The 144,179-nt window shown below is 38.6% G+C and overlaps 4 protein-coding genes across 10 annotated transcripts; 1 reads left to right on the top strand and 3 right to left on the bottom strand.

Moving 5' to 3' along the window:
- Positions 1-4,676: 4,676 nt before the first annotated feature.
- On the bottom strand, positions 4,677-12,660 carry LOC121521859 (dihydrolipoyllysine-residue succinyltransferase component of 2-oxoglutarate dehydrogenase complex, mitochondrial-like). The gene is made up of 15 exons (XM_041806035.1): positions 12,533-12,660; positions 9,558-9,591; positions 8,956-8,998; positions 8,608-8,672; positions 8,456-8,530; positions 8,305-8,360; positions 8,122-8,230; positions 7,599-7,739; positions 7,383-7,456; positions 7,153-7,250; positions 6,896-7,026; positions 6,723-6,796; positions 6,539-6,622; positions 6,229-6,396; positions 4,677-6,101 (listed from the first exon to the last, which is right to left on the bottom strand). The coding sequence occupies exons 1-15, from the start codon at positions 12,593-12,595 to the stop codon at positions 5,967-5,969; spliced, it is 1,350 nt and encodes a 449-aa protein (XP_041661969.1). The 5' UTR covers positions 12,596-12,660; the 3' UTR covers positions 4,677-5,966.
- A 381-nt stretch (positions 12,661-13,041) lies between these two features.
- Positions 13,042-20,251, top strand: LOC121521147 (prospero homeobox protein 1-like). The gene is made up of 6 exons (XM_041804900.1): positions 13,042-13,046; positions 13,136-13,163; positions 13,539-14,843; positions 15,137-15,238; positions 15,700-15,894; positions 19,961-20,251. Exons 1-6 carry the CDS (start codon positions 13,042-13,044, stop codon positions 20,126-20,128), a joined length of 1,803 nt encoding a protein of 600 aa, XP_041660834.1. The 3' UTR covers positions 20,129-20,251.
- Positions 20,252-22,837: 2,586 nt separating this feature from the next.
- ylpm1 (YLP motif containing 1) lies at positions 22,838-50,579 on the bottom strand. Of its 7 annotated transcripts, none has more exons than XM_041804423.1 (24): positions 49,716-50,579; positions 49,614-49,643; positions 48,387-48,602; positions 46,730-46,768; positions 46,047-46,235; positions 45,218-45,729; positions 42,221-44,986; positions 41,541-41,664; positions 41,118-41,262; positions 40,942-41,031; positions 40,674-40,854; positions 40,549-40,572; positions 40,248-40,438; positions 39,938-40,092; positions 39,777-39,839; positions 39,540-39,659; positions 38,802-38,978; positions 38,632-38,715; positions 38,449-38,532; positions 37,937-38,011; positions 26,801-26,852; positions 24,505-24,626; positions 24,129-24,312; positions 22,838-23,599 (listed from the first exon to the last, which is right to left on the bottom strand). In XM_041804423.1, the coding sequence occupies exons 1-23, from the start codon at positions 50,268-50,270 to the stop codon at positions 24,166-24,168; spliced, it is 6,141 nt and encodes a 2,046-aa protein (XP_041660357.1). In that variant the 5' UTR covers positions 50,271-50,579; the 3' UTR covers positions 22,838-23,599; positions 24,129-24,165. The 7 variants fall into 7 exon arrangements, with proteins under 7 accessions (XP_041660357.1, XP_041660358.1, XP_041660362.1 ...); XM_041804424.1 differs by having other exon boundaries at positions 48,393-48,602; XM_041804428.1 differs by lacking the exon at positions 46,730-46,768.
- A 34,605-nt stretch (positions 50,580-85,184) lies between these two features.
- esrrgb (estrogen-related receptor gamma b) lies at positions 85,185-135,949 on the bottom strand. Its single transcript, XM_041805690.1, has 7 exons — positions 135,828-135,949; positions 120,395-120,807; positions 114,344-114,460; positions 99,958-100,068; positions 98,532-98,693; positions 90,514-90,783; positions 85,185-85,493 (listed from the first exon to the last, which is right to left on the bottom strand). The coding sequence occupies exons 1-7, from the start codon at positions 135,875-135,877 to the stop codon at positions 85,249-85,251; spliced, it is 1,368 nt and encodes a 455-aa protein (XP_041661624.1). The 5' UTR covers positions 135,878-135,949; the 3' UTR covers positions 85,185-85,248.
- Positions 135,950-144,179: the final 8,230 nt, after the last annotated feature.

Genomic DNA, 144,179 nt, shown 5'->3' with positions numbered 1-144,179 from the left:
AACAAGTGTGACAGCCAGCTGCAAGTGCACTTGTTCTGCGATAATTTGCAGCTTTTCCCAACTTCTTGTGATCTTTGGGGTAAACAGTCAAGGCCCTATGAGATATCTCAAATAATCAAGTAATAGCATTCTTGGTTGTTTGGACTGCATGCTGTGTGCAATCCCAGAATGCTTTGCTAGTAGCTTGCAGCACAAACCAAGAAAGCTACTTTTCACAGCTTTTCTTCCTATGTTAAATTCTTTCATTTCAGGTTTGCTGTTAGAAAGTACACCATATAGAGTGAGGTTTTTTTAAAGTCCTTTTGATTGAGAGTCCTCTGGCGACAGACATACAGAACTGTGTGTTTAAATCCACATCTACATACATGAAACATTTAAAAGAAAAAAGCCATCAGACACCTTAAGTTAAATAGCTGTTTTTTTTTTTTTTTTTTACTTTTTTAAACATGAAGGAGGCTCATGAATACATAAGGTACATTAACACAAGTTCCTCTAAGCTAGCTGTAGTCTTTAAAGTGAAATGCAGTAGTTAAGGAAACTCATTGTAAGGTATTAAATTCATTTTAAAAGAGGAAAAAAACTGTGTAAACCCTTTTGATGAGGGCTGTAGTGAAAGATTGACAAATTCTTCTTAATGTCATCGATTTTGCTGCAGGCTCAAAGCATTTCTCATAACACTTTTTACAATCTTAGTCTTACAGAAGTTCGATTTTTGGATTGTAGAGGACAGTGTTTGTTGATGAGCAAGGTTTAGGCTAACTTGGCAGAAAAAAGCTAATAAATTCAAGCAATATAGAACAATCTCAGGACAAACGTCATACTCCCACTTTCTTACTTGCGAGTAGACACCTCTCAAGTGGATAAAAAGGTGTTGGACTTCAGTTCTCCAGAGGTAAAGTTAAGTAAAAGTAAAGAAAGTAAAGTATTTTACAGCCTGTATGTTTTGTTCTCATACAGGCTGTAAAATATGCATTAGAAGTCATCAACAACTTAAATTCGAAAGGCTGCTATCCTTCATTACTTGATTAACCATCTACTTCTAAACAAATACTAGAAATACCTGCAGATGTAAAGCACTTCATTGTATCAATATATGACCCTTGCAATACTTTGGTTGTTCATTACCAAATTTTCAATTTTTTTCAAAACAATAAAATACTAGGATATGCTAAAAAAAAAAAGAGCTAACAAAAGTGCCTGATAATTATAAATTTCTGTGTTGTCACACAATTAATTTCAATCATAAAACTTGTATTTTTCAAAGGCACACTTACTCACTTATACTAGTGTGTAGCCCATTGTCAGTGCTTACTTACTTATGCCAATAAACCCCTGATGAAATACAGGCTGTTGATGAGAGCCCTCCAGCGTGTTCTGTCCTGAGCCTGAACCTAGTTGGTTCCAGCTAAGGCCCATCCTTTTGGTGTCAGCCTGGAGGTCTTGTAGCCAGGTGTCTTTTGGCTGGCTTTGTTTTCTCTGCCCTTGTGAATTCCAGAAAAGCACCTGTCTGGTGGTGCTTGTTGGTGGTTTTCTGAGCGTATGCCAGACCCATCCCCATCCCCATCTTCTTACGATTTCATTTCCTACTGGTAGTTTGGGAGTCTTCTTCCAGAGATAGATGATGTTGGTCAGTGATTTCAGGGGATTCGTCTCAGGCAGCTGTTGATGAATGTCTGAGCCTAAAGGTCTTTGACATCTTCCATGTCTCAGAATGATACAGCTGCAGTGACTTTATATTGGAATTAAAAAGCCTGATCTTTGTATGCTGTGGGATCTCTGGAGCTCCAGATGTTTTTGAGCTGAGCAAATGTTCAGTAGTATTGTCGTCTTATCTTCCATTTGCTGCTGGCTGTGGTAGAGTAACACCAGGCCATCTACAAAGTCCTGGTTGTTTGGCTGAGCCCCTGGACTCCATTTCTTCCCTGCTCTGTGGTCGTCTTAATAATCCAGTGATGGCTAGTAAGAAGAGAAATTAAGAGCTGTTCTTGATTATATTGACCAGCTTGCCGGATACCATGTAGGGCCACAGTTATTTCCAGTGTAGTTCTCAGTGCTCCAGTTCATAGATTACTGTCAGTGTTTGATATGATCCTTTGCACAGTTTGGAACTCTCAGATGACAGTTTTGTCTGCTTTGGGATCTCTTGATATAAAATAAGGAACATTTTAAAATATTTTCAAGGACAGCAAAAATCTTTATAGGACTTTGAGCTTTTTCTGTAATTTTCCATGACAGGAAAGTTAATTGTTTTCCAGGAAGCAGGAACCCTGTATTGTCAAGTTTTAGTGGGTGGATGTCCAAATAACATTCTCCTTATATCACTAGACAAATTTTTACCGCTCTCCAGAGAAAATCTTTTAGTGTACACCCATGATCCTGATGGCTCACCTTTTTATGTTGTAAAATCTTTAGTTCCAGATACAAAGAAAATCAAATCCCCATAAATGTATCATTCAACAAAACATGCAACAAAGTTTCACCATGGAGAGACTATTTGAGAGCAAAACCTGGGTTTTTTCAGTCATTTGAAAGTAAAAGTGTTTGAAAATTAAAATATAAAAGGACAGATCAATTCAGTACCCACATTTTAGGACTAAAATACAGATGTTTCCAAAATGAATGAAATAATTATCTTCTAAATAAAAGAAACAAAAAATAACAGAATAATTTAGGTAAATTATCTCTCTGATGTGGCTTAATGAAAACAAACAGCTAGCTGCCAGTATCTAATGGGCCATCTTTCATCTGAATGAACACAAAGACTTTAAACCCACGTCTTATTTAGCAGTCCCATTGGAAATTCAGAGATTTGGCCAAATTTTGAAGACGAAACAAAACCTGCCAATAAACCCTTCAGATATCTATGCACCCACTGTCACACGCTGCCAATTAACATGATCTCAACAGCGCTAATGGAATCTTGAGAGGTAATAAAAGTAAATAATTAAATTTAAAAAGAACCCTTGTATCATTGTTTGCTGTATTCAAGCCCATTAGGACCTCCAGTATTCTTATGGTAATCTAATATTTGGATTTTCTGTGTTCTCATAATGAATTCTGTGTTTTTCCTCCAAGCAGTGTTGTTCAGACATTTGTGTAGGTGCTGGCAGAGAAACAAAGACGTACATTAGGACCTCATTGTTCCCTGTGATTATTAAAGTAAACAGAAATAGTGAAGGGGTATCATACACAGCTGCACACACTCGAGCCAGTGTTTGTGAAGTGGCAGAAAGGGCCGATCAACCCTCAAGACTTTGTCAGAGATGATCCCATTATTTGGATCTTCTCGAGAGCCGAGCGGTCGGCCGGCTAATGAGGCTTTGAAGATCAGTCTTTGGCACAGAATTCATCGGGAGCAGAGAACTCAGGAGCAAAATAGATTTGGCACAGGATGAAATGCTTAGGTCAAGATGGATGGTGAAGATGTTCCTGTCTCAGCCCAGTGTATTCACTTTGCTAGATGATTTTGCTTTGAGTCGAAACGTACCAGTAACAGTTTGTCTAATTCAGCCTGTGTAAGGTGTTAGAAAACTAATAGGTTCAACCTGAGTTATTATGTGGATAAATTTGGGATGTACAATGTCATTGGCCTGATGTTGGTGTCTGCAGATATTGGCTTAAAATGTTATATTGGTATCAACAGATATGGTAATTTCTGCTGATATTTACAACTGATACAGTCCCCTTCAAAAGTATTAGAACAGTGGGCCCAATTCCTTTATTTTTGCTGTAGACTGAAAACATTTGGGTTTGACATCAAAAGATGAGTATTGGACAATAGATCAACATTTCAGCTTTATTTCCAGGTAATTACGTCTGGATCTGATGAACCACTTTGAAGATAGCACTCTTAGTTTGAACCTACCCATTTTTCATGTGAGCAAAAGTATTGGACCATATGACTGTTAGGTGTGTTTTGTTGCCCAGGTGTGTCCAATGACATTGATTATTCAAATGATAAATAGTGTTGAATGTCTACGCTCAGTTTCAGATTTGGGTTTTGCCTTTGGAGACTGCATTTATAGTTGAGAGGTATAACCAACATGAAAACCAGAGAGCTGTCTATGAGTAAAAAACAAGCAACTGTGAAGCTGAGAGAAGATGGTAAATCCATCAGAGCCATTTCACAAACATTGGCCATAGCCAGTACAACTATCTGGATTTTCCTAGAGAAGAAAGAAACTACTGGTTTATTAACAGATGTTGAATGGGTAGACCAAGGAAAACAGCATCAGTTGACAACAGAAACATTGTGAGAGCTGTAAAGAAAGACACTAAAACAACTGTTAGTGACATCAGCAACAACCTCCAGAGGGCTGGAGTGAAGGTATCACCATCTATTGTTCACAGAAGACTTCATGAACAAAAGTACAGAGGCTACACCAGAAGATGTTAACCACTCATTAGCAAGAAGAATCGGAGGGCCAGGCTGGAATTTGTCAAAAAGTACAGAGACGGGCCACAAAATTCTGGGACAAGTTTTTATGGACTGATGAGACAAAGATGAACCTTTACCAAAGTGATGGGAAGACTAAAGTTTGGAGAAAGAAAGGATCTGCTCATGGTCCTAAACATACAAGTTCATCTGTGAAACACAGTGGAGGTAATGCCATTGCTTGGGCTTGCATGGCTTCTTCTGGGACAGGCTCATTAATCTTCATTGATGATGACACATGATGGCAGCAGAAATGAACTCGGAAGTCTACAGAAACAAAGGATGCACCCAAACTGATTGGGAGATCCTTCATCATGCAGCAAGATAATTTATGATCAGAAAAAACAAATATGCATTAAAAAGCTGGAACCAAACCATATTAAACTCTGTCTTTAGATGCCACAAAAAAGGTTATCTGATTAAGAATTGTTCCAGATTAATGGATTGGTCCAGATGGTTTTAAAATAGTTTTTTTCCCCACTTTTGGAGAGCCATTCATTGGGTAATAGTGATACTGTATGTACAAAGGTGAAAGTGTAAGCCGAGTATAGGAACATAAAACTCTTGAGATGTTAATGTTTCAAAATGATTCTTTAAATAGATACAAGTATTTTATATTTATATATATATATAGGACAGCACAAAGCAAATGTTCTCCAGCCTCGTAGCTAAACATAATGACCTGCAGCAGAATTGTGCGTATTGAACATTAATCCCAACATAAAGTAACAATAAATGGTTTACATCATTAAAAAAAAAGTTTGGTTGTTTTGTACAGGTTCAGTTTAAAGTGAGTTCATGTGTCAGTTTTACTAAATGCTCATAACAGTTTATAAAAAGATAGTCTACTCAAGGAAGGCTTATTATTATTATTATCATTTTTTATAAAAGACTGAACACAAGTGACTGGTGAAGCAAGAATATACCTGAACTAGTCAGACAAGTTGTAGTTTCTTCAGACTGTTGCTCATAACAAGGACTAGCAGCAAACCAAGGAATTCTTTTAATCTTGTGTTGCCATTATAAAAACATCTTGAAATAATTTGTTGCGCTGCTGTGGAAAAGGTGGTTCAGAAGTGCCAACTAATGAGCTGGGGAGTCAGTCATGCAGCCAACTTTGCATGGAAAAGCTTTTTTGTCTCACAACTTTCATAAAAGGATGCGGCAATTACGTATCTAGTGTTTCATAAGCCCTCCTGAAATAGCATACCTATGTATGAATTACTTTAACCATTTGAACCTTTGTATGCCAGTTTTATGTCAGCATCTGTGCAATAAATGTAAATCTCTCTTTGCTGAATTAAAATGCTGCAAATAAACTAAAAATAGAAGACAAAAAGATTATTTGCTGGGGTTTAGCCAAGGCCTATTTTAGTGAATATCTGTTAATGTGATAAGTTTTAGCTCTACATGTAGTCTGAACAAAAGACAATAGAGGTTGTGTAGGCAATTTGTGCGTTTTTTTCATGTCGTGGAGCTCGCTCTCTGCAGCTGAGCTATCTTTAAAAAGAGTGCTGTGTCGACAGAAACATCACATGTCCAAAAGCAGAACTCGTGGATCTTCCACCACTGCTTTGATCTTGCGTAAGAAAGTGACTGCCTCTCTGCCATCGACAAGCCGGTGGTCGTATGTCAATGCCACGTACATCATGGGCCGGATCTCCACCTGCCGAGCACAAAGCAGTTTATTGTTGACTAGTAGCAGTGCTGTTAGAGTCAGGCATTTATAACTGGCTTTAAACATTGAGCTGCTGAAGTGGTTCTATTAGTATTTATGGACACTGAGTTCTTACCTCTCCATTGATAGCCACAGGTCGGTCGAAGATGCCGTGCATGCCCAGGATAGCCGATTGTGGGGGGTTGATGATGGGTGTACCAAACAAGGAGCCGAACACACCACCATTGCTGATGGTGAAGGTGCCTCCATCCATGTCTTCAACGGCTAGCTCATTGTTACGAGCCTAAGACACACGACACATATCAATCTCAAAACATTCCCAGTGACTTAACTTAATACAAGTCTTTATTTCACAGTGTTTTAAATATAATACAATAATGTTAGGATGTACTGTATGTTGTCAGTTTATTCACAAAGGTTTTTACCTTTTCTCCCAATGCATTAATGGCTTTCTCAATGTCAGTAAAGTTCATGGTCTCCACATTACGTATCACAGGCACAACAAGCCCCTAAGACAATTGATGTTACAGCATTGAATTGAAAGTTATCCATTAATGAACAGTAAAATATTTCCATGCAAAAGGGATTTGACCGAACTGAAAGCCTTACCTTTGGAGTTGCCACTGCAACACTGATGTCAACGTAATCTCTGTAGACGATCTCTTTGGTTGTATCATCAATGACTGAAGTAAAAAACATTTTGCAATAACATAAGGTAAAAGAAAAAAAAATCAGAATTGCCACTGTTACAAAAACAGAGCTAAATCAGCCTTTTGCCTCACCAGCATTGACAGCAGGTTGGTCAGTCAGGGCATGAGCTGCAGCCTTGACAAATGCAGACATAAAACCCAGTTTGATGGCATGCTTCTTCAGGAAAGCATCCTTATGGACCGTCCTCATCTGTTGAATGTTGCTAAAGCAAAGTTGCAGACATGTTTTAAAATGTGTTTTTAAAGTATACAGTCCTACCTAGCTTGGATATATGAAGTAAGTATGTCAAAAGCATGTCATTTTCTTCTAAGGAGCTTCTGGGGCCCACCTCATGTCCACCTCGTTGAAGGTGGTCAACATGGCGCAAGTGTTCTGAGCCTCCTTTAGCCTCTGAGCGATCCTCAGTCTCATGCGGTTCATCTTCACCTGAACAGGAGAAAAAAACGCATCTCCGTTTATTTTTTCAAAAATTTTTGGTATCCAGTTACAAAATCTTTAATATTTACACCATCGTAAACCATTCAATATACAGTACACATGTGTGATTTTATGTGTTACCCTGCTTTCTCCTCTGCTTCCTGCTGTTGGAGGAGCTGGTGCAGGACGAGCAGCAGTTGGCTTGACAGGAGAAACTATATTAAAAGGAAAAGACAGAATGTGACATAGTCAAAAACAGTGCAGGTATCACACACATACAGCATTTGTAATATATAATCATCATAAATATATGCTTTCTGCAGTACGTAGATTTTAATACTACAGCTGAGAACACACCGGGTCTGGCCGGGGCAGCCTGTGGTGGCACTGGAGGCATGGCAACAGGGGTTGAAGATGGAGGAGGAGGAGGTGGAGGTGGTGGTGGTGGTGGAGGAGCTACTGCAGCAGTTGGTGCTTCTGCAGCTTTGGCAGCGGCAGCTAAAAACAGAAGTGGTGCCTTAATTTACAAAATGGCTCGACTTGTTTAAGTTGTATCCTAATTTAATACATTTTATATTATTTTATGCATGTTGAGAAGATATTCAGTATCATATATGCCTGAATTACTTTGAATACTTCACAGTAGCTGTGTCTGTTAAACTAAGAAAAACACAAAAGCTGAGTCTTGAACTGAAAACAAAAGGTAGTTGTGTTGTTAAATTAAAGTATGTGCTTCAGTTTAAAGAAATGCATCTCTACTGGAAGATAAATAATAAAAAATCTACACTTGTGACAATTGATCTGATGGTATTTTTTTTTTTTTTTTTTTTAAAGGTTGTTTTCTTAAGTGATTAAATGACAGATGTTAAACTGAGCTAACCTCCTTTTCGAAGTTTGAAGAGCGGTGTCCCTCCTTCTACCTTCCCGCCATCAGGCACAAGCAGCTCCTCAATGATCCCAGCTGCCGGGGCAGGGACTTGCACTGAGGTCTGGAAATACAATTTCAGATTTTAGGGGTATGATTGACTCTACTTAAGACAAACATCTCAGGGTGATTTCATACCTTGTCCGTCTCAATTTCGCATACCACTTCATCTTCAGTCACTGAGTCACCCACAGCTACAGCATACACAATGAAAAGCATACAGTGAAACATCTGGGTCATCTGTGTCAGAAAAACCCAGAGAGAATGTATAAACGAATATTCTACTCACCTTTCTCCCACCTCACATCGCCCTCTGTAACAGACTCTGCGAATGCAGGCGTTTTCACTGTGACTACCTCATCTCCTGTACAAAAACAAAACAGCTTGTTATCACACAGCAGAGTCGCTGTCAATTACAGTGAGTAGTGCCGATATACATACTGTGAACAGCAGAGGTCTTGAAGTATCTGATGTGAAAGACATTCGCTGATGAGAAAAATTCACATCTACAGAGAGAAAACCAAAATAAGGATTTTTTTTAGACAAATGCAACAGTGCAAACCAGATCAAAAGGTCTAAGACACTTAGTGATCAGCTCAAGCTTTGGATAGAGTTGCTTTTTTCCTGTTACTCTACTTCCAATTAAACACCTTTTACCAAAAAAAATGACACAAAGGTTAAGAGCTCAGCTATAATACAGACTGCCGATGTTTACTTCTGATTAGAAGTCTTAAAGCATTATGGCAAGACTTTCAATAAAAACACAACAAAGAGGGAGAAAGCACTTACGACTGAGAATTCCTGTAAAGTAGTCTGCTGTGGCCAGAGATGCCTTCAGATTGAAAAAGAGAAAAGGGAGAGAAGGCAGTTACTGTTTCTCCTTTGACACTAAGAAAGCATGAGTAGATTCATCAGGAAGATGCACTTCAAAACTCATGGGCTCTTTTGACTGTTAATGTCAAGCTTTTTTTATGTAGATAGTTTTAAAATCTCATAAGAGACAACTACTGGAACTCAAATTTCTGAGCCACAGCCACCTAAACTTAGCCTGTCATTTACTGTTAAAAAAAGCTTCTGCCAGTGTAGTCAAAGCAAGAAACAACATTTGTGTTTATGGCAGTTTGAGACTGCAATTTTAAAATCAATACTAAAATGGGGCTCACTAATTATGGTAGATTTAGGGAAATGTATGTATGTATGAAAACTTCAACTACTAATAGTTACTCTTGGGGGTACAGCACTGTCTTACATCCTGCCAGACACATTTACCCTATCTGCTTTGGAAGATCTACTCAAAAACTTTACTGAAGTGACAACCCTGCATTTTCAGACTCTAATGAGTCCTCAAATTGAGGAGAAAGTCAAGTTGACTTAGTGTAAAGCACTCTTACCTGATACACTTTGCCGCACAAGCACATTATTGGCCTGAAAAGACAAAGATGATGTGGACACAGAAAAGAAGAAAATGGATAATCAAAAACTTGCGTTGCAATGTTTGTAATCTAAATAAACAATTTACTTTATTATTTGTGGGAGCTAGAAAATTGCAAATTAATTTGTGGACTTACACCCTTTCAAATTTTCAACATATTCAGCTCCAATATCTTGTTTTGCCTGACCAACTGTCCAAAAACACTTAAATACTAAATTTCATAATCCAAACAGTGATCCAGTAAACAACATTTCACTGCCAGAGTCAAACCTCTGAATTTTCTGTTGAGTACAAACACAAGCTGCTCCATTTGTGCTGCTCTGCTGTGTGTTATGAGTCATGTGTGTGGGGTTTTTTGAGGGTAAGGCCTCCGGTAAAGAAGCCTGTCTAGTTCTGGCGGCTTTTCCACTGATGTTTGTTTGCTGAAGCCAGTTCTGACCTCTGACACAAAGCTACTGATGTGAGATACCAGAGGAGGGTGGAGTAGTCTGAAATGGAAAAAAAAAGGTATGAAGAAGATGACAATCTGTGCATGCAGGGAGCTATGAAGTTACAAGAGCTTTCTTTGAGCTTACAAGAGATTTGTGTTGATCATGTAGTGTAAAAGGCTGTGGTTTAACATGGCATTCACTGATGAGTCACAGGCATTTTAGTATAATTCTAACCCGTCTTGCTGACATTACTTTTGTTTTCTGCCTCCCTCTAGATGGATTTTATAAGTATTTGACAATACACAGTTACCAGCCAGTAAAGGACATTTACAGTAACAGAGTGATGACAGTATAAAAGATTGCTCTGCAATAAAACCTACCCCTCTTTATCTAGAGCTGATATTTAAGCAAACAAACAAAACATTTCCTGATCCCAGCTCTTCAAATCAAATGCATATATTTTGAGTAAATTAAGCACAGTCATGGTAGAGGGTGTGCTGTTCAATCATAGGCACAGACTGCAGACTGAGAAGATCATCAGAGCTGTGTTATTCATAACAACAGCTTGGCCTCCAGAGTGACTCTGCTCTAATAACAGCTTTACTAGAAACACATGTCAGTCTACAAATGATAAGCAACACTAACAATTTCTGCACTCTTGCTACTTTGCGGTATACTTAAAGCTAAAAGTCCCTGAGCAGTAGTACTAAGTCAGTACTTATTAAATACATCCAATTTGGTAACTCAGGACAATTTAGCCCTCGTTATATGGCTGATATGGGTAACTCTGCTCGATCTCATGCAGTTTAATTAGCATCAGGACCCCCCCCCCCAAAAAAAAATTGTTTCAGCTGTTTTTAACAAATCATTCAGAAGGATGTTGTGGTTCTGCTCAACTACTGTGTCATACAACAAGGGATTTCTGTTTTTTTTGCCTTTCCCCCCAAAAATTCAAAGGCATGCACATCCCAAAGGGTTAAGTACTGGGTGTCGAACCACGAAGAGTTACAAGAAAAACAGAAAAATAAGTCCACACACCAGAAGCTGCTCTAAAACGTGTTTAATGAAGATTACCAACACATATGTGACATTTCAGGCCCTAGCCCTTCATAAGACATCATGTTTGATGAAGGACTAGGGCCTGAAATGTCACATAAGTGGTGATGATCTTCATTAAACATGCTTCATAGAAGCTTCTGGTGTGCAGACTTGTTTTTCTGTTTTGCCTGTTTTTTGCCTTTCCCAGTTGGGATTGAAAGAATTACCCCCATATCAACACTAGCTTACCTGCATGTTAAATGGCTACAGGGGGGGTATACTTAACAAAACAAGGAAACACCAATGACCACATAGCAAGAGAGTCTACATTGTTTTCATAAATGAAACATCTACAACACATTTTAGTTTTATTTTCTTTCAATCTCTTGTTCATAGTTTTGTGATAAGTAACATATATACTGTATGTATATTATTTACACAGGTATATTATAGTATACTTTGTATGTTCATCACTGTTGCTCTTTACATTATTAAGACCATGTTAGATATAAAACAAGACAAAAAACATTATATTCTGCAATGAGTATTGGCTACATTAATTCTGCAGCACACTACACACACAAAAAAATCCCTTTTCAAAGAAGGGTAGACTTTCAAATTGAAGTAATTTCTTCTAACTTTGCCAATGTGAACAAATTGGCTGTAATTATGGACGGAAATGTTCATATCTGCCAACACTGATAATTTACTATAAAAGCAATTACCTGCTGGTACCAGTAATATAGCCATAACTTTCAGCATCCCTAAATACAAATAATATATTTAAAAAATACTAGCACAGAGAGTTTAATTTATTATTAAAGCACATAGACGGGCTTTGGTTCATTAACATTATTTGCTCTGTGGTGAGAAACAGTGAGAGGTGCAGTTAAACTCTGAGGGGACGCATACATTTAGCTGTCATGATCATGTTTCAGCTTCATTACCTGTTTAAAGATAGCTGAACTTGTGAGGGCAGTGACATGCTATCCTTCTACAACACACACATGTCCAACAGTAATATGACGTGTGCTATTTTTGTCCAGCACACAACCATGACTGTCAAACACATGGCAACAATAGTGTATCTCCGCTTGTCAGTGCTTCATTTTAGTGTATAGATGAGACAGTTTACATGAGGCATGACTACTTGTTTGATTGATTCAACATATTTCAATGTTTACACGCTAGCTGAGCTAAATTATGTGCTAGGACTCTTTAAAAAAACACGTTTCCTTTACTATATGTATAGTTAAAGTGATATTGTTATCACTTCTTCCAAAACCTGAGCCAAATTCCCTCCCCTGAAGCTTTTAGTCTGACTGTCCTTGGTAGGCGAGGCCCTGCTGTATAAGCTATGTCTGTCCCGGGCTAGCTAACAGCTAGTTAGCTGGGTCTTTTTAATTAGCGGGAGCAGTTCAGAGCTGATGTTCAGCCTTTTTTCTGGGATCTCCCTCCAACCTACCTGGCTCACCGCAGACAGAGAACGACCAAGCGTCCGGTATGCACATCTGGACCGCGATAACATAGCGCTTGCTCGCGGTTGGGTCCCTTGCTGGAGGAGCGGCACGGAAGCTCGCGCTGAACCCTGGCGCGAGGGCGGGTCGAGTGGGAGGAACCATTGCGGCTGCACGGAAGGGGGAGGTCTGGGGTAATGTGTGGTGAAAGTTAGGATTAAAAAAAATTAAAACGTGTGTAGGCAACAAATAGGCGATGAAAGCGAGCATTATCACAGTATACTTGAGTTTAAAAATGAATGCAAACAGCTATTAGTATGTCAAAATAAATGGACTGTACCATGTATTTCAAGTCATATCCGTACTATTTAATCCTACGAATTTCCCTACAGGCCTACTCATACTGTTCTAGAGGGATTTTAAACAAAGTATTGGGAATTTATGACTCAGTCTAATTAGGGTGGATTGTCCGTTAAAAGAAAAAAAAGCAATATAACGTTACCATGTTTAGGTAGGGATGGGGTATGTTGGATATTAGGCCACACCTCCTTTTTTGGAGGGGCTCTCAGCTGGACCAGCACAAATATTTAAGCCCCCTTTGCAACTTCCAGACCACAGCCTCCTTTGATCAGTAGGCAGGTGAGAAATTCAATTTAGTAATGCTTTTTGCTATTTTCTTCCTAAAATTTAAGAAGATTAAAATGGTTATCTTAAATCACAGTTGCATCTAAAGTTATTTAGATTATGTAAACTTAATGTGGTTAACTATTTAACTTCTACTTATTGCTGTAATATTTAAATGACTTTCTGTTTACTTAAAGAATAAGGCTACAGGGCTATAGTTGTTTTTTTTTTCACATTTACAGTGTTTGTGCAAATAGCCAAGTATTATAAAGGCATCTTGATTTAACCTCAAAGAATTACATGATATTGTTATTTTTTTTCTACAATAGCTGCATGCATTGATAATAATAATCAATATTTTTCTATTCACAGTTTTATTAAAGTGCTTAGAGTAAAGGTATGTATTACTCTAGCAACATTTGCCCTGGTGGCCGCACTGCAGAGCATCTCTCCAGTCTTCAACCTGACCTTTCTTTGACAGACAGACAGCAGATCAAAATGTTTCATGAGCAAACTTGTTACAGCAGCAGTGATGCCTGTTCAATGGTGACCTGTTCCAGTCAGCAGGAGCTCAATCTCGCCAGAGACAATGGACACGTATCCACAAAAAGGCACCCATCTGATGCATCCAGCTCTTGTGGTCACCCTGACTGGTACTACAACAGCGGTCATCGAGCAAAGCGGGCCAGAGTGGAGAGCATTATCAAAGGCATGGTCACCTCTCCGGGGATGCAGCACACAGACTTGATGACAAACCAGTATGTGGAGTCTGGCAGCACAGAGGAGAATGAAAGGATTCAAGAACTGCCTCTACATCAGGGAGGAAGTAGATCTGACGGTGTGATCCACAGCCAGAAAACACAAGAACACCCTGAGAGTCAGCTCAAAACAAGGTTTGTCAGCATGGATGCAGTAAACGACACATCAGGCATCAATAGAGAAGAGCAATATCTCACCTGGAAAGATTCTCTTGAAACTACACCGGGAAATGAATCCATGGGCTCATTTAATGAGCTTGAAAGCAGCTCAAGAAAGTTACAGGGATGGAAGAAAGTGAAGCTGATGAGCTACTTCCAATCCAAACCTGAGAGAATGAAATTAATATCAGATGTTTTAAAGTACGAACTTTCCAGAGCTGTCAGCAGGAGCGTGGACTCAATTTTCAAAAGCATGCCGCTTCTTCAGACATCGGCAATTGATGGAGGGAATTTACAGACTGATCTCCATCTTTATCCAACAGGATGCAAAGATAATAACCCGGGCCTTATGTGTAATGGAAATGCAGAGATGCCAATTCAGGATACTCAGACAGAAGCTTTGTCTCTGGTTGTACCAAAGCCTCGACTACAGAGGGACATGTTCCCCCATCTGTCAAAATCAAGAGGCCACTATAATCCCAAAACTCTGGTCCCTTTGAGTAAAGACTCTGTTCTGCATGAGGAAGAGCTGTCTGAGGAGACTACCCACCATCATGCTCTACATAGCTTACAGGATGAAGTTGGTCCAGTAAAGTTTGAGAAGTTTAACACGCATTGGAATTCAGTCAAAGTGAGATCAAAGGTTAACTCTAGATCTGTCAGAAAACCTCATACCCACACTGTGTCAGTTGATCCTCTGTTTTTAGAAAGTTTGTCTCTCCCTCATGTGAAGATTGAGTCAGATAGGCTGGTGAAGAATCAGCTGTACATGCCGAATGTATCCTTTACAATGTAAAATTTTAGAATGTTGTTTTATTTTTAAAGTTATACTTTTTTTTCCCAAAAAACTCTTCATCCACCCCGTATGCTATGGTGTATACTATAAAGTAAATCTGATTACAACCATGGACCTTAACAACCTAGAGTACTCCTTTGGATCTCATTAGCTGAAGCAAATTAAGCTTTATTTGGTATATATTTTTTGTTAGAAAGAATTGTTTCCAACCTTGAAAACTAAGAAGAGTTAATGTGGGTATGAATTTGATTCACCCTTAACACTGCTGCATTTAGGAGGGTCTCACCACGAGCCATCTGAAGAAAGCAAAGCTCATGTTCTTCTACACCCGTTATCCAAGCTCCATGGTGCTGAAGATGTGCTTCCATGATGTGCAGGTGAGAAAAACATTGAAATGTTGAGCATGTGTGCAGTGTTTCCATTTGCATGAGTGCAGACTTTTTTTCTTGAAAAGGAGTAATTTGTATTTAAAGAGTGCAAGTTTTACAGTTCAAATGTTTATCTAGGCATTTCAAGGAAAATTTACTTCCAAAATGTATCTGTCACTGTGATATAAAGACAGATCAAGTTAGGATTATACTGTGTTTTTGCCAATGGCATCATGAATCAAGCAAACAGATTAAGGCTATAACTATGCAACACTAAAAAGAAAAACGAGTCAAAACAACAAAGATTTTATACAAAATAAATTTATTCACATTTTATTTCTTTAAGTATTAAACATTTTCCTTTAAACATTTTTGGAGCTTCTCCTGTAAATATACATTTCTGACAGTGCATCATGTAGCACACACCTGGTTCTTCTTCACACTCACCTGTATTTCTGTCTCCTCTTCAGTTCACGCGCTGCATTACCTCTCAGCTCATCAAGTGGTTCAGTAACTTCAGGGAGTTTTTCTACATCCAGATGGAGAAGTTTGCCCGTCACGCTCTCGTAGAAGGATCGACCGACGTGAGGGGTCTGACTGTGGAGAGAGAATCAGAACTTTTTAGAACTCTGAATACACACTACAACAAAGCCAACGACTTCAACGTAAGTCAGACTACTCAGTTTTTTTGTTAAAGTGCAGAATACTGAGGCAGTTTTACTAAAGGTTAACAATAATTTATGCTGTGTTCCAGAATTGAAGCCTTAGGTGAGGTAATTTTAGTCCCCTTTTTTTGATAATTTGCACTCCCACATATGATTTATTTGCTTTTATGTACTTGTGTGCTACTTTATATGGCTTACAAGCTGAAACCTCATGTTAACTAAGTGGACGAAACACTGAAGAAGGAGGGTTCCCACTTGACAACCCTGGTGGAGTTCAGGTTTCTTACTATCCATCAGTCTGCACGGTTGACTTGTGGAGGCAAACAGTATTGGATTAGGGATTTCTTCACTGAGCGTTGACCTCTTTATAGAGCACAAGTATCTTGTGTTTTATTCAGAATTATCACTGAAGATTTGAAAAAAAAATCCACAAGGGTACATTGCTTTAGGAGACAATCGATAAAAGTGATTCTAGTATTTTTTAGATAACAGTTTAAACGTGATGGTAAAGTGTGAATGTATTTAGTATCATTCAAATTGAAAACTTTAATGTATCAGGTGGGTAATATTTGATGTTATTTTTTCTGCATAAAATATTTTCTAAAAATGTCTAACATGTATATTTAATTGGATAATGTAAAACGTTTATAACAGGTGTTTCTACTGTTTAAAAACTCAAACATATTGTAAAAAAGTCCTCACACTTGTACATACTGTAGTGTATGGGAAGAAATGACACATTGAAAGTCTTTCAGAACACAATGGTTAGTTATAGTAAATAAACATTAAAAGATATGTCTGTTATGCTTAAAAGACCATGAGATACTGCATTATCACTCTCTAAAAGATAAGGGGTATTTATGTGCATTGAGAGGCACTGCTTGAGAATATTCCACCTAATCTTATAAGATAATGCAGAGTTCATACTGACCTCTCTGTGCTGTCATACCACAGATTGTCAGTCACCAGCTTTGATTACTGCTTATCTACATACAATGCAAAGTCTTTAAAATGAAAGCCTAAACACTAAAAACCTGTCAGGTAACAAGAAACTAAAAAGTTTGTACGTTACCAGTTCATGTGGAATAAAGATGAAAAAAATAAAGATGTGCTGCTAAAATAGTGGGAAATGCTGTTATATAGAACACAACTACTCAGTAATAAATGTGGTAATCTATGACTTTGCATACTACAAAGGAGCAAGCAGTGGAGCTGGTGGATTTATTTGTCATGAGTTTAAATATTAATGAATTTTTGTGTCACAGATGATATTCAAATAAAAAGCAACAGAAGGTTATTGGGATAGGTTAAAATGAAGCTTTCAGGTTATGATTTAAAGTATGCAGTCAGAGGAATTTACTTCTTATAGGTCATAACTAAATACTGAAAGCAAAGTAGCAAAGACTTTATGCACTGCTTTATTTCTTATAACTGAATTTAAATGATTAAACTGGTAATGATCCCAGAGAACAGAGTCCAGAGTGGTGAGAGAACGTTACAGTAAAAGTAAGAATTTCCATAAATACCAATTAAATATTGGAACAAGATCACTTTTAGGTATTTAAATGAACGGATTGCAAACAATGACCAACAAAAGAAATTAACTGTGATTTATGAAAAAAGAAAAAGAAGACTGGTAGTGGTTGGTGTAGTTTATCGACTGCACTCAAGTTAACATATTTATTCTTCTGACCACTCACAGCACTTTATCATTTCAAAGTCAAATTCAGTCCATTCACACACTCACAGATGGCAAAAGGTACTGTACCAAGTGCCAAGCTGTCAATCAGGATCTAATTTAATCACATTCATTCAAACTTGATCACAAACGCCAATACTACAGATTAAAGATGAGCCAAGCTCAACTTCGACTTCTAGCACCTAGAGGTGCCAAGTTTTTGTGCTCTGTGAAAAAAGGCATTTTAGATAACAATAAGTGAGGAATAGGAATAGCCTGTGTATGAATTACACAAGCACTACCAATGTATTCTCCCATCATCTGGAGGGCACATACTTTAGAGTGATTCATTAAACATTTTAATACCATGGTTGCAATGAATAGGCCCAATGTTATTTTAGGCTTCAATGTTGTCATGATGAATTTCTCTCGGGTGGGGTAAGAGGAAGAAAGAAAGCAAACATAAAAGGAAGCAGAGGTTTGAGTACATAAACATTGTTGCTGAATAGTTGGATGTGCGCTGTGGTGTGCCCTGAGCTGCTTTGTCTTTCTTGACTCTTAACAGACAAAGCAACTGAGGGCAGACGGTAATGATATGCTTGTTGAATGTAACAAAACTGTGACGGAAAACAATCAGCAGCCCTGCCAGAAAGTTTATGTCTGAATTTGTTATTTTGACTAAAAAGAGGTTTGTACAGGACTCTGCTTTGCTTTACTGGAAGTTTTACTTTGCTGATATACTACAGCTCATGACAGGCTGCATCTGGTAAAACATTTTGGAAGAAATGTTTATGCACAGATCAAGCAAGAGAGAACATTTAAGATGAAACCATCTTTAATTTTCAAACCCCCTCTGAAAACCCATGTTATTCTAACCCGACACGCCAGATGGCATCCATCTGGATTTGCCAATGAGAAACACGGAAATGGGCGTATCCATCTGCTTTGCAAGGTAAATGTTATTCAAGAAAAAACACAAACAGAAACTTGGCAAATATGGAATAAAATTGTTTGCTGTTTTTTGTTTGTTTCTTGATCTTGTCAAAAATGTTTAAATTTTTTAAAACTTTGTCGAACATAAACAAACCCAGCAGTATTGCAGACTTTGTTCATGAAACTGAAATTGAAAGTACATGCTAAATGTGTTTCTCCATTGATAAAATAACTTTGAGTACTTCAATGGGTGGCATTCACAAGTGTCCCGCATAGATCTTTCATTACACCCTGGTATCTTCTAAGTTTTGGCTGTACTTAAGGGTCGGGCAATTAATTGCACATTAGCTTAAATCGCAATATGACCTGCTGCAATTTTCAAATCGCAGAAGTTGTATTATTTCTTCAACTTGAAATGTGTCAAAATACCAGTTTAAAAAAAAAAAATCAATTTTTTTGCAGCGGCAGAGATTGTATGCAAACATTCAAGTGTTCTTTTTTTTTTAAAATAACGGTTTCCTCTTTGTGTTTTATATGTTTTTCTTAAGTGAGTGAGTGAGTGAGTGACATAAAAATGATAATGCCCTTAAAGATAACAAATGACATGACATTTGCAATACAAGCAAAAATAGTCAGCTCAATTTATCTAAAACTGATAAAGTCTAGCATTACTTCATGAAAGTCATGCCCCAGCTGCAATCTGCTGGTAGCCAGCCTCACCTCCCCCAACCCAGCCGCCTCCTTTATAGCTTAAAGCTTGTTGCAACCTCATGTTCAGATTCATGCTACTGTGGATTAATTGCTTCAGAAATAATTTCATTGTTTTCAATACACATGGTCTTATTTATGGAATTATTTATTGCTTGAATTTGTCAAAAAATACATAAGATTAACCTAAAAATAATCGCATATTGAATCGCAATTGCAATATTTGGGAATAAAACTGCAATTAGATTATTTTTGCAAATCGTTCAGCCCTACTTAAGGCAAACATCGAAGACACCCATAGAAGCGTGTGAACTTTTGGGTTTCATTGTAAAAATAAAAAGTAAATTTAAGGGTTGTTTATTAAATGTGCATTGTTTTGAAAAAATGATCATGAACAACTTTGAGATTTTTGTAACTATACATTTTGAGTCTTGTCTGTAGAATAATAGGTATGAAATTGAGACAACCAGTCACACTCTCATGCACTTAAAGTGGCTATTTAGAATTACAGATGATCCTAACCCACGCATGCATGCACACAAAAAACCTGCAAACACCACCCAAGAAGAATCCTGTGAGAAGAGAACATTAAGAACTGCACCCTTACTTACCATAATCTGCATGATCTTACTTTGTATCAAACAGTGATTATCTAAGAATTTTACCCAAACAAAAATAAGAGTATGAACAGTTTGGGTGTTAAAGGCTTTATTATAAATATTAAAATCTTCTCATGTGGATTCACAGGTCCCTGACAGATTCCTGGAAGTTGCAGAAATTACATTACGAGAATTTTTCATCGCCATTTCATTGGGAAAAGATTGCGACCCATCGTGGAAGAAAGCAATCTACAAAGTGATCTGTAAACTGGACAGTGATGTACCAACAGAGTTCAAACACCATCACTCTGGATGAGAACAAGCCAGGAGACTTCATGTGCCACAGTGGTTACTCTCACAAAGTGGACTTACTCATGCTTAGTAGAGAATTTTTGCTTATACTGAAGAGCAGAAAATAAGGTAAAACAGGTGAGTAAAATAGGAGGTGCATGCCTGCACATTTCCAAACACATGCCAGAGACATGGCTGAGTTATTAAATGCATTATTGTTGCATAGGAAGGTAGCTTGAAATACATGTATTTTGCTATACCAGCCATTTCGTATAGCAAAAACACTTGTGATGTTGACTCTTGGTGAAATGTCTTCACGGTGGATTGAACCCGTTTTCTGCTTATTTAGAGGAAATAACTTATTTAAACTGAATACGAAAAAATGAAATACAAGCATGGTAACAAGTTTAATAATAGACAGGCAATGTACTGAAGCAGTTATAGTTACATGCTTGGTTTTAATGGTTACAAACTTTGTTGTCAGCTGGATTTCTCTTCCATACTCACCATTTTGATCCATCCACACACTTCCGAATGTTTCTCTTTGACTGGCTCCCTCATTGATAAATCCACAGTTTTATCCAGCGATGGTTTTCAGTGTTCATTCAGAGTTGATGATCTGCTTTGTCTCCAGTAACAGAGAAAGATTTCTTGTGCAGGAACTTCTTCTCTTTTCAACTGCAAAGTTTTGAAATTCTGTATTCATTTCATAAAGTAGCCAAACATGCTAACATCGCAATAACAACAACAGACTGATTTTATCCCATTGTTTACTTTCAGGTTTTTCACGTTTTTAACTGCAGCCAGTTAGCTGTTTTCACCCTAAAAAAAAAAAACAAACAAAATCTACACTTTAAAGAAAAAAAAATTGTAATTTTTGTCATAAATTAGCCATTAAAAAAAAATGAAACCGCCTCAGCTTATTTACTGTGTAAACAACAGCTCATGGTGAAATATTTCAGCACCATTTAAGGCGTCCCACTCAATAAAGAACAACAACCGACATCATGGAATCTCTACACCATGGAGGTCCACATTCATTTAGTTTAAATGCCAGAGGCCCAAATTTTCAAACTGTGAGACAGTCTTAATTACACAGTAAATATTACCAGTACAATACTTATAATCCAACAAGATCATATATCCCTTATCAGATTTAATCATGCCAACACTGACGCTGCTGAAATAAAGCCAATTTACTGTGCTTTTTCAGTGAAATAAACAGAGCATTTACAAGTTATATAAGTATATTTTACTTTTTTAAAAATGCATGTAGTCATGCTTTATAATACTTTACAGAAACAGCTAAAGACAGTATGTGTACTAATCTACAAGTGAAAAAAAGCAGAGGCCAAAGATAACTGTGCTCAAATTCCTTGTTTTTGAAAATGTACTGGTAATCAAACGATTCTGATTCTGCCCCATTTTTTATATTGTGTTTGGTTTGGGTTATTTGCGTGATGTTGTACTGGCAGTTTAGGCAGAAAGATCATGAAAGATTTTCTACATGTTAACAGTTTATTCATATCTACAATTCGGTTTTGACCTACAGGGCAGAAGTGAGCGGTTCGTAGCCCAAAGGCCTACAGTTGTCCACCCCTGCTCTGTGCTGAACCCTGTCTTTGAACATCACCAAGGATAAAACATGCCAGTTAGCTAGAGTTCGTCCTATTTTTGGTATAATAAACAGTACACTTATAAAATAATCTGGTCCATGTCGCTATTTTCCATGGGTCTTTAGGTGGCCTTTGTAAGTTTCATATGATAAAGCCACCAAGATTAGCTTTATCCAAATGGCTGGGATTTTAATTATTTTTGAAAAAGATGGAAAGCCACAGAGCTGGTTGTCCAAAAGGAATCACAGTGTATGATTACAATGTTATATGTCATTTACAATCACAGTAGAATTCACTGCAAAGGAGAGGGCCCATGACAACATATGGTTGATCCAGCATTTCTATGTAAACTTCTATCGGCCAAAATCAATACATTTTTAGTGACCGTAAAAAGCCATAGTTGAGAGGCTCAGATGGCCAAGTGGTTATGGCACGGGCAGTTCAAGTCTGGCCTGTGGCTCCTTTCCTGCATGTCTCTCCCCCACTCATCACTGAGGGATGTTTCATCGCTGTTTCCAACATTATCCACTGTCCTCATCTATAAATGAAGGCATAAGATGCCCTTTATCTCTGGTGCTTGTGCTGCTCTTTTGCACCATTATTGTCTACAAGCTTAACTACCTAGTAAGTAATCTATAAAAGAAAAAACATTATTTATGTTTATTCTCTATAGGGTAAAGATTTTTTTTAAATATTATAATATGAATAAGTGATTACAGAAAACATACCTGCTTAATCCAAAAAATGCAACATTTGTAGAAATTACCTTTAAATGTAAAATGTGGAATGCAAAGAGAGCATAAAAATAAGCTTAACAATAATGTTCTGATGAAAGGCCCCTATAAGCCTGAATATTGTTTTAAAAATAAAGTTATTACACATAATGAGTACATAAACTATAGAAAATGCCGTGACACTTAAACCTGACAAAAAGATAGTGATCAAAGTACACTTTACTTTGTTGCCGCATGCACAACTTTGAGCCCTTTTGCACTCATCTAAACAAGCAAAAACAAGCGCATAATGTTGGTGCACATTTTTATGGAAACTGATTGCAGCCAAGCAAAGGCATCTACATACAAGCAATACTCTCTAGCAAAGAATTTTGAAAGACAATAAAAGGAAAATATTTATAACAAAAATAACAATTAAAAATAGTTCAATGTCAAGCCTACTGTATTCTTAGTGTAATTTTCCATGTAGTTGTTGCCATATCGACAAGACAAACAAAAGCAAATTGCACTCAGCTTCTAAACGCATCAAGGATGTTTGTCAAGTGAAATCTTGCTGTCAACAAAGATTTAAGTGGATATTTAACCAAAAAAAATTCATCATTTCAAACAACTATCATTACTCTCTTCCTTTAATGAAGTACAGTGACAAACCTGAATTAATGCATTCTTAACGGAGCGTCAGAAGACGTCAGATGCATGTGAGCAGTCATTATATGTAATGATTCATTTATATCACAATTGGTTGACTGTTCTTCAAGCCAGTACAAACAGGATTCATTGAATAAACAAGCCAAAAAGGCAACCCAAAAAAGTCTTTCCAGGTTGAGTAAGTTTTTAGAACTTTATTGTCTTTTGTCATGTATGTACAGACCAAAAAATGGTGCTACAGGTATACAGTACAGAAAGCATGGATTTAATAAAACAGCAAAAAACAGGACTGAAAAGGCCTACAGCACATCTGACAAGAAAGCTACAGAATAGCAAACTACAAATGTATCGAATACAACCAGAGTGCTTAAAAATAAGAAAAACTGCTGCAGTGTCCTTTTCAACGGAATAACTAAGTTGATAATAATCCTTGATGTCTCCTGGATGAGTCTCATCATTAACCATTAGAAATCCTCACTCTGTTCACATTCTCAATACCTGCAAAGAGAAAAACAAGTCATTTATACATCTGACAGACATTTGTTTTTCAAGTTTTCTTTTTTAATAATAATGGGTACATTTTTAAACATTATGATGAAAAGGCAATTACATATTCAAGCATTAATGCACTTTATCATTAATGTAGTTAGAACTACGAAAGTATTCCTCAATTAATAAGACAGACGTTAATTTTAAATTAACTATCTATTTTTACATTTTCTTATCATTTTTAAACAAACCGCTGATATTAGATTTCCTCTGCAAATGTCTTCTCAACCAACAGTTTCTATTTGCTTCATTACAAAAACTACAAATTAAAGCCATTTTAATATGAGGGCATGTTTTAAGAAGAGGTCTTAAATATGCCCTCATACAGTGATGAAAAACTCACTGGAATAAAAAAATGTTTCATTGTGAGAAATTAACAAAAATGTATATTTTAGAATCAGATGCAATTCCTTTCTTTAACTTTGCATCAGTTGCATCAAAAACCTTACAAAAAATTACTAAAGAGTTTTAAACTTACCATTTAATAAAGGGAAAAAGGACATTAGATTATCTTCTTAAAAATACTTGGTTCTGTTCAGAGCTCTTTGTGCCAGCTGGCCGCTCTCATCCGTTATCCTCTCCCAGTCTGTTTGACCAACCACAAAGCCGATAGCTCGCTTTCGGTCAGCGTCTTTCTGCTCTTCTAGATCAGCCCATCGGACCTAAATATAAAGAAAACCCGAGTTTAATGATCTCATAACAGAAAAAGAGGTTTATACTGTTCAAAGTTGAATTGAATGGGACATTTTCAAATTGAAAGCAGACCTGAGGATCCGATTTTCACCTTTAGGTTTTCCTTTCATCTTGAAGGCAAAAACATATAAAGGTAGGCTTTGTAGTGCTGCATTATTTACCCTTTTCTTTCCCGGTTCGGACATGCGAGTGGCATAGTCGTCTGGCAGCTGAAGGAAGTGATCAAGGCCTGCCATGTCTTCACGTTTCCTCTTCCCGCTGCTCCCAAGACCATCCAGTTTGTCTGTATAGAAGAAAATGACCCTGCTGGTTAGCTCTGAGGCCTTAAAAACCCTTAAGCCTGACTACACTATAATTTTTTTCATTATAAAGGCAGCTTAAACTTTTCTCATTTATTGGCCTTGTGTGCAAAATGCATGAATGCATGCTTCTTTTAGGTAATAAACAAGAGATTTTAAAATTAAGTATGTTGAATTTAAAGCATCTTTCAGTCCCAGCATCAATAGCTTAGCTTGTAAAAGTGCTGTCCGTGTGCACAGAATCACAGGCTTAAGACTGACGTCTATCACTTTGTGATTCATTCTTTATAGACGTGGTTTAAAGTGTTACATGAAATAACATCTGTTACAGTTGTGAAGAAAAATGATGCTATATTACATTAAAATAAAAGAACTAGTGACAGTAATCATTACCATGCTATTCAAACCTCACAGATGAGTCATTAAATATGCTGGGAGGAAATGAGAACATACGTGTTTTTCAGTTTAGGCGCCTGTGAAAAATACACTATATTGCCAAATGTATTCACTCACCTGCCTTGACTCGCATATGAATTTAAGTGACATTGATAGGGTTTAACATGACGTCAGTCCGCCCTTTGCAGCTATAATAGCTTCAACTCTTCTGGGAGTGTGTTTATGGGAATTTTTGACCATTCTTCCAGAAGCACATTTGTGAGGTCACACACTGATGTTGAACGAGAAGGCCTGGCTCTCAGTCTCAGCTCTATTTCATCCCAAAGGCGTTCTATCAGGTTGAGGTCAGGACTCTGTGCAGGCCAGTCAAGTTCATCCACACCAAACTCTCTCATCCATGTCTTTCTGGACCTTGCTTTGTGCACTGGTGCACAGTCATGTTGGAACAGAAAGGGGCCATCCCCAAACTGTTCCCACAAAGTTGGGAGCATGGAATTTTCCAAAATCTCTTGGTATGCTGAAGCATTCAGAGTTCCTTTCACTAGAACTAAGCGTCCAGAGAACGCGGCTCCACTGCTCTAGACTCCAGTGGCTGCATGCTTTACACCACTGCATCCGACGCTTTACATTGCTATTGGTGATGTATGGCTTGGATGCAGCTGCTTGGCCATGGAAACCCATTCCATGAAGCTCTCTACGCACTGTTCTTGAGCTAATCTAAGCCCAATTAAGATTGGAGGTCTATAACGATCGACAGTGAAGAAAGTTGGTGACCTCTGTGCATTATGCGCCTCAGAATCCTCTGACCCAGTTCCATCATTTTACGTGGCCTACCACTTCATGGCTGAGTTGCTGTCATTCCCAATCGCTTCCACTTTGTTATAATACCACTAACAGTTGACTAATATTTATAAATTTATATTATTCATTTAATTTCACAACTGGACTTGTTGCACAGGTGGCATCCTATCACAGTACCACGCTGGAATTCACTGAGCTCCAGAGAGCGACCCATTCTTTACAAATGTTGTAGAAACAGTCTGCATGCCAAGGTGCTTGATTTTATACACCTTTGGCCATGGAAGTGATTGGAACACCTGATTTCAATTACTTGGATGGGTGAGTGAATACTTTTGGCAATATAGTGTATATATATCATGGTGTTGATTTTGACTTTTTACAAAAGCAATGAAACTTAAAGGTAGAAATAAATGTTTATTCTGTTGAGTGAGATTTACACACAATAACAAGGTTGGTATGTCATTCAGGCAGGTGTCAGCTCCCTTACAGACCTCAGTCAATGGGAAGTATTCACACACATTTTTAGCTACTTTAGAGATCTGGTTAGAATTTTATGCGGCCAGCAGACTACTTAAAAGACCATCTGTCACATGACAAGAAAGCCTGTCAGTGTACCGAATTTAACATTTACTTCATAACATCAGAAATTTGTCTCATGGACACAGTACAGCCTAAAATGTGTTTTTGTTTTTAGCTTTAGAGTTCAGTTTCAATCTTTTCTGTCAAAAGTAAGCACACAACTCAATTTCTCAAACCAAATAGATTCCATTACAAAACAATACATTTAAAAAATAACCTCTAAAATTTTAGACACAGTGTCAAAAACACACCTATGCACATAAAAGGCATCACAAGTCAAGCAGCTGCTGAAATGCACATTAATGTTGAGTATGTTTTTTGATGCTATGGATGAAACATTGTTGAGTTATTATATAAAGACAGAAAAAAAAGAAATACATACCAAGTTTTGCTTCAGAAGTGTCCATCTCCCATTTGCTTTTTGGGATGTAGCCCTAAATTATAGAAAGAAACACTGCAACGGTTAACATACAGGGAGCAGAGAGAGAGGGGGAGAGGGGCGCAGGGATGGCTGAAAGAAAGCAGACTGGTTTATCAGATGTTCAAAGAAAACAAAGACAACTGAAGGATGAGACTAAATGAGGATTGATCTTGTTAACACAAAATATTACATTGGCATGCATTTTTCTTTTTGTAATCTTAAAACTACTAATGTTATTGGTGTTTTTGTTCTGAAAAATCAGTGAACAATATCTGTGCTCTGCTCAGGAGAACACAAATCAAAGGCCAGTGTGTTGAAAAACAATCCTCAGTCAGAGAATAACCCAGCAGATCCATCTTCACATTAGTGTGTCTACATGACCTAATGATCATGTGATCATCATTAAAATACCATTACATATTCTGTTTGCAGCAAGCACTTAGACTACTCTGCGCGCTTGCTAAAGCAAATTGCCTTCAGTCCACAATCTACCAAAGCCTGAAGTCTTTGATTAAAAAAAAAACAAAATCAAACTGTTAAGATTTCACATCTTGCCTGCTTGTGTCATGTCTCTAATAAACATTCATTTCAGCTGAAATTTAGATTCCTTTGTGAATTTATTTTTTCTCTGACAACATAACTTGTATTTTCCTTCGTCTCATTAAATACTCTATTCAATGAACTCGATCAAAAAAGTTCTAATTGTCAACATTTGTTTTTAGCATTGTAGTCAAGTTTATATATTTTTTTTTTAACTTTTCAGGTTTAGTCCACAGTATGCAACACATACTTTAATGATATTTTCTAACCTTATTTTTAATTTAAACTTTAAACCCTGACATAGTGAGTTCATGTGTTATTTCTAATCAGATCTCAGGTTAAAGACGGTACAGGTGGTTCGTACTTGTCCGCTCAGACCTGAAAATAAGGTGAAGTATCTGTGCAGGCGTATGTTGTTGCTTCCTTATTTTGAATAATACAGGTGAGAATTGAATCTCATTCATCACCATCACCTTTTTTGGTTTGTAATTTCATTGTAGTAGTTAATAATTTTTGTTTGTTCACTGCCATGGCCTCACAATGACACCTGTTGACAGCTTAGCTGAGATACAGTCTGTGATTTTTCTTTGTAAAATTCAACAACCAGGTCAAAACAAATGAAAGGGTTATTAGGAATGTGCCATTGGCTTGGTCATCACTGTGGCAAGTCATAGGAGATAGTGACTAAAATTAATGTATTTAATGCACAAAAAAGATTATTATTAAGCATTAGAGGATGCAACCTGTTGCATTATCAGATAAAACAGTTTTAAATAAGATAGACTGCATTCAGACTGGATATTAATGTTGTCAAATTTTATCTTAATGCCATGTCCAAAAATGCATTCAAGCACAGTGTGCTGAAACTGATACAATCAGACCACGGCCATTAACAAAGTCAGCTGTGCTTGATTGAATAACAGCAAATTTATATTAAAATCAGACTGACTGTGCAGCTGCAAAGTAGTATGGTGAAGCACCACAATTCCTTTGTTTCAAGAAAAGTTGTTTAATACAAAAATCATCTGATGACTGATTACACACAGTATTTAGGTAATATATAGATCTGTGTATTATAAAGCACCTCATGGTTGAGATTTTGGAAAATTCATCCAGTCATTATACCTTGAGTTAACAGTCATCTCCAATTAGAGAGAACAGCAGAGAACAGTCAAATTTAATTTCATTGTGCTATAAGAAAAAAAAAAAAACTTTCACGTAATCATGTTAAATTGAAGCTATTCCATTCTTCAGCTTTACTTCTATATAAACGGACCTGTTACAAACATGGCACATTCACTTCGTTTCTTCAGGTGTGATTCTGTGAATCCATGATTACTTCCTGATTTTGCTTTTTACTTCATTCAATTCATTCAAAACCCCCCAAGAAAAAAGCACTGATCAGAAAAGCTTCATTATGCGTTAAGTAAGTCCACTTCTCATAAAAATGTACAGACTAACTGGTTTCAGCTATATGTTTTCAAAGAAGTTTAAAAAACGTCCACCAAACTCCAAGCACCAGGTATGTTTCAGATTTTGGTGTCATATGGAGTGTGATTTTAAAACCCCTGTCTGATTTCTATAACTTACCTTTTTTCTATTTCATTAGCTTATTTTATATAACATGTCAGCAAAAATTTACATCAAAAAGAGGACTGCAAACCATGTTTGCTGTCTTCTTTTCATTTGTAATAAATGATGTAAGATAGTGTGAAAAAATACATGGTTTTACCAGTTATTATAAATTTCCTACATTTCAACCAATACAGTTCTATAAGTTTACGACCCTTTACTACTTACTACCTTAATATATTTGAAAGTAGAACTAAAACTCATAAAGAAAACTGTTTTTCAGTTTAATTGCAAGAAAGTTTAAGTACATGAATTATTTATTTATGAATTGCTTTCAATCTCATTTCTTAATAAAATCAGCAAACAGTGGTAAAACTATATTGTGAAGGCAGTATTGTGACACATACTGTTATATAACTTGGATGTATCATTATATCCTTGGCTGCAATAAATTGAGAACAACTCGAAACATCAGATCAGACCAGGAACTGGTTCTGTTCAGTTCCTGGTGGACCTCATAGTCTCCAATTGTTGCATTCTTGTGAACTGCCTTATAGCAGCATTATGAGAGCATCAGTTCAGACATGACATGTATGAACTACAGTGACGGTAGGGATGACTGCAGCCTAAGTTGATTTCATGTCCATTCAAACTCATGGAATTGTAGGTATTAACTGACGAAATGAAGAAAACTCAAGACAAGCTTTTCTTTTCCTTTCTCCTTGAACTGAAAAACATTTATCCAAAGCAAAGACGTTACTCAAGGGTGTTAAGACTGCAGCTTCAGTTTGTTTACATGCATAGTTAGATTGAGCCATGGTTATGGCTTGATTAGATCGTTTAACTGTAAAACTGTTCTCACCCAACTATACCTGTATACAGAGGAGAATCGATTTATGAAGAAATATGTACTACTCTCCTGTGGTAGGTAAAAGGATATGTCTGCTTGTACAAGTTACTAGTGGACCTTCTTTCAGTTGACCTACAATGCCACATACAAGGTGCAATGTCACATCTTCAGGGCTTCCTGGCCAAAGCCTTTACTGAGAACTCAGGATGTGCAAATAATTGAAATTTAGATTAGATTGAAATATGTCCTACTGTAGTTTCCAAATTGCAGAAGATGCAATTTGATGTTATCCTCTGATATAATGCAAATATTCAGTCATTTTGTTTCAAGAATAAATTACACAAAATCCTACTTTCCTTGTTTTTGTAAATATGTTTCTTGTTAAAAATGAGAAAAGTATCAAATCAATTAATCAACAATTCATACCAAATACGTAGTAAGTCAAAAATAATCGCAGTAAGACATTTTTTTCAAAATTGTTCAGCCTTAGTATAATCTACCAAATATTGTGTTTGCTTTACAACAGAATGATTTATTGCTTGTTTGTTGAGAAATAAATAAGATAAGGAACTAAAAAACAATTGCTATTAAACTGCAATCACATTATTTGGGGGGGTGGTACACCTTTAGAGAGTAACTAAACACTGGGCCCATTTTCCTCAGATGAAAATTTATGTTTATGGGTATTTACAAGTACTGTTGATCAGTAAGGGTCCATAAGTATGAGCACTTAGTATTTAAATCCTACATTTGTAATTAAAATATGCAACGCAACTGCACTGCACGGGCTAAAACTGTCTACTTCAACTACAATTTCCTGAAAAATTTCAGTTACTGCCCACTTGTTCTAAGTGAGTTAATGTTAGTAGTAGCAGCCAATAGCTGAAATTCGCTGGTCACAGAAGGCTCCACCAATCAGAGACAAACCTGTGTTACTTTAGGTGTGTGGGTAATGTAGTGCCCAAGACCACCAATAAACTAGGGCTGCACTGAAGGGCCCTCGCACCCCAGTGCATGTCGGGGTGTGGTACAACCGCCCATGTGTGTGGTAATTGTTGGGTGTTAGTAAACCCCTGCGTTGTGCTGCGGCATGGCAGAGACCACATAGATCCTCCTTTGAGTGTACTTGTGTAAAAAAAAAAAAAAAAAAAAAAAAAGAAAAGAAAAGAAAAAAAAAGAAAAAAAAAGGCACTGCACTTTTTATGAGGTAGTGCTGCCCTTCAACAGTAGGTGGCAGTGTGACAAAGGAAGTTACTGATAAGGAGATTGGATCAGGGCAGGACAATTTATCATGTAAAATTAAAAAAAAAAAAAAAAAGTTAGACATTTTATTTTCAAGGTACTACCGGCATCTTACAGTAAGGGGTGCTGCAGCAAAACCATGAAACTAACATTCATATCTGGAGAGGAGCAGACCCCGATCGTATGTATGAAATTTGAATGAAAGCGGATATTTCATATTAGAAGTACACCCACTTCCTGTCTGATGGTGAAAGATCAAAATGGCAGCCATGGTCACTGGGGCATCCATTGATGAAACATGTCAATTGCGGGACAGATATTAGGGACTTCAGGTCAAAACCAGAGCATGATAGGTTCAACACACTAAGAGGAATACAGAAATGACCGTCATTTCTGTTGGCACTATGATGAGCTGTTTTTGTGTGGGTGTGTTCAGTGTGATACTGTTCTGTCGCCATAAAACTATTGGGGCTTTCCCACTATGACTTTTGGCCGTGCCGTTCCAAGCTGAGCCGAGCCGAGCCGAGCCAGGCCGATTTGCTTTTACATCACCAGTTTGGCCGAGCCAGCTAGCTCCAAGTGCGCTGCGCTGACGAAGATGTAGAAGAGGTTCGCAGGGTCCGATTTCCTTTAAAATGCTGTAGTCAATCAGATCAGAGAGTGCAGAGAGATCGAGGAGGGCTCAAAACACTGTGCCATCGGATCTAAATAAGCCCTCAAACGGGTAGCTTGGTTGTGGTGGAAAGGCAAATCCCCTGCCACGCTGGGCTGCCATGCAGAGTCAAACCAAGTAGACCCGAGCCACGCCATGTAACGGAAAAGCCCCACTTGAAGACCATAGAATGATCTCCCCCAAAGTTACATCAGTTTTCAGTTAATAATTTTCCAACAAGAGGCAGTTCTTTGACATTGCGCTGAAGCCGGTGGGCTTCCTGATGGTATTTTGGCATGGGTCCAAGAGGGTTTTTTTGTAGGTCTGATCATGATCTAACCTTGCAAAACAGACGGATACTCCTCTTTCCGTTTTTCTCACTGGCGAATCCATCTCGCAAAGCTCCCGTCTGAACCGTTTGGGCCCGGTCAGAAAGTGACAGGACCAATCAGCAACGAGGGGTAGTACTTTCGGGCGCGGCTGAGTCATGATGTAAGCAAGCAGCAACAAGAGGCTGGTGCAATTATGGTGGAAGACGCTTAGCGCTTTAGCAGCATGGATGCTGCTAGCTAAAGCACCAGTTTTATCAGAACTTGACAACATTTCTTTGTTAAAAGAAGAACAGAGAACAGCATTGAGTTGTTTTCTTTTCAAAAATGACAAAAGTCGTGTACTGACATGTCTACAGTTGCCATGGTTCACATTATACAGTTCTCTATGGAGTTTACTCCTTCGGTAGGGGCGCAGCTTGATAGTGGCTACATCACGTCTTTTGTTGCTCTGATTGGCCCGTAAAGATGTGACAGAAAGAATGTTCATCCAATCACCCTCCGAGTTTTTTTTTTTTTTCAAAGGCTCTGCCCTTTCCCAATCACTGTCTATGATTGGTTTTTCCGCATACCAGGTTAATCATGACCCATGTGTAGATTTAAAATCATTACCCTAGGAAGACTGGTGTACAGGGGCTGATTTTCTTTTTTTGAAGACCTAAAATACACCACAAATCAATGCAGTAAATGTTCCACTCACATGGGGGGGGGCTGTGACAAAGTAATGATATTGATGCATGGATGTATTCAGGACCAATGTGTGATTATCCTTGGGAAGTTTGGTGATGATTGAAATAAACACTAAAAAAGTTAGAATGCACTATTGGTGTAATTTCTTTGCAAAAAAATATCAAAGTTTAAGTTTGGGCTCTAATTATGGCCCTGCCCTATGGAGAAAACTCACAGTTCGCACAACTTTGGGTCTCAAGGTTGTCTAGTTTGATTAAAAAAGTTCAGGAGTCAATCAGATGAAGACCCTCTGACAAGTGTGTTAAAATGTGCTTTGTGTCTGTCAATGGATGATTTTTTTTCATCTAATTATGATACATATGTGTACCGATTTTCATGCACGTGGGTCTTACCCAGGCCCCTATCTCACTTTTGGCGCCCCCAGAGGCCACTGTGTGACGGACTTGCACTGTTCCACCACCAGATCGCTATTTCCACAAGGGGACCATTTTTGAGAAAAAAAAGGACTTTTCACATACATTAAGATCCCCAAAACAGACCTTGAATTGCTGGAAAATTTAGGACAAGTGAAAAACAATAGGGTCCTCGCCAACCCTAGGTCAGTGCTCGGGCCCTAATTGTCTTTCTAAAAACAAGGTTGATGATAAACTTGTGTGTGTTCTACATGACCATACAATATTTCATCACTTTCCTGTTTAAACAGTCTTTTGTTAAGAACAGACCATAAAATTTGCACTCCCAGAGTGTCACTCGTTGCTGTGAAACTCTAGGATTGTGGGTATCATAGCACTGTTGCCCGAGATTGCAAACAAACCATTTTTTCTTAAAATTAAGGGGATACTTCACATCAGCATTCCTACAAACTTTTAATAGTCAGATTTAAGACCTTTTTAAGACCTTTTTGAGACCTGAACTGAGAAAAATTAATGACGCTTTTTTGCATGGGAAACAGTCAAAAATGAAATGTGAAAAATCAAAGATAAAAGATTTCTCGATACATCAGACTAGGTCAGACTGAATTTTTAAATTTAATGTACTGTTGGAGAAATGTTTAATGGTATAGGACAAAGAAATTGTTGTCATAAAAGCCCAAATTTGATCATGTCTGGCACATTTAATGTCTCTATTCTATCAATATGCCATATGGTAATATTCATCATAAAAATTTTAGCAGGTGTGCTGAGCTGATTAAAAAGAGATTAACTATTATAAAGCAGAATAACACTTTCTGTCAAGAAAGACTTGTCAAAATAAGGGCAGTCGGCATTTATTCTTGAGTGAGCAACCAGTAAGAAAATAGAACTGGTGTTTTACAAAAGTGCAATGTTAAACAGAGAGAGTAATATTTAATGAGAGGGGGATCTGGCGTCCACTGTGTGGCTGAAGACACTGAGAGGCTGGGGCTGACTCAGACAGATAGGTAGATTAATGTAAAGACGGCCCTGCTATAAATGCTGCTAACTGTTAAATGAACAAGCATATATGCCAAAAAGTAGATTTAGAATCGTATAGCATTGGCTGGAAAAAAAAGATTACAGACAAATCTTAGTCAGTGTGTCTTCTAAAATGTAAGACCTGCCACTGGTAAAAATAAGACTTTTAAAGGTTTTAAAATTCAAAAGTCTAATTTAAGGCCTTTTAAGACTTTTCAAGGATCCGTAGGAACCCCTGGTACAAACTTGTGTCTTCGACAAGATCATATATCATTTTTCCCACTCGGGTAGCTCCTGGCAAGTGTTCCTTGAAAGGTTATGACATCATGGCTAAAAATCAAATCTAAAAAGCAGTATTTACAGAATGATGTTGTAGCTGATATGGGACAGTAGGAAGGGGGGATAGGTGTTTCTTATCACCCCCTCCCTCCCAGCCCTGTACATCAGTTCTTGAAATTCCCTGCTGCAACTCAGGTGAAGATCTGGGGATAAGTTGCCCTTTAACAGTAAATCAGTCTCCAACCATATGATCTTGGTGTGTTAGACTTCTAACAGGCTGTTAGATTTAGTATAGTTTCAGCCACAGTAGCATCTTTATATGAATTTTGGAAGTCAAGTTCTAGTCTGACTATCTCAATGAATTAAGGTTGCTCGATATTATTGGCATGATAGACGTATCGGCAGATACTAACTCAACGGGTGAGTTATCGGTATCAGTGGATGTGAAAATTTCTGTCGATTTTTTACGGCCAGTATCTTTACCAGAAAAAGCTGCCTTTATCAGCTGTAAATATTGCCCATACAATCGAGCAACTTTGTATGACCAATATGAGTGGAGCATGCAAGTTTTAGGCTGGAACAACATCCACTTAAGCCTTTCTCTTTATTCATCATTCCTTACACTTTAAAATGTGTTTGAAGGACTGAAATTTGTTCATCCTTCAACTTTAAATTGTTTATTTAAAGCAGTGTTTCCCAACCATTTTTCCTTGGAGCCCCGTCTACACGCTCCTCAGAAAAACGGAGCCCCCCTAGGACCCGGGAGAGAAGAAAAAGTGACACATTGCTGCGAAAAATCAACATAGATTTTAATTGTTCCACTGATAAAACCCTAAAAAAGGTCCATGCATACTTTTATTAACAAAAGACCTTTGTATGAACTACTTTATAACTGCTTTATCATGGTTTTAGTCAATATTTGCAAACCTATTTTTGGCAGCCTCAGAGCAGACAAAGCCTTGCGCCCCCCTAAGATCTCTGGCGCCCTCCCAGGGGGTCCCGGACTCCAGGTTGGGAACCAAGGATTTAAAGGATTGAAATTTTAGGTCTTGACTATATTTAAATATCAGTACCGATCAACTACTTTTTTTAGTATCGATACATCAGTTATCAGATGATTCTAATACAGGGAATCCCTACAGTAGATTTACTTTTCCAATTGCATGCAAGAATACTGAATGATAAAAAGAATGAACTGAGCTAATTAAAAGCTGACCATACAAACTGGATATTTAAAGCACCCCCATGATTGCTCCTGTAAATTCTCCAACAGGTACTCAAATCAGAACAAAATAAATCAAAACATTAAGTTTTCAAATTCACTTTTTTGTTTTTGAATCAGCTTTTAAAATAATGGTCAAATGAAAGAAAGGGGCATTCACTGAAATAAGTAAACATTTATAATGCATAGAAATACAGAAGCATATAAAACACTGGAAATGATGAAAAGTGCTGCACTACAGTGTGTGGCTTCCGAATACCAAATACACTAAGTTGTCTCTTTTATGAATGCCATTTCATGCTAATAGATGCAATACTGGTGCTTCATTGTCACCCACATGAAAATCTCTTAAATTATCTGAACGACTGATGCAAATGTAAAATATTCACAAGAATTGTTTTAATGTGTTTAGGTATGAGGAAACAAGGCCTTTACACCACATCAAGGGTATTTTCTATTGTACTTATTTGTTAAATAATATTATGTGTTAAACAGTAACCATACGTAAAAAGTAATATTTACTATGCAATGAAATAGTGCAAACAAGGCTCATAAATAGAACTTAATTGACACAATGAATATCAATCAATTACCATTAAATGTTAGTTTGTTATTCAAAGTGATAAAATTGATACACTTAAAAAATCACTGTTAATTGTTACTACTAAGGTATTGATGAAAAAAAAATTAAAACACTTAGATATAGCCAGCATTTTGGCCTTGTATCTTTCCATTTCCTGAATCATTAATGGTTCTTGTATAGCTCCACTTTTAAAATGAAAACCTCTTATTGCTTTTTTTTGACAGGTCACCAACTATAATTGACTCCTGTGTGTGCAAGCATACAGTCATCTGCATCTGTACTATTGCATTTGATCATTTGACTTACCATAAAATCTTGTGTTTAAGCCGTACTTTTGGTTAAAGTTTTTCTTCTAAAAAGTTGGCTGAGGCTTTTGTACTTATATTCCAGATTTTACAGTAATACCCCCAATTTTGCTTACAGCTTAGTAAAATCCTTCAATTGCCTCTTAATATCTACATAGTTAAGACAGTGAAACACTGAAAACATTAGGATTAAGAATCAAGAGCAGGTTGTTGGACAAAAATATAAAGAATGACCTAACATAAGACTTAAGTGACATGATCCCTCAGGGAGGGATGTTCAGGTGATAAACCTTCGTAGGTACATCACTCTAATGTCCCTATTGTCCATTATAAGTAAAATTACTTTATGGGTAATAAATTACAACTATTTCAATGGAAAGCTGATGTTCATTGGGTGTTTTGGAGTAAAATGTTGGATAGACATTTTTTGGGGGTAAATGAAAGTGACTTTGTCTTTAACAAAGCTTTATGGAAAATATGTCATCAGCCCAGTTGGGTCTCATTCCTCATTAAGCACCTTATGCTAAAAATCCCCCTGAAGGTGGCAATGGGAAACATCCAAAGTTTTAAGCTGTTACAATGAGCTGGTCAACTATACACATTAGCACAAGTGAGGAGACAGGAAGTCTAGCTCTGTGCATGACTCTGTTTCTCATCAGAACCACAGTATAACATCCTAAAATGTGATTTTTGTATTTCAGCTTTGAACAGGGATCACTCTTTTTGGGCCAGAAATCACTCAAGGACCAACTTCCAAATCTGAAACCTGCAATACTTTACTTGATATCAAAGGCAAGCTTAGTACCCATTGTTCCAAAATCATCCGAGCTAAAAGGTTGATGTATTATAATTATGTATTCTGAAATCTCAGAATTTGCTCTTTGAAGATTTTTTATACATACATTTGTGTTTTCTTCAATCATTGTTTTGACTAAACTTTTAAAACATTCGTTATTTTGTTTTTATTGAATTATCAGCTTTAACCATGGAAGTTAACCAGTAAATTTCAGTGTGATCCAGGCTGCTTCAAATGAGAAATACTTTAGACTCAGGTTTTGAAACATTTTCCTCATAATGGTACTTAAGCCCTGATTTATAATTCAAAACTTAAAGTGGATATTTAATTTGTTTACTATTTCAAAATAAAATCTGAGAAAAAAGCAAAAAACAGAACCCTTAAACAGATCCTTTAAGCTGTTGCAGCCATAACGTCATGTGCTAACAGCTTTTCTCCATCCACCTGGTTTAATATTTTTGTGCTGAAATCTCAATGCAACAACACAAAATATAACCAAATACTCAACATAAATTACTTGATTGACCTAATGTGGTAGATGAGTATACGAATTAAGTGTAAATGATTCTGAAAGCTCTGGCTATGAAAGCTTCTCATGTCCTACCAGATCTCCTTCTTCTTCCTCCTCTCTCTTGGCTTCCTTGGGCTCATCATCTGGATTGAAGTCTTCCATTTCCACCTATCAAAACAAGTGTGTGTTTAATAGGCCAGTCAGCAAAAAATGTGGCTGATATACGCCTGTCTAGCCTTGCTGGTCACTTGTTATCAATTCAATCAAATCAGCACCCTACAAGGTTTACTTAGTAAAAAGTTACTTTAAAAATTGTCAAAGAGGTACAGCAAGCCTCTTAGCTTGTGGCTAGGTATCCTAGCATGCTATGTGCAGTGGATCTGCTGCCAGTACAAATACATTAGAACAAATTAGCCACAAGCTAAGAGTTTAATAACTTTTCTCCCTCATTTTTCCATGAATACTATGTGAGGGAAACAGTGAAATACGGTTTGGAAAGTAAAGCTTTTGCGGTATAAATTAGCTTAACATAGCTCATCAATCCAAAACAAATAACCAACACTATCTGATAATGCAAAATGTAAACAGGGTCAGAAAGACCTCACCTCTTCTATGGCAGCATCCTGAAGAAGGGACCGGACATCCAGGCGCACCATGTGACGTGGAGAAGGTTCCCAGTTGTTTGACATCTGTAAGTAGAATTATGCTTTAAGACATCTGGAGCATGTTTGTGTCTTTGCTTTCACTCATTTGATTCAGTCTCTGAGGGCTGACTGGGTCTAACATACCTTCATTATATCCTTAAGACTACGCCCATGGACATTTCTCTTTCCACACGTCTGGGTGTCTGCAGTGATTTCAGCCAGGTACACCTAAAAACAAGAGAAGCAAAACACCTCCTTAGCTCGGGGCCTTATAAAGGAAGTGCTCTTTCAGACTCAGCAAACAACAAACTCACCTCGAAGCCTTTTGTTTTGGCTGCGCTCCAGAACTGATCGAAATGTTTCACCCTGTCATTAATAGTGTCCAAAATGATGAAGGGGAAAAAGCCGTCATCCAGAGTTTTCTTAAAAGTTTTAAGCATGCTGCTCCGGTAGGTATCCTCCATCTCTGGCTCATACTCATACTCGAGAACCTGCAAGGAACATATTTTGTCATAAAACATTTACCATGTTTACAATAACAGCCACAATTTAATTCAGCTTTTTCATACCACTCTGTTACTTCTACATTAGACAAACTTGTGTGATTGAGTTTTCACATGTAGTGCCAAATCTTAAAATCTGAATTTAAAATCATCTTGCTATCTTAACATGACACCTATGACATTAATGAGATTAATGAGGGTTACCTGAGTGCAATTAAAAAGCCAAATCGAAAGTTCATAGCAGGATAAATGAAGATGGCAGTAGTACAAGAGTAAGGAGATAAAGCATGATAAACTGACACCAAATGGATAACAAAGTGAAGAAAAACGTTAACCCTGCATTTTACCTTTTGAGAAGAGTTTTTATTAGCTCTTAGGTGTCATTATTTGTGATGATCTTGCAATATATTAATTATATCAGAGTAACTGTACTATAATAGTTTTGTTTTCATAGGCCATGTTATCATGAATTATATTATTCTGTATTGCGCCATATCACATCATAAGGTTAACTTGTGAATCTTTCCACTAGTTTCAAATCATACTGACCTTGTTTTTGACCCTTTTCCCTGTGTCTGGGTCTTTCTCTATTTTCTCAACCTCCGTCATGAAATAGTCATCAAGGACAAGAACTCTTGGAGGTGTGCCACCACAATCAACTTCTTTGTCCTGAATGTCAACAAGAATAAAAAGGTTAGTTTCATATTCAAATGACTTTGTCACAAAGGGCAATGATTTATTCTGAATGGGTTCTAAGTGTACTGTTGTTGTTTATTGTCCATTCACCCGTATGAGCTTTGCAACGTGGCTCTTTCCACTTCCTGGAAGCCCTCTCATGATTATTACAATCTGTTAACACATGGATAAAACATTATTAAGAGTCCATTGCTTTATAAATATCAATGCTATTTGGATAAAGAAGGATACATTTCATCAGCATTATTTACCCTCTCAGGCCTTGATGATCTGCCAGGTGGTTTGAGGATATCGTCAATGTTCTTGATTTCTGGCTTCTTCTCGACTCGGGGAGGAGGCTGGGGTGGAGGTGGGAGAGGTGGTGCAGCTGGAGGCACACGCTCTTCAGGATAACTTCTCCTGTCCCCTGTGCGGTATTATGTCAAATTCAAATATTATATGGAATTGTTTTTGGATTACAGATTTATTCAACAGCATTCATTCTGGGTCAGGACAGACGTTGGACTTGCAAGCAAAAAATGTGACGACCTTGGCTTCTGACAGTTGTAGGATTCAACATACCGTAAGGTGAGGAGCTATGGCCATAACGTTCAGAACCACTGCGGTCCAGTCCAGTTCTCTCGTATGGAGGTCTCTCGTAGCCAGGCCTCCCATAATGTTCATCTCGATCTCGACTGTCACTTCGTGACCGCTCTCTGACATCCCGGTCTCTCTCCCTGTATCCCGTACGTAAAGCAGATGCCAGTGGAGACCTACAAGGAAGAGAGGCATCATTAAGTTTAATTTCATCACTAGATGGCCTGTTTCCTTCTGACACACACTGATGACTCATCACAATGTATAGCACAGTGTGATTAAGTACCTTTCCTCAACCATGGACTGTGTGCTTGAACCAAGAAACAGACAAACAGAAACAAACATTACATACGTACAAAAGCAGTGGATTTCCCAACAATTCGGGAGTCATTGAGGAAACGTATAACTCACCTTTCATCCCTCTCTCTAGGGGGGTAGCGCTCCCTCTCATATCTTTCTCTTTCATATTCAGGTGGAAGCTTCTCCCTGTACAGTTCCCGTTCCCTGCTGTATTCCCGGCGTTCCAGGTAAGGGTCAGATCTTCTGTCATAATATGGGTCTCTGCTGTAAGGATCTCTGAGACCAAGAGGCTCTGTGAGAATCAAAAGGATCATTAGTGAACAACAGAAAAGGGCTGTTCTAATTGAGAAGATAAGCTTAATATAGTCTAAAGACTCACCTTTTTCATAGAGTCTGTCTGATGGCACTGGATCAGGCCTCAATACTATTCTCTCACCATAAGAAATACGCTCAACTGTTGCTCCAGGCTCTGAAACATTGAGTCAACGTCACTAAAAACGGTCAAACAACTTAATGTGTTTCACATATTGAAATGATTAAATGTGCTGCTCATACCATGGCCATGCCCGTAATCCACAGTTTTTGGGATCACTTGAAGTGAGGATGCAGCAGGAAGAGATGACTGGTAATCTGTTACAGCAGGCTTTGTTGTCCATGATGTAGCTTCAGTTGCAGTTGTTTGTGCAGCTGCACTCATACCCTTGGAGATTAAATATTTGTTTTAGTAAGGATCCAACAGTCAGAAACACTAAATGAAACAGCAAACAAATGTAAAACTGAAAGCCCTCTGGCTCTTCTATGTTATTTCTACATTTGACTGAAATGGTACCAAACACTACCACCAGCCAAAGCAATAAGTATTGGACAGTTTGTGAAGTCTATGGGACTGTCGTTTTTCCTTGCTGATGGAAATTTTATCCCCAATAACCATGATAACCATGATATGAAAATACTGAATCCTGTGTGAACGTGTGATACCTTTAACACGTTCCTGACATCTGCTGGAATCTCCAAACCAAGAAGACCAGCAGGAAGCTCAGGCAAGGTGTCAGCTGGTGCAGGCTGAGGTTCAGTACTAGCTGTCTTTCCTTCCTGCAATTCTCTGTTGACCCAAAAGAAAGAGAGTGCAAATGTTGAAGTATTACAGGTAGCTATAACTTCAACTACAGGAAAGTAGCCAAAGTGAAACAGTCTTCTAATCAAATGCCAGCTGACCAAACTTTGAAATTTCCTTTGAATATTACTACTACACCAATACATTTTCATTTACATTCACTTTTTTGGGTGGTAGAAGAAACACCCTGGTATATATTTTTAAAATTTTAAAATAATGACACATAATGACAATGCAGACTACAAGGCTTGACTAAAAAGAGACTGGAGTTGTAGGTAATAGACCCCCTGCATGTGCATTTTCATGTGACTACATTAACAGTGCAGTGTTAATGGGCACAATTTTACTGAAGCAAAAACCTCTCAGAAATCAGTGTTTTTTTCCACAATTAAAAAATAATTATGCAATGGCATCAATCAGATGCTTGTATCAGCAAATACCCAAGTCAAGAATTACTATCAGACAATAAAATGATTTAAAAAAAACAAATATACACGAGACAAAAATGATTTCAACTAGTAAGTGATTAAAATCTAGACCTTACCTTATAAGTTTAAGCTCTTGAGCTGCTTTCAAGATGATCTCATGCTGACGCTGGGAGAGAGCAAGTACATTTGCTCCGCTTGCTCCTTGTGATGCCACATCAACTGAGCTCTCCGACAAGCTTGCAGCAGATGCAGCAGGAAGTAAAGTTGAAGGTCTATCTATAGGTGACCCTTCCCTGTGATCCTCATAGCGAGGTCTGCGATCTTCAAAGTCAGAAGGATACACTCTCTCAGGTAGTGGAGCATGTCTTGATCTTTCCCATTCTGAAGGTGGTGGAGGCAACGGGGGTGGCTCATCTCTGTATTCACGGACTCTAAGCTCTCTACCTCTGTCATGCTCATCATACGGATATGGGAGTCCACGTTCCCGTTCTCTTTCTCTTTCCTCCAGCCAGCGGCTATCTCTGTAGGGGTCTGGTGGTGCCTTGCGATGGGGATAGTCTCTTTCAAGGGGCGAACGCTCTCTGTCCCACTCAGACTCACGGTACCGTGCCTCATGACGATCTTCTGGGGGATAGTCTGGTGGTGGGGGGTGCCAACGATATCCATCTTCCCCATGACCATAATCCTCAACATAACCTTCTTTATATCCTTCTTCAAATTCTTCATGTGTTGGACCAGGCCGCCACATCCCTCTGCTCATCTCTCTACCCATTGGTCTCCTCCTCATTCCTCCTGAATCAATCATCTCATGTGGAGGTGCAGGAGGTCCCCTGCTGTGTGGCGGCTCCCACCCTAACTCTCCCTCCATTCTTCCATCATACAAAGGCTCCTCAGCAGACTCCAACATTTCATGAGGTGGTGGTGGTGGCACACGACGCCTGCCTCTTCCTACATCAGGGTGCATTGGATGGCCATGGGGGTCATGGTACATCATAGCTGGATCCATTTCTGCCTCATCAGCCTTCATTCCGTGGCCTAATGGATCGTGATCCACTGGCCCATGTGGTGGGTGAGGGGGGCGTCCCCGTCCTGGAGGCATAAAACCAGGATGACCACGAGGGGGACGACCCCGGCCAGGTGGAAATGGTGGTCTCATGCCTCTCATTGGAGGTCTCCTCTCCTCCCAGTAGGGATCACCTTCCTCTGGGTACTCAGCTGACTCTTCTTCCCAGTGCATTTCCATTGGTTCTCCTCTTCCCAAGGGAGGGCCTCCTCTTCCCATAGGTGGGCCACCTCTTCCCCTGGGTGGTCCTCCTCTTCCCATGGGAGGGCCTCCTCTTCCCATGGGAGGGCCTCCTCTACCCAAGGGAGGGCCTCCTCTACCCATAGGAGGACCTCCTCTACCCACAGGTGGACCACCTCTTCCAAATGGGGGCCCCCCTCTGCCCATAGGTGGACCTCCTCTTCCAAAAGGTGGTCCCCCTCTACCTATCGGTGGACCTCCTCTTCCAAAAGGAGGACCACCTCTTCCAAAAGGTGGGACTCCCATTCCCCTAGGAGGCCCTCCCCTCATCATTGGAGGCATTCCTCTTCCCCTATGGGGCCCTCCCATGGGTTCCTCATAATACTCTTCCTCTGCATAGAAGTGATCTTCCTCTGGCATCCAAATTTCCTCAGAGGGTCCCTCTTCCTCACCACCAAACTCATTGTACGAGGGATCTTCCCACTGATATTCTTCCTGCTCTTCTGGCATCTCATAGTTCTCTTCAGGTTGCGTGTAGTCGTACGACATGTCTTCCATATCCTCCCCAAGTGGTTCAGTATTAGGCCCCCTGAACTCTTCACCAACTGGCTGCCCTCTTCCTCGTCCAAGAGGGGTAACTGGTGCTGGGGGCTGGCCTCGTCCTCTTCCAGGAGGGGGCTTCGCAGGATCTAGTCTTGAGTTCATCTGGCCAGAGGCTTGTGGCCCTTGTTGAATTCCAGGAGGCTTTTGAACAATTTCAGGTTTATTGTTTGTCATTGGCCCTACAGATTTATCAGGAGGCTTTTGTGTAGAAGTATTTTTTTGTACTACAGTAGAAGGAACAGTTCCAGAAGATGTGCTCTTCACAGGTTTGGAGGTTTCACTACTGTTAGAAACCTTATTATCAGATTCCTCTGGTTTATCTGTTTGTAATGTCTGGGGAATAGGGTCGCTTTGGACAAAAAAGCCCTCATTATTTAGCAAGTTATCATCTGTCATGTCTTCAGCAGTGGGCTTAACCATTTCTGAATCTTTTTTATCTTTTTCAGTCTGTGGCTTCCCATGAGTTTTGGAATCTGTACTTGTAGGTTCTTTATTGGTTGGTTCGGTCTTAGGTTGGGGACTTTGTAATTGTTTTTCCTGTGGTCCTGGTGGGCGTTCAAAACGAGACATGGGTCCAGGAGGCCTCAGAGGCTGTTCCATCCTAGGCTGCCCAAAACGAGGTTGGTCAAATCTTGGAGGACCATCAAAGCGTTGCCTCGGTTGGTCAAATCTCGGAGGACCATCAAACCGCTGCCTTGGTTGGTCAAATCTTGGAGGACCATCAAAGCGCTGCCTTGGTTGGTCAAATCTCGGAGGACCATCAAAGCGCTGCCTCGGTTGGTCAAATCTTGGAGGACCATCAAAACGCTGCCTTGGTTGGTCAAACCTTGGAGGACCATCGAAACGCTGCCTTGGTTGGTCAAATCTTTGAGGTCCCTCAAGGTGCTGCCTTGGTTGTTCAAATTGAGAGGGACTATCAAAGCGATTTCTTGGTTGTTCAAATTGAGGGGGGCCATCAAATCGCTGCTGTGGTTGATCAAATCTTTGGGGACCATCAAAACCTTGCTGTGGCTGGCCAAACCTAGGATTGCTTCCGCTGAAATTGGTAGGACAACAAAACTTGTTAAAAAACACTCACTAAAACAAAATGTAAAGTCTAACGATATAAAAATGAGGTACGACCAGTGATGTGTTTACATTTTTCAATATAAAAACATGTATGTTTTAATTAACCATCTTTCTTTAAAAAAATCTGTTTGGAAAAAAAAGCACTTTTTTATAATCAGAAATATACAATTCAAAATACCAGGACAGGATTTCTACTGACCGTGGACCTCTTATGTTGTTGAAACCTTGCTGCTGAACTGTGGAGGGGCCTGGGGGTCTGACAATGCCTGCAGGACCATTTCCACTTACAGGAGGTCCAGCAGATGAATCTGATGTTGGCCCAAAGCCAGTGGGAAGTGGCCCTTTAGGTCTAGGACCCCCAGCAACAGGGGAATTTTGCATACCAGGGGCTACTGTCTGATGCTGCTTTTGCATGTCTTTCCCAGGGTACTGGCCATACTGCCCCATCATCCCACTACCATACTGCACTGAAGTATATGGCACCATGGCAGTTAAAGTGGCAATCCTCTCCTGAAGATGGGCATTGGTGGCATTCATCTGCTCCTGCCACTGCTTCCACTGGTGCTCATAGTCTTGTAGTTGGTCTTTGTGGGGATAAGCTTTGAACTGTTCATGCCATAGGGCAAAGGAGCAATCCCAATTTTGGAACAAAGGGGTGAACTGCTGCTGTTGCATTTCATAGTGCCTCAGCTGTGTTTCAGCTGACATTGACTGTAACAGGAGACAAAGTTGATGGAATCTGTTAATACTTGTGATAAGAAATGCAATAAGGTACACATAAAAAAACAAGTTTTTAAAATTACAACTTTTTGGCCCTGCAATGCTTATGGGCTTGTGGAACTGACTTTGTTACACTGACAATACCCTATCCAAGACTCAATTATTGTTCAAATACCAAGATCAGTATTGGTATTCTTTCAATAACCCTCTTACTGGAGGTAAACTATGCAACATTTAACACTCAATTATTAGTATGTGAATTTATTGGGATCAGGTCAAAATGCAACAGAGCATAAAAAACTACCTACCTGTAGATTTTCAGGTTGCTGAATTATTTGCTGGTATTGTTCCAGGATCTGCTGAAGCTTTTCGTGCTGTTGCATGAGAGCCTGGTATTGCATACCTGCTCTCTGCTGCTGCACCTGTTGCCACTGTGCTGCAGCGGCCTGTAATTGCTGGAGGCGAGCAGCCTCCTCTGGGTCTTTAGGCTCCTCAGGCTGTAAAGTTAAAAGGCAAGGTTGAAGCTAATCACTTCTTATGACTTGGAGCAGATGTGAAGATAGATTGTTGTGAAAGAATGAAAACTTTTTTAAGGAAGAAGGGGAAGTCAGGACTAACAAAATATTCATATTACACATGCACCTTTGGTCAAACAGGCCTGGTGTCAAAAGGATACTTCTAAACATTAAAGATCACTTTATACATTTTCTGCCAATAGAGGTATAATCTATCCATCCATCAATTCTCTACCCTGCTTATCCCTCTAGGGGTCACGGGATAGAGGTATAACATTTACACTAATACCAAAGAAATATGACGTGAACCCAGTCACAGACAAGGAAAGGGGGGGCAAAAAGAACAAAGTAGCCAGGTAAAGGGAAACGATGAATCAATGCACATGAGTCATATGATATATTAAACATTTATGATAGAAATGTTGAATATCTACAGGTATGATGGTGATGATGGGATACTGAGTGTTGAGACTTACTGTTTCTGTAAATGTAGGGGATTTTCCTACATTTTCACTCTGAAAGTTTATAAACAATATAAAAAAATGTTTAGTTTCAGCCCTTAGACCAACCATGGGAGTAGTCTTAATTATTTAGGCTGAACTATCCACAAGCACAGCTATAGAGGAGGCATTGATGTTGTTATACCTAACTGAATCAGCCACATTAGTTAGTTTTTCAAATTACATGCATCTAGTATTTAGCAAATACACATGAGACAGCTGACTATATACATAGAAACAATGTAAGACACAGTATTGCTATACAAGTCTTTGGGTGTTATGTGATCATTTCAGACTGTAGTTTAAAAGGAAGAAAACAAAGCTTTTAAACCCATGGTGCATTTTGTGAATTTTCATTATAGATATTAGAACCAAGAGGATAGACATGTGCTCAAAGCACCCCCTTTGTAAACAATCCTATCATTCTGTAGTACTCAAAACAAGCATGCAAAAAATGGTAAAAATAACAATATATGTCTTTTATTTATTTGACATATTGACATTTCCCACATAGTGACTTCCTCCACATCAGTTGAATTTGATGTTAGGGTTATGCTTGTAGCAGATTTAAAAGCCTTAAAATGCTCATGTCAAGAAGAGAAGAGAAGACAAGCAGGCTGCAGTGATCTAGCACTTGGTTCCTTCAAACTGCACATCCTGGATTTTTGACATTTCAAACATTATCATTATAAACTCAAACCCACTAAAGTAACAGTGATTAAGAGAACTCAGGGAACTTGCGTTAATAACTCTTGATTTACAAGCCTTGAAATTACAAGGATTCCTTCATCACTTCTTTTTCTGCAGATAGTAATCATTTATTGAGATTTAATGAAACTGATACAGATCATATTTTGTGTTTTGATACAGCAGTTGGTATTTTTAACTTTGTGTTGTACTGGGACCTCCTACAGTGGGCAGTGTGCCTTTTTCAAACAGCCACATGCATTGACTGTCTTTGTTTCAACAGAGCAGTACAAAAATGGATGCAGTTATTCTATTTTGCTACGAAATCAGTTGTTTTATTCCACTATCTTGCTACAACCTAAATACCGGTTGCTTGAAGTCATATTTAAACACATGATAACTTTTTATTCACCTTAGTGATATGACTAGTTCCCCCTTACAGACATCATCATGTAGCATTATAGCATCTCGTTCAGTTTGCTACCAACACTTTATTCTGCAGATTTCGTCATGGATTTCCACACTGGATTACTATTTTTGACAAACAGGGTTTAATGAAAAAGAAGGGTGATCTTTCCACAGCTGCTTAAAGTGTATGAGGAGGACTGACCTGCAGCAGCAGAAATTTTTTTTTGCCATCCAACATTTGAAGGTACTGCATTTTCAAGTAGTCTATGAAATTAAACTATACTGCAGGGCTCCTCTTGGCCACAGACACCATATAGTATTCTTTTTTGGTTATAAGTGGTTAGAGGCATTATTACACAGGCGTATTTTCAATGAATCAATAAACTGGAGCATCTCTAAATATTATACATTTTATTACACACAGAATTGCTTACCAGTGCATGAGACAGTAGCTTCAATATTTGTTGCAATAAACCTTTAACCCAGAAAAGCTTAAATTGTTAATGACATACATGTATTACATTTTAAAACTACTTACCCGTACTTCCTCAGGAGGTGGAGGAGGTGCTGGGGGCTCTTCTTTTGGAGGGGGAGGGGGTGGTGCACCTTTCGGTGGTTCTGATGGAGGAGGTGGGGGAGCTGCTTTGCCTTGAGGTGGAGGTGGTGCAGGACCCTCTTTCTGATTCTGTTTGGCTTTTTCTTGCTTCTTCTGTAGATTTTGAAGATGTTGTTTATACCACTGTTGCTGCTGTTGCTGTTGACAAAAAATACAAAGGCATATATCAGGCAAACAAAACTAGGAATCCTGATAGCTTCATCTATTATATTTGCTTCCACAGCATTGTCTCACAACCATAAACAAAGGAAACAGAAGAAGAGGACAACTCCTGCACACTTGCAATTCCACAGCTTGAGTCTGATGAGAAATTAGCCTGAGCACTGCATTCTGAAGCAGCACAGTAAATCCTGGGATTGCAAGTGCAGACAACAGTGTAAGAGTCTTTTTTATTTTGACAACTGACTTCCTCCTATGCACCTGTCCAGTTGTGCAAAAGATTTTACACTCCAGTTACACCGCTACCACTTTAATCCCATCAAAGTGAAAGTACAGATACCAAGTACAAATACATAAATGCTTAATAAAGAATTTGAAATTCTTAAAGTTTTTTCAAAATTTAGTTTTATTTCCATCAGACATGTGTCACGCCTCATGCTGATAATAAAGCAGTGCAAAGCTTGCAGTGTGCTTTACTTGTGTTTTCCTCATTTATGTGAAATTGACACCAAAATGCAGAAATAGCTTCAATATGTACTCAAATAATGAGAGGCTAACATCGTGCTGTGAAATGATATCAAGTCCAGTATCTGCATTATTTTATGAGTACAGGTAATTTGACTTAATATCAGCACCAATAGTATTGGAACTATTCTGCACAGATCTGGAAGAGTTTCTTATAATATTTTGAAATATTTATTTTGTAATGTTATAACCATTACTGACTTGTTTACTTACTGTCTGTAAACCTCTCTTTATGTCTATGAGTGAGACATCCTTAGCTTCACTGCACTTTAATCAGTGGCATGGTGACGTTTGATGTACTTGTTTTCACACTTCTCCTTCCAACAGTCATTGTGTTACATGATGCCTGCTCACATATTAACTGGTTTGTAAACTTAGCTTATAGTCTTACATTTTCAGATCAACCCATACAGTGACATCACTTATAATAATAATCTACAGCAGATTATAATTATGCATTGTTACCTCAACAAAATGATGACTTGGTTTCCTTAGCTGTGGGCAGAAGGAAAAGTGAGGAAACATCCAAAACTGATCAGAATCAAGACAAAAGAGGAAACACTATACCTGCAAGTTTGAGGAGTTTTCTTCTGCCTTAGATGAAGTTTGATTGTTGGTCTCCTTGGCTTTGGTAGCAGCCATGCTCTCTGGTGGTTTCACTGCCGGGGGCTCTGGAGGCGGAGGAACCGGCTGGGCCTCGTTGGGGGCAGCTTGAGGAGGTGGTGGAGGAGGCTGCTGGTTGCCCTGTGGAAGAGGAGGGGGACCCCTATTCGCCGGACCAGGCATCTCGCTTTCCTCGTAGTACGGCGGAGGCCCACTGTCTGACTCCATCGGGTATCCATCTGAATGCCACGATGACCCTGAATGACCCCCACCGTAAGAATTATTACCGGAGCCGGGGTGTAAAACCGACTGGAGCTGTTTCTGGTGCAGCATCTGGAGCTGCTGCATCTGTTGGAGGTGTTGCTCCTGAAGGCTGGCGAACATCGAGCCGCTGGCCGGGGCCTCATAACTAGCAAACCCAGCTTGGCCAGAGATGCCACCGCCAGGCTGTTTACGTGGCCCCGGTCCTCCATAGCTTGGCGGTTGGGATCCTCCATAATTTCCCCAAGAGGGATACATTGTATAAAAAGTAGGCGGTGTACACAGCTTTTGTGCTTACATAAAGCCGGGCCCCGCTTGCTAAAATGCTAACTGCTAACGTTCACGTTACATGCATAAAATCGATAGCTACATTTTCAGTTAACGTCTGCGTCACACCGAATTTAACACGGACTGTAAATACCTCTTCTGTAGTACAAATAGCTATTGGTTATGGACAAACCGTCGTACCCTTTCCCCTGTGTGTTTCCACACGTTAAAGTTTGTGATATCGTTTAGTGTATGATAGTGCTTCATCTCACGGCACACAGTGCTGGGGGAAACACGTCACATCAACTGGTGACGACTTCCGCAAGCGCGAATATCGTATTTTTTAATCGTGTTAAAAAGTGAAGTTAGTTTATTTGGTTAAAATTTACTTTAGAAGTAAAAGTACTGGCCTATAAATCAACTCAAGTAAAAGTAAAAGGAAGTCATTCATAATTTACTCAAAGTACTGAGTAGCTACTTTTGATACCCAAGGGGCTTTCATACGACTTGTTCTTAATGTGCAATAACAAGAAAATATGGACTTCCAATAAGGTGATTTATTATAAGGTTTGACCTAACCTAAAGTACAGTGCAACAGCTGTTATGGGAAGAAATATGGAATAATTGTCTTGCTATGTGCATTTGCTGACTGTCTTATGTTGTGAAAGCTTAACGACTGGTCATTTTCATGTTGTTGGCAGAAAGCTTGGACCTCCTTGTAGAGGCCTTTTGTGTTTATTTTTTTACTTAGTACTCAATGCTTTTTAAAATGTAATTAAGTACAAAACTTCACTCAAAATGTGCTTACTAAAAGTTAAAGTAGTGATTTTAAAACCTACTCAAAAAGTACAAGTACACAAAAAGCTACTTGATTACAGTAATTTGAGTAAATGTAATTAGTTACTTTACACCCCTGCTAAGAACATTGGCTGTCAGTTTTAGAAGAAATTATGTTTCATCATGTTGCTTGGAGGAATGCTCGATACTTCAGAGGAAATTGTTCAAAATCAATTTTTCTGGTCACATTTGGTTGGTTTGGCAAGAATTAATTAGAATAATTATCAAGGCAAATATGAACATTTGTTTTTCTTATATTTGCTTTAATTAAGTCCAAATCATCCTTATAATTAAAATGCTATTGAACATATGTATGCAGCTGGGGTTAAGTCCAGTTACTGTGTTTGTTTGAAATGGACAAAAATAAGTTAATGGGCATATTTTTGCTAGCTGGTAACAAGCCATAAGGTTACAAAAGGTTACAAGTTATCTATCATATTTTTAAATTGTTTTGGGGTCTGCACACATGAAAAGGTTGGGAAAAATTTAATGTAAGCATTCAACTAAGCACAGTTTCCTTAAGCACATTTATGTGCAATTGTGCAATACATCAGCACTTAAGCACTACAGCACCTGATGAAGTGTCTTATGCCCTCAAACACCATATGCACTTTAACTGCAATGGTCACTTTACTCCTGGTCAGTCTTAGGCTAGTCATATAGCTACCTTCTGTAGTGTTATGTGTGGGTCTTTACATAATATTGTACTTTTATGTTGTTTGTTTTGTCTTTTTCATGTCTATTTTTTATGTTCATTATGTACATGCTTGTCATACACTTTAATATGTATACTAGAGACTATGGATGGAAATTAGCCTATGCAATCTGGCATATTTACATGTCTTTGTTTATTAATGTGCACTGTTCCCTAAAATAAATAAATGAATATAGTGCACATACAATTTCTTTCCATCGCAAAGTTGATCATTTTCTTCATGTGTGTTTTTAGCACAGTCTCAGTCAACCAAAGTGATGCAATCACACTTACCTAAATCATATTTGGTTGGATGGGACAGCATAAACAGCCTTATTCAGAAAATATATAAAATAAAAAAAACATCTTTAAAAAAAAATGGGTTTGTTGCAGAAGTAAATCAATTAAAACTTTTCATCAAACGTCTGAGCAGTTTATCAGTGGTTCATCAATTAAAACTTCAATATAAAAATTAGAAAAAGCTTGTCATTTTCCTCTTCATACAAATTGCACCGTCAAAATCCCATTAGACACTTGTCTAGCTCACTTAAGTGAAGCCACATTCATATGGTTATGCATTTCTTTTTTTTTTTTTTTATCATGAAGTGTCTAAGCTAAGGCTTTTTTTAAACTTTCACTCATAAAAGGAAAAAAATAAAGCTGTCTTTATTTAACTGTCTCAGTCAACCTTATGTCCCACTCAACCTCAATTAACCCAACTTGTATTTCTGATGCTTAACGTAATAATACTTTAAATAGAACATGAATGTTTATACAATTTTAAAAAATGTAATTTCTTTTCATTTATATAATTAGATTGAGCACTTTTATATTCATATTTTTTAACCCGTGCAGAGAAAAAAAGAGTACTTTAGATTGCTTCCTACATAATGCCAATGAGCTTATGTGTCCTTACATACACATTAATAACAAAAGTAATTACATGGACATGTTTTTTCTACCTCAAAAGAGGAATTTGTAGAAACTACAGACTTCTTGAGGTGGTTTATTCCTCTATTAAGACGAACAAATACCTTTGAAGAGACAAAAATCAAATCTAATGATGCACCATTATGCCTGTGGGCTTAGAAAACGGTGATGGGGATTTGTAAGAACTAAAGAATCGAGTTCTTCTCACAGCAAAGCCACATGATACTAAGCAAAGGAGCTGAAAAAGTGACCCTGGATTTGTGATTGACCACAAGAGGGAGACATTTGCAAAGACATTTCCATTAAACAAGGAACCACTTGCTGTGTAAGTTACAGTCTTAACCTCTTATCAGAAAACATTAGTCAGATAAAATCACAGTTTCATAGGAAACTTCCAGCCACTCATTCCATCTATTTTTTCAAAAACACATTAAAACATTATTATTATTATAACTGAAATAGTTGTATATTTCTGTGAATTATTTTTAATGTGACACAACAAACCACAAAACCTTGGAAATGTTTCTACATTTGCAGTAAGCTCACAGTTTGTGTATCTATTCAGACTGGAGTAGTTTGTTGTCAGAGACTCAGTAACCAGCTGTGTGAGTTCAGACTGTTTAGCTACAGAGGGAGCAGGTTGGGAGGGAGCAGTGGGAGGTAAAAGACCAGCGACTTTAGGTTGCCCTTGAGGTCTGATACACATAAGAGTATTTTTTTCTTAAGATCACCAGTAAATCTGTATTAATTTTGACCAGAACCACTTAAAAAGAATCGTTAAAGCGGATTAATCAAGCCCGTCCTGTTTAATGTCTCCCGTTAATTAGTTTGTCAGCAGTGTTTTAATATCGCCTAATGACTTCATATTTCACTGATGACATTAAAGGGGTGTTAAAAGAGGGGAAATGGCCCATTCAGGATTCAGTTCTTTCGCTTAAGACGCCCTCGATGAATAAGACAAGGTCACGGAGGCCTAGCCTTTAGGGAGAGATACATTATCAGGGGATGGGGCTGGGAGAAATCCCATAGAGGAAGCTATCTCCCCTCTAAAACAGCATGACGGGCACAATGTGATACAGTTCTGCCTTAGAACAATACACTGCACAGGGAATTCATGATACAGCTTAGGGCTGCCACTCTGTATAGACCCACAGTATACAACAATACTGATACCAGGGACTAATGCCTGAAGCTTATTGGAAAAGATATGATGACTGATTGGCATTCTCTAATTTGTGTAGTGTATAAATAACAATTCTATTTTAAGAATTTCACCGTTTTGTTCTTTATATAAAAGAACACAACAGATGCATTAAAAGTAAGCACTTTTCAATCTTCATCAGCACTTTCTGAGGCTTTCCAAGCAAGAACAAAGAAATCAGAAATCGTAAAGTTGTAGCTCTCAGTATTGAGGGCACTGCATTTTCTCTGTGATGAAAATCCTATGTTAAACAAAATGCTCAATGGAGGCTAATGGATCCCGAACAAGTCCATGCACTGCTTCCAAAATGCTTTGTTTGACAAATCAATTTTCCCATAACCCGGTGAGGAGAAAAGTGATGCGGATTGATCGCCCCCCCTGACTTTGTTTCCAGAATATTGTTTGATGGCTGGATAGATTAATTGGTATGACATTTGAAAGCCTTCTCTTGACTGTCAGCATCCAAGCCTCTGCGCGCCAATCGAAGCTTGGTCTAATTGTCTCTTCTATAATACCTCACTTCACAAATTAGAGACGCTGCCTCTATAAACTATTCCCAATGTAAGAACCAAACAACATCAGGCTGCTCAATCAGCTGCTGGTTTGAATAGAGGTGATGCTGTGCTGATAAGATAGAGCACATTAAAGGGCATCACACAAAGTGCTGTGCCAGCACATCTTCCTCTCAGCACACAGTGGATGTAGATATACAAATAAAATCCCAGCAGCTGCGGCAGGTAAATACACCCCAGACTTGTTAATCTACAGCAGGCTTTACGATCTGAATGTTAGGACGGAGCCGTATTCCTACACAAAGGGGGGAATTTGTGACCTTGAAAATGTAGATTGTGTAAATATAGCCCTCAGGATTGGTATGGGAATAGTTCTTTTCTCTTTAAGTGGTATAAACAAGTTGACATAACTCTTTGCAAAAATCCTTTTCATGAGAACTTCCACAAAAACAATATGAAAAATAAGATGCATATCTGAAAAGTAAGTAAAAGCTTGATTCCACACACATACCACAATTTTAGGGCCTTTTAAGGGTAGTACTGCACTGCTCATTGTCACTGGCTGCTGGTACATGTGAATATCATTATAAGCATTATAAGACAAAAAACTTTCCCAGTGCCAAGTCTTGACATGTTTACTGTGATAATTGAAGCTCATTGAAATTTCAATCAGAAAGACTGTTCCTACTCATTCATTCGTTACCAATCGTTCATATCTCTTCCTTCTTTCATTCTTTCTTTCCTCCCACTCCGGTGATCAGCTTATTATGGGCGTTTACTCTCTTAAGCACAAAGCCAATCAGATTCTGCCACAATCTTGTTTTGACCGATCATCATTTCATGTATCAAATCTGTCATTCTCTCTCTCACAGTCATTTCAGTGTGGACGCTGCAACCCTCCTCCACCCCAGCCACCTCCATTCAGTTCATCAGCATTCAGTCCAGATCCTCATAGGTCTTCTTCTCATCTCATCCTGCATATCTCAGTCTCCTCCTCCAAGCCACCTTACTGATTTCCAGCTCCTCAGAAATCTACGCTTCATCTGATCCTGCATCTCCACCAGTGTCTATACTCCATGGGGGAGTATCCTATTCCTGCTGTCAGCTTCACTATCCCTTCAGGTACATGAAGTCATCACAATAACAAAGACAATGCTCATTTCTCTTTCAATCAAATTTGTAAATAAACTACAGTTAAACGTGTTTTTAAGCCTATCATTAAAATTTCATTTAGATTATTCTCTAATTAAAAGTGTGTAGTTACTGCAAGGAATATGTTAATACCAAGTAGCAACCTCTGTGAAGCCAATGAGAGAGTGCAAAAACTGCAATTCCTCAACTGTCCAGTTGTGGCTGGCTGCAGAAGCACTGGAAGTCACATACATGTCTCATGGTACAAAGCTGATTTTTACAGCAGAGATAAATGTACTTCAAATCTGGTTCAAATAACACTTTTAGTCAGAATAGTTCCTGTCTTTTAAGGAACACACTGCACAGGGGCTGAATAACTCATCCCATTTGACTTCCTCCTTCAGAGACCAGTGGTTGACAACACTCAGGCTTGGTCCAGTATTTGCTACAGTCTAGGGTTAAAACAATGATTCTCAAATGATTTAGCATCAGGACCCACCATCACCTCCTGTACAACAAACTGAGACTTAAATGTCTTAGAAATTTCAGTCATAATTAAAATTTTTTCTCAAATATGCACAGCAAAATGCACACTGTCTGAGTTAATACTGACACTCGTATAGTGTCTATACCACAGAGTGTTCATTTGACTATTTTGGAGCGTTAATTCCTTAACACTTATTAATCACTTATTATTTACCCTTTTTGTTGTTAAGATTGACTCTTCTTAACACTAACCAGTGTCACTTTAGTTCAGTACTTCTTTGTAGTGTTAGACATTTACTCTCTTAGTGGATCATTTGAAACTGTTAGTGTTATCCTCATATTAACACTTTAAGTGTTTATGTAAAAAGTTACCAAAATATGGAAATATTGTTAAAATAAAGATTCAACCAAAAAAGGTGTTATTTCTGTGAACTCCCGCAACAAAGCCAGGTGTATTCTGGTAAGGATAGAAGACAGAGGCAGATGCAAAGTTAGAAATCCCTTGATAAAACTCTACACATAACATCTTCCTGAAGACAAGCCATGGCAAAACGTGAAAAGTAACTAACTCTGGATAATTTCACTCATGGTGCAAGCTAAACTTGAGCAAAGGAATCACAGCAGTGATCACTGGACAACAGGCAACATCTTAACCCTTTTAAATACATCTTCACACATATAAACAGGGGCATAGCTAGGGATTTAGGGCCCCCAGAAAGTATACTACATAGGGCCCAACATAACTGGCTAAGGGCCCCTCCCTACTGTGGGCCTGGGTAATCAGTACCCTTTTCTCCCTGTGCTAAACCCATGTATATAAATACATCTAAAACATATCTAACACGCCCAAGGGAATGATGGGAAAACTCCACCCCCCAGATTTGAAATTGCAGTGGGCATCGGTTAGATCAACTGACTATTATTGATGCTCTACATAGTAAGACTAACATTATATGCATTAACATTGTCTTGTTAATGTATTTAACAAGACAATGTTAATGCATATAATGTTAGTCTTACTATGTAGGGCATTAACATTGTCTTGTTACTCCAACACTGAAGTCCGTTTCACTCAGAACTGAGTTAAAATTACACTTTGGGAGTAAAATCAACTCTGATATGTTGAACACTGAGAATTCAACTCTCCAGCTTTTTCTGTGTGTGTCAGTTTGAACTTTAAATGGAAAAAAAGATGTAATGAAACAAAGTGATGGAGACATATCCTTCAAAATAAAAGCACATCATGGACTTTCTGCAACACATTGTTTTCCAGGCACATATCACATAAACAGAGTTTTGAATCAATAGAGGATGTAGCTCATTTATTTGTCTTATAAAGAGCCTAATGTTGTAAGCGGTTATTAAAACTTATTCTCTGTCCTCACGAAGTTATGAAGATAAGAATATAACACAATTTTTCATTTAAATTTGAATTAAGAGCAAAAAAATTGGTTGTTGGAATAATGAACCTAGCATATGACGTTTAAATTGTTTTCTTTGTGAGTGTAACAAGTTAGATTTTGTTACCTGTCAAACTATAACATATAATACATTGCACATAGATTTAAAGCAGTAAAATCAATTAGAGGATCACAGGCCAACTTGCAACTGCAGCATAAAAATACTGTTACCATTCATTTTTTTACTAACTCTGTGTGCAGTCTGTGGTTCTTAGTGAGAGCAAACAAGGAGACAATGTGAAAAAATGTCATTGAGTAAAGTCAGCTCCACAGTTCTGCCATGAATGATATGTAAAATCCACATTTTTCTTTTTACGCTATGGTCTCCACACTGAACACCATTTTGGGGCAAAAGAACCTGCATGGAAAAAGAAAAAAAAATATTACCAGCAACCCCTGTCAGTGCCTTTCTCCATATTTCACTGAGTCAAATCGTGTGTGGTATCTGCCCTCTTCTATTCATCACCATTTATTTATCATTCACAATGACTAATTGCCTGACTTGACTTCAATTTTGTGGGCTGGGTCTCTCAGAGAGCAAGCCGCCCACCTCCCTATCACCCCCTCACACCCAATCGCCTTTGAAAAACTGTAATTGAATGAGTTTATGTCGTCAAATTGATTAATCATATTAATTTGTACTTATTAGTGGGACGGTTGAAAGCGATGACAATTAGATTAATGAAATTAGTTAATTCTTCCTACCCACACCATACTCCCAACTATAACGAAGGGGAAAAAAAGCATAGAAAGGGAGACTGGTATGACAAAATTGGCAATCAAGATTTGGCTGCTAATTGAATGTCTGCCTTTATTAATGATGAGGTTTATAGAAAGACCTTGAGAAAGGAATATTAATTGATTAATCAAAGCGCTGCAAATTAAAGGGGGAGTATACAAAGCAGAGGGCTGAATATTCCCCTGTTGATTGTGGAGCATTCTGTAGCATCTTTTTAAAATATCTGTTTAATAAACAATGAGGCATTTAATGAAATTAGACTTTCCAGCTGTTGTTCTAATATACTAGTGGGCTAAAATACCTGTACCATAAAGTTTATGCAGTAAATAATGAAATAGAGTGGAGATTCTGTTATGGACGCTCGCACTTGCCACCCTTGATGAAGGAATCATGTCATGAACATGATTATGACGTGTGCATGTGCATGTATGTTTGTAACTTACTCTAATTAAAACCAAGTGTGGGGCCTGGTTGTTGACTCTTGGGCAGCGTCCCTGGACCCCTGTGCTGAGTTTCAGTTAGCCGGCATTTGCCGGTCATTGGCCGGTTTTAAGAGCGGATGTCCAGCAGATAGAAATATAACTGGTCAAAATGTCCAGTCAAAATAATGCCAATGACCAGATAAGTAAATACTGAATACTTGCATATTTCATTTTGTGTAACCTAGAAGAATCCTTTAATATAAACTCAAAGTACCCTTATCTTACTACACCTACTGTCCTGTGGTGCTGGGAATGTTTATCTCCTCAGACAGCAAGCACATGGCTAATTAAGTTGTATATTTATGCAAGATGACCAGAACGACATCAGACCAAGCCTATCTCTGAGTGTGCTCAGCACTGCTGGAGACTATGCAGGGAAAGTTTGAACAGAACATTCTTGGAAAGAAGAATTTTAATCTAAGTGAGCTTTTCCTGGTTAACAAAAGGCTTAATATCATCAGCGTAATGAAGGGATTTTGAGTTAGTCATCGGTGCAAGTAATGAAGAGGCTGAAACAAAGGGAACTGTATAGCTGAGGGCCTTAAACACTGATGTAGCAGCAGAGAGAGTAAGGCCTACGCTGAGCAAAGCTGTAGTGGACTTCGATAAATCTACCTATGACCAATCCTCAGGTAAGTTGGATTGTAGTCAACACAGGATTGCATCATGCAGAACAGCATGGACCGCTTGGAGCTGATAGCGAAGGCTCCATCTCTCCTCCCTGTAGCTGGTTGTTAATGCCCGAGGTGTCCTGGCTAATTAGCATTGATTGCCATCAATGAGAGGAGGACTGGACCGGACTAAGCTGTGGAGCTTTTGTCTTTTCAGGACTAGTCCAAATAAACTAGGATGGTTGGATTTACAGTTTTAGCAGAGGTTACAGTTAGACTCATAAGACTCATTTTTCATTTAAATTTTAGAGTTTTAATTCGGTGTCCAGTTAATAGAGCACTACTGAGTTATGTTTGGATGCTTCGTTGTTGTCGCTGGAGGATGGTATTTGGCTGTTGTAAGCTGCTAAGTTATGGTAGCAGCCAATGTGCTAACAAGCTAATGGTGCTAATATGAAGCTAACTGTTGTTGTTTATGAGTTAAACGTGGGCGTATATTGAGTAATGGACTACGTGTTTAAGGAAAGGCTCACAGCTTTCATTTTGATACTTTAAACCACTTGCACTAAGAAAATAAGAGAAAGTCTTTGTGCAGTCATTTTCAGGGTCTAATCATGTGTATGTGTCTATCAGTCTGTAATAATAGGGTAGTAATTACTCAGGTTTACTGTCGCCTTGGTTTCTACTGTCTTAGTTTTGGGTCAGATTTGGAAATAAAAATGTGTCCTCAGTCCCGTTTAGCACAGACTTGTACGTATCAATGTATCACAGAATTTCAGATTTATGTGTTTTGCTGCTGTTAATGCCGCAAAATAATGTTAAAGCAAATGTCCGGTAGTTGTTCTAAATGGCCGGGATTCTTGAGGACTGCTGGTCATTTTGACCGGGGGACAAGTGGAAACCCTGCTGCTGTGGGACAACTTCTCTTTGGTCGACTTTAGGTATTATTGGCAAGACCATGTGTCTAATGCTGATGTGCTCTGGAGAGCAGGGATGGGAAGGGTCAGCTGGCTGATACGGGAATGGCAGCTGCACTTTTATAGGCACCTGACACACTTTGCCAGGCCTCATCTTGTTTACTGCATGCTGGGTGCCCAGCCCCCAGAGGACTGGTCCAGACGCTTGCACTGTGGAGGGGTCAGCTGGAAGGATACCTGGAGAGATGGGGCATGGGCCTGGCACAGGCTATGATGGCCAACAGGAGACCAGAGCAGTACAGGACCAAGGTTGACACGGCAAAGTGCTGGGCCGGTTTATGCTCCCACACTGGACCTGACCTGACTCTGGTAAATGATGATACAAATACAGTATATGTCTCAGGTTGTTATTGATGTTAAGGTAGCAAATGCTATCTCATCAAACTAGATGAAGATGCAAGAAAAAAATATGAAATGCCAGTCTTGTGGATTCAGGGTCTTTGGGTGTCCTAGATATATAGTTGACCTTGTCACACCACAGGAGCATTTGTTGCTCCCATATTGAGGCCCATCCTTTTGAGGATAGCTGGCAAAAAAAAAATCAGGTTAAAATCTTGCTAAATTTATGTGGTCTTCAGGCATTAGCCAGCCCAACAACTGGTCACTGGTCTTGGGCTTAGGAGTGTTTACCTGGGGTACGGTTGCATCCATGAATCCCTCACTTGCAAACTGGCAATAAATAAAAGCTTTCTTACGTTTTTACGAGCTTGCACTTACAATGATCAATGTCTGAAAACACCTGGGAGGTTTTATATTTCTTAAGTTGAACTTTCTTGATAAGTAAACCTTTAATTAGAAGATGTTTTTTTTCATCTCACTGTGTTTGTGTAATAACATTGTCTTTTTTTTAAAACCTTTTTCTATCCATTCTATCGTCCATTACTTGAAAATTGTTGGTCATCTTTTTGTCCCTCCTTTCTTAAAGAATGATCCATTGCATCCTATGCTAAAGGAAATGATAAAGGAAGCAGTAAGGCTCCTTTCCTTACCTGTTGGAGAATTTAAACAGCCCTTATTATGGCTGGCACTCCCAAGCTTCCTGGTCATTTCCCTTAGTTAGTAACCTTCCTAAGCAGAACAGACTATTCAGACCGACCCAGGGAGCTTCAGGCTTAGTCTTCCTCCCAGTTTTGTTGTCAGCTGCTCAGTAGCAGTATTTATTCCCCCTCATCTGACCTTTATTTAGGGAAGATCTGCTTTAAGCTTGTAATATTTTTGGTTTTTCTCCCATCCCATTCAACTGATTGGTTCTTTATTTGTCTAACATGTGGAGATGGTGAATAGACTCCATAATATATAAAAACATTGCATTGACTGTATAAGGTTGTAAGTTTTCTGACCACAGGTCAGTTTTGTCCTAGCAGGAGTGTAGCCCCACATTCATCATGTCTGTTAGCCTGTAGTGGAGAAACAAACTCTACATAAATATATGTAAATATGAGTAAACAGAGTGTGAGATCCCTCAGACCGATAGACTGCTTTGAATTTCATTACGCAACAAACTGTCCGGAGGTTACAAACGATGCTCATGAAAAGGAAGTGATTGTTGGGTATGATAAAGATGAAATGTAATAGTTTATGCCACCATGAATCTGATTGTAACGTTCACACTATTAGAAAAGCTGATAGGAGCATTTATGACTCTTTACTGCACGTCACAGAGGGAAGTGGGCTGTTTGATTTATTCGAGCAGTCGGCTGCAGGTTGAACATTTTTGGTGTTGCATATATCCTACAGAGAAATAATGGGCTGGTTTATATTCTAGAATGTGAGCTGTCACACAGGTGAGATAAGCAGAATTATGACTAACACTTCCTGCATATATAAAGTATCATGTTTTATATGCACGCTGTGTAAATGTAGGTGAATAATGCTTTTGTTTTCATAGAGAAAATATTAACTAGATGCTATCTGCTTATGTGCTATACACAAGAGAGTAAAAGAAAAAGATGGTTTACACATTCAAAAAACATATTAATCTTGCTCATAGTCATGCTGCCAAAACGGATTACACCATGTTTTCCTCCTCTACATTTAATCCATCATTTTTACACATATTTATAAAGCTTATATAGGCTTTTCCTTTATGTGCAGCAAATTATTGCCAGAGAAACAAAGGAAAACTCCATCAGTTTACTCAAAGTCTATGGGAAAGTTATGGAGAGGAATAAAACTTATGAAACTGTTTGTTGTCTCAGATGCATGGATAAAAGTAAGATGCCTAGAGTGCTGTCATGTAGTCAGAGCTAGTTGAGGCTGATGTCCTGATTATAAGAGTGACTCAGAGATTTAAAAAGATATGACCATCAATTCAAATGGGATGGTCCCTCTGCTTCTATTGTCTGTGAAGTGGAGGGCAATATGAAGAAACAGCCTAAGACACAGGTGTCAAGCTCAAGGCCCGGGGGCCAAATCCGGCCTGTGGAACAGTTAAATCCGCCCCACAAGATGATCTCATATTTCTGTTCTAACTGGCCCATCAGTATGGGGTCTACAGGTTTTCTCAAGTATAAAAATATAAACTTATCCTCAATGATTTAAGATATCCTTGTTACATCACAAAATCTAAAAAAGTAAAGAGTAAAAATATTTAGACAAGAAGTTAGGAATGTGGAAAAATAAACTAATTTGTGTTTTAATATTCAATTTTCAATTTAGCATCTCACAGTTAGGGCTCAAACTTAGGATTCTGACTTTTAATCTCATACTTTGAGCATTTAAACTCATAATTCTGACTTCTCATAAAATATCTAGAGCTTTAAGATTCAAAATTCTAATTTTTAAGTCATATTTTGACCTTTTTACTTTGTATTTTATCTCATATTTTCAACTCCAAACTTTGACTTTATAATCCCATAGTTTGACCTTTTAGACTCACAATTTAAAATTTTGAATCATATTCTGACTTTTAATTTCATGATTACAAATTTTATTTCATATTTTGAACTTTTAAACTCATGATTTCGACTTTCTTTCTAACATATTTACCTTGAAAAAAAAAACGCTTTTCAATTTCAGTTTCATGTTTTGACCTTTTTGAACTTATACAATAATAATAATAATTCTCAGATTATGAGACATTCAACTTATCTTTTTAACTTTTTAAATGTCAAAATCATTTCTCATGATTTGACATAGGTATGTGGATATGTATCATTACACAGTCCATGGATATTCTCATAATTCCATGAATCATTCCTTTTCAAAACCATTTTACTGATATCCATGACACTTTTCCAGGGTGGAAAATGCAGAACTCTAGGTTGATTTTGGAGGAACAGACAGGGAACAACATGTTTAAAATACTGCTGCTAAAGCCACACATGTGGCTTCATCCAAGTATAAGTACAACCAAGAACAGACATGAGGTTGTGGTCACATGGTGTTTTTTTTTTTTAGTGGGTTTGCTGTTATTCAGGTGAACAGACAGCTCTTTTTCAAAATGAAATAACATATTCTTTATGTCTTGTTTTATTTAGTTATAAATCCAAAATCTGGATATTCCATTCAAAACTTTGTAAAACAATGAAAAAAGCTGAGTATAAATCTGAGCATAGGATTATTTTCAGTCAGCTATGTTTAATCATGCTCCTGTACTATATCTTTAAGATGCATATTAAATAGATGAATTTGTGCTCCAGATGCTTTGAACTCAACAAGGTGAACGTGGACACCGGACTCCCAGGGGAAACTATTACTGGATGTCCATTTTCCAATACCTGCCTTTTACTCCAGATCCCTCATGGCCTCACTTCATCCTCAGTCGTAACACTCAAACAGAAAATGATCTGAAAATTGACCACTTATCTTTGGATCCAACCTCTAAACATTTCACAGTCCTGGTGTCCCACCAACAGGATCCAAACGCCTCTGATGCTGAACGTATTGACAGCCATCAATGTTGGACTTGATCAAATGCTACCGCAGCCGTCAGAGGCCATCAGTGGTCAGGGCATCCTCATCGGCAGGATCCATCGTCTCTATTTACACAGTCCATCCTCTTTAAACTGCGCTATTGATCTTGGCCTAGGTCATGGAGGTTTGGCATGAAGGTAAAGGAGAGGGTGAGGGGTGGTGGGTGGGAGAGCGAGGACAGAGGAGGAAGAGAATAAGGACACAGTGGAGGAGGTTTCCCCTGGGTGTCTCCAGTGCCAGTTTCCTCTTATTTAGCATTTGACCCTGCTCCTGGCTTTTCTGCTCAATGCGGCTGCCTTATTTTCAACACATAGTCAATGGCTGCCAATATTTTGAATGAAGACTTGGCTCTACTCTTCCACAAAAGCTTAAAGATACTTTAAACAAACAGACTTGATCTATCTGAGGTCAAAGGTGTCTCTTTTTTCAGCTTTCCAAGTCACCAAATCCCCTTTCTCCTTTTTTTTTGCTGGGTCAGGTCAGGTTAAGTATAAAAGGAGGACCAAAATTTTGTTTTAAAGTCAGTTCTGCTTTCAGTGTGACAGACCATACTCACTGTTCAGTCATAGGTATTCCTTGCTGTAGCCTGTTGCTGCTGTTATTTTACAGCTCCACGTGTCACTCCATTAGCAGCACCGCTGCCGGAGCAGAGCCGATAAACCATCTGGCCGAGCTCCTGAAACAGATAGCAGCTTCTTAATGGAGTGAAAAACTAAAAGCAATTAATGTCACATTAGCATATCACTAATAAGGCCTGCCCTCAGGCATGCTGCAGCCACAATAATCGCTTGGTTTACGCTGAGATGCATCAACAATCACAACCTGTTAGTGATTCAAAGACCTGAACAAGGCAGTGTTAGGAGAATTACATCACACCAAACACTTTAAGGTCAAATATTTTTTTACTTGGCATGAAATGTCAAGGTGTAGTTCTTATGCTTTTAAAACCAGCAAGCGTCAGTGACTTTGCCTTTTAGGTAGCGCAGCAGGCTGAAGCTCTCATAGCACAAAGGCTGATTTAACAATTGTGTTAGCAGCATTAGCATTTATAGCAGACGTGCATTTGGCCAACTTGAATCCAGTATCTCACATTAAGCTCACTCTCGGGCCTCCATGGACGCTTCAGTAGATACTAAACCCCACTCTATATTCAGTGATGAGTGAATGCACTCTTGGCATTCAATTCAGACACACACAGACACGCCACCGCTCCAATTGTCATGACACCTCTAAGAAGACTTCTTGGGTGGACTGGTTTAAAACTTGAACCATGAAAAAAATCATAAATATTTACAGATTTTCTATAAAAAATGATTTTTGGGTTTTTTTTATTGGAATATTTATGATCACGTTTCACTGAAACATTTGTGGAATATTTGAAGAAAATTTTGGGTACGGTTTTTATGGGATACATAAAAAATGTAAGTACGTTTAAACCAGAGTCTGTGCTTTTAATGGAGTACAATACTCTTGTACTATTTCTATTTCTGTTCACTCCACAGTGGCACACAGTGAGAGGACTATTCCTCATCGCATCCAGAAACCACCGTTGAACACAGGAAAAACTGGGGTGTGAAATATTTTAAAGTTTTAACTCCACTCTGAGTGAACTGGTCTTCAGTGTTGGAGTTATTTGACAGTATTGATCCACCAGTGTTAGTTCAACTTTGTAAAGAGTCGGTTGATCTAAGTTCCACCCACTATGATCTTAAAATCTAGGAGGAAGTGTGGGTGGAGTGCCCTTGGGCAGATTGTTTAGATGTGTTTTATGTGTTTACTTGTGTTTAGATATTGCCTGTTGTACAGTGATCCCTGCTGGGTTTTTTTTGTCATGTTTCTGGTGGATTGTTGTTGTTTTGATGTGGGACACAATTGCACCATTAATGAAGTTATTCACTGAGTTGGAGTTACAGTGAATTGTGTTGTTATGCGCTCTGTATTGTAAAATATTCAACACTTTCAAAAGTCTAGTTTAACTATGCATAGACCAATATAGACATTTTAAAGTGTTAAATTTAGCTCTGTATGAGTTCAGTTAACACTGTCAATGTTGCTCCGCATTTTACTTGAATGTAGAGGTGTCACTTTACCTGAACAACCTGGTTACAGATCTATTCTCTTGTTGTTCTTGCCAATAAGGAAAGATCATATTGTAGTGACCTGTTATAATGTTTGTGTCGTAATTTATTTAGTAATGTATAAGTTTTGTGAATCCTCCTTTTCTGTTCTGTTTCTAATACTGTTTATTGTTATGCCTAGCCAGGACTGCTACTGGTAGGAAAGGGCTCGAGGGGGTTGGCCTGAGAGGGAGTTGCGACTGAGGCCTAGCTGGACTGTGGGTAGCTGGACTGAGAAAGAACGAGAGCACAAGAGCTAGCAGTTAGCATTCATTGTTTTGGCATGGTCACGGCCGACAGTGATCATTTGTGCAGCTGTTCAATAAATTCCCAGTTTGAAAACATATTTTTGTCTATCCTTCAAGCACCCGTCCCGTTGGGATGCTACAATATTTTACCATACAACTCCTCTGCAGCTACTCAGAACTTAAAGTAAACTTCTAATGAAATACAATGGAGGAGTAATTTGTTGATTTGTGGCAACAACACAACCAGTTAAAATAAAAAAAAATCTGTAAGTGAGTGCCAGGCTTTGGATGATAAAATAGATAAGGGTCAAATTATTATATCACAGAATTAAGTCTATTTAGTCTAACTTTATTGTTAACCACTTTATAGAAATATAGTGATTTTGGCAAATAGGAATGGTTAACAAAGTCTCAACATTTAAGCTTTAGTGGCCATGAATGTTTATTTAAATGACATGAGGCCTATCCTGTACTTGTGGATATATTTCCATCTGGATCACCACCGTCCTTTGTTTTACTCGACTTTAAATCAAATCAAGAGGATCAAATTACTGTAAATATGGAAATACAGCTGCATACATCTGTAAAATGAAGACTTTTGTACTTTCTATAGAGTCAAAAAAGCAACCTTATTCTATGTGGAAGACTCTTCTTTTATGTTGGCCAAAGGAAGAAATAGTTTCACGACTGTATGTTGTCATGGTAACAGCAATATTCCGCCATATGGAACACTAATCTGTGCTGAGAATTTATCCAATTAAGACCTAATCCCTTATGTGTTCTATTAAACGCAGAAGAACTGTTGTGACATTTAACCACCCTCTCATTCAGTCGCCTCCACTGTGAAAACATGGCACCTACTGTAGTTGACTGTGAGCCACGCAGCCTCCATGAATCTCTCACATTGTTGTCGTGACCTCCCTCACTTTAGCTCTTGTCTTTGAACTGTAAGTCAAACTTACACAACAACAACAGCCCCGTCTCGAGAGCTTTCCCTAAAACAATACATGTCCTCTCTGGATTGAATGAGACGGAGGTTTAAAGATAGAGCTTAATTGTTGTCTTTTCCTGTGTTTAATTATAAAAACACCAAAGTGTATTCACTGCTGCTGCCTTATATCACCATGTTCTGCTAATTATGTTGTGTTAATAGAGGGGTTTTGTTATGGTGTCACACTCATTACCTCAGCTGTAACACTGCTCTTAATTGGATAAAAAGCCTGTTAAGTCACTTTTCTTTTGTTAGAGTTATTGCTTCCTCATAAACATCCACCCTCACACAGACTGAAAGAAAAATAAACTACAAAGACATCTTTCATTATGATCCTACCTTTGAAAGACATTTGCACAATATAAAGAGTTGTATGTTTCATTTTTTAAGTCTACATGAAATAATTACCAAAAACAAATATTTGCACACACTGACTTCTTATGAATGAGGTGGAGGTGCGTCATCTGCTGCTGCATATTCTTGTTGCAGAAACAATACAACCCTATCAGTTTAATAAGGATCCATTTAGAAAGAAAAGCCACAAACCTCCAAAATGTCACACACTGCAGTATCATCACTCACAGTAAATGGGCTTCTCCTCACTAAGTCTCCTTTTGTCTTTTTGTGGTGATCCTCCTGGGGCTGGAGCTCAGCAGTGATGCTGGGGACTGATAAGGAATTATTTAAAGCCTTAAGAAATTTGGCTTGAAGTAGTTAAAGTGCATACAAAACATGGTAAGAGTGTCATTAAGCATACATCATTCAATGAAAATTAACATTCATAACTATCAAATATATTCTATTTAAAGATTAAACGTCTGATTTTACTGTCAATTATACTTTGATGTGACATGGCAACAATTTGGTATTTGGGCTTGTGTTCATACCTGTCTATTTTTTAGGCATTGGCAGGGCTCTAAACACAAAAAGTAATCTTTCAGAGTTTGCAGCGAACAACGTGCAAAGTGCACGCACACTCTTAGCTGATTGTGTTGCTGTGCTCAGTGTTTGGTTCAAGATTTTCATCCGCTTATAACTCCTCTTTTGCATCGAAGCAAATATTCGCACCCTGATATAACAACATACTGTTAACGAGTGTTATTACCGTGCAACAAAACACAATCATAAGTCCGTCCTCAGCTCGTTTTCTCTTCCATCTGTCTGTCTCTCCCTCTCGCTCTTCCTACTAGAGCGCCCCCTGGAGGCCAGGTGCCTTTTAACATTTCTGATTTTGAAGCGCGTTCTGGGTTAGGATCGTTTTGGCAGTGGAATCGTTTCTGTATTAGAAGCGCGTTTGCCGTTCATGAATTTGTTTTGGATTCTTGGAGAGCGTTTTGTCAGTTGCATCGTGTTACCTTTTTTGAAGTTCGTTTGGACTTTTAATTGCATCTCTTAAGTTGAAGCGTTTCTCTTATTGAAGCCGTTTTGTTTCATTTAGGCCGGCCACACACTAGACGATTTTTAAATCTGAAACGATTATAAAACTGTGGGAGACCACAGACTTCAGGATGATTTCCAAAGATTTTTCATCTTTAATCCTCTGAATGCACACACTAGATGACTCAGTCAGACTGTCAGATCACTGGAGACCTCACACCTGCAGACCTGACTACAACCTCGCGGGATCACGTGACTTCAGAAAAAAAAAAACATGGATGTGTGTGGATATTGTCTTGCTGTCTCTCCACAACAGGCTGCCCTGGCATACGTTACAGATGCAGCAAAAATCATAAAACAAGTGAAAGACTCAGGACATATCCTGGCTGGAATTAAGGTACAGTTGTGTTTATGGTTGTGAGCGGTGAGAGTACGTGTGATCTATCTGGTGACGCTACCCAGTGTGCTCGCTCTCATTGGTTGTTGTAGGTACTCCGTCAGCGGCACTACGACCTAGAAATGTAAATATCAAACATGTTTGATATTTATGATTCAGGGTTTGGGAGGCTACGATGCAATTGGAAGCAGTAAATGAATCGTGTTGACACCAAACACATGCAGACTATTCAGGCAAATAATTGTTTGCGACGAGGCTCCAGTTGGTATACGCCCCCACAATCGTCGGGGGAGTCAAATCTTGCCTAAAATTGGGCTTAAAATCCTGTAGTATGTGGCCGGCCTTAGCCGGCTTTTGCAGACTGTTTGCCCTTAATGGCCCCCGTAGATTCCCCCTTTGCACGTGCTCTTTTTGAAAAGTGTTGCCACTGCCCCTTCACGCTTAGTGACCAATCAAAATGAGGAGGGGGCAGGACTTCTGATATCCGCTTTTTCAGGAAGAGGATATCCTTATTCCATCTTTTTTGAAGGTAAAGTTTCCAGGTCTGGAGCTTCTACTTAAGCCAGGACAGTATAAGTCTAATATATTCTAATGGTTTCTTCATGATGTTTGCTTGGATAAAGGAAAATATTAAACACAATGAGCTGTTTGAAAAGGACCAGGCAGATACATCTAAGGAAGCCTTTTTGTATCCTAGCAGCAATAAATGCTAAAAAGCACTCTGAAACAGAAGTTAAGAATAAAAACTAATTATGGACACAGGCCCTAATGAAGCCCTTAAAATTGTTTATTTCTTTTTTACTGTTGGAGTCAAAAAAGAAGTGACGTTAAAGTTAGAAAAGGGTTTATATAGGGTTTTAGATACAGACATTTTTAAGTCAGCTGATGGAAGTCTGATTTGTCTACCAAAATCATTCAATTAAATCTAATTCATGTAGAGTTTAAGTTATTCTAATTAGGGCTAGGCTAAAGCCTGCAGATGTTGTCCATGTTCCTAAATCAACCACACTGCCCGTCACTATGTTCAAACATCTAAGTGTTAATATCATTTAATATAAAGCCCAGTATAGACACAGAAAACAGCAGCAGTCGCTCCAATCCCCAGTCCCCTGTTCCCGTAGCCACACATGCCCTCAATTACCCTGTGAGCTGCACATGTGCAACATCATTAATAAGATCCACTAATAATGGTGGCGAGCTCCATTGGCCGTGAGTGAGATTTGACTAATTACTGTAATTGTATTGGAGTCATGCTCATTAAATATGAAAATTGTGTTCTGTGAAATGAATGGGGTTTCATGATCACTCTAGTATGGACGGGCCAGAAATAAATTAGAGAACAGTTTCTCATTGTGCAATTAACTACTGCACACACAGCTACTGCCACACCCCCCAGCCTGCTGATACAGGCATGTGTGTGCGTGTGCTAAGTGTGTGTGAATTTATTTGGATGTTTGCCAGTCTGTCATTACTTGTTGCTTATGATTCTCTTTACAAACACTGCATGCATGACCCATGAAACGAGGAAAGCAAAGCATATAATTACTATTGTAATGATTCTGTCGTTTTTATATGGGAACGTTTTCAGCTACATTTAATTCATTTTTTCATTTAATTTGATATTTCCTCATATCCAGCTTTAACCATTTTTATTATGGATTTATTGTATGACTTAACATGTGAATAAGTATGCAAAAATAGACAATTAGATAAACAAAGAGATGAATAAACTTTTAATTGTGATTTGTATTAGAATTTCTGTAGTCAGTCTTGCTTCGTTTCATTTTTGTTGTATTTTGACATTCCACTAGTTAGCATTAAAAATATTTATCTTTAACTTGAGGTCAGTAGACTTCCTGTTTGGAGATGGACCTGATTTTATTTTGAAAGAAAATGATGAATTTTGAGTAGATCAACGATGATGACATAAACTTGACCACAGAAAAGGAACTTGTTATGGATTGAAAAGGAAACCAAGGGAATAGTAAAATCTTGTGTCATGTCAGCTGAGCTGTTTGTGAGTTCTTTAAAAGTGAAATGAGACGTTAAGGAGCAGAAGTGTAGTTATTCAACAACGCTGTTTGTACAGGGAGACGCTGCAGTGGCTCAACCGAAGAGTGCTGGAGAGGACCATAAACATGCGATTTATCAAGACTGAAAATGGATGCACTGATTTGCCTTATGATTAATGAATGACGCCAACATCCCTATAAGTGAATACGTTTTACATGGATTTAAGAGGGTTATATTCTCATTTTATTTAAAAGTGTTGAAAACAAAAAAGACAGTCAGCAGTCTGATTAAATCAATATATCATTCACATAATAATGACATTTTAAAGGGTTCCAAATTCAGTTTTTATTGTTTTTCATTCAGATTTCTGATGCCTTTAATTATATTAAGAACTTCATAATAATAAAAAAGAAAATAATAAATTAATTAATTAATTAATTAATTTTGGTCATTAAACTTGTTTTAATAAAAAGGCTGATATAGCTTTTAATAATTATTTTTAAATTAAATAAAGTTAAATTAAATTGAATTTGATTAAATTAGCTTAATTTAATGTAATTTATTTTAATATACTTCTAGATAGCCCCATGAGAGACATACACATAGTTATATACATAAATGAATGAATGAATAAATAAATATTTTTTGTTAATTAAATTTATATGAAGTAAGAAGTACAAAATAAACAGATAAATAAACAAATAAGTTGATAAATAAATTAATAAATAAATTGATGAATAAATAACTCTTTGTTCATTAAATTGATATTTTAAAAAACTAACTTTTAACATTTATTTATACTTAAACTGGCAAAAGACAAGAAGTACGAATAAAAAGATTAAAGGAGAGCAAATTAAAAAATGATATTAAAAAACTATAATTTATTTATTTTTACTTAAACTGATGTGTAACAACATGAGCACATAAACAAATAAATAAATACAATTACTCCAATCGTGAAACATTTTTGCTACTTTTGCATTTTTTAGTGTATTTCAAATCAATTGACAACAAATAATGAGAGTTAAACTGAAATATTTTTGTAGAAAAATTCCACTTTTTGCCTACAATGCAGTGATTATGGACTAAAATGATTTCAATCCAGTTTTCTATATCACTTATGGGCACCCACAGAGAGTCAGTCTTTTCTAAGTGGCCCTTTAACCTGTGTGTATAATCTCTGTGTGTATAACATTGATATCACAGGTGTAGACCTGGTACCTTCTTAGCAGTTAATTCACACACCTTAAACCGTGTTTTAGCCAGCATTTATGATATTTCTGGCTGTAAGCAATTAGTCAACAAGTTTCAGTCCAATCCCATCTTGCCTCCCCGTGTTATGAAGCACCTCTGACTCTTTGCTGTAACTTTGCTTCATATTTTCCTCTCATCATCTCTGGGGACAGAAGCAGCTGTCAGGACTCAGAACCTCAACGACAGCGTCTGGGAGTGGCTCTGTCCCAGAGGAGCAGAGCATCTTTTTTTCCTCTCCCCCCTCCTCCTTGTTTCTGCATGCTGGAGTTGTTTGAGAAATCTTGCAATGCAAATGCGCTACTTACCTTTTACCGCCCAGAAACAAAACTGTGTCACAGTTGGAGCCTCAGCGAGGAAGCCCTGATTTTGTCTGAGGAGACATAGAGGTGAGGAGAGGCAGGTAAACAAAGCGTAATGTGGAGGTCAAATGCTAATGAGAACCCCATTTGTTACGTCTGGCTCCCTCCAAAGGCAAAGCTACAGCGTCAGAGGCAGCCAGACATAATAAATCATCCAAATAAATAATCAAGTTTAAGATTCAGTGAAGACTTCATTGTGCCACCTTGAATGAATTTACAGCCCAGCTCTGATTTCTCCCATGAGGCCTTATTTGAATTGTCCCATTTTAAGAAGGCAGGATACTTGTGAGTCCACTTTCAGGCCCACTATATAATTTCCATCTGCTCACTGGTTAATAGGCTAACACCAGAGAGGAGCCCACTATGAACTGTAACGTAACGTGCTCTGGTGGAGATACAGGCTGCGAGACTTGAACAGATGCAGAGCCATGCGGGGTTTGCAGCTGTCGTAAGTCCTGAGACAAAACCACAGCTGTCCCCTCTCCGTCTGAGTCCCCGGGTAAGAGGAGACAGAGAGACGGACGTGACTGATGAGGTGATGAAGAGTCAGAAGGGGCAGGTGGATGAAGAAGAAGGCAGGTAGCAGAGTGCACCAATTTTATGCAGCTCTCATGCTTTCCACTCCTCCATGACCTATAGATGGCGCTCACTTCATTTTGAAACACAGCTCACCTCAACAGGGCTGTCCATCACTGCACGACGGCGGGGATGAGCCGAGGAGAAAGGCACCCTTACCTGTCCTTGAGCCAGGCGACAGAGTGAAAAAAAAAAAGAGTAGATTCAGCATGTATGCACACCGCAGCCGGGAGCCATAAATCATGACCTTGTTCAATTTACACAGGGAGCATATTGATGGTTTCCTATCTCCTTCACTCACTCTCACCTGGTTACATTGTCTAAGACAACAGCACTCTGGGTAACCATGACTGACACTTAACAGCCTATTCTCAGTGGACTCTCGCCTCGGACGCTGAATAATCCTCACAAGAGGTAAAGAAGAAGGAGAGGGAGCGTGTGCGAGCAGGTGGTGACAGTACAAGGTTGCTCTAACTGTGTGATCATAGATTTTCTGAGGGAGGAAAACAACAAGGTTGTGTGATTAACAGGCCGCAGTGTGACAGAGTCAAAGCCCCTACTTCAACACCCACACACTGGTGAGGTATACGGAGAATAAAACGGTTTACAAATGGAGAGTCACTCTGAGGACAGTGGGACATGCCCTAATTCCCTTCTGCAAGAGTGAAGGCAGAAAAAAAACGTATGCAAATCCAGTGAGAGAAGGGCCGTCATGATGCGAAGTTCATGAGATGGTCACTGAAGTGTGCACGGTTGTTTGTGGTCTGTAGAATGACTTTAGCTACTTAAAAAGGTTGCTTTTTTCTTTTCTCTCCTCTATATGACTGCACCAAATCAGTGTTTAAAGTGAGAGTGATTAAATGTTAGTACTGAACAGTCAGACATTCAAAATCTGTGATAAGTCTGCACTGTGTGTGTTATCTGTCAAAACACAAGCTGAGGTGAGGTGGTTATAACCACTCTTATCAAAGCAACAGAAATGAATTTTACTTATTTGTTTATGTTGTAGTACAATATATAAAAAAGTAAGCCCTTTTCTTGAAACAGAGTTATCTTTTTGTTTGTAATGTAAACACTGTGGATGGGCAAACTGACTAAACCATTTGGAAAGTTACGTCAGACTTCATAGCTAAGCCATAACGTGCCAAAAATAAAGAAGGAATTGAAACAACTCTGATAAAACAAAAATAACTGAATAATTACATAGAGGTACAAATTGGCAAATGGGATTAAAGTGGCAAAAATAGGTTTAAAACTGCAAAAAATTGGATACAAGATGCAAATACAGGTAAAAAAAAAAAAAAACAAATGCAAAAAGCGGGTAAAAATGGGTGGAAAATGGTAAAAAAAAAAAAAAAAAGTGGTTAAAAAGTAGCAGAATTGGTTAGAAGTAGCGAAAGTGGGTTTAACAGGCCAAAAGAGGGCAGAAACAGTGATGAAAATGGGTTAAAAACTGGCATTGATGAATAATTTCAACAACAGAATCAAATAAAAGCTTGACCCTGCTCCAATATAAAATGCCCTTAAGACCTTAAAATAACCTTTTCTGTGTGTAACACATAAACGTCTTAATTTCTGTTTTAGTTTTCCACATTCTTTTCCATATTCTTAAGTGACATTACTGTGGCACACATATTCTCAAAGCCCAGATATCTTGGAAAAAGGATGGTTAGAGCTCGACCGTGAACAACAGGGTTGATGTTTGACAAGCTTTTTAAAACAATAAGTCCAGGTGAGACAACGTGGTCACAAAAATAACTGAGGGCTCAGAGGATTAAAGGGAATGTTTTTTAACGAAATGTTATGACAAAAATACAGGGACCTTAAATTATTTAAAGATGGACTAAAATGTTTTTGAGCTTTGTCTGACTAAATCTAGACTAAAACTTGCTCGACTAAACTGACTAAAATGTGACTAAAATGAAAATTTTAATCTAAAAAAGCAGAATGTGTTAGAATATACAGCTTAAATATTGAAAAACAGGAGTTTTTTAGAGAGCAGAGAGGTTAATCAAAAATATTCATTTTAGACATCTCAAGCAGGACACTGAAGCCTGTTTTCATACCATCTGGACTCTGGTCAGTCTTCTATGCTCGATAAATGTCATCAACCATTCCTATCCTAAACACCCATAGCAGCAGAAATACTCATTTTATTTTGGAAAAAAGAAGCTCCACCTGTGAAGTTATGGTTGGAAGAAATAGTAAAGCTCTCTCACAATCAAATAAACTGTTACACCAACAAAAATTTGGCAAACTGTTCTTCAGCATATGGACACATGAACTAAGTGACATTATTTGGAGTGACATAAAACTACATCCCAGTGAGGGTGGAGGGATAAAGGGCTAGTTTCTTATCCTATGATTTTACTTGTTTTTTCTCTCATCCTTTTTAACCTTTTCTCTTCTGTACATTCACTTGTTAATGTCAAATCCTTTGTTCACAAAATCTTAAAATGAGGATACATGTTTAGTAACCTTCAGCAGTATCAGTTATACTTCATTGTCAGTGGATGAAACCTTCATAGTCAGAGACAGGCTGAGCCATACAACAAGAGTAAATGAAGTAATGAAAAACTGACAAGTCCATTTCTCTGTTTAATTCAATCTTCTGTTGTGAGATCTTGTTTTTTTCATTAGACATCACAGTTGATTTTGTTTGGGGGGATCCTTAGGGGCAGCCTGATTAAACATAGACTCAACCCCCCCCCCCCCCCCCAGTGCAGCCCCCACATCGGCTGAAGTTAAAAAGCCCAGTAAATGAAATGACTTCCACAGGATTGCACCACAAAGGAAGCGAGTGTGTCAGATGTGCATTCAGCCGGTGTTGTAGCTAAACGCAAGGTCAAACGGGACGTTGTGTAGACAGCCGACCAACTGACAGTCGGGCAGGAGGATGCCGTTACACCCCAAGGCACTGTCTTACTAAATGTATGAGTGCACACGGAGACTCACATGCGATGGGTCATAGACAGTAGCATACATTCATGGTGAGATCAGGTCAAGACTATGGCTGAAGTCTTTAAAGGTAAAACAAAAACTGAAACTGTGTCCTGTTGTCCTGTGTCTTTTCATGCCTTATCAAGTCAGTGGAAGGAGTCAGAACAGGGATGATGGAGTGAAGGATGAGGTGGTCAATGGAGGAGAGAGAAAGTGGAATCTGTAGATGTTGCAAGTCAGTCAGCCAGAGGACTGACACAACCCCAGTGGTCCTCTGGATGTCCTTGCATATTACCAGGGGCATGGAAAAATAATCTGTTGAAAATATAACAAAGTCTCCACCTTTAGCTGTGAATAAGGGGGTGGATGTGATGAGTAAGCATGGCCTTGGTTGGGTAGTAGGTTTGCCACGAGTCTCTTGTTGTGTTGTTGCTGTGGATGTCTCAAGGGGCAGAAAACTACTGGCGGTCTCCGGGCATGTTACCCAGGATGAAACAACCTGGACATAAGAGATGCCGATGAGCTTGGCCTTGGCTGCCAAGCGACATACGTGTGTCGACATGTGTTGAGCTTGACTCTGGCTGAATGTTGATTAATGTATGCTGCCCTTTTTCAAAAAATAAATGAATGAATAAGTGACTGACAATTATGGTTCCTAGGCTCACCTGTTTAAGTGATCCCAATCTCCCTCCTCTGCCCTCCAAACCATTCTGACCTGCTACAAAGAACAAACTGAACCTAAATGTGAGTGAGAAAACTGGACTTTTAACTTTCATTCTTGTTTTGTTGATATCATGGATTATTTCTTATATAACATAATGTTCTTTTCCTTTGCATTAAGTTTGATTGCCATGAGGGTAAAGTGGATGCTTAAGGGTGGTCAAATGTTTAGAAAGTTTAATTAAGATTAATCTCTGGTTATCTATGGTTAGTTGCATTTAGTTTCCTTTTTTATCCCGAGCCCTCCTTTTGTTGTATTTTGTATTTTTATTATTCTGCATTCAAAACTGTTTTTGTTCCATTTGTTTTTTTTTTTGTACTGTCTTTAAATGTATTTGACTTCCTGTTTAAATACAGACCTGCCTTTATTTAAGAAATAAATGAATGAATAAATAATGAACCTTAGGCAGATCGAAAATTATGACACAAACTTAGGTATGTAAAAAGGAAGTTTTTATAGGTTAAAAAGGAAAATAAGAAAACATCAAAAAAAGTTAAATGTTTGACAACACAAGGTGCAGACGTCTTCTGACTTGTCCACAGAGCTGTCTGTGAGTTCTCTGAGCTAAAATGAGACATTAAGGTGCAGTAGAGGACTTATTTTACATCTATGTGGCTGCAGGCAGATGTTGCAATGGCTCAACCTAAGCTTGCTTAAAGGGACATATAGCATGCTGTTAATGCAGTTAAAAATTATATACTATCTATGGACCTCAATCACATCATGAGTAACAACAGCCCTAGGATGCATCAATGATGTACAGTGCCTGTTAAAAGTATTCCCCCCTTGGATGTTTGACCCTTTTTATTGGTTTTATGAATCAATCATGGTCAATATAATTTGGCTTTTTTAACAAAAGAGAGAGAGAAAAAAACAAAACTCTTTAATGTCAAAGTGAAAACAGATTTCTACAAAGCTATGTCAATTAAACCAAAATATGAAATGTCAAATGAGTGACTACATAAATATTCACCTCCTTTAAAGTTACTGACCTGATTCAACAGAGGTCCAGTGCTAGTAGTCTTGTTATTAGTGAAATGAGGATCACCTGAGTGCAGTGAATGTGTCTCAAATGATTCTAGTATAAAGACACCTTTGTCTGGAAGACCCACTCATTGGTTAATCAGTATTCCTGGCTACCATTACACCATGAGGACAAAAGAACACTCCAAGCAACTCAGAGAAAAGATTATTGAAATGTTTAAGTCAGGGAATGGATAGAAAAATATTCAAAGGCACTGAACATCCCCCGCAGTTCAGTTAAATCCATCACCAAGAAATGAAAGGACTATGGCACATAGTAAATCTGCCTAGATCAGGCTTTCCTCACAAACTGAGTGACCTTGCAAGAAGGAGACTAGTGAGAGAGGCCATCAAGACACCTATGACTACTCTGAAGGAGTAGGAGTTACAAGGAGTTACAAGCTTCGGCAGCTTCAGATGGGAGAGACTCTGCATACAACTGTTGCCTTGGTTCTTCACCAGTCAGAGAGTGGCAAAGAGAAATCCACTGATGAAGAAAACACAGATTAAATCTGGACGAGAGCTCACGTGGCATATGGGGCACATGTTCAAGTGGAAAAAAATTCTTTGGTCTGATGAGACCAGAATGGTGCTTTTTGGCCATCAGACAAGATACTATGCTGGACACCAAACACTGTCCACACCACATACAAACAATCCCCACTGTGGGGCATGGTGGCAGCATCATGCTGTGGGGATGCTTCTCAGCAGTTGGCCCTGGATGGCTTGTAAAGGTAGAGGGTAAAATGAATGTGACAAAATATAGGAAAATCTTGCAGGACAAGAGAACTACTCTGCTAACAATGAGTCGAAGCATAGAGCAAAATCTACACAGAAATGGTTTAAAGACAACAAGGTGAATGTTCTGGAGCGGCTGGGTCAAAGCACAGACCTCATTCAACAGAGAATTTGTGACTGGACTTGAAAATGACTGTTCATGCCTGATGCAACCTGACAGAGTTTGAGCTGTTTTGCAAAGAAGAATGGAGTAAAATTGTAGTTTCCAGATGTGCGAGCCTGACTCAGTGCTGTGATTGCAGCCAAAGGTACATCTATGAAATCCTGACTTGAAGGGGGTGAATATTTATGCAGTCACTCATTTTACATTACATATTTGATTGATTGATTTGTTTGTAATCTTGTTGTAAAAGAAACCAAATCATATTGACCACGATTGATTCATAAAATCAATTAAAGGGTAAAACATCTAAGGGGGTGAATACTTTTTATAGACACTTTACACTGACAAAACTAAGTGGGCAGTTACTTTATACTGTTCTTATTTGTTTGATATTATTTATGAAGATCTGTTATATTTATGTTTTTCATTGTTCAGTATAAAGATAAAATCATCAACACTGTGAACAACAAAGTAAAGTATTATGAAAGCAATGGATCCTGTGTTGAAACACACCCTCAACATATGCTGTTCAATAAATTGGTATAAATTGGCAAAAACATTTTTTCATGTATGTTGTTTGTCTCTGACTTTCAAATATTCACACAAGTCCTTTGTAGTGTTTACATAAACCATGGGATTTTATTGTCACTGTACATTCAGTGCACTGTTAGATCTGACTCACTCAGAAAAAAGCTTATTTACACATGGGTACAGTAGGCATGAACACAACAAAAAAGAAAAACACAAGAAAATGCCACAAAATACCGTCCAGTGAGACGTGCCTTGGTTGGCTTTTAACTTCTCAAACATTTAACCCCTTAGCCTGACCAGGACTGAACACGTGTGCATAGTTACCCTAGCACAGGGTACGTTATAATTAAAAATGGACCAATGCTGCCTTTTAACATGATTCATGTATCACTATTGCTAACATATTGCTTTTTAAGGGGAGTAATCCTCTTGGGTATTCACACGTCTACAGTACACACACCTAGCAGGGTCCTTTACACGGCTGGGGAGGTTCCTCCATGTTTTATGTAAATCTCGTCATCTCAGAGTACACAGAGATAAGAGAAGTTCGCAAATGGAGCAGCGAATAAGCAGCTTTCTCCTCCGAGGAATGTGCTCCCCAATTGCAGCAGGTTCATCTACATTTTTTTTTTTAATACCCAGTCAGTGATGTCACTTTATTTCTGTGCCACTGATTCCCAGGAGGGAGAGCATGGCCCGTTTCCAAACGCAGAGTAATTTTCAAAAACATGAATTGAGGTATAGGGTCTACACTACTTCACTCGCTATACGTCCTGCTGTGCTGATGACCAAAATGGATGATTTTACAGCAGTGACACAAAAACAAAAAAGGGAATTTTTCCTCCCTTGATTCAATACAGTGATTCTTATAATACAGATGTTCAAATAGGCCTTGGATTAGTGTTGAATCCACACAAAGGAGCAACACAAAAAAGTCAAAGAAGTATCAGTGCACAGCAGCTAGAGTATTTACGGTGAAATATGCACAATACATTTGCAGTGTACAGCGCTGTACAGTGTGTAAACAAAGCACAAGTCCGTCTGATGCTCCACAACACAAGGAACACAAAGTGGCCACATTTGCCTTGCATAGCCCAGTGATCGGCCTGTTATGAAACTATTACAGACAGCCATGAAATCGCCTCCATAAAGGTTTCCACAAACCCTCCCCATCGACAGCCGAAAAAAACCTCTTGTGTCCCCAAGGTAGAGCCAAAGCAGAAATTTAATTGCTCCATTTCTTTTGAGAATTTCAGCTTAGGAGACAATTAGAATTAATTGGACGCAGCAGAACCGTTTTAGAAGTCTGAAAGTAAATTAGGCATTTTTCTTTTATTTTCTTATATTAAAGTGAGAAGGAGGGGGACGCTGGGAAACAATTAGCTGTGATCAGTGTTCAAAGTGCACAAAGGAGGAACATGGAGAACTCTAGTTGGAAGACAGAAGGTCTTTGTGTGGTCAAGTTTGTTCATTAATATTTTACACAACCAAAACAACAGAGTGGATATTGAAAGACTCTTCTTTAACCAAAGTACCAAAAAAAAAGGAGGTTTTTTAAAAGGCGCTTTCATTTAGGACTAAACCAAAGATGAACAGGATGTTCAAAATAGCAAAGGATTAGGTAAAAGTGTGTTAAATATAATCAACAGTTTAAACTCAGTGTTATCAGTGTTGCTGTTTCATTTTCAAGTTTCTGAAGCTGCTATACTTTGGTTTTCTACTGCTCAGAAGTGAAACATCTTTAACTGGGGATGAACAAACTGGCTACACATAAAATGAAGTGCATCATGGGTATTGTATTCTCATCTGTGTTGGGCTATAATTATCTAAACATTACGTTTCAGTGAATCAATAGCACACATTCCTGTGGGGATTTTTTTCAAGTGCAGAGATGACAGCCAGCGTCTGCTCGGCTTCATGTTTGAGCGGAGGATAATGGCGCGTCACACTTTAAAGATGAGACTGATTTAAAAGTGTTCGGTATAAGGGAGAAAATCAGTCTACTTAAACTCTAAGAGAAGCTGATTAATGTAAGACTGTGTCATTTTGATCTTATAATGTGTTGATACCTGTCACATTATTCTGATTGCTTTCTCTACATTATTTGGCAACTGGCAGATGTTAAACTATGAAAGTCTATGATCACTGCAGGATTATAGAGAACTATTAACTCAGTTTGTGTACATTATTAGTGTTTCAGAGTGGTAAGAACAACAGCAGTGGGGTTTCCATCCAAATGTATCACAACATTTACACACATTTTAGAGAAATTAGGAAAAAAGTCAGTCTATATGTGGCTCCATCATAGACTATAGAAAATATCAAACAAATGAAATTATTGAAGGAGACACCATATTGTAAATGCAGCCTTAACTAACTTTAGATTAACCTGGCAACAAGACAAAGACAAGTGCTAGCTTGCAGTCATATCAGCTGTGCCCCTATTACGCCTGAATCAATACCAATTACACCAAAATAGACAAGTTATTGTGTGTGCCCATAAAGACATTAACTATTCTTAACCATAGTTGTTTCTTAAATCAGATTGTAAACGTGCTTAATTCGGTGTAAGAATCAATATTTTAACATAGTTGTGTATGTGACTTCTGGTGCTTTTGCCGCCGGCCTCCAGTGGACACTTGAGGAACTGCGTTTTTGTGTACTTTTACATTGGCCTCATTTTTCAACCACAGTGGTTGCTACCACTACTGGTACAAAAGTACTGCGAGTCAAAAGCAGTAGGTGGCAACCCTCATGAAAAAAAGAGGTCTCGGAAGCTACAATAAATAAATAAAATTGAGGAGAATTTCATTCTAAACGTGGAAATTGAAAGTTTTGAACCAGTTTTTGTGAACATATGTGCTCTGGAAGAGTCCTAGTAATATCCAAGGGTCCTTGAGCATGTTAATCTAGACCAGTGTTTCTCAAATGCTGTGGCAACCACACTAGTTTGCTTTTAGTAACATGTTTTGAAGGGCTGCTTTGTATGGATATGGGTGTGGTGTGACTTGAGATTTTGGCCTTAAACAGGGCCTCGGGCAACAAAGGTTGAAAACCACTGACCTAGAGACACCTTCAGTCATTGATTCTATAAATTTGTTTCCACTGGAAAAGGCCATACTTCCCTCATGTTCATATGCCATCTTTTCCACCTCATTCAAGTTTTTTTTTTTTTTTTTTTTTTGCAATGTTACTAATAATTCTTTAAACCATGCAGCGTTTCTGGTTGGGCTCTACATGTACTAAAATGTGCTTAAACTGTCGGCTGGAAACCCCACTATTGTTCATTTAAGATCAAAATAAAAAAACTTTTGTGAAGACACATGACAGTAGTTAGACTTATATTCTGTCATGCATGTAATGGAGAGATAATTAAGTGTATAAATAAAATAAATCTTAGATACACAAGTGTCATTACACTGAGGCACACAAATATTTTAAGCCTCATTTTTCTATCTGAGGTCAAAGTTGAGCAGTTTGAAAAGTGTGCCACATTAAAATCCTAGACACTCTGCAAGAAGCCAAGCAGAACAAAACAAACCGGCACTTTAAAAAAAGTAAAATCAGTCAAGATTCAGTTTAGTAGATATGTTTAAATAATTAGTGTGTTCCCAATCACATACATCTTTACAGAATATTTTACGCACGCAAGTGCACACTCAGATTAAGAAGTATCCTCAAATGCAGTTAACTAGTGGAACACTCAAAACCGTCCAAGAATTAATTGTGAAACGATGAACACTTCAAACCCTAAATGAACACCATATTTGTAACGTTAGCCAGCAGGCTAATGTGTAACTAGCAATGATGGCACATTTTCATCAAGCCACGTACTTGTGGATTTTGTGTATAATGGTGGACCGTTGTGCTTATTGTTCTAATTTATTATTATTGTTATGACAGCTGAACATTTGTCTTGGAGTCCAAGACAAATTTCCCAAAGTGGCCAATAAAGTGTATTACATTATATCATATCATAGCATATCGCATTGTATCTAAAGAAAAAGGCATTAAAGGCAGAATCCTTCATTTTCTTTGAGGGAATGTTAAAATGAAATGCAGGTTCCGTGAATTTAATAGTGGGTGAAAATAGCGATCAAATTTTGTTGATATCGTCTAACGTCTGTATACCGTGACAATACTGCCCTGCTGTAATTACGCGCTGTGTACTGCATTGACAGTTTACTGCAAAAAAGTATAAAAATAGAAGTATGTGATTTGGAACACATTAAATGTAAATTTCAAGTTTTTCATAAGGGAGAAATCTGAACTATTCATGTGGACACAGTGCTTTTTTAAAAATGTTCAACAGACTCAGAGCAAAAGTATTTAACAAACAAACAAACACACTCTGGTTCCAGTTTTAACCTTGAAGAATGAGACTCAAAGAAGTCCTCTGATGATCTGCTGATTGAATGCTTCAATATAGTGACACTTGTCTAATATAAATGAATAAGATCTAAACCAAAGGAGGGTGGAAACAAGAAAAAGCAAGACTGCTGCAATGTAATGCAATCTAATACAACAAACAATAGAATTAGAGCATTTTCCTGACACAGACAGAAACTTCACAAAGTTCATATTTATTGCTGGGCTTTCAGGTTCCAGTAAAGAGCAGATTAGATTGCTATATATTGCATAAATGTTGCTTTTTCTGTCTTTAAAAAACGTCAAAAACCCATATAGTTTAAATGTTCAGCACTAGACTACAGCTTATTTTGTGTGTTTTTTCACAGTATATGCAGTTGCCAATATGTGTGTATAACTTTAAAAACAAAGAAGTAAGGAGGGGATTTAAGCAAAGACCACAGACTGAGGCTCAGACACTAGTATTATACCCATTATTGCCGTGTTATTCTTAGATGATTAGTGCAAACTGTACGTGAGTATGATCACTGGCCAGCCATCGTCTTTCTGTAAGCACCAATTTTTCCTACAACCACTGAGTCGATGAAGCTACTACGAGGTAAATATATCATGAGGAAATCTTACATACCCTCTGTGGGTACCTCTTTGATGAAGAATATAAGAATATATCTAACAGTTTCGCCTCCCTCCCACTCCCCCAGTGCAATTTCACACAATATACAGTACATGTATTATATGTAGACCAGTTTGAGACTATTGCTTCAACAACTAAGATTAAAAAATATGAAAGAAAAACAGAACACAGAGTGTGGCTTCACAGCCGTACAGTTCTTTAGGACATTTATATTAACATATTTCCTTTTTGAGATGAAAATAAGATAAGAAACAAATTCACAGAAGCTTCAGGTGATATAGAGCAGTGGGTCTCTGGTTATAACAAGACCTCTGTTGCCTGATTTCTGTACACAGCATCTTTATTTACATCATCATGATCCCATTTTTACCAGGTTGATATTTACCTTTTTCAAGTCCCCTTTCTTTTAAATTAATACCATTTAAAAGAGTTCACATGACTCAAGAGTCTTCACTCTTAATTGGCACGATGCCTGTTTCTTAATCTGCTGTCCCTTGCCTCCTATTGGCTGACACAGCTGTCTGTCAAACATCTGGCCCAGGTGTCAAGCCTTGGCCTCCAACATCTCAAGGAACAGTTTGTGCATGGGGACCTTGCCCTGCATTTTGATGCTGTAGAAGTGCTGCACGGCCTTGGTGGCAGTCTGACGCAGCAGAGGGAGGGTCATTAGCAGCTTGCCTGCCCGTCGAGGGTCCTCTGGGTGCTGGGAGCCCTCAAAGTCCTGCAGGGCCTCATGGAGAGAGTCCTGGAGCCTTTGGACCGCCTCTATGTTCTCTATATGCATGGAGTCTGGAGGAAGGAACACACGTTTGTTACAACTAAATAAAAAATAAAATACACACATTTTCAATGTTCTGCAGAGTAAAGGCGTTGGTGTTTTGCAGCTTTAAATTCTGCAGCCTCTCTTTGCAAACATGCAGTTTTGCAGAGAGGTTTTTCTCTTGTTAGTGGTTAATGACGCTCCTTAAATAAATGCCTATACGTGGCCCGGACTCTAGGGAGAAAGAGGAAGAAGGAGAGGTAGTGCAGGTCTGTATAAATATACGGTGGGACAGGGAAGAGATTCATTTCTTTTGGTATCATGGACCACATACATCCCCCTCTGCTAATGAATTCAGATGGCTGCATTACTCGGATATCGTTCAGCTGAATGATGGCGGCAGATGGCCTTCATTTCCATAAGAAAGAGCAGTTGGTCCCCTTATGTATAGGCTCTAAAATAAAACCAGTTGAGACTTATTAAAAACTGCTCTCTATGTGTAAATCTACAAGTCAGGAGGAAAAAAGCAGGCTTGTCCTCTAAAGGACGAGCTGACAGAGATGGTTTGAGTGGACAAGCATTGGTTTGACTTTAGACAATTTTACTGCAGACTCACAGTGTTAGGTCAAATCTGTGGATGTAATATATCTATAAAGATACAGTTCTGTAGGAGCAGACTGGGATGAAAAGTCTGCATTATGATCAAACTAGGACTGTCAAAAGATTAACATTTTAATCGCAATTAGTCTCCAAATTTATGTAGTTAATCATGATTAATCACATCCTTTTTATTGCATGTCCAATTCAGTTTTGCATTCAAAACTTTTAAATTGGAGTAATTGACTTCCTGTTTGGATACAGACCTGCTTTAATAGGGAGATTTAAGATTTTATCATGAATTCAACCATGGTAAAAGGAACTTCTTATGGACTGGAAAGGAATAAGTTGATTATAAAAGGGTAAATGTTTGATAACATAATGTACAGATGACTTTTGACATGTTCACTGAGCTGTTGAACCCCTAACCCTTATCCTTACCCCTAACCCTAACTTTAACTTAGTTTTTTAAAATGGAAATGAGACATTTAGGAGCAGTAAAGTGCTTATTGTATGTCACTGTGGCTGCAGGGAGATACTGCAGTGGCTCAAACAAAGTGTGCTGAAAGGGACAATAAAGTATTTTTTTTTCTTTAAATATCTATTTTTCTAGCTTTATTTCCTTTATGTAGTTTGAGACATAGGACAGTGGATAGAGCTGGGCACAGGGATGAGAAGATGGTGGATGACATGCAGTAAAAGAGCCATCAGCTGGAATTGAACCCACTAGTTTGGACAGACTAGAGTGGTTAGGTCGGGGTGCAACATAGCCACTGTGTGAGCGCCCCAATTTATCGCAACTTTTAAAAAATCAGCGCCCTAATTGTAGACCTTAATTAATCATGATTAATTCAATTGATCTTAATAGCTTTAAATCAAACAGAAACAGGAAAAGATGGCCTTCACTTATCCTAAAAAGATAAAATTGCATCTGTTGATTGAAGTGTGAGAGAATGAGCTCAGCTCTGCTATGTACTGGTGAGTTTTAGAGTGAGGTAAGACCATGTACAAACATGTAAATGAGGCAGAAAAAAGGGAAAGTACAAGGCTAATTATGTTCCTAACTGACTGATTAAGTCTCTTTTACCAGTCGCCTTCTGTGTAAATTGCGTTTCTATCTTGGGAAATTAACTAGGCTATGTGGACCGCACATGTGTTCCAGCACTCTTCATTTGAAACCTTCATGTTAATACTAATCTGATCCTCGTTTGGCTTCGCCAGCGTGTGTGTCTGTGTGTGTGTGAGGCAGAGAGAGGAGGGGAGAGAGTGGTTTGAAATGTGTGTCAGTGTGTGGCGATGCACAGGGAGAGTGTTTGTGTGTTTGAGGAGGTTAGGGGCGGAATGCAAAACTAACTTTGAAGAAACAATTTCCATGTAATCCGTCAGCAGCCTGGCGTCAATCCCGTCGATACTCCGCTAATTACAAAATCAATGGCCATGAATTTCCACAGCTGTCACACCCACAGGACCCCTGGAGCCCAAGCTCTACGAGACCGTGTTCAAACGAGCCGAGGCTGCCCTCTCACCCTCTCTGAGCCTCCCTCTCCACCCCGGCCTTCCTCTCTCACACTTCTCCCTTACCTTCACATCCCCCTCCCTCTTTCCATCACCCCTCCCTCTTCACCTACCCCCCCCCCCCCTCCACAGAGAGTTTGTCATCAGAAGACTAAAGCTCTGGGCTCAGCATTTTTCATTTTTCAGTCAGGCAGGAGAAAAGACTCCTAACAGGCATTGATTAGCAGGGGGACAGGCCCGGCCTCATGAAAAGCAAACTGTCGATACGGGCGCAGCATCTTCACATTGGAACAAACGAGGCCCGTCGCTCCCCGACGCTCATTCCACTCCACTTAACACATTTTATTGACAGCCCCTGTTTTCCTAATGAAATGCTAAATATATCTCCCTGGGCTGCTGTGCGCTGGCAGCTACTGTTATGGAGATGGAGAGAATGAGAGCGCTATGTGACAGAAACACACACATGTATGTGGGCACAAATTAAAATATAGATACACACACTCCCACACAGGCAGCTTTAAATTAAACCACCCTGCCTGTGACCTTTTTGTCCCGTCTTATCAGGTATCCTTCATTGTGGAAGTGATCGCCTCACCTGATATGGACAATCACGTGACAATTTTTGCTTTATTTCTTTGTTTGCTTTAATTGAATGCCAACTATCTAGATTTATTTAAGATTGGACACAGAGATACACCTTCCTGTAATGCTCATGAACTGTTTGGTGTGATCTGGGAGCAAAATAAAGGCCATTTACACCAAATAACTTGTAAATATACAACTTAAATTCTTCTTAAGTCAAGTGTTAAACCCTTGAATGATTAAAACTCTGTTTAACTTTAAGATTTTTAAGGAGCTTTATAGTTTAAACAAGAAACCTTTCTACACTGGCATCTCAATGGACAAGGGTTGCCACAAATGAGCATTTTAAGCTTTTGTTACAATCAAACAATACCTATACCTATATGGGGTCATTTCTGGATTTCAAATACCAAAAATTGCAAGCAAACTCCAATACCGTCTAAATTAGACAAACATGCTGACAATTTTCAGTACCTGACCTACTCTCTGTCTATGTATAAGAGATAAAAATGTACTTGTTATGCTAAAAAGACATGAAAATATCAGTATTTGTTATGTTATGAATTTGAAAGGACCTGCCCATTTTGCCCAAAGCCTGCTTTAAGAGTATTCTTGATTCTTTCAACTTTCAGGGTTGAATGAGATGCTTTTAAATTGTAAAACCCTTCTCTGTTACCTACTCACTTGTAATGATTATACTTAGTTTATGTACTTTATCTCGTTATAAACCCAGTGTTGGATCAAAACCTCTTATCTCCAAAATCACCACTTTTCAGGGAATGAAAAATAACCTGTTGTATTATTCAAATTTGACACTTGTTACTGGTTTGAAATTTGTGAAAACACACTGACAGACGTAAAGAGTGACCAATAGCACTAATTTATGGAAACAATCGAAATCATGAGAAATGGAGATAGCAGGTTTTGGCCTAACGCCAGTAGTAAGTATTGTATTGTCTGTACAGTTTTTGTGTTGCAACTTGCTAATGTATGAATGATCAGTATTAGTGATAAATGAACTAAACTTTGTTCTAGCACTACTTTGGCTCATTACATGTGTGTTCTTCCTGTATCCCATGTGAAAAAAATAATCATTTCTTTAAATGAATGCTATTGTAGCTCAGTTTTCTTCTTTAAAAACAGAAATCTATGGTGTTTTGATTAACGTAACGTTTTTGTGAGGACCACAGGTTGTGTCTTCATGCCAAAAAACAAAAACAAAACAGTATGGGCCAAAAATATCTTTGTAGACAAACAGAGACAAAATAATGTTTGACACTTAGAGGAAGTTTGTAAGAATCAGCCTTCAGTATGGCAGGGAGCACAGGCTGAACGTTGCAAAAACATCAAGGTAGTGTGCAGAAGAAGTGCTATAAAAAAGTGGTTTACCAGTGGATAAGAAAAGCACTGTGCTGGGATGTTTTTTAAAAGCACATGTTTGTACCAATTTTGTTTTTCAAGTTTCTTTTGTCTTAACAGTATTATAAATAATCCAGTTTGCGTAGCCATACAGCCTGAGCCGGTCTCTCCTTTAAAGGCCACACTGACTGGCATCTTCTTTGGCTACTATATGTAATATTAACAAGTACCTCATACATCTCCACTTTCAAACTACAAAAGAATCCCTTAAAGCAGTGGCTCTAAAGTGGTGGGTCATAAAGCTCTTTCCAGAGGGTCTCAACCCAGTGCCCGGAAAAAAGCATGTATGTAAGCCCTAAGTGGACATGCATCCACACTTATTTATCTGATATTCTTGGGATAACAAAGCTGGTTTTCTCAAGATAACAAGGTACTTCCTCACAATTTTACTAAAATTGCATGCTGTCTGGGGAAAAGGGAGTACAAAGAAAATGTATGCATGCATGCTCTTTGTATCTATGCGCTTTTGTTTATCATCTTAGAGTTTTCTTGTCGTTTTGTTCAGTTGAGTTTTGTTACATTGAAGGTCCAAACAGCAACATTTTTCATAAATAAATTGAAACAATCTAAAAAAAAGGGGGGGGGGGGGGGGGGGGGGTCCTGATGTCCAACAAGTGGAGAACCACTGCTTTAAAGACATCTTAGAATATCTTGTGTGTTTGCAAACTTTGGTACTCTCTAAAAAGGAAACTGTGGAAAAACTTGAAAAAAAAAATGCTTCAGGTGGTAACAAGCAATTGAATTAAGTCCATTCATTCATTAAGAAGTTGCAAGAAGATAACTGGAGTTGCAACTTGTTAACTTGAGTTAAATAAACTTAATTCAGTTACTTTTTCCCCTAGTTTTCTTTTTACCATGTATTTCCACATGAATCATGATCAAAGTTTTGGATTTGACTTGTATTTGACAGCGTAATTACGAGGGTTTTTTTTGTACCTGAGTTGGCGAGAGCAATGGCCTTCAGCGTCACAAATTCCTCCTTCTCCATGCGCAGCTTCTTATAGCGTCTCACCAGCGGCAGGATGGCCACATGTAGGTCCAGCAGACCTGAGACTCTCGCCTGGTCTTCATCCACCACGTAGTCCTCAGCATAAACAATCTCGTCCTCACAGGGCAGCGAGCGAAACACGATGCTCAGCACCAGGATCTCCATCCAGGCGCTCTGTAGTAGACTCATCTGGTCTGCCAGCGAGAGAGTAGAAAAACCTGTAGAGCCAAATGGAATATTTGTTAATTTTCTTTAAATCTTCATTTAACTCACTTTATCACACTTTTCTCTCTACTTTTAACCACATGACACATCAGGCATTAGCCATTAACCTTGCTGTGCCGTAATTGGCTGTCTCTGGTCCTCCATATGTTTTACGGGCTGTTTATACAACGCTGCTTAATCCCCGGAGAAGTCCAACATGAAACAGAGGCCTATGGCTGTATGTGGAGGCTTAAGGCAAGAATATAAATCAGTCCAGTGCGGAGGCCTTTGAAACATTAGACAGGGCTGCTTCAACAGCAACCACCAGAGTTAAAACTTTAGGAGCCCAGTCCGCAGGCACATGAGAGTGAGGACAGAGAGGACAGAAGGACTCTATAGCTACCTTTGGTCAGTGTCATGGCAAAAAAGTAATAGGGTACAATTCACTTAGTATCTTTAAAATGATTAAATAAATGACCATAGACACCTACTGGCTGAAATCTATAAGGATACCCCTCTTTGAGCCACTAAAGTGAATAAGAGTGACTATTACGTTATAGTTACCTGTACCCACTGTTAAGACAACATTGCATGCTCCGGACAAGAGACTTAGCTTAAACACACAAAAAGTTCTTCACAGGAACTTGAGATGCATAGTATATAAATTCTGCTGCCAGAGGCCCTCAATCAAAACATCACCAAAAATATAAAACTATAAAAACTGAACTTTCTCTATTGTTGAAAACTGTTGGAAATATTTGAGGTTATGTATGTTGTGTTTTGTATGAGAGTAATCATTTTAAATCAATGTATACATTTCAGTGCAAAGAGAAGGAAGCAAACAGAGCCATTTTTAATTTTTCAATGAGTTATAAAAACCTGCAAAGGTTAGAAAGTGGCTCTGTTTGGCGCAGTTTATGTAGAGTTTAGGTTATCATATATGTTTAAAAAATTTATTGAAAAAAAGAGTAAAAGGAGGAACTGTAACTTGAGCTCAAGAGAAGATCTACTGAGAAATTCACAAGGGACTTTTATCACAGAAATAGATGAGCATATGCTGTTGTCAAAGAGGATAGGGAGAAAGTAAAGATTCTGCCATTTTTCACTGGGAAGGGAAAAAAATGAACTTTCTGTCATTGCTTTGGAAGATAAGAATGACAGAAAAAGACAGGAACCATAAACTTTTGGAGAAAAATAATTCTGATGACATCACATGGCATTTCTCTTTAAGTGCATCCTCATCAGTAGATCTTGTTAGAGTATGAATTAAGGTAGATAAGATAAACACCTCAAGTCTTATGTCTCCTGTTTAAACCTCCTGAAATCACGCTCATCCAAGATCTGGAGGTCGACCCGTCAACTCTCTCCTCCAACATTCACACACATCAAACAGACGGACATCTGAAAGGACCTCAAGCTCCACAATACCTTTCAGCGCTGTACGTATAGTGAATAGAAAGGTGAATAGGGATATTGACCAGGGCCTTGAACCCAACACTCTGCTTACTTAAATCGTAGGCTGCGTGGATGGGAACGGGGCAGGTTGACTTAAAAGAGGTCCACCGATGTTTCTTATCAAGCAAATAGAGAAACGGTGCACAGAGAGGGAGAATGAGGGAGAGAAAGGAGTGCTGGGGGTGTCATTGATTAGTAGATTGTAATCAGTCCACCAAATGCGAAAGGGGGATCGATCCAAGCCTCAGATCTGACAAACAGACAGCTGATGGAGGACATCCGGTACACGTTAACTGGGGGATGGAGGGATTGCAGGACCACTGGATGTAGATACAGTAGACAGTGTTAGGAATTAATGAATTTACTCTTTATCCATAAAAGCCCAGGAAATCCATAAGAGGGAGAAAAATGAATGGCTTAATGTTTTACAGATAAAAGGAGAGTATTAAACTGGTAATTAGTTAGCCAAAGCTGCAAAGGAGCAACATTTTGACGTGAAATAATGCTTAGTTTCATCACATCCAAACTCCCCTATGGTTCATACATCCAGAAATTGGTTAAATATTTTCTTGTTCTCACTTCTTCTCTCCTGCTGCATTTTTTTGAAAGATCTGTCACCCTCCTTTGCTGTCTCTTTCTTTTCTTCATCAGTCTGCGCTCTTTTCCTCAGCCTTTGTTTCTTTTTTCTTTCCACTCAATTTACTGAGGCGATGGAGTGACTTCCTGTCTCCCCGGAGGTCGCCTCGGAGCTTCAGGTATGTCGCCCGGAGGTGGCTGAGTTAAGTGTCGCTGCGGCGGGTGACTCCCCCTGATGAAATATCAATATTTCACCTACTGATTCACTGCTGTTTGACCAAACATGACACAATATTGAGCAAACTGGGGAATGCCTCTGTCTGCGTACTTTTCTTCCCCTGTGATGTCATGAAAGGGAACATACCGCAGGTTTTCACTGCGCTGGAATAAAATGAAATCTTATCTTCCAGTCTGCTCTCTGCCTTTCCTAAAAGAGGGATTAAGAGTAAAAAGTTAAGATGCTTGCAGGCAAACTGCTTAACTGATCAAGAGGATGTAATGCCTTCTTTTACACCTTTTAAAGGCTGATTATAGGCTTAAGAAATTACTCTTACAAACTAGAGAAAGCTGAATAAAACGCTCATACAGCATGCTGCCTTTTGACAATCTTCAGCAACTCAAGGAAACAGCTTTGGCAGCCTTTTTTAACTAGCTTGACTAGCTGCAGACCTCTATGGTGGGGCATTTTTGGCTCATCTGTTGCAGACCTGAGTTGGAAGTGGCATACCAACCTTGTCTGGTTTTTCCTTAATTTGTGCTATGCTACTTTTACCCTTAACCGAACCTTTAAAGGTCACATATTATGCAAAATACACCTTTTCAGGCTTTTCTAACAAAAATATGTGCCCCTGGCCTGTCCACAATCCCCCTAAGAATCAGAAAAATCACCCCTCTCTTTCTTTCTTCACCTTTCAGAAAATGTGTGTTGAAACAAGCTGTTCTCAGATTTTCCCCTCATGATGTCATGTGGGGAGTTAGCTCCGCCCCCAGGCTCGGCTGGCCCTCCCTGCTTGGAAGAAAGTTCAATCCTCATCTTCTGATCCTCAACTGAGAGGGGCGGAGCCAGGCAGCTCATTAACATTTAAAGCTACAGACATAGAAACAGCTCATTGTGAGCAGGGCAGAAACAGAGGGGTTTTTAGACATGCAAAAATCCTATACTGGAGTTTTTTTCAGGAAAAAACTTAACAGATATGTTTTTTGGGACCTCTGAGACCAATATAAACTTGTCTTTAAAGGGTAAAGTATGTGACCTTTAAGGCTGGTTGTTAGGTTTCCTTTGTTTATGGTGTGCTAAATTTAAACAATGCCCCTCCGTAAATTTTTGATTTTTATTCAGAAAATTCTGCTGTTGTGAAAAACAGTCACTTACTATAACCTCTGACAGCAAGCGGCAAAATAAACGTCTTTCAGTACGTCATTCTCATTCGGGCTCGGTGATGTATATCACTTCCTGACCTACAATCGAGGTTGCCCTATTGCAGAGGTCTCAAGCTTAACGCCCCACTATAGAGGTCTACAGCCAGACCCTCTTGTGCTCTTTCTCTACTTTTAACCAACTCTTGCTAAACAAAAGTTTAGTAGCCAAAACCAAACCAGACCATGCAGGACTTAAGAAGACACACTCTCTTTGTTTGTCCTCATAACTGAGGACTATTGGATAGAAAACTTGAAACATAATCCTACCAACCATGACAATATACACTTAACTAAATATGATGTAACATAATACCATTTGTCTATTTGTACGGCCTCGTCCATAAGTCACAGGATGTTGGTGATTATTTTCATAAAGAGTGTGCTTTGGTTGTGCTACAGAAGAGAACAGGCTCACATCAGATAAGTAATTGAATCCCTTTTCAGCACAATGAAGAGAGCGAGTGGTTTGCAGTGAAGCTTGAAGCTGTCATTGAGAGCTGGGTCTAAAACAGACAGCAGTTCACTCTCTATTCATTTAGTATCATTACAGGCCTCCTAAGAGCCCTAATGGGCCTAATAAAAAGACAGAGGTAATAATGAGACTAGAGGGCCCTATATGAGCTGCAGGAGGGGGAGGAGGGGGGAGTCAGGGGAGAACAAGGAAGCAAGAGTGTGTGTGAGTAAGATATGACAGAGGGGAGAGAGAGAGAGAGAGAGAGAGAGAGCAAGAGAGAGAAGGAAGTGAAGCGCTGAGCTGAGTGATCACAAAGTACCAGAGAGTGCTGGATGCAGTTTTCTCAATTATCAGTCTACACTTGTTGTGTGTTGTTATATGTATGAGATAGTGTGTTATCGTGTGTATGTGTTTTGTTAACAGCTGAACCAATTAGTGGCAACCTTCAATGGCTGTACAACTGTGCAACATCCATCCATTTTCCACTGAACACTGTGTGTTGTATCCAATCAAGCTTTAAATGAATTAATAAGGCACTGATACTATGTTGCTAAATGTTAAATAAACTTAAAACAAAGGAGGGAAATTGGTGTTTAGTGAATTATGTCTTTATTGTAACAATGGTTCTCAGCAATAAATCTTATACTGCTCTTATACCATTCTTATACCGTAAGCCTGTTTATTTTCCTCTTAAATGGTGCCACATTTGTAAGGAACATGCATTTGTGGGATGAGCAGCAGAGCTAAGTATGTGGGTTGCACCCATAAAAAATGTGCCAGATCTTCTCTGCCAAACAGCTTATTTCACCATTGACTCTTGTTTGGTGTTTTTTGGTTGACTGAATGATTGAAGTCTGAAGAAACTAGACATACTGACAACTTAACAATTTATTCAATTAACAAACAGGAGCCTCGGTAGCGTGTGGAAGAACCATACACAACCACAACAGCCTGGCACCTCCTCCTCATGCTGGTCACCAGCCTGGTCACACACTGCTATGTGACATCCAGCACACACCCATGCTGATCCCACAAGTGTTCAGTGGGGTTGAAGTCAGGACTGCTGGCAGGCCATTCCATCCTCTCTACTCCAAAACTCTGGAGGTAGTCTGTCACAAACCCTGCTCTGTGGGGGCGAGCGTTGTCATCTTGGGGGATAGAGTTTGGTCCCAGACTGAGGAGATATGGGATTGCCACTGGTTGCAGAATCTCATCTCAGTATCTCTGCATCAAGATTTCTTCTAATGATGATTATCAGGCACCTGATTGTCAGCCCCTGGGGTTAGTAGAAGCTCAAAAAGAGTCAATAGCAACAGCAGAATAAGCTGTTTGGCATAGGCAGAGAAGATCTGGAAAAATTTTCATGGGCGCAACCCACCTACTCAGTTCCGCTGCTCATACTAGTGCTGGAATTTGTCTTAATTACTACCTAAAATGCAGTGTATCAGTCCATTTAATGACCAAAGGAATCCAGCAAAAAGCCTTTGGGTAGCCTGATTTATTATTTTTATGGTGGTTAAACTGCACATCTGTAGTGCTGCACATTACTTTACAACCTTCAGTGGTTTAACTTCTCCTTAATACAAAAATAAGAGACACACTTTTCCTCAGCACTGTGTTCTTGCACCAAACTGCTTAAAAGTCTGAGTTTCATTGTTAAAGAAACATTTCTCTTGCATGCAAAAGTTGCACCAAAAAACAAGCTTTAAAAATGGCAATATTATTGGCAAAATATGACAAAATTCCCCTTAAATTTAATAAAATTTACATTTTGCATCGCCCCTTCACACTCCTTGTCACGTGTGCTGCTCTTACTGGAAGATGATTGCTATCTTACCACTTCTGTTGTTCCCTCCTGCGTCTTTCTTGCTTGTGTTACACTTGTTCTTTAACATGTATGTTGCTCTGGAGAAAAGCCTCCTCTAAATGAAACTGTCACATGGAAGCTAATGCTGCATGTTTTCTCCGAGCCCTGGATACTGAAGGACTTTTGCATTAATGGAGCGATGTGCAGTAATGACTCTTATTACCTCATCGTTAAGGCCATTTGCTCGCTGGGCTATGAGTGTAATGGTGGGAGTGGACTGTTAAACTGTAGGGACCCCTTTTGTCTTAATCGTTACTTGGTGACACTCTGACCCGCTGGCCCTGGGTAAAGTGTCCCCAGAGTGTCACATGGCCCTTTAATAACTCTGTCAGGTCTGGATTTAGATCTTCACAGCATTCAGGATCAATAGTGAGACATAGAAAATGTTAATGCAAAAATATAACTGTATGTAAATTCATTGGATTCATTTCAGCAGCCCTGTAGCTACAATTAAATTGAAAAAGGATTTATGCTATTATATATGCTATTTGGCCTCTTTTTGACCTGGAAATGAACAGGTCAGAGATTTTTCTTTTTACATTTTAAGGCATCTTTGCCTTGCCTCAGCAGGATTAGCATGTACCAAAAAGTCCACGATACGCTAAATACTGAAATAAGACTACACAGCTCTTTTGTATTTCTAAATTCAATCACCAGGGTACAATTGTTCAAAGTGTTGAACCAGGATAAAGCATGGTTAATACTTCTGTGTAGAATCTGCACTGTAGTTATTCCATTATCAACAACTTTATAGGTGTGCATTGGTGTGTCTCTGTTGCTACTTGGCAGTGCAAATTTTATGCCAGTTCCTTGTCCTGCTGACATGTTTCCTGCTTGTTTGTGTGCAGGAAACCATGAGTACTGAAACATTATGTATTATGTTGGAAATGATAAATATTGAGCTTTCTTGCTGGCTCAGCTGATCCTGGTTTTAGGCTCTGTAACACCTCTTTTACCACCTCCTCTGCCTGCGTAGAGGGTGGATAACCTTGTCCCCTAATTATGCCACATCGATGGTGAAACATCACAGGGGTGTAAATATCATGGCTTTAAATGGCACTGCTAAGTGGGCTACGGGGTGGACCTTGAAACTGTTCAGGTGGTCAGTGTTGAGCTTTAGCCGGGAACCATGTGAAAATCCACGTGGTCAGATAACCAGCAGTTATGTAATAGCTGCTATAAACAGCTCTAAATTGAGTTAAATTTATCTTGTGATAACTTGTGATTGTATGCAAACTTTATGCCTTAATCAATAAGCTGAATGTACTGCAAGGCTGACCTGTGCTCCCTTCAAACATGCGGATGCCTGTCTTATCTAACAGAGATGAAAAGGAAAGATCTAAGAACATTTACATAACAAGTCTTATTTAAGAATTCGTCAGCAAGGACTAAAGAAATCCATCAGTATTTCCCTAAATCAATCAATTTTACAATCGGCTCTGTGTAGTCTCCTTAAGTAAGTAAGAGGATTGCTTTCTTTAAGTCTGGGATTGAAATGGAATACATTGACACAGGGGCGGATCTCCTCCCCTCCCCCCCAGACTCCCCCACCCCACCCAGTCAAATCAAAGGTTTCAGCTGCTCTTTATTGATTAGATTTTAGAATATGGGACTAGCTTCTCCCTTAGGTGCAGATGAGTAGCAGATGTTAATTATCCTGTGTGTGAGTGTGCACGAATCTGTGTGTGTGTGGGAGGGGTGTTCATGTGTGCAACAGTCAGTGAACTACTTCTAACACTGTCGTCATTTTAGAAAATTAAAGCAGAAATGTTTCTTTAATTTTCTACTTAAGCAGCAGGAAAACACTAAATTTGAGTTTCATGAAACCAGTAATAAAAACTTACATTAATACTTAAGGAAGAGGTTTCATTTTTACAGTTTTAGACTGGAGCTCTTTAAAATGTCAAGCACTTACTATGAATAAAATAAGAATAAAATTTATAAGAATAAAAGATTTTTTGTGTCATTAACCAGCGGTGCTGTCTCTGTACCTGGGATATGTTTTGCCCAGCCGATGATGACCACCAGCTCACGGTCAGCCAGGTCACACAGCGTGGTCAGAGCCTTGATGTCTCCATCGGGCATGCTGGGGTCAGGCATGGCGTAGATCTTCTCTGGCTCCACCACCAACAGATGGGAGACAATCTTCGTCACTGACACAAGAATGCATCGATGCAGAGATAGAGCAAACGAGAGAGAGAGAGAGAGAGAGAGAGAGAGAGAGAGAGAGAGAGAGAGAGAGAAATGTAATAGGCACAAGGATAATTGGACCAAATATAAAAACAAATAACCAAACATTAAGGCTGTCAAAAGCTTAAATTTTAAATCACAAAAATCTCCTTTTATCTTGCATTTTGAAATTCCACTATGTTGCCCTTAAAACTCTTTTTGTTTTATTTGGACTTTTTTACGATCTGTAATTAAGGGTAATTGGCTTCCTGAATTCCTATGAAACTAACCAGGGTAAAAAGAACTTGCTATGGATTGAAAAGGAAATAAAGGAACTGTAAAAAGAAATTACTGAATTAATTGTGGACTTCAACAGCACTGTGATTTTGCACAAATGTCAAAAACCCAATAAAAATACATACATTGCTAAAGCATAACTTGCACCAACAGTTTATTACAGGGGTGGGCAATTGGCAACCCTGGGGTCACATGCTTCCCTCCAACTTCCTCAATAAAGCCCCTAAGTCAGTTTCAAATAACTGTTAATCATAAACATGAAGAGAACATGACAAAATCTGCAATGTAAACATAACAATAGACATTTCTCTTATCATCTTTGATTACTGGTATATCTTAAGTTCTTTACAAGAAATTAGAAGATCTCTTTGGCTGTAATTGTTCCTGTAAAACTTATTCATATGCATCACTAAATGTAGTAATAAAAACACACACATCCAAGTAAAAAAACAACAAGGAACTATCTTGTTCACTGCGTTAAAAAAGTAGCCTGAAACTGTTTTAATTCTTTATCTATTCAAACTTAAATTTGCACTTGAGTTTGAAAACATAGATGTTGGTATAATAAATGATCATTAAAGCAACATATTTCTCCTTTCACTGAATTACCAGTAATCACGATGGTGAGATTTAGAAATTTGGCCCTTTGGCTTTGATAATAAAATTAATGCGCCCCTCTTTGTAACCAAAGTTGCCCTTCCCTGGCCTAGTGTGTCATAAAGTCACTAAATAAGTCTTACAAAGTTGGCCTTGTGAGAAATGAGATGTTCGCATAACTGGTCAGGGAAAATCCAGCTACATGTCTACTACATTTGTCAAATATTCCTTGGTAAAATACTTTATATATATATATTTTTATTGCAGTATTAAAAATTGCAGCATAAAGCTGCTTTATTTTGTGATGTGAATGTGATGAGCAAGAACCGTAAAAAAAAAAAAATGCAGGCTCACATGGCTTCTTTGCAGGAGGAGGGATGGAGAGGCCGAGGTAAGCGCCGTTCTCTGCGTCCAGCCTCCGTTTGTACTTCTGTCTCCCCCCTCTCACCCTGTCCAGACGTACACCTGCAAAAACAAACAAGCACAATACATAAAAAGCTAATGAATCAAAAGGCAAGACACAACACCAACTGATAAATCTGTAAAAAATATAATCTGAGAGAGTTATCGCTCCATGAAATGGCTCATCCAAATCCTAAAATACTGCGTTGACCTGGAATGGCTGTTCAAATTTGATGTGTTTGTGTTCACTATTGTCTCAGAGGTCTGCAGGACAAGATAGTCTGATGACACGTTTCTTTAGGTTTCTTCTTTCTCCCTTTTTTTCCCCATGACAATAAAAAAATCTGATCCTACATGTTGTAAACATGTGGTGTCTTGTAAGCAATGAATACTGGGCATATGATTGTTTAAATGACACAATGATTAAATAAAAAACCTCAAACTTCCAAAATAGAAAGACAAAATAGAGCTAACCATGATAAATATTACTCTTTTGGTTGCAATATAACAGCTACTAGGGTTTTTGCTTCTTTTTTGTAACTCTCTGACAACATTAGATGCAATCTAAACACCATTCTAGTTTTAAGCAGATAGCTTCTTAATATGAAACCGGGTTCCTACACACCTTAAGGAATCAAGTTTAAGACTTTTTTAAAGACCTGAGCTGAGAAAAATGAATACCTTATTTTGAGTGGCAAATTGTCAAAAATAAAAGGCAGGAGAGATTTCATGGTACACCAGACAGAGCTGAATTATCTGGTTTAATTCCATGCAAATGAAATTTTAAGTGATAAAGGAAAAGGAGATTTATTGGTCATGAATACCAAAATTGATGGTTTTTGGCTCATTAAATGCCTCTCTTCTATCAGTATACACTTTACTGATATTTATCATAACATATGCAACAAGCATGTAACCAAAAAAGATTTATTAGAATTGAATAAATGTAGGTAGAAAAGAAAGATTGGATGAAGACACGTCAGTGTCAAAGTGCCTTCTGACTACTAGACTACTACTACCACAGAGGAGCCCTAGGAAAATAGACTCTTTAACACTTATACATCATTTAAAAGCCATTTCAAATAGTTTGAAAAACTCAAAATCTATTAAAATGTAGCATTTATAACATAAAAGAAAGGGAAACTCTTTAAAGAAAAGTAGCTTCAACCCTATAGATTTTTTTTAGAAACACAAGGCTACGCTCACTTAAAAGGCCATTAAATGTATATAATATTAACATACTGGCATTGTCATTAATGCCAGGCTGAGTAGCTGTTTATGTATAACTGGAATAACTGTGCTTCTTTCTTTTTTTTTTGACCTTTATTTTCTGAGAGCGACTGTTCAATACGTCCTTGTTTCAGGCGTTGGAGTGTAAGTATCTCGTTAGTATACAAACGGACATATCTGGGATTATCTTGAAAGCCATCTCAGAGGACGTGGGGCCACATCGGATGCACCTCGTGTTCAGGATTTACACTCTCGTATTAAAAGTTGTTTGAGCATGGAGGGAGAGCAAACAGATTTTACATGGTCAAGTGGAATTGAGTCGTGTGAGATTTCCCGGTGACTCGTATAAATTCCTTTGATTCCCCAGGAAACAAAAGAATCCGATTAGGATGGTCTTTCAATTTCCTGACACCGACTATCCACTAACCTAATTACCCAGCGTGCCCAGAGGGAGCTCATTCTTCCCAGCAAACACAGTGAGATCATTTTATGCCTGGCAGATTGAAGCTAAATCGAGAGCCCCTCTCCTAACACAGCTTTCCATTTGTACGCCTTAAAGTAATCAATAAGGCTCGCAAATAGACTTCTTGTTCTTTGAACACATGTGGATGCAGTTTTAATTAGTCAGTTAGGCAGCGAGGAGCTGGCTTTACGATAGATGGACCTTTAGTACTTGTTCCTACCATTACTCTTGTTTAAGGTAAATTTAAAAAAACAAATTGTGCTTCAGGAAACAGTGGGCACTGTGTACTCCTGATATTAAACTAATAGTGTCCTTTTTTTAAAAGGTACACATAGGCCTAATACTGATATATGCATTTAGCTTGTCTAATGCCAAAATGTAGGCATACAACCTAATTCATGGGCATTAGATTTGCTAGACTTAGTGCCAGACAATTGTTGCTTATTTTGTCCCTGCATCTTCAGCCATAGACACACTCAGATGCATACAGACACACACAGAAACACAGACAGTGTGTGTTCCCGCTGCGAGCTGCAGGGTCATGTGGCTGCGACGAGCGACAAGTGACCAAACAGCCGGAGTTAGAATTCCAAGATCCGCGGGGGCTGTTTGAACTGGAACATCCAACTGGCCCATAATTAATAGACGCTGACAAGAATTAAGAGCTCAGCGCTAACCAGTTTCAGTTTACAGCTTAGCGGCGCAGCAAAAAAGGCAGAGACTCAGAGCAGAGAAAATAACAGAGAGGAAAAAAAAGGCCTGGATGGTGTTTGAGGACAGGAGGTGGCAAAAGGCTTCTGTTTTTGGCTGAATATATCAGTTTTCTCTCACTTTCCCTCTCTGTCTATTTTTCTGCTTCTTTCAGCATCGGTTGTGCGTCTCCTCCCTGACAGCCCTGCCTGTCCCGGCCAGCGCGGGATTATCTCCTCCCCATGTGATTCGGCACAGTACTGAGAATCTGACCACAACAAGACAGCTGGACGAGGCCCCTTGTGGAGCGCTGTGGAGGGACAGGAGGAGGAGGAGGAGGGTTTGTGTCATCGTCAGCAGCACATTCCACACCTCAGGCCCAAAACCACAGCAGCGTCCATGCTGCGGGACAATCAGATCCAGAGGAGAGCTTGTGACTCTGTGGTGAGAGAGAGCCAGGCGGGCGCTCAGATCATCTTTAAAGCATCCAGATACATTTTAATGGTTGCCAGGCCGTTATGAAGTGTGGCAGCCAAAATATGGATGCAGAAGGTAAAAGTGTGGGTGTGGAGTGGGAGGTGGTAGAAGGGTGGATGTTATGAGCTCGGTAAGATCAGACAGTACAGCACAGTACGCTCATAACTTAGTGTGAGGACACAGCCTGAGACACAGCGATACTGTCTGACAGTCCTGTGAATGTGTGTAAAGAAGATGAGGCATGTTTGCATAGGAGCAATCCTTACGGCCACCTGACCCCGGCTTCCCTTACACATTCAATATCTTTATTGACTCGCACAACATTTAAGCACATTCCTGATGGAGGCGGCCATTTTCTTCAATGTGGCGCCTGCTGTACGCATGTGTATGAGTCAGGTTTTATTTTATCCCTGTGTTTCTTTGACTGATATTTATATCACCACACAGGTCAGCTCAGAGGTTGGAATAGTCCTTCTATGTCACTGTAAAGAAAAGTCAAGATAATACTAAATTCACACAAACTGAAAAAATTCCTAAAATCATACTTGGATTTTTCTCACAAGATTAGACAAAATACGGGCTGTGATAACCAATGGCAAGATGTTACGTTGTCGTATCCTGCTGTGTCAAACTGCACATGCCTTAACACACCCCAAGAGATCGAAGAACAAAAAGATAGCAAAAGACAGTCCCAGCCATTATTGTTTACAGATGTCACACATGAAAATCTTTGAGTTTTATTTTCCATTTAGTTTTTTCTTTTGTCTTTATAGTCCAAATAACTTATTAAAAATTCCAGTGACATTACTGCAGCTCACATATTCTTAAAGCCCCAACATAAAAGTATGTTTAGAGCTTGACTGTGCACCACAGAGTTGATGCTTCACAAGCTTTTTAAGACAATAAGTCCAGGTGAGACAAAATGGTTTAAAATGGCTTAGGGCTCAGAGGGTCAACTGCATGTTAAAGTCTTCAATCTCCCTATAAAATAAGGTCCGTATCCAAACAATCAACTACCCATAGGATAAGACAGCAGAAAAATCCAAATGAGAAAACATTTTAAAATGGGATAAAATGGATCTCAATAACTGTGATTAACTACAGAAATCCTGAGAAGGTGTACAGCAATGATATCTCTTTCATTTTCTTGCCTATTATCAATGTAATCTAAAAAAGGCCAAAATTATCTCAGTGTGTGTTTATAAAGGTGCTTGGAACAAAATATCTGCTTGAGATAAATCAATCCTCATAAAACTGTGTTTTGTTTTGTCCATAATAAGTATAATTTTAAATTCAGCATCAAAATAAAGTTGAACGATTGTTTAAAATACCCAGAAACTGAAGTTTTGTTGAGATGTACCACAGCTAACTCCCTCATGTTGCACAAATCCTTAAATTCAAGGGCCAGTTTTAAGGTAAGTTACTGCAGTGTCTCAAACTGTGGTTGCCTGCACACAGAAAAATTACACTAAATAAAAAAGCTTTGACATAATTTTATAATCAAAATCAAAACAAAATTTATCACAGAGGACTCACTACCTGCCGGGCAGAGAAGACATCAGACAATTTATAAGTTCATGCATGTGGCTCACACAGTGTGCATTAAGCATGTGTGCTACTTTAAAGAAAATGTGTGTGTCCCATGCAACTATTTTTGGCCCCTCACCTGTCGGAGGCGCTTCTTTCTAGAGAATGTGTCAGAATTGGCTGGCTTGTGAACGCTGCCAAAGGGAGATTAGGAGCTCCCTATTTTAGCTGGGAAAAATCAGAGGGATGCAGCGTGAGCCACCCACCCCCCCAACCCACCCCCACATGCTGTCCCGTTACAAGGAACAGAGTTTCCAGAGGCACTTCTGAGGTCTGCAAGTGTGCAAAAAGCTAAAGCCATCGGACAGCTTTTGTGTATTTGTGCAGAGTCTGGGTGGGCTGCAAAGAAGAACTAAGTGGGGGTATAGAAGAAAACAGGCAGAGGAGGAGGGGGGTGGATGAGGATGGCGTTCCACCTGCTACACTTTTCATAAATCTGAGCTGGCGTGTCCACAAGGGGTATTACTGTGTATTAGAAAGCCACGCTGACCACAAATGCGTCATAATCGAAAACATCTGCATGACTGGAGATGGCCGGGTCGATTCAGGATACCCTTTGTTTTGTGCTGTTGGTTTGTGGAGTCTTCACAAATGTGAGTAACAAAGGTGAAGGGTGACAGGAGACAACATGCACCCTGCAGTAACGCGCTCTGACTCCATGCCACTTGTCAGAGACGATACATTCGGCATAGATAATGCGTGTGTGTGTTGTGAGTCTAGCGTGTGTATCAGAGGCCAGCACTTGGCTAAACCCCCGTCTTCAGAGGAACACGTGTTAGCCTCCGTGTCTGATCTATCACCTGCCAGACAGTGAGGACAGGCGGGTGCAGAGGCAATGGGTGGGCGCTGACTCTCAGCTGCAGTCTGCCTTCTACTCTTACACCCTAAAAAGCAAACAAGACCCTGTTCATGTTCTGTAAGAGACACATGTTGGTGCTACAAAATAAATCAAGTGGTAAGGTATTTTTACAGGTTAACTCCACTGAAGACAAATTTAAAGGAACACAACTTAGTTTTATCTGCATTCTGCTTAAATGTATTTACTAGACTTTAAAGCCATTAGATTTATTTTTGTGATTATTTTGATGATGTAATCTCAGTGAACAGATTGGTTTCTGATCCAAGTCTATTGATTGGAAAGAGACCTGACAGTCTGTGATATTGGATATGGCTTCACTAATCTTTTGTGTATGTGGCTGGAGGAAAATAAGGCTGTAACGTTACCCCGGTAGCCACGTTCGCTCAGGAAAGACTGCTGATCCCTATCTGTGGTCGGCGAGGGCGAGACAGCGGTGTAGGATGCCAAAATAGTCTAGTAGCTTGTATGTATCCACCACATTACAGCGTCATAGTCAAAAATTCCCAACAATCAAGGAAACATGGAAATAACAGTCAGACCTGCAAGCAATTAAAGAAATAAATGACAAGTAAAGTCCTTAGGTTTGTTGCTCAGTTATGACGTGTATTCAACAGGCCTGCAGGGGTAGTATGCCTGATTCATCAAGACATTGTACAGGAACATACTAATTTTTAAAAATATGAACATGACTAATTTATATAAGGCATATGCAGCATTAAACAACCAAAATGCTCAAATTCCCCCTTACGTTCATTTATAAAAGAATAACAGTGACTCAAACCACAGAATCAGAAAATGCCAATTCATTCCAGACATTTTTGCATGATTTAACACCATACAGTATTGCTACAGGGGTCATTAGCGCTGCTATTAGCTGCATGAACCGACTCCTGGCAGTAGCTACTGACACCATACCTTCCGCGAGTTGTAATTAGGAGAGTTTTTCCACTGGACCTGTGACCTTTTATCAGCCTCAGCAGCACATTTAAAGGGTCACTGAGCGAGAGCTGCTTTCCTCAGCCGCTACCCTGCACCCTGCTCATCCAGAGGCTCTGCTGCAGCACAGCTGCAGAGCTGGAAATAAGCCTGTCATCTGCAAAATTTTTCCCATCAGTGTCTTTGTTTTCCTTTTAGATCCAAGATATTAGATGTATTTCTTGTTATAAAAACTCTCTGCTCAGATCCAAACTTATGTAGATAGGGGACACAGTGATACCCCCCAAAATAAGATTTGATACAAGAATAGATCATTTAAAATTGTACTTTTTTAAACTAAAAAAAGGGCACTATCTACTTTATCTTCTACTGCTTTAATGTAAGTAACTGAAGAGCCGGCACTTGGTGTCATTTTAGTAGTAAATAATATGCACGGTTTAACTAATAAAACTTAAAAATACTTATCCAGAAAGATCTGGAAATTAGATGTTTTGCATTTTAGTTATCAGAAAAAACAAATGACGTATTGACTTCAAACTCATATCTATAAAATAAAAAAGTGAAAAATGATGTTAAGGGGCACAGACAGCCTAGTGGTTAGGTTGCAACATGTAAGCGGGTTCTGTCCTCTTCTATCAATAAAGACATAAAAAGCCCCAAAACACAGCTATGTGCATATGCTTTATGCATGTAGGGCACTAAGGATTCATCACAGGGCAAGATGCGACACAACCGGGGGCTTAAGAGGGAGTAGGGACAGCCAGAGGCAAACTTGACACATGTCAACATACGTGTGTCACTCTCTCACACTCCAGAGACACCCCCGTGGGTTTTCAGGCCCTTGGGACATCCACGGCACAACCAGGAGCTTGTGGCAAACCCAACCGCCCGCCCAAACATTACCATAGGCCATGCTTACTCACCACAGCCACCCTTTAATCTACCCTAAAGGGATTTTTTCAACAGATTATTTCCCCATGCCCCTGGTAATGCGCAAGGACATCCAGTGCATGAGCAGGGTTTTGTCAATCCTCTATCCCGCCTGATGGTCCCCTCAGGCAGCTACATCTATGCCTTACTTCAGCCTCAATTATTGGACTAATCATGCCAAAAATTTCTGAACAGTACTGTATATCTTTAAAAAAAAAAAGATTAAAGTGCACAGTGAACCTAAAATCCTAGTGTATTGTGAATTGAGTGAATCATTTCATTCCTAGTGGAGAGCCTTGAACACCAGGCATTTCCTATTCCCTTTTGCACTGCTCATGCTAAATTCAACACTTTTTGGCTGATTGACAAACAAATTTTGTATTCCTTCCTTTATACTAAAGTGTGTTGAGCAAATGAGCTAAACAGGGGAGTTACAGGGAACTATTCAGGACTCTAAATCCACCTGAAGCTAACACATTGGGCTTTTGAGCTGGAGTCAGCTGATTATCAGCAGGTGTTACAGAGCGGATGGGTTTCCCTGCCCACCAATGGAGCTGCTCTATAAATGTGGCAGCTGGCACTTTATAATTCAGGATGGCATGCTAGAGAAGAGCTTAGAGAATCCTGGTGGAAATATTAAACACTTTTAGAACAAGTATATAAGACCTCTCAAGATCTTATGACAACAAGTTCTAAATCACGATAGGAGTGTTACATTTTCCTCTTTTGTTTTTTAAATAATTAATTCATTTTTATTATTTGTAATATTTCTATGTTAGAGCTAATTTAAGATGTTTTTAGTTGGCTATGAAACTGACTGACATTTCATTGATGCTTCTTTATGAGCTACAAAAGCAGAAAGACCATAAGCATTAGTGGCTGTTTGTAAATATGTTTTTTAAATGCCTGGATCTGCTGACACATGGTAGGGCTCAGGTAAAGTTATTGACTGCTTGCCAAAGAAACAGCGTATTTTGACTTTTTCCATATCAAAGATTACTGATGACTGATTAACTAATTAACTGTTCAAAAGTTCATGTGAAAATAAAACACTATTTCCACACTTTCAGGACTAAAGCAGCAAAGTTACAAGTTTTTTTGACAGGGGGCGCCATAAAAGAAACAAACCAAAAGTTCCTCACCAGAGCTTTAAGTAGATGTATTATGGCTTCATTTACACAACAGTTTCACAGTTTCATCCAAAAATGGAAACCCTTTACTTAGTTTTATCTGTTTGTTTACACAATAAACGCAATGTCTGACAATGGAGGGTTTTAAGAACAGGTCTATATGAGCTGTTACTGAAAGTCCAGGACCCTTTCCCCATAGGAGGGATCCTCCCAAGCCAGGCAAGGAAGGAGTCCTCACGCCCATATACCCGAAATCACTGACAACTGGTTGTACAACTTTTACCCAGTTGCGTCTACTGTGCTATCATACCAACATACAATCACTATATATACAGTGCTTAACAAATTTATTAGGCTACCTGTCATATTTGTCTCAGAGACCATCCAGCATCATGAAGTGCTTTAATGCGGACTCTTTCATTTTCAGTGAGCTCTTCACGTTTTACCATTTTGAACAGGAATGAGGAATTTCAAACTGAATTCACCTTTTTTACCAAAATTTGAGCCAGCTCACTGGGCTTCTCTAAGAAGTCAGAAATTAATCAAGCATAACATTCAACCACTAAAACTCATTTTTCTGTTCAGGAATGTAAGTAAATAACTATAACTTGACATATTAATCAAGAAATAATAATGTGCTTTACTATTTTTTAGTATTTTTGTAAATCAGTAAATTTGAAAATTCATGGATAACAATAATAATTATATTTTAGCATTAAAAATATCATTTGGGTTAAAGCGCTTCTACATATTGGTGTATTAACCATTGCAGGAACATAAAAATGATTTTGGTAATTACCAATGCTGTTAATTTAGGGCAGCTGTGGCATAAACCTTATACTTTAGGTGGTGGTCTAATAAATTTGTTAAGCACTGTATATGATCTATAATTATATTTATCATGCAAAATAATCATATAATTATATTCTGTGGCGCTACTTTTACCCGTCCAGCTTTACTCTGATGCCTTTAAATAATGATGTTAACATATTTACTGTGGAAACCGTTCATTTGAGTGTGTTGGGACTTGAGGACCCAGCTTCCTCCTGAAATTGCTCTATTCATTTATTTTTTGAAGAGAAGAAAAATGGTGCACATTGGATTGTGGGTAATTCTCTGTTTTAAAGACTTTGGAAAAATTTTGAGGATCCTGGACGTTGGAACAGTCCTTTAATGGCAGTCGATGACATAGTATCCTAAGATTAAAACAGTTATTTGTTCTTACAGATATTTACAGACAGATTTTTATACCCAAAATGTTGGTTTTAAATGTCGCCAATAATATCTTGCATCCCTATATTTTTGTATGTTTACACCTGTCCACTTTGAAGGAGGACACGAGTTGTTTCTAGGGATGTCAAAAGTTTTTTAAGTACAATTAACCTCAGAATTTCTGTAGTTAATTACAATTAATCACATCCTTATATCACATTTGGAAATGCCACTAGTTTGCATTCAAAACTGTTTTAAAAATAGGATTAACTAACTTTCTGTCTGGATACAGACGTGCTTTATAGCATTATATTAGGTTTAAAGGTTAAAAGGTTAAAAATGAACTTAACCACTGAAAAAATAACTTATTCTGGATTAAAAAGGAAATAAAGGGAAAAATAAAAATGTAAATGTTTGATACAACAAGGTGCATAGGACTTTTGACTTGTCCACTGAGCTGTTTGTGAGTTTTCAAAGTAAAATGAGACATTAAGGATGTATTTTACATCACTGTGGCTGCAAGGAGCTGATGTAATGGCTTAACCAGAGTGCTGAAAGGGACATCATGTGATCATGTGGATTAAATAAATACTAGTGCATTAACTGTGGATTAATGCAATTAATCTTGACAACCTTAGTTATTTTATTACAAAGTTGCACTGCCAACTACTGGCCTTGAATATAAACTACAGCTTTCTTAGTAATTTTGCCAATCCATGTGCACGACAGGAAAACTTTGATGGAAAATGTGGTCACAACATTTCCTTGAATGTGTAAATCTATCTGTCAAAAAACCTTAACTGTGATCCTGATCCAGATAAACAAACTTTTGAGCAATGGTAGACAAATTAGCAAATCGATAACATAAAAAGGTCATATTCCAGCCATTTTTTCTGTAGTAGTAGATGTTAGAAAGCAAGGCTTTTACAACAGAAATTTACGTAACTAAATGTGCAATGTAATGCTCATCTAGCTGGCCAAGATGACATTGCTCAATATATGACACCTGCTTCCAGATTACACTCTGTGATTATTCCTTTTCCATGACCAGCCCTCGGCCACTTGTCATATGCTGATCTCATTACTTGAAGTAGGGCGAGCTGCCGTCCCCCACTGATTCCATGATCACATGGGCTCTACGCCATGACTGAATGTCCTTTTTCCCTTTAATTGAATGCCATCACTTTCGGAGAATCACCTACTGAGCCACACGTCGCGGTGGCTGTGATGCTGCGTCTCAGGAGCGGCAGGCGGTGCAGGCTATGACGTTTAATACCCCCTCACACACACACACACCGACTGTACACATCTACGGCTTAACCCGGCCCCTCATAGGCAATGCCCCGCTGTTTTCCTTTTAAGCATGCACTAATAGTTTCAGCTTTATTTCTGAGGCATGCTTGTTTTTTCTGGCTGCGATTCAAAGGCTCGGCGTGAGATATTTGTGCCGGGATGAAGACATCAAGAGTGAGTGCGTGTATAAATAGTGTTGTAATGGCAATACAATGTGTGACCCTTCCTCCTGAGATGAACAAACAGAGGGACATCAGTGCACGAGGAGGCCGTTTAGTGGAAGTGAACCAAGAGCCTGACATACAATCTGGTGTTAGCAGCACAGATTGTTGTTAACTGCTGCCGCCGTCTATTAAGAGATGTGTTTGATGCTGGAAGATTGCAACAAAACTGTATGACCAGGGGTTTATTTTAGGAAGTTTGTTACTGTTGTGTCTCTAAGAGGAGTCTGTAAAAAGTTGAAATGCTCCCTTTTATATCATAGAATCACTGTAAGCTGCGATCTCCAAACTGGGATGCAACCTTTACCTACTGGTGTCTCAGTCACGAAGGGGTGTTAATGCCATCAAATCTTATTTATTGTCCTGAATATTGCAAACACAACCATGGTGCTATTTCTGTCAACTTAAGTCTAAACCTAGAGATGGTATGTCAGATCTTAAGCCGAGCTTATGGGCCTCCAAGACCAAATCATCTCTATTAATATAACTCTACAGGTGCAGCATGAAAAAAAGAATACAGATTCTATAAATATGCAGACTGTTATGAGTTTTAGAGCTACATTTCCCATAATATTCAGGCAATATGAGTGCAATGTCAGTTAGGAGTCAGTGTGTTACATGGCCTACAACTGAAGCCCTTTTTAGACAATATTTGGCAAATTAGCACCATTAAAAGTATCCCAGATTAGATATTAGCAAATCCTTTTTTACAGATTACCCATGGGTGTAGAGACAACTTTCACTTGATAACTTTGACACTGAGAAAAGTTAAAAAAATGCAATGATTGTCAGGCAAAGCTTTGAAGTAATAAGGAGTGCCTGGTTTTAGAAATTAATGTGGGAAACGCGTGGATTGTGGCTGTGAGATCAGCTCTGTTCAAGTGTGAATAATGGGAAGTGGGCATAAATTAATGTGGATAGAAAATTAAGGTGAGGCCTAGGTGTTTGTGAGTCTTTGAGATCTCCAAAAGCTGTATGGTAACTCGCTCAGCTGCAACAGCAACAAAGCGGCAAATCGATAAACTTTACGTCTCTATAAATCTTATAACAAATTATAAGGAAGAGGTGTGAGTGAAAGTTTTACAAGTTTCATTTTATTCCTTATAAGAACACATTTAAAGGCCTGGTTGCACCAAAGTTTGTCTTATACTCTTTACTAAAGCAAAACTTTAGACTGAGTGTCAGTGGGGCGCAGTTAGTTCTGCTAAACATACAAATACAGTTAAACAAACCAACAAACAAACCCTTCTTTCCTCAGGAAAAAAAGAAAAATCTATGGGCTAGATTCTCTCTCCGTGCTCCCAGGGGGATCTCAGCGAAGGAGAAACAACACATGCAGGAAGTGAGGTGGGATGTTCGGAAAGCATTTAGTGGATCAATATGCCAGGAAAGAGAGAGGAAGGCGGACAGACAGAGATGGAGAGAAGAGAGAGAGGGAAAGAAAGACACCCAGCACCCGGGGGAGAGGGAGGTCTCAGGGGAACAGCCTGTGCTTTTCAGGAGTACTGTTTCACTTCTCAGTCAGCCTCCGTAGGAACATCCAGCTCAGCAGCTTTTCTCTGCCCGCTGAGAGGCTCGGCGCTGTGAGGAGAGGTTGGAAAGGCTGCTGGGTGATGTCACCGGTGTCTCCCTGAGGCCAACGCTAGGTTAAATATCTTATCAACGATCATCAAGGCGGCCCATAAGGGGGGATAAAAGGGAGAGCTTTCTGAGGCCCAGCCACACTGGAGGCCCATGGAGGTTGGGAAAATCATGGTTCATTGTATAGTTAAGCTGTGATATTTTATTTCAACTTTAATAATATCCACTCTTATCCAAGCAACAAAAAAGGTGTTTTATTCATTTATGGCATAGTGAAAATATGGCCTTTAAACAAGAAAAAAACTTTTCTTAAAGCAAAAGGACCTTTTTATAGGTAAAATTAACATTGTGAGACAATGTCTATAGAATACAATTATGTAATTGAGAGGCAAAAAGTGGCAAAAGAATGTCAAAAATGGCAAGAAAGCAGTGACATTGGTTGAAACATGGCGAAAAAGTGGCTAAATGTGGCAAAAATTGAATAAAAAATGCAAAAAGTGGCAAAAATGGGCGTCAAGTGGCAAAATAGTTGCAGTAAAGGGCAAGAAACAACAAAAATAAGTTCATAGTGACAAAAAGGGACAAAAAACTCCAAAAATGGGCTAAATGCTAAATTAGCATTTAGTGGCAAATGCTAGCACCAATTCTACATATCCAACACACATGCATTGATATTACTGATAAATCACAACTGGGAAGGACCCATTCTTTAGGTTTTTCTGGGGCCGAACCAACTCTGAGAGCAGCTCTGCCGATCATTATACGCGACTTTCAATCCAGGATTAAAACTGTGTTAATTTGCTTGCATGACACAACAGTCTTACTTACAAACCAAACATAAGAGCCTTTTTACCCTTACTTCTGTATGTAGAATGACCTTAAAAAACAGCTTTTATTTGTAGACTTTAAATTTTAAATGTGCATCAATCAGCTGTCTGTTAACTTTAATAATCACACTTGGATCAAGCTGGTCACATAATCTTGTTAAGTTGTTTTTCAAAGGTTTCATAACTTTCCTGATCATGATCATTGTTGTCTTTTCTTGCACAGAGAACAGTCTGGTTCTTTAAACTTTGGTAAAACAACACACTCATTCACCGGTTTATCTCAGCTGGTAGAGTAGGTGCCCATTTACAGAGCTTCCCCCACTCTGTCCCACCATATTTCCTATCTCAGCTTAGCTGCCCTATCAAAGAAAGGCAAAGAAAGACCAACCAACACAAAATATCTTTAAAAAAATGTATTCTTACAAGTGCTATTTTCTAAGTATTTTTACCCATATAGAGGGATCAATTGAATATCAATGAATTACAAAGAATAGCAGCAACATTCCTAATTAAGGGGGGGGGGGTATTTTGTCCTAATTTTGCCTTATAATGACATTGTTGGTCATGTAAAAAGTTGCAGAGCACATTTTTATTGGTTCAAGAATCCATTCATTTACTTATTGTCTAGCACTTTGTCCCTTAAATGAAAGCTGATGCTGCAATTTTTTTGACTTATCTTTACTTCATCAATACTCTACCCTCCTTGTACTCATTACTTTATTTTTAAACCATATTTCTTTCTATGTTCCTATAGTTCTTATTGCTATAATATAGTATATGAGTGCAGTGGTTATACCTGGCTTCTGGCAAAAAAACCCAAAGCCCCCTGGGGAATTATTGTATTTCTGATTTTGAAATGGGTTAAAAAAAATCAACAAACTTACAGATAATACAGCACTCACCTTCTTTCAACATGCCAACTTTAAGACATTTCATGAAGCGGCAGGCCTGGCATGATTTACGTCTCCTTTTGGTGATCTCACATTCATTGGTGGCCGGACAGCTGTATTCAATATTCCCTGCAGGAGATTTAAAACATATATTAATCCAGCAGGCACCACAAAGGTGTAGAAAAGTAATTAAGAAGAGTTAGTTTTAGAGTTTCTGATAGAATGGGCGAGCAAATCAGAAGGCATGAACAACAGGAATAGACAGACAGTAAAATATACACACATGCACAAACGCACACACAAATGCTTACACATACACACACCTGTCCCAAGGTGACCCTATGTGACACCCCTGAAGGAGAGTAGGGTTTAGTGGCGTTTTGATGGGACATGTAAAAAGCACATTCCCGCCCTGGAGCCCCTCCCCCTCCTCTGATTCACGGATAAATTAGCTTCATTAATGCAGAGCGTCCTCTGTGCAGTGCTCGCCACGACCCCATACAGCCCATCCTTCTTCACCTAGAGGATGATGGGAAAGCTGCCCTCTCTCAGCAACATGAAGGCTAAGAGATGGACGCACAGCTGAGCGCTCTGCATTAAAAAAACTGAGACTCACATATCAGGTAGCAGTGCTCGATGTATTCAAATCTGTCTGGAAGATTTTTGGCACACAAAGGAAACATTTTCCCTGCAATTTAATCACTCAGATCCAAAAAAGGACAAAAATGGATACCTCTTAAGTGTAACAGCTGCCTGTTTCCCATCAGGTATCGGTTAACTCTTGTTCTGGGGGGTGTCTGAATCATTTCAAACTCTGCAGTGATCTGATGTGTTAAAATCCCTTCACTGAATGTTAAAACAAAGTCCTGTGATTCCAGAGATGTATTAATGGTACCTAAAAACAGCAAACCAGGTGTCTGTTGCAGATCTGCACCCCCACAAACACACACAGACAATCCCCCTGTTGGTCAAAGAGAAGGTGCCAACATTTGTCAGGATCCCTGGCATGGACGGAGCAGCAGGGTCACATGCACAGTGAGGGGCCGGGGCCTCGTGCCAACATGCTGGCAGAGGCTGCAGCAGGTTTCAGAGTGGGTGAAGTCTTTTCAACTGAGGGGGAAACACAGTGCAGCTGTGCCCGTACAGCTGTACGGGCACTTGCTGAGTATCACTTCAAACCAGATCTTACTATACACTAAATATTCTGTTATAATGTCTGTGTATTTACCAAACTTCAATGACAATAAACATAGCCCATACTTTCACTTTAAAGACTGACTCCAGACTGGCCCAACTCTGGGTTTTCCATCCAGACTGGTCAAGACCAACACTGATGTGCTTTTCTTCAATTTCTTAATGTGATAAAAGGAGAAGCCCACACTAAAACAACAAATAGCTCCAATTCATGTGTAATTTAACACCCCCATCCCCCCTTGACAACTGACATTTTTGTTCAGGCTTGGCATATCAGGTAATTTTCAGTTGAACTGTTCCTAAATAATTAATGTTATGCCTCCTTGGAAATCTATTCAAGTGTCTTATGTGTCAGACACCTGCAAAAACTTACAACTAAAAAAACAGTTCTTGTTGGCGCCTTTTTAACGCATACAAGGATTTGTTTTGACGAGAAGTTCATTGAACATATTTGCTAAGATCTGAGATTTTTACATTATGGTGCTTTGAAAACAGAGTTGCAGACACCTTTTTCGCTGTCAATTTTATTTAAAAGCAAAACAAAATTAAAGAAAGAGTGATTTTTAATTTTCAACCTTGTGATGATTTTTAAAAATTGATTGTCATGGTCTTGGTGCACCCTGGTCTGGGATAGTGTGGTCTTGTTGACTACAACACTTATGCATACTGAGAGTGTGCTTGCTGTTTGTGGTGTCAGTAGCAGTGTTGACTCCCACAATATATTGCACACAATGAAATCACAAAAGAAATCAGGGGAAAACATGAGATGTAAAAATAATCTTAAAAAAAAACTTTTCTCCTCACTACTGACAGCTTTTTTCTTCTTCTCTTAAAATAATTACATTTCATTTCACATTTTGGAATAATTCCCAACAGTGAAAGAAAGTGCTGAATCTGCCTTCTTCTGTGTGTGGTGTGGGGTCTGGGCAAAACTAGTGAGCTATTTTATACAAGTAGAAAAGATTAAGTCTGTGCACCATTCATTTTTTCACTTTAAAACGTAGTAAAGAATACAAACATAAATAAATCTTTTTTTGTTACAGAATTTTTTCTGTATTTTTTTTTAGAAATATGTCTTCCTTGTGCCATCACGTCACCGTCTATTATTTACATATAGAAACATTTATTCAATTTTTTAAAATTCCCTTTCTTTCTCTTCATGCTTTCCAACCTCTAAACATTTTAAAATTACGCTTTTACAGTGATTATGATTTATTATTTTCTACATTTGGTTTCCCCGTAAATAATAAAGCCTAAAAAAAGGACTGGAAAAAAATGCTTTTATAAAGTTTGCAGTGGTGATCACAGTGTGTTATTTAGATTGTATCATACACGAACACAAATTTTCAACATAGTGCACACAGCCATATTTAAACCACTCAGGTACCTGACATCAAAAGTCTGCAGCATAAGGAACCAGAGCATGGAAAGAGTAACAATTTTGGTGAATATATAATGTTAAACAACACTCCAGTAAACTCTGTCTGTTTTCCCCCTTTTTCTCAGTCTTTTTAAATTCAAAACACATAATGCAACATTAAAAACAATATAAGGAGCTTTTGCAGTTTTGTAAAAAAGGCCAGATTTTCTAATATTTGTATGACCATTAAAAGAAATGCTCTGTACCTGAATGAATCAAAAACTCTGTGTCTATGTGTGTATTTGAGTGTGTGTCTGTGTATGTAGGTTGCATTAGGGGTCCACAATAGTCTTAAATTGCTTGCCTCTAAAAGCTCACTGTCGGTGTCCCCTCTTAGTTAATCAGGTCTTGTGTCCACCTTTATTCCTCAAAGGACATTTCAACCACTCTAATATCCTTCCTTAACCTCTCTTATTTTCCCTCTAAATTTTGATATATTGTTATGCCATGCTATTATCCACGCGCTCATCTCCACTCAGGCTGGACCTCTCCTTGTCCTCCTCCTTTAGCGAGGCCGGGACCCCCCTCCCTGATTACCATTCCATTAAAGTGAATTCTCCTTTCAGTGAGTGACCACGTCCCCGGTCCCTCTGCCTTTCATTCTGAGGACTCCTCTTCATCGCTCGCTCTCTCTCTCTCCCCTTCCTCTGTTATTGCCCCTGCTAACACGTGCCTGAGCCTCTAATTGGACCCCCCATATCTGCCCCCCCTCTTGGATGTAGGCTGGAGAGGCCCGGGGGCAAAGCACAGATCCACACCTCCCACCCTCCCGCTCTTTCTCTCGACTTTCTCCCAATGAAATGCTGCTTCTTAATTACAGTCACCCAACACTGATTGTTATTGACTGAAGCTCTCGCGGCTCAGGACGAGTGACGGACAGATTAGGTTCATTATGGGCCCGTCCTCCACGAAGGAGAGAGAAGGGAAGAGGAAGAGAGGAGGGATCTGTGCAAGACAACACAGAGTCACATGTGTTTACTATTTACAGTCTTTCACTTTGTCGCTTGTCAAACTGATACACAGGTAGCCTTTAAACAACTGTGATACATCATAAACTGGACCTCAAGGTGTGGCTAATGCCTCAAAAGGAGCTTAAATCATCCCTTGCTTTTACTTTTAACAATATTTGTTCAAATCTCATTGCTACATGTGAGTTTTTCCAATCAGTTTGTTTGTTTCTGGACACAGAGTCATAGGAGAGAGCAGATCTAGTTGAGAACACACAAGTTTTTGATTTTTTATGTCAGAGCTTTTTTTCAAAGTTTCAAATCATCTACCATAAAATTCATTGTATAAACCATACTTCAGTCAGGACCACTTTGTTGAGAAACACATAATTTGAAATTTCTTCATTTGCAGTTATTAATGAGCACTTGTGCTATTACTTATATTTGGCTGTTCTGGGATCCCCCTGCCCTTCCGTGAGTCTACATAGAAAGCAGGAACAGCACACGTTCCTGCTCTTCCTGTGCCAATCTGGAAGCCTAAGGCAGGGAACAAAGCAGCAAAAAACCCAGAGCAGAGCAGGCAACAATGACATTAAGTCAGAAGCAGAATGAAGGAGGAGCTGGGGTGGAGGAGGGTTGCAAGAGCAGCTTGCAGCAAAAGTGGAGCAAAAAGTAGTAGGCTGGAGAAGTTTAAATAAGGCAGCATGAGTGTGATTAGTCAATAGCTTGCTTGGAGCAAATCAGCTGGCTATCAGCTGATGGGGGCTTGCTTGGGATCAGCTGAACTACATGCTCAATTTTTAATTTTCGTTTTTTTTTTTTCATTTGAAAAGTGGGCCGCCAGGATATATACCAGGGTGACTAGTTTACCTGTATTAACTGATTAACCACGTGATGTCATTACCAAAAGTTTGTGCAGCTGCCCTGTCACAAACAGCCTAACAATATTAAAAATTAACTATGTAATGCAAACAGCTGCATCACTGTTTAGAACATGCTGGAACACATAATGAAAAAAACCAGACCAGCAGGGTTTGGCGCTACTTTTTAACTGCTTTTCTTCCTTTCGTTTAGTGCTGAATTGACTAGAAACACTCCTCAGTAAGGACAACAAATGACAGGCAGAGGAGGGCAGAGAGGCTTGCTGGCTGTGAGTTTGTCAACAACCATAAGAGGCCAAAAGCCCCATTACCATATTGTAGCTAATAGATGTGCAAAAACAGATGATAAAAGAAGAGCAACACAGCTGCACAGAAACTGCATGTTATGAACTCTGCTGAATGAAATGAGAGTCACACACAGAGGGAAGGTTTAAACCTTTTCTCATTTAGAGGGTACAAAAACAGAGTGTGGCTTATTCAACAGAGTGACTTATATTCTTTATTTTATTGTAAACAGTTAATGGAAAAAAATGTTAGAACATTTTGGCGCAGTTGTATATTGTCTGCTTGTCAACCTTAGCTGAACATTTTTAGCCAGCAAAGTTTGTGAAATTCATTTTTGCTCCTTGCTACTCTTCTTGAAAGCTGTGCATCTGTATAGAAGCAGCAGAAACACAGCATAAGAGGTGTTTCCATTCATTACTTGCTATTTGAAAAAATCGTTCTAAGTTTAAAAAGGGAATCCATACACAGCTAAGGAAATACTGTTTGACTTTAAGTCAAATAAAGCTTTAAAGTTCCTAAAGGAACAGTGTAGTAACACCTGCTGGATTTCAGTTAAACATTATGAGTGGCTGGAGTGAAAAATAAGATTTTATTTCTGATAATACATGAAGAAATCACCATTTTCTTTAAAACCTTAAACATTCCTGATTGTGCACAAATGAATGTGCAGTCTAAGTTTTATGAAGTACAATAAAAGGAAAATGAAGAAGATATTCAGGTAATTTTTATCGCTTAAGCTACTCCAAAGGCTTTGAACAGAAACCTTTTTCTTTCACAGATAAACTCTCACTGCAGCCTGAAAACCTCCATGTCTACAGTAAAAAATCCTGCAGACAACATTTTAAAAATCTGCATTTCAGTTTGCAGCATATTATCTCAGTTCAAGTGATTATTCTGGAAAAGCCGCCACACATGGCAGAGTCCATGCCAGATAAACCATTCACATGCAGACATACAAAAAAATCACAATCCAGAGCAGATTTAGAGTCTGGGCCTTAATGCCTGCTGTAGACTCTCGTAATCACAACCTCGTATTAGACTCATAAATGCAGAGGGATGGACATTTGGGCTGAGAAACACTTTGGCTGCTTGAGAAAAGATCTGTGATCTCATCAATATGCTCTCCTGGCAACTGTTAAAGCTAATAAAGAGTATAAAGAATCAAAATGAAGAAAAAGCATTGTGATATGAGACAGAATTTATCCCTGAGTTAAAAGGGTGTCACTATCTTTGTAGACTATTTAACTGCCTGATTAAAACAGAAAACTGTATAGATTCTCTGGTAAACTCAAAAACTTGGGAGTGAGGAGGTGAATTTTAAAGTAGCAGTAAATACCTTGTATCGTCCTTTTGAAGAACGCTTTGCAGGCCTCACACGAGGCCACTCCGTAGTGGTACCCTGAGGCGATGTCACCACACACCAGGCAAAGCCTCTTGGGAATGGCATTGAGCATGTACTCGCACTTGATTGGCGAGTCGTCTGCCACGCCCCCGGAGCAGTCCTCGTAGCGGCGTAGACAGGCTGCTCCTCCCCCCAGCATGGCTGGGTTGAACATTGGCGGGGAGTCCAGGGCGTGCGGGTGTCTGCTGCCGTTTACGTAGCCTCCACTGGCGTCCGAGTTCCCGCTGGGACTGTGGTGGCTACCGGTGTCTACAAGAGAAGAGGACGGACTGGAAGGCTCGGTTTTGACGTAGGAACCACAGCTGGAGGAGAGGTGTCGGTCGTCAGAGGGCATTCTGTTTAACAACCTGGAGGAACAGAAGCAGAGACGAAAGCTGGAGTCAGTTTAGTTTGCATATGGGCTGTTATTTCTAGTTATGTATAAATTTATTATAAATTAAACTCTCAGCTACATGAGTGTGAGTGTGTGCTCATGCGTGTGGTTCTGTGTTTATTAGAACGCACACTGGAGCGAGTGAGCATGAAGGACAACTTGAAACAACAGAAAGAGAAACAAAAACTTTATGTCCTTCTGCTCTCTGCCTTTTAAAACTCACATCTGCATGTACTGATGTTAAACTGTGGAGGAGCCGTTCTGTTGTGCATCCTGTTTGAGTGAAACAAGCTCAGATCTTTCTTGTATGACCACAGACTTTAGACTAAGACCAGGTTTTAGGTGATCTGAGGCTCAAATGTTATTCTGCATCAGCTTTGCTCCTGACCCCTCCTCTTTTTGAGACAAACAGGAGCGCAGGTTTATTTGCTTTTCAAAAATCATGAGCACTTGGCCCTAGAATGACATCTACATCAGATGGTAAGAAGCCTACGCTGCACACCAAGACACAAACCAAAGCAAGCCAAAGAGTTTCTAAATCACTGCTGTGCTATTCTCAATTCAGGAGTAAAGAGGAAACATTTTATACACTCATAATGTGCAATACAGAAACTTTTAAGAGTCTATCGACACCTGTTACAATAGAACGGTATCAACAACTGTTTCAATACCAAAACAGCAAATATAGAAGTCACACATACTCAAAACTGGATAATTTAATACTTTAAAACACCTAAAATACCACACAAACTCCTGCACACTGATGGCAACTGATATATCAGTTTTATAGATCAATAGTCTTTGTGAAAAATGTTGATTTTGAAAAATTTAAATTTTATTGTTTTTCTTTTGAACTTCCTCCACCATTCCTCTTGGGCTTTGGCCAGTTTAGTACAGGATGGACGGGTCAGAAATGCTGCCTCAGAATGAGCCACATGGAGATAATTCAGACACTATTATTTTTTTATTTACCCTGCATGCAGCAACATCTGACAAGTGCTCTGAATCCTGCTTTTCATCAGGGATAGTCCACAGACAGACCCCCCTCCCCTGGAACTACACAGCAGTGTTAATTTTGGCAGCTATTTTTAATTTTAGTCCAAGTCTTAGTCTTTAGATGAAATGTGTTTTAGTTTTAGTCTCATTTTAGACATTTCTACCTTTTTTTTAGTTTTAGTGTAGTTTTAGTTGACAAAAACTCAAAAACATTTTAGTCTACTTTTAGTCCATATGAAGTCCTCACATTTTAGTCTTTACTTTTAGTCCAAGCATTTATTTTCTTGCCTAAATCTGGTACCAAATCATGGTAGTGTGTTCTCTGCTAAACCTGGGGTCCCTGCTTTCTACAGCTGAAGGCAGAATAACCATAGCTGCACTGCTCTTTGACAGATTTACCAACAGTGGAGAAATATCACGAATTTTGAATGTCTGACGAAAACTACATTACATTGTAGTCCAGTTTTAGTCATCTTGATGAAAACTTACTTTTTGTCAGTTTTAGCCATCACAGATCTATTTTTGTTAGTTTCAGTCTAGTTTTTGTCATGGAAAAAAGGCTGTCAACGCACATTTTTAGTCATAGTCTTAGTCGATGAAATTAACACCGCTACACAATGAACTTTTTTTTAAAGATTATTTTTGTGCTTATTTTGCCTTTATAAGAATGAGAAGAGAGGAAATATGGGGAGGGAGAGAGTGGAGGAAGACCTGCACCAAACAGGGCTGAGACTGGGAATCAATCCCATGACTAGCGTGCTGAGGACTATAGCCCCTGTATGTAGGCGCCTGCTCTACCCACTGAGCAACACTGGCACCCCACAATGCACTTTTACAGACACGTCTACAGCTTACACTTTATCCTTACAAGAGGATGTCAGTTAAGTTTTGTTATACATTACTGATAAAATAGAGCAAAACTTGCTTTGAGTTATTTCTTTTAAAAAATGATTTTTTCTGTGTTTTTTGCTTTAATCAGAGAGATAGGACAGTGGACAGAGCTTGAGACAGAGATGTGAGAGTGGGGAATGACATGCGGTGAAAGAGCCACAAGATGGACTCAAACCCAGGCCGCCTGTGTGCATAGGGTACAACCCAACCTCTAGTCCAGCTGCACCCCTTGACTTCTCTTATTATTTATTCTTTATTAAGCAGGAAAATAAATGTTTAAATTGTAAATCAGGTTTGGTTTGAAAAAATCTGAGATTTACATTTAGGGAATATCACCCAGTCCTAATGGATTCACTTATCTCCAACTTATGAAAAATTTATTGTTCCCAGAAGTTTTGGAAAGTTTAATACGATTCATCATTCAGATAACAATTATGGTATCGTCTTGAAAAGTCTGGTAACAAAAATGTTACATTTTTTATTGAAAATTTTTAATATATACTGTCTTCATTCAGGAAAAATGTCCAAAATAAGGGTAATTGACAGTTGGCTTGAGTAATTTGGCAGGTTATCTGTTATATGTTTTATTTTTCCAGTGTCCATGAAATAATATAATTAATTAAAAAGTGTGTCTATCCCTCTGGCTCTGTTCTCTCTCTTCCCACTCTAAATCTAAATCAATCTATATGAACTCCATCTTTATCTTCTGTAACATTAAGGTAATGAACAGAATAATGTACCAGTAGTTCTAATCCAGAAACACAATATTATTCTTAAATGGAAAATTAAATTTGCTGCATTACGTTTATTTTGTCATGATAATATAAGTAAGTTTTAGGCTTACAATTTTATCAGAGTATTTTGATTGCATAAATCCCTGAAGTGTAAAAGCTGAACAGTTTTCAGATGTAAAGAACATCTAATTTCTTACAATAAAATGAACACTTTGCAAAACAATAACTCTAAACGTGAACATTTTTTAGGCTGTACACCTTTAGAAATATCACAATAGCACTGATTTCAAGAGTCCAAATGGTCAAGAGAACTTTCCACTTCTCAATTTCACTTATGAGGCATGTAATACTTTATGTCCAACAGAATTAATCAGATAACCTCATTTTTTTCTGCACAGATTTCTTAGACATAAGAAACCTTACATGAAAGTAAATCTGCATCAGAAAGCAAAGAAATGATCCAAGCTCGTCTGTTGTCTGATGCCTTACAAGATGTACTGATGGTTGCTTTCCTCCATCATCGCCTGATCATTGTGCAAGAGATTCATCAGCCGTGATGGAGCACTCCGATCCTTCTGAGTTTGATAGATTATGTTACAGACGCGAGCATTTATGTGTTGGAATGCCAAGTGATCTACTACGGTGGCGTATTTCTCTCCGGCAAAATGGTAACTAACGAGCATGTCAACAGATGCCCCATACATCTAGCAAACAATGCCCACAATTGGTCGTCTGCCAGAAGTAAATGAATGAATGAAACTTCAGAAGGCTGTTAATGGACACAGAGAGGTGTTACACTCAGCATATGGAGCATCATGGGTAATACATGACCCAATCAATAGTCCTGGTTGGTTTGCCAAAGGACGGTGCTGGGTTACGCTGGACTGAAGAGAGACGTTTGAGAGAGGAAGAGGAAGAGGCGCTGACCTGGGATTAAGTTCCCTAATCCTACACTTCATTAGAAAATATGGGAAAATGTCATTCTTACACCTTTTCCTGCACATTAGATGTATGAAATTATAAACCAGATTGCCCATCATAAACTTTCCTTTTTTTTGTTTCCACTTTTTTGTTCAGATAAAAGCTGAAAGAAATCCCCGTGACGGGAATTAATATGATTTAGGGGAGGAAATGCTTTTTTAGCCTCAAGAATATATAGGAAAAACAAAACTATTCCTTTAAACTTTAAGGATATCTGCATGTGTTACCTAAAAGACTTAAAATTCAAGAAACACAACGTTCTCTGTGGCAGATATTACTCGATCCTAGAGTCAAGTCTAAGCTAAAACACGCAAAAAAATGAAAAAATATTAATTGGAAGCAGGCTAAAACTGTGACTTACACAAGGTATATACATAAAATCTAACATCAAAATCAATACTTTTCATACCTTTTTCTACACTCTCCTCATACATTTTAAGACCCAGTGGTGTCTTCAATTTCTTACCTGTTTTATAAGAGAACTGTATATGTTTTGTGCTGATTATAGGACAAAAATATGAAAAAGGAAAATGGCAGGAGAATTTTCAGATCAGGCTTTGAGAATGATCCCATAGTAGCTGTCAATGGAAGGTCTGTTCTTTTTACTTAAACAGCTGGAAGCTAGTTTTAGTCACTTCACTGTTGCAGCTGATAAGCTATAGCTCACTAACGTTGAGTTCTACCAATTCTAATAATTTATTTTGAAACGTAACAAGATATACTGGCAATTCAAACAAATATTTGTCATAAAATATATATAAACAAAAAGGAGCCTCAGTATGGAAAAAACCATAGACTGGTCACACACTGATGGCATCCTATTCTCCAACCGGCATTTGTCACAATTAATCCAATATGATTGAATTGCCAGTATGTCTTGGTTCTTCAAAATTCAATGATCCAATCCACCAAACAAGAGTCAATAGTAGAATATGTCGTTTGGCTTCACTGGTACAACCCACATACTCAGCTCTGCTGTTCATCCCACAAACTCATGTTCCTTACAAATGTGGCACCATTTTAAAGGGAAATAAACTGGCTTTCCAACTGTATAAGATTTATTTCCAAGAAGCATTGTTACAACAACGAAATAATCTAACAAACACAAGTTTATTTACTTTTTTTTGTTTAGTGTTCATAGATATTAGGGCTGAGTGATCCCCCAGGTTCACAATAAGCATCACTATACAGACGATATAATATGATACTTATTACCATTCACATTGTTTTTGGATAATAAACATGTCCTATTCACTAAGCAGCTGCTCTTTATCAAAGAGGCTAATAGCAAAGGTAAGGTTTTGATAATTCTTGACTTTAAAAGACATTGATTTAGATCCTCAAAGATCCTAGATGTTAATCAAAATATCTTTCTTGCTTTTATTTTTAATACAACAAAATATTCTGGTTGAATTCAACTACAGGCCAACTTGAATTTGCAAGAATGCCTTTTTGCTTTACATTTGCACAAAAAAATTCAGCAGAGTTTCTGTAATTCACCAACAGGTGGAGATTTAACGCCTGCAATCTTTGAGCAGCTGCTATATCAATTCTGTAACATCTGTATCAATACAGGTATCAGAAACCAGTTGATACTTTGGCATTTCTATATTTTGAGAAAGGCCTAATAGATGTAAATATTCTAAACTTTCTTGACTTCAATTCTTTGGTTTCTGTGACAAAATTCTTCAATTTCACAGAAATGCAACATTCAAGCAATTCGGTTCTGAATCTCAGTTATTGAAAGATCTCCGTTCCTTTAAGTTAAAATTGTTTTCTCTCTTTTTCAAAATTTTGGATGTGGGCTGCTGCCAGTGTTTTCTTATGAGCCTTATTCGCACTATTCATTACACTTAACAGTAATGTTAGGCACATTCCCCTAATAACTCCAGTATGCAGCCACCACAGCATCAACCAAAACTGACTTTTTAAGTTTCTCATAATGATATTTTTTTATCAGTTCAAGAGACTTCCTATAAAAAGTTAATCTTGCTTGCTGCATTGTCAGCCGTTATTACTCATTACAAGTTATTTTGACTGTCTTTTTGGCTTGCAGTATCATAAATTAGACGTTTATCAGGAATTGTCACATGAATTTGGCTTGTGAAAAGTGTAATTATGACTACAGTTAGATGTATACACTTGGTAAGATTTGAGTTTTTCCAATGTGGCTTCAATAAAATGCTCTCAAACAAAGCATGAAATGAGGCCTGGGTGTGCACTAGCACTGCTGCCTCTGTCAGTCGGTGATGAAATGATACAAACTTCTGCCCTCCATACTCGAGGGTGAGCACAGTGGAAAGCCATGTGAAGAATGTGTGAAACTACCAGGAAGACAATACTGATCAGATTTCTTAGTCTTGTTTTTGGGGCAGCCCCTGTTTTCAAACTTAGGTGTTGCGGTTAGGAACCCATTTTCCCTTGTGCTCTCTCTTTGCATAAGTGTTTAAATAAAGCCATGAAGTCATCAGGCCCTGACAACATGAAACCTCCCTTTTAACTGCTAACAGGGCGGTGGGTGCAGGGAGGAGGAGATGGCCTCCACCCCTGGGTCTAGATCAGATCTATTGATCCTTTTGCTTCCTTCCTGTTCCAGATGAAAAAATAAACCCTCCTCTTACGGGTCCCAGACATTCCTTATGCATTTTTAATCAGGCAGGACTGTTAACATAGTGTGAGATGGAGTGATACAACGTTATAATACTTTGTGGTTTATAGAAGATTCGCAGGGCTTATGTTAAGTCTAACAATCAGTACGCACCTACAGTCAACTGGAAGGTGTATTTTCTACCATCTAAGGGAATTGGAGGGAGCGGGGTGGTAACAGTTAATACATCACGGCAGCGAGATAGGGGGATTCCCTGAGGAGTAGTACGTTGTGGCATATGCAAAAAGTAGTTCATTCCACACTTAGCACACAGTAGCGCTGGGGAGATGTTTTTTGTTAGCTTTAATGGAAATTTCTAATGGCTCCTTTCAAATCTGTCGAAATGAAATAATGGCACAAGACGCCAATTCGCACAGACAGAAATAGCTTCATAGTTTCATAATTTGGCCCCCCTCTCTTATTAAAAAGAGACGTGGAGTTTTCCAAGCACAGCCTGACTCTTCTCAACCCACCCCGCTCCCCTGGCAACACACACTCAAACACGCAGGCTGCACCTTATATCTAATGGGGTAGTGTTTGCTCCGCCGCGCAGAAAAATGGTACAAACGGAGCAGACAAGCAAGACTCATCAGACAGACGTGAAGGTCACCTGCCTTCTCTGCTTGGCTGTTTCTTAGAGGCCCAGACGGCCCCACAATGGACGCCTCGGTGCGGCAGACACTCAGGTCTCAGTCTGTTCAGCACAATGGAAAAAAGAGCACAAGAGAGCTGTCCATAATGTTTCAGACGTGCTGCTCAGATCAGTACAACTCTTTTAAATACTTTTGTTTTGGAGCCAAAGTGAGATGGGTGTGAAAAGATCCCACCAGAGCAGCTTAAAATCTAAAATATTTGTGTGTGCATGTTTGTGTGTGTTTTGGCATGCCTCCTAATGCTGGCAGTATTGCAGATCCCCTGCTTCCCAACATAAATCCTGAATCCATCCACCTCTTCTCCGAACCATAAAGTATGTCTGCAGCCTCCAAAATTCTGCATGATAAATTTTTACCACCACTCCAAAAATACAGATCTTAAATCTAAAAGGCAGTTCTCCCACAACGACCTCATGCTGTCCCACGAATGAAGAGTTAAAAATCCCCCTCTGCATATTTTACTATGTATTTTCCCACTGAGGTGAAATGTTATTGTTGAGCTCGGGGTTAAGCTTGTAGCAGGGAGCACTGCGTAAATCACGGTGCTGAACACACAGCCGAACATGGTAGCGCAGAAGGACAGAGGCAAGGAGCCATGCATGAAATTAGTTCATTAATCTTTCTATGATAGGCCGTCCTTGTTTGGGGCAAACTCTATCAGCTTTAAACGGAGTGCCCCTCTCTGCCTGACACATAGATTACACTGTGAGTCCGCAGCCTGGGTGTCTGGGAAATGAATGGTCACGCAAGCGGGAAAATGGGGTAGCGTGTGTCGCCCGAGTGTTAAGTAGCAACAACAACATGCGCGTGACACAGCGTTGGCACAAATGAAGGTCAGCAGAAAAATGTGAGCGTTCTAAGATTTAAATGTACGATTGTTGCGCTGCTGTGAATAATGTCGTCTGTCTTCATTGAAAAGCTGAGATTTAAAATGTGGTTTTGATGCACATTTAAAGGTAATATGCTGATCTGTACCATAAAGACTATGTAAGCTGTGCATGTCTTTAGCGTGTTGTTGACAGTCAGCGGTTACATTAAATATATTTTTTAAGATCATTTTGGGGGGCCTCTTTTGTATTTGTTGGACAGGATAGCTAAGGAGTGACAGGAAGTAAGGGGAGAGTGAGGGAAAACCCGTGCATCAAACAGGGCCTGGATCGAAATTCGTACATGTCGCCGGTGCATCAAGGACTGTAGCCTCTGCATGTGGGCGCCTGCTCCACCAACTGAGCTAAAACAGCATCCAAATAATTCAGACACAACCATTTTACCACTTACTGAGAACAGCTGTTGACTGTTGTGTGCGTAACACACCTTATCAGCCTCCATAAGAGAAGAACATGTCTTTTCTCTTTATGCTATGTTCATGTCAATCATTCTGTATTCTATTTTCCTTTATATTTGATTGAGGCGACTGCTTTTCTTCTTCTGATGTCTACTATTGATGTGTGAATTTCTCAAGCCAGGGTGTCACCTCCCAGTAGTTGAAGCACTTTTTTTATCTACTAACTATACTTTCTGCTACGGGTATTTTCCGTGTCTTTGTAAGCTTTTTTAACAAACAATGCATTTTTACCCAATATTTTTTGTTTCTTCGGATGCTTTTTGTATCTGATATCTTTTACTTTTATATCCAATATCTATAATTTCTTGGGAGGTTTTTATAATCAATATTTTTTGTTTCTAGGGACTCTGTTAATTCCAATATTTTTCATTTTGGTTTTTTTTTTTTAACTGATACTTTGTGCTTTTGTTATCCCTATATTTTTCCCGTTCCTTAGTATGCTTTTTATTTCTGACACTTTTAACTTTTATATTAAATTTTTTTTCGTTTTTTAGGACATTTCTATATCAAAAACTTTTTTCATTTCTTTGTATGTTCAGTTAACCAATATGCATTTTTATTCAATATTTTTTTTGGTTTTGTTGTTTACTTTTATATCTGATACTTATAACTTCTATATCTGATATTTTATGTTTCTGATGGTGCACTAATATCCAATATTTTCTGTGTTTTGTTATGTTTTTTTTTTTTAACCAAAAGTTAATGCTTTTTTTCTGCAATATTTTTTGTTTCTTAGTATGCTTTTATTTCTGATACTTTTAACTTTTATATAAAATATTTTTTGTTTCTTAGGACGCTTTTGTATTCAATATTTTTCATTTCTTGGTAGGTGTGTTTTAACCCATACTTTATGCCTTTTTTATCACAATTTTCTTCTCAGTATGCTTTTGTATCTGATACTATTAATTTATATCAATATTTTTTGTTTCCTAGGTTGCTTTATATCCAATATTTTGTCATCTTGTGGTAGGCTTTTTTTTTCCAAATTCTTTTTTGTTTCATTGCATGACCTATTGTCTAATATTTTTTATAAGCATGCTTTTTGATTTTTTTGTTTTTAGTATGCTATTATTTGTACCTGATGTTCGGTTGCACGCGCATTCCTTTTTCCACTCAGCTGCAAGACAAATTTTTCGCTGCTGAAAATGAGGGCTGCTATTGCCTCACTAAATGTTAGCAAAGTTTCTAACTATTTTATGACTTTAGAATCTATAAATAGTTAGAAAATTGTGAAAAAATTCCCTGAAAAATTGTCTTGAAAGCAAAATGACATCTAAAAGTGTGTAGTATTGTCAAACCAACACTTTAAAACTTAAAATAATTCAATTAGCTATTATAAAGAGAAAGAAGACAAACTAATATTATCAATTTAGATTCTGGCACTGTATATTTTCCGTCATAACTACTTTGAAAACTGGCTTTATACTAACTAGCCATTTATGAGATCATTTTTTATTGATTCCTTTTCACATAAAGAAATTGTTAGAGCTCTAAGCAGAATTTGGAGTTCTGCGCTGCTGAGGGTTAAATTGATAACAGTAGTACTCAATTAACCATTTAATGATACTACTTAAACACTTCAATATCTAATCTTGTCAAAGTCAACAGAGGTTAGAGTTCACAGCTGAAATCTCGAGAATATGCTGACACTTACAATCTTTGATGCTGAAAAATCAATCTTCATCGATCATGTTTTAAAACTACAACAGGATTATATATACACGTATCACATCATCCTTAAAGTTTACTCTCATTAGGTTAGAGAGCCTCAATAGCAGTTTTACTGCATGGCAGATGCACTGCTTCTCTATCTTTCTAGCACACACACTTGTGCGTGCACACACTGAAGCACACATACGCTCATGAACAGCAAACTTCCAGCATATGGCCTCTTCAATGTCACTGCCACAAGGAGCGATTGCATAGATTTCCCACATGGATGATGTCTCCTTACCTAGAGTATCACCCCCCATCTACATACACGTCGTGCACCTCCAGGAAATTGCTCTCTGCAAAGTCAAACACACCCCTAACTGCCTTTTAAAAGGAGACAGAAGAAGAAGAAGGGGGAAGAATAAACGAGCGGAGACTTAAGCCGTCATTGGGAATCAGAGGGGGACTCATGAGGGACAGTTACGATATTGATTTCATAAATAAACAGAGATGGCCATCGATCCTAATGTTATTTTGCATTTCAATTACTGCCCAGAAACATAACCTTCAAACGTCTGCTCCTCCACAGTAATAACATCCACTGATAATCACGAGCCCGTCTTGTCCCCTGCAAATTGGCTTTTCTCTCCATCTCTCTCTCTCTCCTCTTTTTTTCTCTCCTCCAAATGTGTAAATGACACAACTTTGCATTTGCCTAATGGTATTAGGGCATGGGCTGAATTTCAAGTGCGACTCAGGCTGATACAGTGAGCGCTCCGGTCAATTGACACAATGCAAATGAACGTGCTGAAGAGGAATTAAGTTCACAATGTGAGACCTCGCGAAGCTACGATGAGGCCCATTAAATTAAACATGCCGGCTGACCCACACTCCATGATTAGACACTCTCTCTCTCTCAGTGTGTGTGTTAATTTCATTTGATCAATAAAACAAACTCTTTCTAAGAAGTCCTCTCTGCAGCCTGCATTCATGAAAAGAACATTTTGATTGATACACAGAAGCGACCATCTTCATCCTGATGGATTCAGAGTCCTTGACAGGCTGCCTTAAGGATGTATCTATATCAAGAGAGGGTCATGACATGTAATGAAGTTATTTCTCCCTTCACAGCTCTTCCCTCTTATGCAGCAGCCATTAATAAACACGTCAGTATAAACCCTTAAAAAGCAGCATCTGAAGGAAATAATGACAGCTTTCTTCCTGCCATGTCTTTCCCTGAACTTTGACAACAGTGCTGCATTTTTCCTGAAAATGTGAACGCAGCACAGCCCTGTCCCACCACCTGCTCCCTCCATCCGTCAGTGGTCTCTGTACTTTTCCTTTCCAGTTGTTTTTACTGGTCCAATCAGCACGCTGTCCAACTTAAATATGACTTATATCTTTACCCGGGTGCCATGTTTTGATATTTTTGTTGCTGCATGATAATGTTACTCTGAGCGCAGAGAGGTGGAAACATGCAACTTTGTCCCCTCACACAAGTGATTCATCAGTCTGCAGGACAGCGACCTCCGTAGAGAGAAAACTAAATTTACACTCATGACGTCATGATTTACATGTTAAAAATACACATTTTTGCTTCTGACATGCACTAAAAATGCTTTTAAAAAGCAAATGAGAGCAGCAAAGAGAGCAAAATCAATCAAATATCAGCTTTGTTTCTATATTCACTATAGGGAAAATATATATTTTTTAATTGCTATAAATACAAACAAACTTTACGATGAGTTATTTCAGTCAGCTTGTTTAATAGTAGGTTATGGTTAAATACTTCAGCAATGCACAACGTGCCACATATTAGTATGAAACTTACTACAGAGTTCTAATTAAAGGATTAAAAAAATACTGAATACAAAGTATATATACATATTGATCTAAATCTAATGACTCTGCCTTGTTGTCTTTCTGAATGAACAGATTTGTGTGAAAATATCAATCACGGGTTAAACTTTTGTGTTTTTATTCACTGGCTGCCCTAAAAGTTTCACATATGCGTTCAAGTATACAAAGCAACTACATAACATATAATAATGTAATTGTGCAGATTTACTCTAGATATGATGATGTGTTCTTTTTACAGACACAGTCAGGTGTTTGTTTCCATGTTGTCTCCACTAAAATTAGATCTCAGGTCAGAGTGTGATTCTCTGCTCTCATCTGTATGTTTGTGCATGTGTGTGTGTGTGTGTGTCTGTGATTGTCCCCCTTCATGTGTGTGTGAGTACATACGTTTGACTACATGTGCTTCTATACATTCCTGTCTGTTTGCTGGTGAAGGGCACCTACGTGAACAGCAGGTGGGCTGAGAAGAGAATGGATCTGATTTAGGAGAGACAACTGAACGTGAACATGATTTAAGCTGTGGGTGTAAAAGGCACAGCATTAAAAAATGAAGAAGGAAATTTCAGGTAGGTAAAAAAGATTTAAAACTTTATACATAAGGTTAGGAGATGAATTGTCTAGGATAAGAAAACAATATCAGCAAACATGTCACAAATGGGGTTTGTTTTTCCTTAATAATCTTAACAATCTAAGGTCTGAAGCATACAAGGAAGATTTAGTAGTTAAATTCAAAAGACTGAGGCTCAGTTTTTGCTTATTTTAACATTATAATGGCCAAATATTTGGATTTTCCTTTTTCTTAAAAAATTTGTTTTTTAATTTTAAGGTTGCATATTTCAAATGAAGTTCATGACACTTTAATTAAACTTGATTCAACTTGGTCACAAAACCAACCACACCCCATGTGGATATTTTCCAAAAATGTAATAAAAATATAATTAATGAAGTAACTATTCCTTTCCTATCTTTTTAATAGAGGACACATTCTACCATAAAACTCTTTTGATGTTATCCTTTAAAATAGTCAAACCTGAAGCTTAAATATTTGTTTAGAAAAATCCTCAAAGAAGTGTGATAAGCTTAATAAGACTGAAGGTATAAGATCGTATTTGCCTCCTCAGCGGAGTCATGCGTGACAGTTGAATACTACAAGTCCTGAGACCTTTCACCTCGGGGGTCGCCAAGCCAAATGTCCTGAAAGGATTATTAATAGCATCCGTGAAGACAAACCTATTTAGTGTCAAATAAAGCAGAGCTTAATGTGACACTAAATACACAGATTTACAGTCTGCTTATCAAAAGAAGTTGTCTTCTGCTGTATGACGACATGGCTCACAAAATTACGAGTTAAAGAGTCTCTGAGTATGTGTACTGTTTATATTACAGATAGATTTACACATCAAGTTAAACTAACCTCCTAAGATAATGCAGCATTTATTTCAGAGTAGTCATTTAGAAGATGTACAGTGATATGGATTTGTGAGTTTTGTTCAAGACTTTGTGGCAGTTTTACAGCAGTGAACAAGGAGTCAATCTGAAAAACGCCTACACGTTCACACTCAAGAGTACACTGGGTTGTCTAGATGAGTATATGGGCTCATGCCTTGCAAACATGCAGATCTTCATTAAACAGATAAACAGTCTCACAAACACAGCCCGCAATATGCACTGTAAGAATTTGGGTTAATGTCACTGCACTGTCAATTTTTTTTGTACAATTAAATTAAAATTTAAATGTCTAAAGCATGTGCAAAAGTTTTGGTTGAAGAGATCCTGCAAAAAAAAAAAAAAAAAAATCAGAAAATTGCTGATTGTGCAAAAAAGTGGTGTTTAGAGTTGTATAAAAATAAAATTGCACTGCAGAAATTTATAAAGATTTATACATCAGTACCTTTTCAAAGAGATTAAAAGTAGCTCTATGGCTGCTCAGTACATTGAATTTTTAATATTTACTCAACACTTGTTAAACAAACTCTTTAAAGAGCACGATTTTTGTAAGAATGGCTATATGACACTGATTATTACTGATATCTTGCAATTAAAGGTTAAAAAATAATTAGAAATCAACATGTGCCTACTTAGTGAAGCACTAAAATACAAAATAAATCAAATCTACAGTCTAATCACCATACAATTCTTGCTAAAATCTCCTGATAAAACAGTAACTTTGAATGCAAAACTTTTCTGAATAATTCTCATTTTAATTCCTTATTTTTCTAAAGCCTGATTCTAATTGCAAATAAAGGATGGACTAAGCTAAAATTACAAGTGAACATTATAGAAGAAGTTTCTTTTTCATTGGTAGAGAGTAATGACAGTACTTTGAAAAGTGCTGAGTGGGTTAAACCTTCCCAATCCCATCTTCAGCTTATCATTATGAGGATCCCAGGAAAGGGTCTCCCTGTCCAGTCTTGTTCGGTTAAGAGAAGAGGGTCTTACCAGTCATGCAACGAGTGTGCTGGTTAAACGCTTACAGTCAGGATTGCAGTTACTTTGCTTTTGTATCTCCTGACTTGGTGTAAAACAAACTCCAGACAAATTTAATGTGAACATTTTTAACTGTTAACTGAGTTAACTGCATTTTGTTTACCTGCACTGCCACTGTAGGCATGATCTAGTCCCTGATTTTGTGTATTACATGGTGATTTAAACACAGGGCCCAAAACTGGAGTGCAGAATGAGATAGAAAGTGATCAAATCTTTATCAAACACAGTCTGCCCTACAAATACACTCTTATCTATCTCTAATAAACACACAGTCTCACTCAGACTGGGCGACAGTACAGTCACAGTTTTCCCTCTTTTGGACACAGTCGGACACCGGCGGCTGCCAGAGGATAGTCGTCTGGATATCGTCCGCATTAATCTGCTTCTGGCTTTTCCCTGCGGCTGAGGTTAAACCCTGGATCCTGATGCAGAGTTAGACAGCTGTAGGGCAGCGGTCCGACCTGGACTCCCTGTGGGCTGCGCTACTGCAGCCTCACTGACACTACTTACTCTGCTGTCCCATGAAGGGGGAGGTGGAGCTGAGATTACACCAGGAACTCTTTGGTTTTTAAATAGTTTTTAAATGTATTTTAGCACAAATTGATGAACCAAAGGAGAGTTTTTCTTTACTTTTTTTCCAAAAAAGGTAAAGATATTAAAGACATTTTGCATTCTAAATTTGACAAAATAGTATGGGTAGAAAATTAGAAAAGAAGGGAAAAAAGATGTGTAAAAAGATGCACCTACTGGTTATGATAGCACAGAGGGTCCGGGATGCACAGTTCGGAAACATCCATCAGTCCACGTTAAGCATTCCAGTTGTTGCAATAAAAATCAGATAAACAAACAGCTGGAGAGGAGCTGGAGAAGGAGATCAGTTCCTAAGTCTCCACATATCTTGAGGAAATATTGGTCAGGTGTTCCTGGGTGTTGTCTCCCCTCCCTCCCCTGCTCTCAAACAAAAAAAGAAAGAGAAACACCTTCTGCCTCGGCCCGACAAACTCCAGTCTGCACAGGTGCTGCACGCTCAGGCTCAAGAGGACGTGCGGAGAGAGGGAGAGTGGTGATGAGAGGAGGAAGACACTGAGGTAGAGATAAAGAGAAGAATCAGGAAGAAGAGGGGAGGAGATCAGGGGAGGGATGGAGAGAAAAAGAGAGAATAGAAGATACTGGCAGATGGATGGAGAGCAGCAGAGGAGAGAGCACTCAGGCTGAGGAAGTCAGAGAGGGGATTGAGTCTCCATTGAAGGCATGGGGGCTCTTTAAGAGCAGGGGGGGAGTTCAGAGCATATGGGGGCGTTGCTATTGGTCTCTTTCAGAGAAGGCTGTCCTGAGAGCAGCCAAAGAGGAGGAGGGATTATTGAGAGGGGAGGGGCTAATGGAGGAGCAGCCGGTGTCCAGTCATTCACAAGGGAGTCCTGCGAAACAGAGACACAGGAGACCCTCAAGAAAGACAGAATTCATGGATAAACAGACAGATAGAAGGATGGATGAGGAATTTCTTTAGAGGCAGAGTTGCTTTTTACATCTGCAGAAGTAAAACGAAGTGGACAGTTGCAACAAAAGCAGCTGCATGTTAACTGCAGGTTTGTTTACGGAGCTTTAAAAGGCTCAGTGCCAGCTTACAGGGCTAAACTTTTCCCTTTACTCTTTTATCCTCTCAGCTATGGATCTACTTTTCCACAGCTAGCCTTCCTTTAAAGTTAAGGCAGCTGCTTCGAACATATTTCATCAGTAACACTGTCAAGAGACTTTAGCTATGTTTTCAAGAAAATACGTGTTTAAAATCTAGACTTATTTTGAAAGAACAGTAAACATGATCTGTCCTTTCTGTCTTTATTATATTGTAGAGTGATGCATTCATTTGGTCTGTTTTCAAAAATACATCTCTACAAAAGTCTTCATGTTTAGGAAGAGCTGAAAGTGCCTTTATTACCCATTTAGAACGATTGCAGAATGATGGCCTGCCACACTGCTTTTAAGAGTAGAAGGGGAAGTAGGACCCTTAAAGTCCCTGTGAAGGGATAAAAAAATATATTATTTTAGGTTTGTTGTATGACAGGCCACTGTTTAATGAACCACCAGGTCAAGTTTCAGTCATGTAAAACATTTCTAAGTTTATCAAATTAAGCTTCAAAATCGTGGGAAAATGCAGCAGTAAAATCTGCTGTAGGATGGTGTGGGTGTGCCAGTTAAATGAGCTGAAGCTACCCCCACTCATGAGATATACAATCCTCTCAAATAAAAAAAAGCAAAAAGAGCAAAAACAGAAGTTGGGGATTAAATTTACTGTTTTCTGGTACAAATCTACTACTTTTAATGATCAATAGTCCAGAAATGGGTGAACAACTTTCTACCTGTCTAAATCCAAAATTAAATCACAGTGTTTTAACAGCTACTTTATTACAATATTTCTAGTGTGTAAAGAGGCAGTTTGGATTTCACTTTACAGGGACTTTAATTTTTAAGATTTATGTTTTGGGGGGCTTCCTATGCATTAACTGACAGAGAGGGACAGTGGAGAGAATCAGAAACAGGGATTAGAAAACTGGAATGACCTAAACACTACGCCATCAATGCCCCAATTTTAATTTTAAGTCAATTTTTAATCATTAACTAATTTTACCCCCTTGTTTTCTGACTTTTAACTCTTATTTTTGATGAAGCTTATGAAGACGGCTTGCTCTGGCTTGGTATGGAAAAGCCCCTCTTGCTATAGACTTAGACTCTCTTCAACTGTGCATTTACGTCCCATTATAGCATTACTTATCTTACCCAGATGTCTTTTACTCCCCTCTTCCTGCAACGGGAATGCTGCATTTCTATGTGATGTTTTATAAAACTATCAAAGGTGTATAGAGCTGTTGCCTCTCAATAATGTGCTGTAATAAAATGATTGTTTATCACAGTGGGTGGTGTAAGAGGATTAGCCACACCTGGCATCCAAGAGCCTGTACAAGATCCATAGACATGAGGGCATTTCTTTTCAATATTCACCAAAAAAAAAAAAAAAAAAAAACGGCCATGGCGGCCTTGAAACATTATGCAAATTAAAATTTGGGTAGTATTTTCCTGTATTGTTTATGCAACAGATCTTCAGAGTCCATCCTGAAAACCCCTAAGAATCCGGTTGTAAGAAACCGAGAGTGTCAATGACCTCTGAATATATTCCAACAATGACAGACAAGTTTAAGCGCATCTTTACCACAGCAGCCATCAGAGGAAACCAAACCCCCCTTTACCCACACAGCTGCCCCCTCCAACCCACTTCATCAACCCACATTTTCCTGATCGATGCAAAACCCATCACACGCTCTTATTGATCACAGCGTTGCTGTGTCGCCACAAGCCTCGGGACAGACTCTGTTTCCCAACCGTCTTTTAAATAAAAAGGAATTATAAATTTGAACGTTTTTTTCCCTTTCATGTCAGTCCATATCAAAGTCACAGGAGCAGAGGGCGATCACTTTAATAAAGGAGCTGTGCATCGTCAATTAAATCTTTGATCAATATTTTGGCATTTAATGTACTTTCCTGCAGAGGAAAACCGGGATATTCCTGCTGATCTGATTAAGACATCCAGACATAATCAATAGAAGAGATATGTTTATGTTTTTAATGAGGCGGAGAGAGGACAGAGGCTAATGTAAGAATGACATGTGTTGTTTCACATTAGTGTTGACTACTAGGGATGTTAATTGAATAAAGAAACATGTGGAGATGTTTGCTGGGGGTTTTCTTAGTTTCAGATCTCTCCTTTTTCCACAATGAGGGTGAACAATGCAGTACTGGAAATGTAAAGCTGCTGATTTGTTTAATTCAACACGTTATTAAATGGAAAACCTCCTATAACAATGGAAAATCTCATCAGTCAGGGTGTTTTTTATGACTATATGCTTAAAACAAATCTGCATTTCATTTTGCATCTTTATTGCCGTTTGTGTTGCCAGCTCTGTGAGGTGGGCCATATTGTCCATGGCTCATCTGCCTCCCTCCCTCAGCCGGCCAGCTTACACAGCAAGGCGACACCTGGCTTCATGGCATCTGACAGGAAATCTATTGAGCGCACAGTCTGTAATCCCACGATCACGCTATCGCCAAACCAAGAAACAGTAATCCAATCATTAAGTCTGTGTTTAAGCAAAACAGATTTTCAGCTCTAAGGCCGAGAGTGTGTCCCTTTAAGCAGATCACAGCTAGAGTGCGATCTAAACGCTGTCTGTGCGTTCTGTCTTTTCATTTTAGTCCTGTTCTCATTTACTGCTTTTCATTCCCTCTGTTGTATTCCCCATCCACAGTCTCCAAATGCTGGAATATGGCTTTAATTTTACAGAACAGATGGACAGAAAAGAGAATTGGGTTTATTTTTGGAGAGAACAACAGAAAATGTATGCACTCAGAAAACAAAGACACCTAAAAATTGAATTGTTACTCACCAAAAATCTTCCAAAATCTGATCAGCAGCGAAGAGATTTAACTGTCTGCGCACTCAGCAGCTTGTTCCTGAAAAGTGAAAAAGAACCAATCGTTATCTGTCAATAAATAGTAATTACATATTGTGTGGAGTTGAGGGACACGGCCTCGCTGTCACACTGGCTGTGTGTAATTAAATTCCTGATTCATGGGGAAACTGGTCTTTTATGTCTGACCTCCTGACCTCTCTGAGCAGACAGTGTGCAGCCGCACGGCTCAGCAGGAAACTCACTGTGGACCAGTCCTGACTGTATGCTGTGTTTGTGTGAGACTTCTTACCGTTAGTACTGCAGGTCAACTTTTAAACGTCACAAATTTTTTCCGCAACTATTTATGAAACAGCAGTTCTTGGGTCAAACTTCATTTTTAAAAGTCAAGAAATAATTGAGAATTAAAAAAAAGCCCTCAGTAAAATAACAAATCTACAACTATCTTCATAACAGAGATGCTTTTATTTGAGAAATATAACTTGTCAAAGAAATGATGCTGAACTTGTTTCTTGTTTCCTACAAGTTTACTCAAGCAGCAGCCACTTCATGTTCTTATAAGCCTCTGTGATTTGATAGAATTACTAATATTAAACGAAAAATACATAAGGGGAAAAATGAAGACTACATAATTTATAAATAAAGATATTAAGACTATGACTGTTTTCATATATGACTTATTATAAAACTAAGTTTTTGAAATCAGTTTAATCTCATCAATCAGTAACAAAAAAAAAAAAAACAGCTGCACAATCATATTTATTACATGCATTTCAAACTGTCAAAGTCCATGCAGATTTACTTTTTAACTTTGATTAGTTTTAATTTATTCATATTTGACTGAATAAATTTTTACACTTACATGAAAAATATAAAATAATCTACACCACAGCCAAAGAAAACTGAACTGTGCAGATTGCAGTAACATGAAAATGTTTTAATTTAAAAGAATAAAAGCCACAAAACAAGAAAGAAAAAAAAACATAAGGATGAAAATTGTCAGGTATTTCATTAAGAAAGCAGCTAAATTCATAGGTAAATATTCTCTCCAAAGCTAATAGAGAGAGGGGCTTTCAGAGGCTCAGCTTACAGACATATTATGAAATCTGACTGGTATTGTCAAGCTGTTTTTCTCCTACAGTACAAAAGTGTTTGTGCTGATTTGATTTTAGTTTAAGGTTGCAACTTATATCTTACATCTTATGACTGATTTTTTAAAAGATTTTTATGCCTTCATTGATAGTGGATGACAGTGGATAGAATAGGAAACAGGGATGAGAAAGTGTGGGAGAGACATGCAGGAAAGGAGCCACGGGCCGGACTTCAACCCCGGCCACCCAAATACATTGTGCGCAACCTAACCATTAGGCCATCTGCACCCTATGATGGTTTTAAGCGTTTTTCACATTGTCAAAGTCATTAAGAAATTATTTTTCCAAGTGAGACTAAACAGAGTCTTAAGTTATCACAAAAGACCAAAATGTGGCTAAGTCTTTTTTAAACACTACAGTGACAAAAATGGACGGTGTGCAGGAGTTTGCCTGCAATTTCTGATGGTGTCAGTCTTCTCTTACACATGTAACCTATGAAATATATGAAGGTATTTTACAGCTTTGGTATTCTTGGAAACTTTTGATCACTAAGAAAGGGAATATTATATCATTGGGGCTGAACGATTTGGAAAAATAACCTAATTGTGCCGCCCCCCCCCCACCACCACCAAAAAAAAACCATTACCATTTATCATGTTAACATTTTTTCAAGTTCTTCAAATTATGTATTATTCAACAAAAGTTATAAATCATTCTACATTATAACCAACACAATAGGTTAAACTTGGCCTGAACACATTGGGAAAAAATATCGAACTGCAATTGTTTTTACTTTTATTATCATTGGTAGGAGTTATTGTACTAAAGGGAATGATATTTTTTATGTTATTCTCACTCTGATTAGAAAAAAAAATATATAAAAATAACAAAAATATTCTTAAAAATCATCACACTTGGAGACACTTGATTGCATGATGTGTATTACATAACATCACTGCTGCAAAAAAGTTTTATACTGGCATTTTCACATATTTCAGGTTAAAGACTTATTGTACCATCTGCGACTATATATTCAACAGTCGTACTGGAAAAATGTGCCATATATATTATCATTAAGGCAGAACTTTGTGCTCAGAGTTCCACTTGTTCCTGAATTCCCATGTTGTGAAGTTTAATGAATTATTCTATTACTAGCTAATGCAAACAATGTTCAGAGCAAAATTAAAGACTCTTACTGTTTGTTCAGAAGTTCTTTGCAGAACTAGAGAGACAATTTGATTTGGAAGTGCAAATTTACAAAATGCTAAAAAAAGATATGAAAAGGAGATGTGTTTCTATTGCCAGAATCAAACTCTGGAGTAATGCAACATCTAGCATTCAAAAATCATTTTACACATGTGATTGATTTATCTGTTGTTATTTTCTCTACACCTCTGGAAGCTTGTAGCTTAATTTGATAAGAACGTCGGACAGGCTCATATAGAGATTTTTCACGTCTATTTCTGTTCAGTCACTAATAAAGACATGACGGCTAACTTTGTTTAAACTGTCAATGCTGTGTACTTATGTATTTTGTGTGATGACCCAATGAAAAATACTGCTACTACTACAATTACAACATATCAAAAATGTTGACAAACTTAATCCATATAGGATTTGCACCCCAATTATTGATTATATATAGGTTTGTAAGGCCAGTTAAAAAGCCACAGATTTATAACTGAATAGGAAGTGTAAAAAGCTTTGACTAGAGTGAACCAGATCAACAAAATTGTATCTTTATCCAACACAAAGCTCCTAACAGACCCTGAATTTGCACATTTCCCTCTGGCTGCCACACACTTGTTTGGCTGCTGTGCAGGAGGAGTGTGGAGAGGGATAATTACTATCGCCACAGGGCTGCATTAATCAGCTGGGTGCATTTGTTGGTTTTTTATTATGTTCCTCTCCCCTTTCTGGGCCTCGCTGGCTCAGCCGACAGGACTGGAGAGGGGCTGCTGGAGGAGCACGCTCGCCCCGCTGCCTGCTCACGCTGGGTTAATAAATGCTATTAGCCTCTCTCTCTTGCCTCTTAATTTCTCATTTAACTGAGGATGGTTAAAACAAAAGTACTCGAGCCGTGGTGTTAATCAGGGACTCGTAGCAGGACTGGGATATCTTGATTGAGAGAGATGGACTTACACTATGGGAGAGGGAGAGAAATATATGCTGGGATATCCAAGAGAGTGGACCTATATGATGTGACACTGCTTCATTGTGTCGAAAATTAATGCATGAAATTGAGACTGCCCATGATCATTTATTCTAAAGCTGTGACATTTCAAATCAATGACTGCAAGCAAAAGACAGAAAAGTCTAAAAATGTCAAAGAAATGTATTCTTTTTCAGCCTTTTCTACATTTTTAGGATATTCTGTCTAATGTCTACACTTCCAGGTGTTTATACTGTAGCTGAATACAACAGGACTTTAGAAGGTTACAGACTCATACATTTAGATCTTTCGCATCCAAAAAGTGTAAATTGTCAGAATAAAAATCATGTTTTATAGATTTTTATTAAATTTCTTATTTTTTTTGATTTCTTGCATTGATGCTGTCATGTACTGTGACACTACCACAGTTGTTCCCGCGACACTGTTTATTATTTAGATGCTTCCAATCACGGTAACACACTTTGGTTAAAACGCAATCGCCAAATGGCATACATTATCTTGAGGACATTTTTCTAACCTGCGCTGCATCTTTGCTCCAGTCAAAGCCACGATTGGGATTCAAACAACAGCCAACACTCTCCACTGCGTCTAATCACATCAGATATAAACAAAATCAATGGCACCACCATGCTCTCATTTTAAATAGCTCCTTGACACCCCCGTCCAGTCCTCTGTGACTTGTCTACATCACCTGCATAACACAGGAGGGGTCGGGATGAGGGTCACCTCCACAGCGAGGCCAGGTTGTGTCATTGTCGTTCACAAACAGGATCAATACATTCCTCTCAAGTTCATTCCAATAAAGCAGCCGACAAAAAAAACGGGCCACATGGTGTCAGCTTTTTACAGCTTTGTGACGCTTGTGCGTACGTAACAGGGCGGCTGTATTCAGACTATGCAGATAAAACAGTTAGCATAGAGCAGTGGTTTTCAAATCTTTTTCGCCCAAGACACACCTAAGGTTAAGCCAAAATTTCAAGGCACACCATATTTACATAGATACAAAATAGACTTTTTAAATAAGTTACAGTCAAGGTGGCCTATAAGGGGAGAGCTTTCTCGAGCCCAGCCAACTGGGGGATTATGGGGATGGCAAAATTGGGCATAAAGTGGCAAAACAAAGTCAGAAGTGGGTGAAAATTGGTTAAAAAGTGGCCAATGGGTTACAATTGGCCAAGACTTGTTAAAAGTGTCAAAATAGTGGCAAAAATGAGATACAAGTGGCCTAAAAGGCTTAAATGTTGTAAAAGGTGGTAAAAATGGGATAAAAGTAAAAAAAAAGGGCAAAATTGGGCAAAAAGTGGTCAAACTAAGGCAAAAGTGGGTGAAAACTGGTAAAAAAAAAAAAAGGTGGCATCGATGGATTGAAAGTGTT

Source organism: Cheilinus undulatus, linkage group 14, assembly GCF_018320785.1.
Source record: "Cheilinus undulatus linkage group 14, ASM1832078v1, whole genome shotgun sequence".
In the NCBI taxonomy this organism is placed as follows: Eukaryota; Metazoa; Chordata; class Actinopteri; order Labriformes; family Labridae; genus Cheilinus; species Cheilinus undulatus.
Note: the sequence above shows the minus strand (reverse complement) of the source record. Positions and strands in the feature narration are given on the sequence as shown.

Excerpts from the sequence above, each read along its gene's own strand:
- LOC121521859 (XM_041806035.1), bottom strand. The coding sequence starts at position 12,595 with ATGTTATCGCGGTCCAGATGTGCATACCGGACGCTTGGTCGTTCTCTG. Across the intron at positions 8,231-8,304 it reads GCGAAATTGAGACGGACAAG|ACCTCAGTGCAAGTCCCTGC; the intron begins GTATGAAATCAC and ends TTGTATTTCCAG. Across the intron at positions 7,457-7,598 it reads GGCTGCCCCGGCCAGACCCG|TTTCTCCTGTCAAGCCAACT; the intron begins GTGTGTTCTCAG and ends CTTTTAATATAG.
- LOC121521147 (XM_041804900.1), top strand. Across the intron at positions 14,844-15,136 it reads ATCAGCTGTACATGCCGAAT|GAGGGTCTCACCACGAGCCA; the intron begins GTATCCTTTACA and ends TGCTGCATTTAG. Across the intron at positions 15,239-15,699 it reads TGTGCTTCCATGATGTGCAG|TTCACGCGCTGCATTACCTC; the intron begins GTGAGAAAAACA and ends TCTCCTCTTCAG.
- ylpm1 (XM_041804423.1), bottom strand. The coding sequence starts at position 50,270 with ATGTATCCCTCTTGGGGAAATTATGGAGGATCCCAACCGCCAAGCTAT. Across the intron at positions 41,665-42,220 it reads CAAGAGCTTAAACTTATAAG|AGAATTGCAGGAAGGAAAGA; the intron begins GTAAGGTCTAGA and ends TTGGGTCAACAG. Across the intron at positions 38,979-39,539 it reads GGAAAAGGGTCAAAAACAAG|GTTCTCGAGTATGAGTATGA; the intron begins GTCAGTATGATT and ends TGTTCCTTGCAG.
- esrrgb (XM_041805690.1), bottom strand. The coding sequence starts at position 135,877 with ATGGATGTTTCCGAACTGTGCATCCCGGACCCTCTGTGCTATCATAAC. Across the intron at positions 120,808-135,827 it reads CCTCTGTGCTATCATAACCA|GTTGTTAAACAGAATGCCCT; the intron begins GTAGGTGCATCT and ends CTGTTCCTCCAG. Across the intron at positions 90,784-98,531 it reads CTGGGCAAAACATATCCCAG|GTTTTTCTACTCTCTCGCTG; the intron begins GTACAGAGACAG and ends TTGGCTCTACAG.